General features: G+C 45.6%; 1 protein-coding gene across 3 annotated transcripts; it reads right to left on the bottom strand.

Annotated features, from left to right (window-relative positions):
• Positions 1 to 20,393: 20,393 nt before the first annotated feature.
• LOC137560926 (uncharacterized) lies at positions 20,394 to 101,506 on the bottom strand. Of its 3 annotated transcripts, none has more exons than XM_068272103.1 (5): positions 101,355 to 101,506; positions 69,586 to 69,996; positions 46,741 to 47,076; positions 24,214 to 24,570; positions 20,394 to 21,189 (listed from the first exon to the last, which is right to left on the bottom strand). In XM_068272103.1, the coding sequence occupies exons 1-5, from the start codon at positions 101,425 to 101,427 to the stop codon at positions 21,185 to 21,187; spliced, it is 1,182 nt and encodes a 393-aa protein (XP_068128204.1). In that variant the 5' UTR covers positions 101,428 to 101,506; the 3' UTR covers positions 20,394 to 21,184. The 3 variants fall into 3 exon arrangements, with proteins under 3 accessions (XP_068128204.1, XP_068128206.1, XP_068128205.1); XM_068272105.1 differs by lacking the exon at positions 101,355 to 101,506 and adding an exon at positions 99,435 to 99,467; XM_068272104.1 differs by lacking the exon at positions 101,355 to 101,506 and adding an exon at positions 92,121 to 92,181.
• Between the last annotated feature and the right edge of the window lie 32,343 nt (positions 101,507 to 133,849).

Below are 133,849 nucleotides of genomic sequence, written 5' to 3'. Positions count from 1 at the left end.
TGCTTAACCATATCAGTAGTAACTGAAGCTGGCCTAGCATTTACTATGTATGCTCAATGCAATAGAAACATTAGGTTGCTTAAAGAAAACCTGAACTGAAAATTAAAAGTCAAAATAAGCATACACAAGTCATACTTACCTTCCATGTAGTCTACTCCTTAGTGTCTTTCTCCTGTCCCGCGTGCTATTTGTTCACTGTGATCAAGGGAATTTTCTGTCCTGCATTTTGAAAATGGCCATTACCCATAACAGCTTTCTGGTCAGCACACAGTTAAACTGTAACATCGCCCACTTGAGCCATAGGGAAACATGGACATTACCTGGTACATCAGTTTTCCTCTCAGCTTTAACTGACAGCAACTGATATTTTACTGACAGCAACTGATATATTTCAGATCTGACAAAATATTGTCAGAACTGGAAGGGATTATTGTCAGAAGAAAATGGTGAGCTTCTGAGAGGAACTGATGGCAAGGTAACTATGCAATGTTCATTTGAAGTTACCTCATGTGTTTATTTTAAATATTTTTACTCAGTACAGGTTCTCTTTAAGTAGGCAAGTCTTCCTAACACCGCTACTGCCTATAGAGCATGCCCTAGTGGCTGCAGCTCTGGTGCTTTGAGTCCGCCAGGAGAAAAGCGTGATATAAATGTTATTTGTCTTGTCTACTTTTGAGCATAAATGGTAAATGCTAGGCCAGCTTCAGTTGCTACTGATGTGGTACAGTGGTTAGGCTGCTTGCCCACCACACGGTGAGACCCAGGTTCAAATCCCAACCAATGTGAGGTGGCTTTTATGCTACAAATCCTTAAAGGGAACCTAAACGGTGAAGGATATGTATTTTTCCTTTTAAAATAATACCAGTTGCCTGAATCGCCTGCTGATCCTGTGGCTCTAATACTTTTAGCCACAGCCCCTGAACAAGCATGCAGATCAGGTGCTCTGACTGAAGTCAGACTGGATTAGCTGCATGCTTGTTTCAGGGTGTGATTCAGCCACTATTGCAGTCACAGAGATCAGCTGGACTGCCAGGCAACTGGTATTGTTTACCGGAGACATCCATATCACTCTCAGTTAAGGTTCCCTTTAAGCAACCTAATGTTTCTGTTGCATTGAGCATAAATAGTAAATGCTAGGCCAGCTTCAGTTACTACTGATGTGGTACAGCGGTTAGTGTGCTTGCCCACCACACAATGAGACTCAGGTTCAATTCCCAGCTATGGTATGTAAACTGGTTTTTGAAATAGTATAATTCCCTGGCAGATGAGACCATCCTCCCTCCCTTTAAGCAACCTAATGTTTCTGTTGCCTATCTATTCCCTCCAGGAGGAGGGAATAGATAGGAGGGTAGAAGGGGTGGAGGGTGGAAGCTGTCCCTTAACTAATTAGTGTAGGCAGACAAGTGAGTGAAATGGCATAAGGACCTTGCTTGGAGGAAGGAAGGAGGGAGGGCCTCCAGGTAATAGAGCCCTTGAAACATGTTTTCTTTGATTGTTGCAGCCAGTAGAATTTTTTGAAATTTTTAAAGTTCACCTCCCCATTGAAATGTATTGCGGTTCGCGAACTTTTTCGCGAACCGAACCTTTTGCGGAGGTTCGTGAGCAGGGTTTGCGAACTGAAAATCGGAGGTTCGCGACATCTCTACTTACAATCTAGAGGGTAGTGGGGAGGAAACAAAAGGGAAGGAAACATAAGGATTAGTGGGTGAGCCAGTGTGCCTTTAGTGCTGCCTATAGAAAATTATAGGCTTGTCTGAACAGGTGAGTTTTCAGAGTACGTTTTAAGGTTTACAGACTGGTGGCATGATGAACCGGCTGAGGGAGAGAGTTCCAAAGGAAAGGGATAGCCCGTGAGAAGTCTTGGATGCGAGAGTGAGAGGAGGTGACTAGGCTGGAGGACAAAAGGGTCTCCTGTGAGGAATGGAGGGTCCGGGGCGGGTAGATATCTGGAGATTAAAGAGGAAATGTATGGAGGCGATAGCTTGTGTAGAGCTTTGTATACAAGCGTGAGAAGTTTAAACTGGATCCTTTGGGCAACTGTTACAGTTGAACACCTTCATGGGGGCACCAGAGATGGATGTGAGAGGCTATGACAAGTGCCTTAGAAGCTCCTCGGCACTTCACACAATATTATAGCCAAAACCAGAAAAAAAAATCTTTGGCTGAGCGTTAATCATTTGCTTTTAGTGCTGGAGCCCTATCTCCTAATTTGGCACCAAAACAAAATAAATCAGCCCCGCCCAAGAGGAGCAAGAAAGTCTACTAATGTCATTGTTTTTACTTACAATAAATAATGACTCTAGCCTGTTACAATAAATAAAAATGAGGTGCTCTTCCAGGTAAGGGAATACATCACACAGTGGAAAATAGAAACCCCATGATGTAATTATCAATGGCAGAAAAATATGTGACCATGCAAAATGTATACAAATCTTTCAGGCACAATAATAGATTCATAATCACAAATACAAAAATAAAGGTTGTTTATTACAGTAATGATACACATATATGAGTCAGTATAACAGACATATAGTAGCAGGTATTTCAGGGTGCAGTGAGGCTTCTACAAACGGCTCCTACTTCCTGTGTGCTTCCATGCTTCTTCATTCTTTATGTTTTCCAAACACAGTCCCCCCAAAAAAGAACATAACAACCAGGTCTTCTCTTCCAAAACTGAATATAGACTCTTGTTTTCAAGCAGGAAGTCTGTACCCTCTCTAACGTGTGGAATGCAGAAATAGTGTAATGCTGGGGGGCATACTGTCTGACCACCCAGCACAACACGGTTAAGAGCTGGATAATGGAAGAGGCTACACAGGCTGCCCAAAGCGACTGCAGCTCTGGGCTTCTGATAAGACGCAATGGCAGCGCAGTGCGATGTTGCGCTGCTCCTGCAATAACAAACATTCAGACAGATACAAGACAGACTGGAGTGAGGTAGCCAATAGAAACCGCAGCAATGGCTACCTCGCAAGGACAGGACTTGGAGGGCAAAGGCTTACAGAATGAATGCTTGCTAATCTAGTCACTGCCTCAGTGACAGCAAGCATTCACAAAGACAATAGTGAGGTAACCAATAGCAACCGCAGCAATGGCTACCTCGCAAGGACAGGACTAGGCTAGCTTAGCACGGGTGATCACGCTAAGCGCAACCTACCAAAACGTGCTAAAAACTGACTAGCTGAACACAGGCTATCAACAGTTTGAGTACGTATATATCAGCAGCACTGATATATCACCGTAACACGAATACAAGGAAAATAACAAACGCTGACTAGAATATGTATATATTGGCGATGAACCGTTATATAACATAAGCAAGGGACTAGCTAGATCTGGACTGGAGCAATACAGCAAACTAACTAGGCAATACAAACAACACAAATTCTCTGCGCTAGAAGGAGTACGTATATATGTCCCCATGGGAAATATGTAATCGTAGCTCCACAAGATAACTGAACTAGAAAGTAACAAGACAAGGAATGTTTTCACAGTATCAAAGGACCCAGTAACAGCTTAGACAGAGCTGAAACAATGACGGGCCAGGTCTAAAAGGGGAGGCAGACTTTTATGCTGGCATCAGCCAATGGATGCAAGCATGCAAATCTCCACACAGCTGAATGGTAATCATTCAATCCTGAGCGGGCTTGGTCACCATTTGCTAGCTAAAAGACTATCTGTACCAATGCATGCAGTCCTATGCAACAACATGCATGCAGGAAATCCAGGGCTGTCTGGCCGCAGCTCAGCTGCAACAAGCAATTGGTGGAATGATGACAGCATTCTGAGCTGCCCAGAACTGCAGAGCAATTGCAAATGACAATGTGACTCATTGCGAATGCACAACCGAATGCAGGCTGACAAGCCATAACTGTCCATTTGCGGCTCCACCGCAATGGACAGAACACGCCACAGGAGGAATCCTTTAAAGGAGGGGTCCTTTAGGGGCTCGTTTCCACTATAGCGAATCCGCATGCAGGCACCGCATGCGGATTCGCATAGGCAATACAAGTGGATGGGATTGTTTCCACTTGTGCGTCGTGCGGTTGCGTTTCGGCGTGCAGGAAAAATGTGCACGACAGGGTCCTCAGATTTCGCGTGCGGCAGGAATGCGGGCGAATCACCGCTAATGCATTCAATAGGGAAATCGCATGCGGCTTTGTCATGCGGATTTCCCCGCGATTTCGCATGCGATTTCGCATGTAAAGCAATGGAGCTTTACACAGGCAGTGACATGGTTAAATTCGCCTGGCTTCTTGCCATTCGAAATCGCATGCGAAATCGCGGGTAAATCCGCATGCGGAAACGCAGCCGCATGCGATTTCTTCTGCGGTGGAATCCAGGCGATTCCGCACTTCTACAGTGGAAACGAGCCCTTAAAGGCGGCTTCCAGACGCCTATAGAAACCGGCACAATTCTCCCGAACCACCCAAACCAATAAACCAGATGCGGAAAATCCAGCAAACTGATCTAACTGATAACTCATGAAGGTCGGGATAGCCCGACAAGACCAAATTCCAGAATCAGTCTCACCTAGACTGGACCAATCGGAACCAGAACCTACAGAACCATGCCCATCAGTACTACAAGCCCCAGTGTGATACCCATCAGAACCGTGATTTCCAGGAAAAAGCCCCCCAAAACTCTCTGAGCGATACCCACCACCTTCCAGGGACTGTCCAAAAATGCCAAACCAATACCCACTGTTGAACCAGTCCAAGGCACCAGGACAAGTTTCCTCAGAAATCTCCCAGAATATTTTGAAGCTCTATAGAGGTCCCAAGAGGTTAGAACGCCCTATAGGCTCACATGGATAATTATCAAGAACCCCTGTGGAACCTAGGGCAATTCCAGAGTCATGGTTATAAGGACAAACATCAAGATCAGGGCTCTCAGGGACCAGAACCATCTCTGGGCATGCAGGCAGACTGGCAATATCAGAACATGTTTCCAATATGGAAGCATCTGAGTATGCTGACACATTAGACACACTTGGGCATTCTGGCACACAGAGCACATCTAGGCACACTGGTACAAAAGAAACTTCTGGGCATGTCAAGGAACTGCGGACCTCAGAGTCAGTCATGATAGGACCAAAACCAGGACTGGGCAGAAAATCATCATGACTAGACTTCACAGCTACTGGACTCTCACTAAAGAATGCAGAATCAGACTTAGATGTCACTGATTCTAGCAAGGTTATTAACAAATCATGTTCAGGGGCATTAACATGACAGGACAAATCTTCTGATGTATGTGTTACGGCCAGAACCCGAAGTGTGGCCACTTCGCGTTCTGGCCAGCCACTTCGGGTTCTGGCCGGCCAATGTGCGAAGTGCCCGCAGCGGAGCGGCCAATGTCAGAAATGTGATTACTACACTAAGCTACGGCCGTCTCGCTGCGGCCAAATGTATAACAACTTGCTTAATTTCATTAAATATAGCCGGCGGCAATGTAATAGATGCAGCCGCCGGCTTTCGCACTGCCTCCTCCTCCTCTCCTCCTCCCCCCCCCCCCCGCCTCTCTCCTCTCCCTGCCTCCTATACGATACGGAGCAGCCAGTGGGGACACGCGTGTCCCGAGAGTCGTTCGTCGCGGCAGGGGTATCCTGCCGTTCTTGCAGAGCGAGTGCTCTGCTTCCCCTGCCGCGACGAACGACTCTCGGGGACACTCGTGTCCCCACCGGCTGCTCCGTATCGTATAGGAGGCAGGGAGAGGCGGCGGGGGGGGGGGGGGGGGGGCGCAGAAGGAGGAGAGGAGGAGGAGGAGTGAAATTAAGCAAGTTGTTATACATTTGGCCGCAGCGAGACGGCCGTAGCTTAGGGTAGTAATTACATTTCTGACATTGGCCGCTCCGCTGCGGCCACTTCGCACATTGGCCGGCCAGAACCCGAAGTGGCTGGCCAGAACGCGAAGTGGCCACACTTCGGGTTCTGGCCGTAACATATGCACCAAACTAGATAGGGGTTCCACAACTTCCTCTGGACTGGACAGCAACTCATCTAGTACACTGGATTGGAGCTCCAAAAGAGCTGCAAAACAAGTCAGCATAGCAGCAATCCCCACTGAACTGGGCAAAACTGAGGAACTCACTGGACAGGAAGGGAACTCTGGAACCTTTGCCACACCTGCCAGAGAACCAGAATTTTCCAAGATACAAGGCAGGGTTTCAGGAACACTCACTAAACCGGACTGAAATTCTGAGACTTCTATTATTTTTACCAGAGAGTCAGAATTATCCATGTTACAGGACAAGACTTCTGAAACATTCAGAGGACAGGGCTGGAGTTCCCCGGCTGCTACAACATCAGACAGGGACTCCACAACCTTAGTAATATCAGACTGTGTACAGGGCAATATATCCCAAATACCCTCTGACGAGGACAATGCTTCACTGGACAAGGATTCATCAAGTTTATTTAGAGTGGACTGTAATTCTAAGACAGCTGATAAACAGGTGAATATTACTTCAACACCCACTGAGGTAAGCAGTGCCTCTGAGTCCTCTGCTAGAGATATTGAAGCATCCAAAATACTGGGTGAAGCATGCGACTCTGCTATCTCAGCTTCACTGGACAGGATCACTGAACAGTGCATGTTGCAGGGCAAAACCATGGAAGCACCTGCTGGACATCATAATGATTCTGTGACCTCAGCTTCATTGGACAAAACTACTGATTAATTCATGGTACAGGGCAAATTTACTGGAACATTTTCTGGACAAGGCAATGATTCTGTGATTTCAGGTTCACATAACAGATGCTCTGGACCATTCACGGAACCAGAGCGAGGTGTTCAAACAGGAAGATCAGGACACAATGTTTGCGCATCTGAACCACCGTTAAACTGTAAAATTGGACAATTCAGACGCTCGGGTTCTAAACATGATTGCTGAGACTCAGGAACTGATGCAGTGCATCTATTGGTGTTTGTTGGATCATATGGTTTGCAGGATGCAGAAAACAAATCAGTAGTAATTTGTTTGTATTTTTTTGTAAAATGTTTTGCGATTAATTTAAAAAAATTTCAGGGGGTCATCAGAAACCTCATCATTTTCATCAGCAACTTCCTCAGCCCAAGTTCTCATCTTGCTATCAAGCAGGTATAAGATAATAAACATGGACTGCTGAAATGCTGTAGCTGATCTGAAAAAAGAACATGAATTCAAAATTTTGCAATTCTGCAAGAAAGTCAGAAATAATTCTTGCCTCCATTATAACGAGTTAGAGAAGCAAGGTGTGCATCTCTTCTTGGTTGTAGGGAAACAAAGCTAGCAGGTGATGTCATTGTTAGGGGCAAACAGAATTAGCATTTTTCTTTACAGAAGGTAATTAGGGATTCTCAGCATCCCAGGATCAAAAATGGAACATCTTAAGTTAGTGTGACTACGCAAATGATTGGTTGCTATGGGCAATGGAGAGACCGAATTGACATTGGTTACTGAGTGTTGCTCACACTGACTCCCAGAGCGATCATTCAAGATCTCATTCCATGCATCAATTAATAGAGTCACAAAGCCATACACACACAGATTAATTTCAATCAAAGAAAAATCAGACTCAATGCATGCATGCAAAATTGTGTTACTCTTAGCAGTGTAAAATTCATAGAAATATTTTCGATCATTCTCCAATTCATAAATCAAAGCTTCAATTTCCCATTTTTCAAACGGAGCATCCCATTCATTCTTGTCAGGAACTAAACAATTATTCTGGGCATAATTTACAGTTGGACCAGTCTGCAGGAAGCTAGCTGGGGTGGACTTGGCTTGGTTTAATCCTGACAGAGAATCAACTCGATTAACTGGATCATTACTAGGGTATTTCCTATTCTTAAGAATGTCCAGGACTTGCAACAAATGTTGAACTGCAGAATATGCAAATTTTCCTTGCTGCACAAACGATTTGATTTGCTCAATACTCTGTAATATATCCTCATAAGAATATTCAGACAATTCTTTCAAACAAAAATCTTTATTCTCTCTGGCTAGCAAGGAAAGTTCATTGATAGTTTCATAGGTCCATTTGACTCCCATGAATGACAATTGAATTTCATTATCTGCTAATGACAGAGTCTGACTATGGGTCTGATGCGCAGTCGCTATGGACGACACTGCTGGTTGTAACCATTTTCTGGAACGTTTACATTTAGTTTTATGCAAGACTTTAGACTTTGCTGCATACAGATTGCTTTTATATGCTGCTGAAGAGTAGAGTTGGGCCGAACCTCCGATTTTAGGTTCGCGAACCGGGTTCGCGAACTTTCGCGTAAGGTTCGGTTCGCGTTAAAGTTCGCGAACCGCAATAGACTTCAATGGGGATGCGAACTTTGGAAAAAAAAAATTATGCTGGCCACAAAAGTGATGGAAAAGATGTTTCAAGGGGTCTAACACCTGGAGGGGGGCATGGCGGAGTGGGATAGATGCCAAAAGTCCCCGGGTAAAATCTGGATTTGACGCAAAGCAGCGTTTTAAGGGCAGAAATCACATTGAATGCTAAATGACAGGCCTAAAGTGCTTTAAAACATCTTGCATGTGTATACATCAATCAGGTAGTGTAATTAAGGTACTGCTTCACACTGACACACCAAACTCACCGTGTAACGCACCGCAAACAGCTGTTTGTGTAGTGACGGCAGTGGCGGGTTCACTGAACAGGAATACAGTGGCGGGTTCACAGAACAGGTATGCAGTGGCGGGTTCACTGAACAGAACAGGTATACAGTGGCGGGTTCACTGAACAGAACAGGTATACAGTGGCGGGTTCACTGAACAGAACAGGTATACAGTGGCGGGTTCACTGAACAGAACAGGTATACAGTGGCGGGTTCACTGAACAGAACAGATATACAGTGGCGGGTTCACTGAACAGGTATGCAGTGGTGGGTTCACAGAACAGGTATGCAGTGGCAGGTTCACTGAACACGTATGCAGTGGTGGGTTCACTGAACAGGTATGCAGTGGTGGGTTCACAGAACAGGTATGCAGTGGCAGGTTCACTGAACAGGTATGCAGTGGTGGGTTCACTGAACCAGTATGCAGTGGTGGGTTCACAGAACAGGTATGCAGTGGTGTGTTCACATAACAGGTATGCAGTGGTGGGTTCACAGAACAGGTATGCAGTGGCAGGTTCACTGAACAGGTATGCAGTGGTGGGTTCACTGAACAGGTATGCAGTGGTGGGTTCACAGAACAGGTATGCAGTGGTGTGTTCACAGAACAGGTATGCAGCCAGGAACAAGCTAAGCCTAACTAATCTTTCCCTATGAGAGACAGTCTGCAGCAGCTCACCCTACTCTCACTAACGCAGGCAGCACACGAGTGAGCGTAATGGCCCCGCTGCCTGCCTTTTAATAGGGGGGGGAGTGGCTCCAGGGGCTAGTGTAGCCTAATTGGCTACACTGGGCCTGCTGACTGTGATGTAGAGGGTCAAAGTTGACCCTCAGGGTGCATTATGGGGCGAACCGAACTTCCGCAAAAGTTCGCCTGCGGGACGCGAACGTGAACCACTGAAGTTCGCGTGGAACCGTTCGCAGGCGAACCGTTCGGCCCAACTCTACTGAAGAGACATCTGATTGACTAGCAATCAGGAGTTCATTAAGAGGATATGGTAATGGAGATATTCTTAACAAGTTATGGATCACAAAAGCTATGAATTCTAGAGGCTTTTCTCTCAGAGTAGTGTGATTCAAAACATCAACTGCCCAATCAAAAAGCTTGCCCTTGAAGAGAGTGCAAACTATCTGATCAGCCGAGGTAGAGACAGGTGTAGCTTGGAAGTTTGACAAAAATCTAACACATTCATGCAAAAATTTGTCTGCTGTTTCAGGGTCAAGCTTTTCAAATTTTTTAAAAAACAAAGAACCATAACTCACTGTGTCAGAGCCCTCCTTTATGTGGGTTTGTGTTTGGCCTGACATAATGTAATGCTGGGGGGTCATACTTTCTGACCACCCAGCGCAACAAGGCTAAGTAGCTGGATAATGGAAGAGGCTCCACAGATGGACACAGGAGCAATGAACAAGGGGCAAGATTGCCCAGAGCAACTGCAGCTCTGGGCTGCCGATCAGGCTAGTTGCTATGGGATACAATACACAACAGACGTAGTCGGTAACAGGCTTGGGTCGTACACGTTAATTCAGATGTCAGTCGTATTGGAAGGATTAGGCAGACTCAAAGTCGAGAAGTGGGCAAAGGTCAGTACACAATACAATATTACAATAATACAATACTGACTGACTAGAGTACATATATATCGTGCTGATGCGCAATATATGAAATGTAGCTCTCAAGTAACTCACTAGCTAAAGGACAACTAATGACAGTTAACAAGACAGACAACAGACAGACAGACGGAATGCTCAGCCAATCTAGTCGCTGTTTCAGCAACGGCAACATTCACACTGAGATAGACAGGACTAACAGGTAGGAGCGAACTAATGGCAACCACTGCTATAGTTTGTCCTCAAGAACAAGGCTGGAAGGAATACTACCAGTAGGGATGCTCAAATTAATTGCAATCACCTGTGTGGGCTGGGCGGGGGCCGGGGGGTCAATCTTACCTCTCTGACGTTTTCTTCGGTCCGTCCCTCTGCGCCTCCTATGATGCAGTCCACGCGTGTCACGTGATTACAAACACTTCTTCCTTCAACCCGGAAGGAGGAAGTGTTTGTAATCACGTGACCGCCGCTTGGACCGCAACGTAGGAGGCGTTTAGGGATGGACCGAAGAAAACGTCAGGGAGGTAAGATTGACCCCCCCCCCCCGCAAAGCCCGCACAGGTGATTGCAATTAACAGGATGAAATCCAGATAGCAACTATCTGGATTCATCCAAAGTTCGGATTTGTGCATCCCTGACTACCAGTCACCAACTTGGTGATGGCAGAATCTAACTATCAGGATCAGCAAATGTCTAGCCGACATGACAATACAGAGCAAGGCATTATACATTTACAATAACAACTTTCACAGCATAGACCCAACGACAACTCAGAGAGCTGAACGCAATGTCGGGCGGGGTATGAAACGGGAGGCAGACTTTTATGCTGGCATCAGCCAATGGATGCAGGTATGCAAATTCCCACACAGCTGAACGGTAATCATTCAATCCTGAGCTGGCTTGATTACCATTTGCTAGCTGGCTGTGAATGCAAAGGACTCCCATAAGAAATACATGCAGTATTATGTAACAACATGCATGCAGGAAATCCAGGGCTATCTGGCCACAGCTCAGCTGCAACAAGCAATTGGTAGAATGATGACAGAATCCTGAGCTGCCCAGAACAGCAGAGCGATTGCAATTGACAATGAGACTTATTGCGAATGCACAACCAAATGCAAGCAGATAAGCCAGAACTGTCCGTTTGCAGCTCCACTGCAACAGACAGAACATGCTACAGGAGGGATCTTTACTATATATATATATATATATATATATATACAGTACATTCTAGCTGTTCAGTGGTAGATAACATCGGAAAGAGGTCTTGGACTATTAGGGAAGTGTACATTATTTTGAGGTGTAAAACGGACAGATCTTGTTAAAGATGTAAAATATATGGACCTGATTTCTGCTTGTAAATGATATAAAAATAAGTTGTGGGTAGTGTATCGCAGCCACCAAGGGACTTAGTTCCCCTTCACTAGTTCCTTCAGTATTTAAGCTTTTTTGTACATTATGTGCTCTGTAAAAACATGTTGCAAATATCAGCTATCCCAGTATCTTCAGATTTTTAAACAACTTTGCAAATTTTGCATGAATTCAATTTTTCTACTAAAAAAAAAAAAAAAATCCATGTCTTTCAAAATTTAGAATTTTTGAAAAGATTTAAAAAGAATAAAAAGAATCATGTAAACCATCTTGGTGGTGCTCTTCCTTCATATTCTCTGCCCTGGGTTGTTATCTATAAAGAGAACTCTAGTATATCGTATATAGCAAATAATACCTCTAGTAGTTATATATTGTAAATATTCTCCTAATGTTCAAATAAGACTGTTTTTAATATATGTTGAACAGCTAAGAAATCAGCATTTCCACTACTGAAAAAAAAGTGTAGCATGGAGTTAATCTAAATAGAGTTTAAGAATGTGGTTTATTTATCAATCGGCTGTTTGAAATAACTTTTCTCACGCAAGCGATCTACTTGTATCACCTGTACAGGTAACACTAGCGTCCTTGGAGCGGTGGTACAAATGATCTGTTTCTATGTTAAAGTGTTTAGAATTTGTGCATCTCACTTTTGAAAGATTTTTTGTTGTTGTTGTTGTTTTTTTTCCCTCCGTGCATCAACTAGAAATGTTACTCTTATTGACAGCTAATCCAGTGGTACTTCAGGGAGGTTTTCGTTAATTAATAAGTTAGTGGACAGTGTCTTCTTCTTGGACAGGGCTTTTCAAATATATTTAACGTTTCTGATTGGCTAATTTCCAGGTTCACATTCTAAATGGCCAAAAGGGCTAGTCAAGCAGATTTTTTGTTTGTGCCAGCAGTGGCCGAAATGAAGCTATAATGCCCCTACCATGACAAAATGTTACTTGTTGACTAACTAATATTGCCTGCCAGATTACCATGTAGATGTGGGTGCTGCGAAGATTTTAACTACAGAAACTGCATTAGTGGCCCGCATCATCATCACTAGCAGGTCTCAGAGATCCTTGTTGTTGTATAAAATAAAATCCCAATTTGTTTTTTAATTTACCATTTTTGAAAATAACACATTTGTTGTATCTATTTATACCTCAGCTGGAAATTTGCATGAACATAGAAGAATCTCTTTACACCTCCTGGGAAAGACTATTTCAGATGCAAGAAGATCCTTTGAGATGTCAGTATGGTGAGGTCATCATGGGAGTTAAACCAGCAATATCTAAAAACTGAAGCTGTTCTGTGTGAACATAATTTTTTTCAATAAATACAGTCCACATATATCAAGTTTTGCTTCTTTTTTTAAACTACAGTTTCTTCATCTACTTTTAGGACTTGTTTGAAAATCAGACAATATTTTAAGTCTCAAAATAGGAACAAAAAAATTGGGGAAAAAAAAGATCACAAAGCTTCAAGCATCACTGTAATTCTCCTAACATGTGTATAGCACTTTTCTCCTGTTACACTCAAAGCACTCAAGAGTTGCAGCCACTAAGGGCCCACTCAACTGGCTATACCCTGCAGTGTTAGTCTTGCCCAAGGACTGCTTACTGAATAGGCACTGAACATAGCCAGGATTCAAATGCTGGTCTTCCATGTCAAAGGCAGAGCTCTTTGCTCTAATTTTAGCAAAATGGGACCTTTCTTGTAGTCACAAAACTTACCAGTTACACTAGCAGGCCTGTTTCTTAACAGTTGTCGCATTTTTATTTGAGAAATTTGACAATTCTTGCTTGAAAATACAGTGATTTCCTTTTTACAAAAAGAGGGAGGTATTCTTTTTCTCCTTCTTCTTTGTTTTGTTTCTTTTCTTTTTTCTTTTTGCAAAGACATTTGTGAATTGAGCGCTGTGATGATGATTAATAGTACTTCTGTTCCTGTTCGGGTATACCAAGCACACAAAGATCTTGGACTCCACCTGGATTTCTTGCAGCAAGCTGCTAAGTTATTGTGCAAATATCACAGCCAGGGATGCTCGAATGTGCCCAAATTTGATTTGAGTACATTCGAATTTGGGTCCGGGTCAAATTCGGATTCGGCCGGTTCGAATGGACTCAAATTCGATTTGGGTAGATTCGAATCTGGGTCAAGGGAAAATTTGGCTGTGATCACGAATTTCGTGATTCCAAACCCGCCGACTTTAAGGGTTAATTGCAAAGCCTCCTTAAATGCCAGAATCACCAAATTTGCAGGTTATGTTAAGAAGAAAAGTGGGAGCAAGGGGAAATGTTTTTTTTTTTTTCAAAAAGAACTTATACTTTTTGAGAAAATCGATTAAGTTGATTGAAGATCTCCCACAGCAATTACCTATACTATACCTTAGAATGCGTCCTGCCGATGCATAGCGTCGGCTCCGGTGTACCGGGTGCCACCCTAGGTTAGGGTGACAGGTGCAGGCAGGTGATCACAGGAGCCGGTGCTATGCGTCTGCACAGGACGCTTTCTAAGGTATAGTAACCAGCTCATCAATGAGCCGGTTCTTTTTGTATTGAATCGAATGAACCAGCTCTGAATCGATTCATTTGATTCAATACAAAAAGAACCAGCTCATTGATGAACCGGTTACTATACCTTAGAATGCGGGCTGTGCGGACGTATAGCACCAGCTCCTGCTGTCTCTCCCCACCTGCCTGCACCTGTCACCCCTCACCTAGGCTGGCACCCGGTGCACCCATGGATGCACCAGGTGCCAGTCTGGATGAGGGTGACAGGTAAGGAGACGGGGAGGACAGCGGGAGCCGGCCCTATGCATCGGCAGGACGCATACTAAGGTATAGTATAGGTAATTGCCGTGGGAGATCTTCAATCAACTTAATTGAAGATCGCAAGATTGGAGGATACTGTATACATTGGTTCATTTCTGAGGATATGGGCATGGGAACCTTTTTTTAAAGGTACAAGTAAGTATTTATGGTTACTTTAGAATAATAAAATACCTTTCTCGTGGTTGTGTTTTTATTTCATTTAACCCTTTGTGGAAATGGGTAATACTCATTTCTCCTGGGAGGGGGGTGGGCGTCTGGGGTCTCCTTCTTAAAGGGGACTCCCAGATGCCACTATGAACCCCCCCCGGGAGTCATTGCCCCCACCTCCTCCTGGGGCACTGGAGGTGGGGAAGAGCCCCTTGTCCATGGATTGGACGAGGGCTCGGGGGGAGAGGGGAAGGCTTTGCCACCCCTCTCCCCCGGAGCCCCCCCATACCATGGACTATGCGTGCTGGTATAGCTCCACATTCTGGCTATCCCAGCCTGCATGGGGGACAAGGGGTTACAGAGGCTCAGGAGGGGGGACCCACTCATTTTATTTTTCAGATTTCCCACACTCAGAACATTCCCCAAAAATAAAAAAAAATATATTTTTTTTAAATATTGTTTTCCACTATCTTTTTAACATATCCTGCAAATTTGGTGTTGCTAGGATGTAAGGGGCCTTTGCTATTAACTGCTGGGAAATATTTCCCATGATCTGTCATTAACCGGCATTTAAATGTATCTTTTTTTTCTTTGAACTTTTAAAATCGATGTTCTCAAAAAGTATAAGGTATTTTTATTTTTTTCCACTTGCTCCCACTTTTCTTCTTAAAGAGAATCTGTACTCTAATATTCTTACACTAAAAAGCATACCATTCTATTCATTATTTTCTCCTGTGCCCCTCTGTGCTGTTTCTGCCACTCTCTGCTGCAATCCTGGCTTGTAATTAACCGTTTTAGGCAGTGTTTACAAACAAACTAACCAGCTTGTAATAGGCTCAGCTAAGCATAGTGTGTGAGTCATTCAGAGTGTGCAGGGGGCCTGCAGAGGGTGTGTATCGCTTCTACCAATCACAAGCAGCCCTGCACATTCCACACAATCAAGCCTTAGCCCGACAGACATGACAGAGGAAAGATACATTGATTTATTACAGAGACAGTGCAATTAGGAAAGACTGCAGTAAGCCAGAGCAGATTAGAACAGGCATAGGAACTTATAGGATAGAAGAACTAAGGCTGAAAAATTTGTTACAGAGTCTCTTTAATATAACCTGTAAATTTGGTGACTGTGGCATGTAAGGGGGCTTTGGGCGACGGTAGCTGAATCCGAATTCATGATCACGGGTTTAACACCCGTGATCACGGCCGAATTTGAGAGTAAAATTTGGATACAGTCGAATTCGAATTCGTTATCAGTATCAATTTTTGAATTCAAATTCAACTTCTGGATTCATAAAAAACTACCCACCATCACGGGTAAATTCGAATTTGTGAATTCTGAGAGCAACCCTGATCACAGCATAATATACAACATTTCGGTCAACAGACGTTTTCTCAAGTCTAGCCCAAACATTGTGCTTTATATTGTGATAAATGAACAATAAAGAAATCAAGCTGGAGTCATTGGGAAATCACTGTCGTTGCGATACAGATGGTAATAAAGCTCCCTCAAAATTTCTAACCCCTTTGCATATATAAAACCCCTTTGCAGATATAAAAAAACCAACAAATGAAAAAAAAAACTGCGGTTGGTCTTTAATGGGATATAAGCAGGTTTTTTTCTTTCCTGCAGTTTGTCCTGGTTTTTAATAGTTGCAGGAATTGTCATGTTTCTCCCTCCTCTTCTAGCTGCCCTTATCCAGCGGGAAGGTGTGAAGGTAATCAAGTGTGACCTCTCTAAACAGTGTCCTATCTCCCCACCCCCTGCTGATGAAAGCTTTTGTTTGCTCATTGCTACTGCTAATTACTGAAGTAATTATCTGACTGCTATTTTTGCAACGGCAGTCATCAGAAGTAGGGTAATAAAAACAACTATTTCATGTAAAAATAAGAGGTAGGATGGAATCTTCTATTATTAATGGGCCACATTGTAGGCATCCATTTTAAATGTGCTATTGAGATGGCCTAGGAGCTAGAAATGCTGCTGTGTTCCCTTTAAACATTCAGTGCAGAAACCTGCAAAAAAATGTAAAAACCCCATCCAAGCAGAGCCCAGGTTTCACCTAATACAATTCCATTTCTGGTTACATGGTATATTTATAGCGTTTTTTAAAAGAAAAGTATGAGCCATTCTTCCAAATTAGGGTGGGTGTTTCTTTTTTTGTATCTCTCTATCAAGAAATACTACACTATTGGTGCCACTGGTTCTCTCTCTGTTTTTTTTTTTTTTTTTTTTTTACTGGTCCCTAGAGTTCATCCTTGAATTTCAGCCACCAGGCAAACAACATTCCAAATTAGAGTGTACATCCCACAGTGAAAATAAAAATTACACAATAAATTCATAAATGGCAGAAGACAGAGGTGGCCCTAACAGGGAAAAAAGGCAAGGAGTTTTAAAATGCTAAAATTTAATGTACAGTGTATATATCAGATGCTAAATATGCAATCATGATCAGTGCTGCTCGCACATTTTTGACAAAGTCATTTTCACATCAAAAATTTTTGACGGTGAAAAAGCAAAAAAAAATCCTTTATTTAAGAAAAAACTCGCGAAAAAAAAAAAAAAAGCAAAACGTTATTTCAAAATGATTTTCAATGGCATTTTCGAATGTCAAATTTAACAGTATTTTCATGAAAATTAATGAAAGAATAGAAGATCTTTAAAACAGGAAAGATAAACATGTGAGTCAGTGTAACAGACAGCTTGAATATTGCAGGATACAGCGGGGCTTCTACAAAGCGTACAAGAGGTATTGGCGCAGGAGACTTGGGCACAGGATACAGCCGGTATATGGCTGATCCTGCTACTGCACAAGTTTCCAGCCGAGTTAAATACTATTCCCCCTCCAGGCCACCATAGATTGTGGGGAATCCATGCATCCATGCTTTTTCCTTTCTCCTTGTGGATGTGCTCAAATTTTCGTCAATTTTGCAACAAAATTTGCATTTCCAACTGAATTTATATTTTCATGACTATATTATGGATTTTTTGCAAGATACCCATTTTCCTAAAAATTTGTTTTTTTAATGCCCATTTATGTCTGCAAAGCCTGTATAAAGAGCACCACAATAGTCCAGCCATGATGTGATGAAGGCATGCATTATGGTTGGAAAATAACACCTATGTATCTCCTAAATCTGAAGGGAAAATGAGAGACAACAACAGATTATATGCCCACCGTGCAGCTCACTCTGTAGCGACCACTGGTGCTTGGATACCTCCCACTCATGAATTTGAGTAAATCTGGCCACGGCAGAATCAAAATCTGGATGTGCCGTGATGGTGATCTGGATTTGAACTGGAGCTCCGGATTTTAGCCGTGATTACATGTAGAATCCATGATCACGGATTTCACTTTAAAGTTAAAAGCAAAGCCCCCATACATGCTACAATCACCAAAATGTTATTTTCTTTTTTTCAAAAAGACCTAATAGTTTTTGAGAAAATCAATTTTAAAGTTCCAAAGGAGATTTCAAAGGAAAAAGTATACATGTAAATGCGGTAAATACATTAACTGTCATTTACCGCATTTAAATGTATACTATTTTCCTTTGAAACTTCAAAATCGATTTTCTCAAAAACTCTAAGGTCTTTTTGAAAAAAAATTCCCCTTGTTCCCACTGTTCTATTTAACATATCCTGCAAATTTGGTGTTTATACCATGTAAGGAGGATTTGCTGTTAACCGTTTAAGTCAGCGGGTTTTGGCGGTTTTCATCACGGCTAAATCCATGATCACGAGCCGGATTTGGACCATGGTCACGAGTGCATTCGGAACTGAATCTGTGATTAAGAGGTGATCACACATTCAGATCACGATGTTGGATAGTGAAACATGCTCACAAATCATGGCTATTTGTGATCACAAGGTGGTGATGAGCATCACTAGTAGCGACCCCTGACGATGGCAGCCAAAACTGGTTGGAGAAACCAGAGAGTGGGCATCTCAAGCTTGTACTTATCTGTTGTTAGCACAGGAAGTGCTTTAGTTTGACTGAGTCCCTATTGCACAGGACCCACAATGTAAGTCTCTGATTTGATGCTTTCTATGATACTTGTTGAATAAATTCCTTTTGATTACACTCTTGGATACTAATTAATGCCTCTATTGTATCTGGTTATGGGCACTACTTTTGATGTTTAAAGCGATATTAAACTCTAAAATAATATTCAATAAAAATGTTTCCATACCTTTTATTACTCATACAGTTACCATATTTGCTTTTGTGCAAGTATTATTATTATTCATTTAGTAATTAAAAGTTCCCAAACTACATTTTATTTGCTCTGAAAGCTGCCATTGCATTTTATTCATAACTGGTGTATTTATATTGTAATGTACTTAGTAACTATTTCTGAGCTGCTGTCTGTGTTCTGGACACATTAGAAGGAGTTTCTGCAATGGCAGGGAATGTTTACATTCTTCACTTACTACATTTAGGTATATACAAGATAATGTTATCACCAGTTCAGATGTGGCTCTCAGGGCCCATTCACACTACACATAGCAAAATGTGTTGTGCGGGTGATTTTACCGCAATTAGCCCAGTACAAATTACTAGACACCCTCGCTATTCCCGATGATCACAATCAGTGTTTGTTAACCACTTAAGCCCACAGGTTTGTTTATTTTTTTTGCATCTGAGCAACTTTCACCTCCCATTCATTTGCCAATAACTTTATCACTACTCATCACAATGAATTGATCTATATCTTGTTTTTTCTGCCACCACTTAGGCTTTCTTTAGGTGATACATAATTTATTCTAAATCTCTTTTTTTTCATTTCTGTCTTAATATATCTATATTAAGAAAGAAATGGAAAAAAATATTATTTCTCAGTTTTTGGCCATTATAGTTTAAAATTAATATATGCTACTGTAATTAAAACCCATGTATTTTATTTGCCCATTTGTCCTGATTATTACATCATTTAAATTATGTCCCTATCACAATGTATGGCGCCGATATTTTATTTGGAAATAAATGTGCATTTTTTCAATTTGCGTCCATCACTATTTACAAGCCCGTAATTTAAAAAATGATATTAATATACTCCTTTGACATGGTTATTTTAAAAAGTTCAGACCCTTAGGTAACTATTTATGTTGTTTGTTTGGTTTTTTTATTGTAATTTTTAATTTTTTTTTTATCAAAAATTTTATTTGGGTAATTTGTGGTGTGGGAGGTAAACAGCTAATTTTAAATGTAAAATAATGCATTTGTTTGATAAAAAAAATAGATGAGTGTAGTTTTACTATTTGGCCACAAGATGGCCACAGCAAAAAGTCCTCGATCATGCTTCCAGGACGCATTAGGAGGATAGGAAACTTTTTGTGAATCAGCAAAACAGCAGCCTCTGATAAGAGGCTGTCGTTTTTTCTGCGGGGGGGCTTCGATCAATGTATTGGATCTATAATCCTATTCATTGATCGCTGGGCTAACGGCTGGCAGCGGGAGCGCGCGGGAGCGGAATAACCCGCTAATCACCCTAGTGTGAATGGGCCCTCATTGCAGGGAGATTTCTATTGAAAAGTCTTGTGTTTAACTGTTTGAATGCTATTTTGCTAAAAAAAAAAAAAAAATTAAAAAAATGTGGTAGTATAATAAAATGCTGTAAATAATCTTTTAGAGTAAAGAAGAAATGCTGAGTTTTGATTGCTAGTGTTGAGGAGATTTGAATCAAAACTTTTATTTTAAAATATCTCAACCCTGGCTAATATGCTATTTATGATATCTCCACCACATAGTGTAATTCTGAAAATGCTTGAGTCCATGGTAGTTTCATCACCTTCTTGCTCTTAGTGCGTGCCCCCCCCCCCCCCCCCCACACACACACACACACACACACACACACACACCACCACACCCTATTCTTCTAAAAACTCCCATTGTCTCTTTGTAGGCCACACATTTTCTTTGTATCTTCTTTCCTTTGCAGAGGTCCTGGTTTAAAATCTATTCTTAACCTCCCTGGCATTATGATTATTTCCGGATTTTAGGGTGTTAAATTGGTGTAATTTGTTTTTTACCCGCTTTTAGACCCAAAAAATACTACCGATAGATCAGCAGCAGCCCTGCACATGACTCACCTCCCATGGATCTAGCTCGGGGCTACCGCTCTGAGCTGTGAATTCCCATCCCACGCCTGACTCTGGGATTCCACTAAGGAAGTTAAAGGTGATGTGTTCAAAGTGGCTATACTAGCATATTCATAACAACAGTACTTGTACAGTGTCCTCACTGTACAGTGGCTAGTACCTAACAAATGTAGGTGAACCACATTTTCTTTTGCATCGTTTGTATGGTTGGGTCCATATTCAATGTTTACCAGTGGGATGTGCTAAGTAAGCAAGTCCAATCTATAGAAATGACACTGCACCAACTGACATACTTAAAAAGTAGATAGATAGATAGATAGATAGATAGATAGATAGATAGATAGATAGATAGATAGATAGATAGATAGATAGATAGATAGATATACTAGTGATAGAAATATTGTGTTAGGAAGACTTGAAATAGAAAACAACCACTCCTGCAAACACAGAGGAGAGAAGGGCTTTGATTCAATTATAAATCATTAGAATTACATCTTGGGTAATCATGTGATGCAGTCCTTGTGGTCTCTGTCTAATCTGAAAAACACAAACATAAAAAATGATGCATTCCTTTGGATCCTAAGCAAATTCAAGAAAAATGCATTGTAAAAATGTAGGAAATCAGCAAATTTGAAAACAGCACATCGCAACATTTTGAATCAGTTAAAGGGACTCTGAAGCCTTCAAAATTGACTCTTTTTTTTATCCAAACCTCTTTAGCATTAACCTTCCTGGCGGTAAGCCCGAGCTGAGCTCGGGCTATGCCGCGCAGGAAGATATCTCAGCCCCTGGTGGGGCAATTTCCTCCATTCAAAATGCTGTACGCACAGCTAGCACTTTGCTAGCCGCGCGTACAGCTTGATCACCGCCGCTCTGCGCAGCGGCGCAAGAGGGCCTCCCCCCCCCCCTCGCCAGAGCCCTGCGCTGCCCGTACCAATGAGTTCCGGGCAGCGCTATGGGCTGGATCGGAGGTGTCTGACGTCAGGACGACGGCTGACGTCCATGACATCATTCCGTTATATACGCTTTCCCCTGTTTGCTATTGATGCCGGCGACGATCGCACTAGAGGGACACATGCGCCCTCTAGTGGTGTTTCATGTAGCTACCACTCTGGTAGCTTTACATGAAACACAAAAAATTAAAAAAAAAAAAAAAGGATTTTTGCCAATTTGGTAAAAATAATTAACCGCCAGGGAGGTTAATGGCAGTACTGAAACGCCGATATCCCATGGCAAAACAAGCCTTAATCTCCCCCAAATACCGGGGCAATAATCCCAGACTTTCAAAGTTGGGATTTTGCTGCCTGGGGAGGCAGAGCTCAGCTCTGCCTCCACTCGCGTCAATCTCCGCTGATCTCCACCTCTCCCCACCCCTTTCAGGGAAAGAAGACTGAGAGGGGCGTGGAGAGGTGGTGATCATCAGGGATTGATGCGAGGAGAGGCAGAGCTACTGCTCACAGCTCTGGCTCTAACAGAAAGGAGCCAGCCCCACAATTTGCCTTGGGTATTTCAAAGGTGATTAAGGTCTCGTTTTGCTGTGGGATAGTGGCGTTTCAGCACTGCCATTAAGCTAAAGAGATCTGGCTAAAAAAAGAGGTCATTTTGTAGGCATCAGGCTCTCTTTAATTATCAATTGGCATAAATAGTAGTGATAAGCAGGTGATTTTGTAGCGAATTTGGCAAATTTTCATTTAGAAAAATAACATTACAGCTAAAATTTTCTGATTTTTTCATATTTGCATGAAAGTTTACAGAGCCGATTTTCGAGGTTGGTTGCAAAGGCCCCATACATGCTATTGACACCAAATTTGGTATGTATATCAAGGCCAACCTAAGAAACATGTAAAAAAAAAGTTATTTTTTGAAAAGACCTTCTAGTTTTTAAATGCAGTTTCCCCTCTAAATTTAAAAATCAATTTTCTTAAAAAACATCGACCTCTTTCAAAAAGTGATTTTCATGTATGGCATGTTCCTTGAGTTAACCTTTATTTGCATATCAAATTTGGTGTAAACAGCATGCATGGGGGCTTTGCAATTAGGGTGGTCAGAAATACCAATCCTGATGGATTACCACTTTTTGAGAGTTGTCTTTCTGACTTCCATGAAATTTCATGGAAATTTGAATTTCCAATCACCATTTCCAATTTCTACAGATTTTTTTTTTGTTACTTTTGTCAAGAAAGATAGTTTATTGTAAAAATAAAAAAAGCTGATTCGCTATTTTTTGCAGACATATTCTGTTATGTGCATTCTTTCATTGTCCTAATACTTTTGAATTTTCTAATTAGCCTAAAATTTCCGCAGTAATCTGATTTCTGCAGTACATTACTGATTATCTGATTGGTCCAATGCTTCCAAAGTTCAGTCGAATAAAGGAAGGGGAGGGCTACCGGTGTTCACTCTTTCCTGACTATTGGTGACTTGCTGGATCTCACAGTCAGCTTATTTTACTAAGTAGCCAGTAGAGATGATCAATCAGATGCAAATAATGTATCTTTGCATGTCATTTTATGAAAATGTTTTGGAGCTTAAACTATGGGGGCGTGACCTGATGTTTTCCATCCTGCAACACCCATTAGCTGGCAATGCATAAGCATGGCTGGATTTCTGCACAGGCCACATAGACCAGTGCCTAGGGCGCCCTGGTGGGCAGGGTGGCTGGCTCCCAAGCAGCATCAGCTTGGGAACTGTGGCCAGCTGGCCGCACAACTTTGTACATGTTCGCATGCCTGTTTGCACTGCTTCCGACTGTCAGGAATGTAAGGAAATCAGGGATGCTTCACTTCCTGTCTTTGCAGTCCCGCGTCACTCATCTCTACCCCCTCCTTCCTTCTCATTACTAGCTGGAGTCCCGGATGGATGCAGAAGAGAGCAGTGCACACATAAGCTGACAGAGCTGCTCTCTCCTTGCACTACAGATGTCTGCTATCAGTGTGTATTCACTGACTACTGTGACACCCACCGCCAGCATTATTAATTCATTATTTTGATCAGTCTATATGTTATTAATTAATAGCTTAGGCAGTTCAGTGTTGCAGAACTCAGTGTTACACGCGATGATAGCCGATGCCAGTAGGTACCGAGCAGAGAGAAGCAGCTCCGTGCAATTTAGATACGTTTTTGCATCAAAATTCGCAATTACGCATCGTAATCATAATGCAAAATTTTAGAGAAAATTGTAATTCGTTTCGTATGTAATAGTAATATTTCATAATTTTGCGTAATTTTGTGCCAACTTTAGCAGTGAATAGCAAAGCCCCATACATTCTATTGCCACCAAAATTGCTACCTATGCTAAGGAGAACAGTGGGTACAAGTCAAAAAAGTCAATTTTTTTAAAAAGACCCCAAAAAATGCAAAGAAAAATGTTTTTCAAACTGTAATTTTTTTTAAATCGATTTTCTTAAAAATGACAAGAGAGAAAGAGTAGTTACTGTAGTGATGGTGCCCGGATGACTATATTGCTGGAATGTAATGAATGGATACACTTATGGGGAGGGTGGCTGTCAATTGTCGCTTCCAGACTGATCCTAATTGTTTGATAACTCACTCAGTACATACCGTTGTCACTCAAACGTGTCCCTGGACCTCTCTCTAAGATTGTGGTTATCTCATTATGGATTCCTGAACACATTCGTATCATCACCAGGCAGTAGAATGTGATGTTATCGGCCCCATGGAACTCTGGGAGAAGAAGATTGGTGTCATTCAGCAGCCTGGTCTTTCCTCTGTAGTCGGGGAGTATGTAGTCTGGGTCTGGATGGTAGACAAAGGCCACTCCTGTCTCTCCAATCATCCAGTAGACTTCTGTGTGGATAATATCTCTGTCCTGTGATCTGGTGAAGTTGCAGGTTATTATGGTCGAGTTCTGGAATTTATATTGCTCTGGCTGCTCAATCTTCAGGTTACTTGTCTGGCCTTGAGGGTTAAACAAAATGTTATTTGGAAAAAAAAATCTTTCAAAACAGACAAAGAATAAAGAGCATGCATATTCCAACTTGTAAAAACAAAACAGCGGACACCAAGAGCCCAATAGTGCAATATTGTCTGGTAAGCTCAATATATAATGAAATGTCAAAGGTTCTTACACTCACAAAGGTGTGTTACCATCAGGCAACCACTTGACAGGCAGGTGGGGAGTATTAGTACCAGACCCCACTCAGGTATAAAAGTCGCTCTCTGTAGATAGGAAAATGGGGAGAGAACCCCTCCACCAGGGGTGGACTTAATCGTGCTGTAATATGTACGAACAGAGGCGCCAAGCAGAGTAAAACAATGTTCTAAAAATGATAAAAAGAGGGAAGTCGAGTTGGACTTACCTCCCTCTGGTAGTGGACATATACTCAAATGCATAGTAAAAAATATACAATTTATTCACAGCTCCATAAAATCGCAACGCGTTTCGCGGTCAACAGTCCCGCTTCATCAGGCAGTACAGGAGCATATATAACTGGTTCAGGTCCATAAAGCGTGTGAGTCCACCTCAACTTCCCTCTTTTTATTATTTTTAGAACATTGTTTTACTCTGCTTGGCGCCTCTGTTCGTACATATTACAGCATGCAAATTCCAAAATTGTTGTGATTTCACATTGCAAACTCAGAATTCACAAAATGTTGAAAATAAATGTGAATTCATTGCTAAAGTTCAGAACTGCATCAGATTTAGAATTCTGCAATTTTGACCATCCCTAGCAGACAGCCTGGACTTTAATGCCCCACTTTAGGATCCCAGAGTAGAATAATAAGTTATAAAGGGAATCCTATCCAAATATGGGTTTATTGAGTTGCCATAATCAATGTTCTTAATTAACCACACATTCTTAAATTTAATTAATGTTCCTATACCAATATCCTCTAGATAACTTGATTGAAGATCACTGCACACCACCGGCACACACAATGCTCCCTTGCACAACCCCGGTCTGATTTCTGTGCATAGGGCTTTTCACATAGGTTTTTGAACACTTTGTACACCTTATTAAAATAAATTGTGGCTGCAAAATTGCCCTGAAGGATGTTCACCTGCCATTAAAGTCAATGGAGCTCACCACGAACAATTGGTTCGCAAATTGTTGCGGTAAAATTTGCTAACACGTTTGCGAACAGAACTGCAATGTTCAACCAACCTTAATTGCCATCAACCTGTCATTGTGTAAATGCACATGATAGTAAATTTGCATTAATTACCTATGTACAATGTTTTGTGCACCACAAATCTGTACATTTTGCAATAAATATATATTAAAAAATGTGGTTGGTTGAATTTCTTATGCTTCATTTCCTGTGATGATGACAGTGCATGGACAGCTGGCATCCAGACATGCATTGGATGTCATCCAATCCATTTATTATCTTGGGCTTTCAAATCTAATGCTTTCTTGCATGCAGGAAAACAAGGCGGAAGATACCTTACCTCTTTGTGGACAGCACTATAGCTTCACAAAAAAAAAAAGGAAGATCTAATCCAAAAAGACAAACTGCACTTAGCATAAATGTAAATATACAACAAAAGTATTTAGCATAGTACTACATGAAATATATACTAAAACATACGTAAAATAAAAACTAAATACATTTGTAAAAATAAAAACATTACTGAGGTCTGCTACTGGATCCATATAACCACATTACTATACTACGATTATACTACCACTCTGTTGTCATCTCCATGACAACTGGAGGAACCTCTGTGTCACATGACTGATTTTTTTTTAAAAGAAATCTCTCTGGAATAGCAGTAATCCTCTATAATAAAACCTAACTGTCCCTGGGTCATCATCTTTCCTTGTCTGTGTCCATAGTTTTCTGTACTGTGCATGTGCATGTGCGCAGTACAGTCAACCGTTCGGACAGGAGGACGGGCCAGGGAGATGGGCGGATGGCCGGTGGCAGGTGCGCCGGCACGTGTGCGGCGGGTGGTCGGTTGCGCGTGCGTGGTGGGTGCGTGCATGCGCACTAACATGGAGCGGAAGAGGCAGCGGAATCACTACCTAGAGCCAGTTTTTAAACGGGCTTAGGTAGACTAGTATTTAATAATATGTTGTCTGCTCTGTATGCTGTATGTTGCTAATACAGTCTACTTCAGCCTTTCTCAACCTTTTTACCCTGGAGGAACCCTGCAAGTAACGTTTGGATCTCAAGGAACCCCTGCAAACAATGTTTTGGTCTCGAGGAACCCCTACATTTATTTTTCAGGAGGCGTGGTCTTTAAAAGTAGGTGAGGCTGTTAATTTCACTACCCCCTATTACACTGCCACTCATTATACTGTGTTCATTATTATTCAGACCCCCCATTTAGTGCTTCTTTTTACAGTACCCCCTATTATAATTTGCTCTATTATACTTCCCTCACGATGGGGGAAAGTGCCAAGGATCCCCTGCAGAGTCCTCAAGGAACCCTGGTTGAGAAAGCCTGGTCTACTTGAAGAAGCTATCTGTGTACCAACTCCTTTCTGTTACATGTTGTATGTGGTATGCAGGTTTTTTATTATTGTTGAAACTTGTGCATGGTTAGAGCACAGTGCTTTCTAGAAATGTACTTTCTTATGACCCTGGATCTCTGGCCTGTTTCACATGCTGCTGCTGTGTTTTCCTTTCTCCAATGTTACTTAGATCAATTTTACACTCCCAGAAAACATCTCAGGCCTACTAAAGTGCTCTACATAACAATGGGCACAACTCACTGAGATCATGCAGGTAATAATAAGGGAAGTGAAAACTTATCACCACACCTCGATCGGTATTTTCAATAAAGAAGCTTGTCTTATTAAAATGTAGTGATTTGTTTTCACAGTGAAAGTGAAAGTGTTCACTCCAGACCTTAACCTCTTCACCACTAAGTGTTTTTTCCCCTTATGGACCAGAGCAATTCTCAAATGTCAGTGCTCCTCCCATCCATTTGCCAATGATTTATCAATACTTATCACACCTAAATGATTTATACATTTTTCCTCCACAAATTGGGTTTTCTCTGTGTAATACTTTTTGCTAGGAATTGTAGTTTTAAAATAAAATGTGTTGTATGTATTGTATGTATTTAAAGAGGAACTGTCACAAAAATCTTAAAATGTAAAAACATAGAAATAAGAAGTGCATTTCTTCCTGAGTAAAATGAGCCATACATTACTTTTCTCCTGTTGCCATCACTTACAGTAGGTAGTAGAAATCTGACATTACCAAAAGATTTTGGACTAGCCAATTTTCTTATAGGGGGGTTTCTTTATTTTTAATAGCAGTTAGTGAATGGCAGTTGCTCCGTCCAACTGCCAAAATAGTGTGTAGTGAGCAGGGAGGCTGTCCAGAATCTTTGTATAAAGATTTTTCAGGGTATGTATTTATAAAGAGGTAAAGCCCTGCTGAGAATCCCCCATGGAGGGATGGACCAGCCCAAAATATGTCGGTAATGTCAGATTTCTACTACCTACTGTAAGTGACAGCAACATAGGAGAAAAGTTATTTATGGCTCATTTTACTCAGGAAGAAATGTACTTCTTATTTGTATGTGTTTTAAATTTTAAGGTGGAGCCAATGAACTTATCTGTATGTTTTTGGGATGTGGGAGGTAACCGGGGTGCCCAGAGGAAACCCATGCAGACATGGGGAGAACATACAAACTCCTTGCAGATGTTGACGTGGCTGGGATTGGGACCAAGCACTGCAAGGTGAGAGTGCTAACCACTACGCCACCTGATGCTCATGACTGTAAAAAAAAATTGTGACTGTGGATAAAACCCACACATTATAATTGTCCATTTGTCTCACTTAGTACTACCTTGAAATTGTGTCCCTAGTACAATGTATGGCAACAACATTTTATTTGGAAATAGAGTCACATTTTGTTCTTCTATTTTGTGATTTTGTTTCTAATTGTACTCTAATCAATGATTCATGCCCTTAGTTTCAAAAATAACCATAAAATGTTGGCTTATAACCTTAAAGTTGGCTTATACCGTTGGCTTATACCCCCTGGATTATGCCCTTAAAGTTGGCTTATACCCTTGGCTTATATCCCCTGGTTTATGCCCTTAAAGTTGGCTTATACCCTTGGCTTATATCCCCTGGCTTATGCCCTTAAAGTTGGCTTTAATGCATTTTGTGAAACTGGTTCACCAAAATTTGGCGGAACCAACAAAGTTCAAGAAAATTCTTGTGAGACTGCCAAAAGTATTCTTGCTCATCCCTATTGGTGATAGTTTTGGTCTTTTGTAATATTTGTGGGTGATGGACTTAATTTTGTCAAATAGTAAAGATGCCTTTCTTCTTGGCAAAAAGCCCTCAGTTCCTGTGTATTTTGGGCCGGTCTTGCACAGTTGGCCAGCAGCCTGCAAGTGCTTTCCCGTCTGTCAATACCCACCACTCCAATGCTGAGCATCGACGTGCTAGAACAGGTCGCACCACTGCTCCACGTGCATGCACGTCCCCTGCATGGAATTATTTTACTGTTCTGGAAGAGGATGAATTCAGGGCAGTCTGTTCTGTGTGCCGTAAATCGGTGAGCAGAGACAAATCGGGCAGCGGGTTCGGCACTTCAGGGCTGATAAGCCATCTGCGCAACCACCACAGGCGGGAGTTGGAATATGTAAAGAATTACAATAAGATGGGTGGAGGAAAAGCAGCAGCAACAGGCCCCTCATCTTTTTTTTCTAGTCGTCCTGTCCCTAATCCAACCTGCTGAGTCCCATTCTACTTCAAATCCCTCTGCATGCCAGGATGAAAGAGGGCTCCAGACCTCGGCAAGCACCTCATCATCACCCTTGTTGGTTTCATCTGAATCACCAGTGTTTCAGCGTCAGGCCTCTGTGCCAGAAATGTGGCAGAGGAAGCGGATGCTCCCTGGAAGTGATCCATTTGTTGTGAAAAATAATGCGCTCCTGGCAAGGCTGTTGGGCCAACAGCTGCTGCTCTACCAGTTTGTGGACTGTGCCCCCTTCCGCAGACTGATAAACAGTGTTGCTCCATAATGGTGGATTCCCAGCCGCCATTATTTTGTCAGGAATGCTATCTCTGCCCTTCACCAGCACATTGTGGAGTGTGTCGGCTGGTCTATGGATCACGCTGATGGTGGCAAGGTACACTTCACTATGGATGGCTGGAGCATCAGGCATGGGCAGGGAAAGTATCTAACTTTTACCGCCCATTGGGTCACCCTCCATGGTGCTGCTGAGGAGGGTGAAAGATCTGGGGCATCTCAGCTGGTGGTGCTGCCATGTGGGTTGAAGGGGAGGCCTGTTCAACTTCCCTCTGCTGCCTGTTCTGTCCAAGGCCAGTCCGCCGTTGCTGAGCTTCCCAGCAAGTGGTCCCGCTCCTACACTGGTCTGCAGCACCATCGATGCCAAGCAGTGCTGAAACTTAAATCCATGGAGGAGAACAGGCAAACCGGATCGGTAATCCTTGCAGCCTTACAAGATCAGATTCGGCAGTGGCTGTCCCCCTGAAAACTGGAGACAGGTGTAGCGGTGTCTGATAATGGTGCCAACATGCTGGTCGCCATTTCTGAAGGTGGCTACACTCACTTACCTTGCTTGGCCCATGTCTTTAACCTTGTAGTCCAGACATTTTTACGAACTTTTGATGGGTTGAAGGACGCTGTGGCCTCAGCATGAAAAGCGTCAGCCCACATTCGTTGCTCCGCAACCGCGGCCTTGAAACTGCTGCAGCGCCGCCATAGCCTGCTGCAGCACAGGCTTTTTTCTGATTGTCCTACGTGGTGGAACTCCACCCTCCACATGCAGGAGAGGTTGTGAGAGCAGCGAATGGTGGTCAGGCTATACCCGTCTCAAACATCTTCCTCCAGAACAGATCCACTGGACTACATTACAGGGGACCAGGGCTGCTCATCCGGATTCCGGATATCCAGGTAACCCGGATATCTGAACTTTTTAGGCCTATCCGACCGGATTCGGATTCCAGACAGCTGGGCCCAAATCCGGATAGCTATCTGTGGATAGTTGGGCTCATAATCTGGATATCCGTGGATAACTGCGGGTATCCGGATCCGAAATACTGTAACTAAGGTGATGACATCCTGGAGCCAATCAGAGGGCTCCCAGCAGAAGCCCTAGCAATCAATCACAGAGGGGAACCCTGGCCGGCACCACCTGACCTCATTGAGCCAATCAGAGGCCTCCCAGCCTAAGCCCTGGCACCCAATCAGAGAAAGGAACACTGGCCAGCCCCCCTGTATAATTAGGAGGGCTGCCATGATGAGGCAGATTGTCCTGGCTTGCTGAATGCACACTGAGAGATATGCTCCAGTGTTGGTGCCCTACAAAGGGCTGTACACAGTTATAAACCTAAAGCTGTTCATTGATTAACCCCTTCACTACTATCACTACTCTATAGTTAAACCATTAATTAGCTTGATTGATGTCTCATAGTTTGAAAGTTAGAATGTGTGTTGCAGTGCTGCTGGGCCAAGGGCTGTACTCAGTGATAAGCTGTTCAGTGATTAACCCCTTCACTAACACTACACTATAGTTAAATAGTTAATTAGCTTGATTGATGTCATAGTGTGACATTTATAGTGTGTGCTGCAGTGCTGCTGCAACTTCTATGTGTCTGTTTGTGTGCTGTGCACACACCAGGCCAGCTGCTGCCTGCCACGTGCAAACACGTGCAAAGTGCAAAGTGCAAACACATGCAAAGTGCAAACACATGCAAAGTGCAAAGTGCCACGTGCAAAGTGCAAACATGTGCAAAGTGGCAAGTGCCACATGCAAAGTGCAAACACGTGCAAAGTGCCACATGCAAACACGTGCAAAGTGCCACGTGCAAAGTGCCAAGTGCAACGTGCAAAGTGTCAGATGCAAAGTGCAAAGTGCCACGTGCAAAGTGCAAACACGTGCAAAGTGCCACGTGCAAACTGCAAACACATGCAAAGTGCCACGTGCAAACACGTGCAACGTGCAAAGTGCCACGTGCAAAGTGCCACACGCAAACACGTGCAAAGTGCAAAGTCCCACGTGCAAACACGTGCAAAGTGCCACGTAAAAAGTGCCACGTGTAAACACATGCAAAGTGCAAAGTGCCACATGCAAAGTGCAAACATGTGAAAAGTGCCATGTGCAAACACGTGCAAAGTGCCAAGTGCAAAGTGCCACTTTACACGTGTTTGCACGTGGCACTTTGCACTTTGCACGTGTTTGCACATGGCACTTTGCGCTTTGCCCCTGTTTGCACTTAGCACGTGGCACTTTGCACGTGGCACTTTGCACTTTGCACTTGGCACTTTGCACATGGCACTTTGCACTTTGCACGTGGCACTTTGCACTTTGCACGTGGCCCTTTGCACTTTGCACGTGTTTGCACGTGGCACTTTGCACTTTGCACTTTGCACATGGCACTTTGCACTTTGCACGTGTTTGCACGTGGCACTTTGCACGTGTTTGCACGTGGCACTTTGCACTTGGCACTTTGCATGTGGCACTTTGCACTTTGCACGTGTTTGCACATGGCCCTTTGCACTTGGCCCTTTGCACTTGGCACTTTGCACGTGTTTTAACGTGGCACTTCACACTTTGCACTTGGCACTTTGCACATGGTACTTTGCACGTGTTTGCACGTGGCACTTTGCACTTTGCACTTGGCACTTTGCACATGGCACTTTGCATGTGGCACTTTGCACGTTGGACTTTGGACACATGGGCTTGATACACAAAAGCGTGCTAACCTACTTAGCACCTTTGGCCGTGATAACCAGGGTGCTAAGTAGGTTAGCACCGTTTCTAAAATCAGATCGCACGCACAGTCCCACGCGCAAAACTTTGCGCTAGCTAACGTCACATAGCGGTGAATGGGCACTTGGCGCACACCAAGCAGCACACCGCGTTTTGCGTTTTGCGCGCGCATAGCGCGGTGCGTGTGCAATGTCGCATTGCAGTGCGACGAAAACGGCGCACCTGATACGCCTATAAGTTCGCATGCGGTGCAACATTAAGGTCGCACTACATGTGACCTTATAGGCGCATCGACCTTATGCAAGTGCAAAACTTTGCGTGCGGGACTTTGCGCGCACTCAGGTGTACACAGCGGTGCTAACCCAGTTAGTGCTGTAGTTATCACGTCTAAAAGTTTTTAGGCGTGCTAACTGGGTTAGCACCGCTTTGCGAATCAAGCCCAATGTGAGCTGCATGACCGCTGTCTGGAACCTAGGCCTGATGTTAATTGACAGCAACTTCTTTTTTTGGGGGGGGGGGGAATTTAAGTCCTCACATCATCAATTAGTGTTTCCCTTTGCAAAATAATGATGATACATGCCTCATTGACCCTAAAAACCCCTTTTTAAAGCAATGTAAAGGGCACTTCCATTTTTTTCTATCCAAATATCCGAATTCGGCCGGATATCCCGGATACTGGGGTCGGATATCTGATTCGGATCGGAAAATTTTGAACTCGGATATCCGACCCAGATCGGATATCTGGGTATCCGGATCCGAATTAGTTCCATATAGTGAAAAATGGTATCCGAGCACCACTGCTGGTCCCCAGTGGCAGCTGATTGGACAGGTGTGCAAAGTCTTGGAGCCGTTTGAGCAGGCAACCAAATTGGTCAGTGAGAAGTAGTGTTGGGCGAACAGTGTTCGCCACTGTTCGGGTTCTGCAGAACATCACCCTGTTCGGGTGATGTTCGAGTTCGGCCGAACACCTGATGGTGTTCGGCCTTTTTAGTTCGGGTTCGCCCGAACTACTCAATGCCCGCCGAACAGGGCCGAACAGGGCCCCTGTTCGGCCGAACAGGGCCCTGTTCGCCCGAATACGGCCCCCCTATGGGGTCGCAGGCATAAGGGGGGAGTATGCCCCGATCGCGGGGGGGGGGGGGGGGTCGGAAATTCCCCCCACCCCCTCCGCTAGCGCTCCCCCCTCTGCCCGCTTCCCCATAAAAAAAGTTTGTTGAAAGTTAATAGTACCGGTGGCTGGCTCAGTGCAGTATGCGTCATCACGTAGAGGACGTGAGGTCAGAGCAAGGGCGGAAGTACCACAAGGGTACTCCCGCTGAACCGCCCGCTGCCCAGCCTCAACGCGTCCTAGTCGGACTCCTCCTCCTCACTCACACCACTGCCAGCCAGCCACTGAGCCAGCCACCGGTACTATTAACTTTCAACAAACTTTTTTTATGGGGAAGCGGGCAGAGGGGGGAGTGCTAGCGGAGGAGGTGGGGGGAATTTCCGACCCCCCCCGCGATCGGGGCATGCTCCCCCCTTATGCCTGCGACCCCATAGGGGGGCCGTATTGCGGCATGTTCGGGTTCCCATTGACTTCCATTGAGTTCGGGGTTCGGGCCGAACATGCCGAACATCTGGCCCATGTTCGGCCTGTTCGGCTCGAACCCGAACATCCAGGTGTTCGCCCAACACTAGTGAGGAGCACTGCAGCATATCAGAAGTGCTCCCTATTGTATTCACGCTGGACAAGGCTCTTGACAAAGTGCTCAGACAGGGGGGGGAGAAAGCTCTACTGAACAGTGGTCAGTCACGTGGGGGAGTGGGTGAGCATGCTCAAGTCCTGAATGAGGAGGCAAAGCTTGTGGAAGCGGAAGAGCCCATTGTCCGGGGGTGGGAAGAAGATTCTGATGTGGAGCTGGAGCATGACGACGACAGAATATCGCGGGAATCCACCGGAATGTAGCGATAGCGGAATTTCGTTTATAGCGGAAGGCGGAATTACCGCGATATCGGAAATTCCTGTTCCGATCATCCCTAATCTATATATATAATAGAGTAAGTGCCTCAACCTTCAAGCAAGAAGAAGTAGCGCCCTGCCCCCAGGGCCGGTCCAAGCAAGAAGAAGGGGCTGGTCCAAGCAAGAAAAAGAAGTAGTGTCATATCAAACCAAGGGCAAAGAGGGATAATTTGCATATTCAGTAGCAGTGCATTGTGGGTAACCACAAATGTTCACTTATAGCTGAATTATTGCAGATTTGCTTCTGTTTTAAGAAGGAAAATTACACCAAGCTTTGCTTTTTTAGTAGGAGGACTTTTTGGTCTCTTTTATCCTCCTATACATTCTTAGTAGTTTGGGTTGCCCTGAGCTGCTTGGTTACTCTGTTGTACTGGTCCAAGCCCTATCTCATACAGCCTTATCAATCTCTGCTATGTACTGAGGATTACCAAATGGCTGAAATAGGCTGTCACATGTGGGTTTGATATGACTGCGTTAAACTTAAAGCTATAGGCTTGCTTGACTTACCAAGGGTGTAAAGGAATAATTTGCATATTTAGTAGCGGTGCATTGTGGGTAATCACAAATGTTAACTTATAGCTGAATTATTGCAGATTTTCTTCTGTTTTAAGAACACAAATTACACCAAGCTTTGATTTTTTTTAGTATAAGGTCTTTTTGGTCCCTTTTATCCCCCTATACATTCCGAGTGGTTCGGGTCACCCTGAGCTGCTTGGTTACTCTGTTGTACTGGTCCAAGCCCTATCTCATACAGCCATATCAATCCTTGCCATGTACAGATGAGGACCACAAGTCTGAAACAGGCTGTCACATGTCGGTTTGATAAGGCTGTGTAAAATTTAAAGCTATAGGCTTGCTATACACCAGTGGTTCTGGATGCTTGCTTGGCTTACTAAGGGTGAAAAGGAATTATTTGCATATTTAGTAGCAGTGCATTGTGGGTAACCACAAATGTTCACTTATAGCTGAATTATTGCAGATTTCCTTCTGTTTTAAAAAGGCAAATTACACCAATACAGTGTGCGGCATTGCAGGAAGTGACGACAGTGGAACGCACGATGGAACACGGAAGAAGTGAGTCATCCCCGCCCGCTTCCTCTTACTAATAAAGGTGGCTGCTACTGTGCTTAAGCAGGAGGGGGAGCGCACATGGGGGACCCAGGTGAGGGGGGGTTCCTGCTGAGCTTAAGCTGGAGGTAGAGCACACATGAGGGACCCAGTTGCTGTGCCCAATACCCCCCGTTGCTGTGCCCAATACCCCCTCCCCGTTGCTGTGCCCAATACCCCCTTCCTGCCCGTTACCTTCCTTCTTATGCGGCGTATGCTACACCGCGGGTCGGCTAGTACACATATATATATATATATATATATATATATATATATATGTATATATATATATATATATATATATATATATATATATATATATATATATATATACACATACACATACACATACACATACATATTTATTTACATATACTTATCTGTATATATAAAATCGGAAGTATGCATGTGTGTGTGTACAGTATGTATGTATGTATGTGAGTGTGTATATGCAGCGATCACTCAAAAACGACTTGACCGATTTGAACGAAACTTGGTATGCGGATCCCTTACTACCTGAGATGATATGTTCTGGGGGTCTCGCGTCCCCCTTGCACACCTGGACGGAGCTACAAACAGCTAATCAGATTCCACCCATTCATGTCAATGAGAAAAAGGTAAAAGGCTGCCATTGTCACAGTAATCAAGCCAGAGTCCCCACACTTGGCACAGTTGGTCACCTGGTGACCGATGTTACAAATCCAGGAAAAGTGGGCAGAGCATAAAACAGCCAATCAGATTTCAGTCGTTCATTTTTAATGGGAAAATGTAAACTGCAGCCATTCTTAGACTGTTAATCGCAGGGTTCTCAAACTTGCCACACTTGGTCACTGGGTGAAGGAGATTAACCACTTCAGGACCACAGTCTTTTCGCCCCTTAAGGACCAGAGCCTTTTTATCCATTCAGACCACTGCAGCTTTCACGGTTTAATGCTCGGTCATACAACCTACCACCTAAATGAATTTTACCTCCTTTTCTTGTCACTAATACAGCTTTCTTTTGATGCTATTTGATTGCTCCCGCGAGTTTTACTTTTTATTATATTCATCAAAAAAGACATGAATTTTGGCAAAAAAATGATTTTTTTAACTTTCTGTGCTGACATTTTTCAAATAAAGTAAAATTTCTGTATACATGCAGCGCGAAAAATGTGGACAAACATGTTTTTGATAAAAAAACCCCCATTCAGTGTATATTTATTGGTTTGGGTAAAAGTTATAGCGTTTACAAACTATGGTGCCAAAAGTGAATTTTCACATTTTCAAGCATCTCTGACTTTTCTGCGCACTTGTCAGGTTTCATGAGGGGCTAAAATTCCAGGATAGTACAAATACCCCCCAAATGACCCCATTTTGGAAAGAAGACATCCCAAAGTATTCAGTGAGAGGCATGGCGAGTTCATAGAAGATTTTATTTTTTGTCACAAGTTAGCGGAAAATGACACTTTCTGACAAAAAAAAGAAAAAAAAAAAGTTTCCATTTCTTCTAACTTGCAACAAAAAAAAATGAAATCTGACACGGACTCACTATGCTCCTCTCTGAATACCTTGAAGTGTCTACTTTCCAAAATGGGGTCATTTGTGGGGTGTGTTCACTGTCCTGGCATTTTGGGGGGTGCCTAATTGTAAGCACCCCTGTAAAGCCTAAAGATGCTCATTGGACTTTTGGCCCCTTAGCGCAGTTAGGCTGCAAAAAAGTGCCACACATGTGGTATTGCCGTACTCAGGAGAAGTAGTATAATGTGTTTTGGGGTGTATTTTTACACATACCCATGCTGGGTGGGAGAAATATCTCCATAAATGACAATTGTTTTATTTTTTTTACACACAATTGTCTATTTATAGAGATATTTCTGCCACTCAGCATGGGTATGTGGAAAAATACACCCCAAAACACATTATACTACTTCTCCTGAGTACGGCGATACCACATGTGTGGCACTTTTTTGCACCCTAACTGCGCTAAGGGGCCCAAAGTTCAATGAGTACCTTTAGGATTTCACAGGTCATTTTGAGAAATTTCGTTTCAAGACTACTCCTCGCGGTTTAGGGCCCCTAAAATGCCAGGACAGTATAGGAACCCCACAAATTACCCCATTTTAGAAAGAAGACACCCCAAGGTATTCCGTTAGGAGGATGGTGAGTTCATAGAAGATTTTTTTTTTTTGTCACAAGTTAGCGGAAATTGATTTTAATTGTTTTTTTTCACAAAGTGTCATTTTCCGCTAACTTATGACAAAAAATAAAATCTTCTATGAACTCACCATACTCCTAACGGAATACCTTGGGGTGTCTTCTTTCTAAAATGGGGTCATTTGTGGGGTTCCTATACTGCCCTGGCATTTTAGGGGCCCTAAACCGTGAGGAGTAGTCTTGAAACCAAATGTCGCAAAATGACCTGTGAAATCCTAAAGGTACTCATTGGACTTTGGGCCTCTTAGCGCACTTAGGGTGCAAAAAAGTGCCACACATGTGGTACCGCCGTACTCAGGAGAAGTAGTATAATGTGTTTTGGGGTGTATTTTTACACATACCCATGCTGGGTGGGAGAAATATCTCTGTAAATGACAATTGTTTGATTTTTTTTTACACACAATTGTCCTTTTACAGAGAGATTTCTCCCACCCAGCATGGGTATGTGTAAAAATACACCCCAAAACACAATATACTACTTCTTCTGAGTACGGCGATACCACATGTGTGACACTTTTTTGCAACCTAGGTGCGCTAAGGGGCCTAACGTCCTATTCACAGGTCATTTTGAGGCCTTTGGATTCTAGACTACTGCTCACGGTTTAGGGCCCCTTAAATGCCAGGGCAGTATAGGAACCCCACAAGTGACCCCATTTTAGAAAGGAGACACCCCAAGGTATTCTGTTAGGAGTATGGTGAGTTTATAGAAGATTTTTTTTTTGTCACAAGTTAGCGGAAAATGACACTTTGTGAAAAAAAAAACAATACATATCAATTTCCGCTAACTTGTGACAAAAAATAAAATCTTCTATTAACTCATCGTACACCTAACAGAATACCTTGCGGTGTCTTCTTTCTAAAATGGGGTCACTTGTGGGGTTCCTATACTGCCCTGGCATTTTACGGGCCCAAAACTGTGAGTAGTCTGGAAACCAAATTTCTCAAAATGACTGATCAGGGGTATAAGCATCTGCAAATTTTGATGACAGGTGGTCTATGAGGGGGCAAATTTTGTGGAACCGGTCATAAGCAGGGTGGCCTCTTAGATGACAGGATGTTTTGGGCCTGATCTGATGGATAGGAGTGCTAGGGGGTGACAGGAGGTGATTGATGGGTGTCTCAGGGGGCGGTTAGAGGGGAAAATAGATGCAATCAATGCACTGGGGAGGTGATCGTAAGGGGGTCTGAGGGGGACCTGAGGGTTTGGCCGAGTGATCAGGAGCCCACACGGGGCAAATTAGGGCCTGATCTGATGGGTAGGTGTGCTAGGGGGTGACAGGAGGTGATTGATGGGTGTCTCAAGGTGTGATTAGAGGGGGGAAATAGATGCAAGTAATGCACTAGCGAGGTGATCAGGGCTGGGGTCTGAGGACGTTCTGAGGTGTGGGCGGGTGATTGGGTGCCCGCAAGGGGCAGATTAGGGTCTAATCTGATGGGTAACCGTGACAGGTGGTGATAGGGGGTGATTGATGGGTAATTAGTGGGTGTTTAGAGGAGAGAAGAGATGTAAACACTGCACTTGGGAGGTGATCTGATGTCGGATCTGCGGGCGATCTATTGGTGTGGGTGGGTGATCAGATTGCCCGCAAGGGGCAGGTTAGGGGCTGATTGATGGGTGGCAGTGACAGGGGGTGATTGATGGGTGGCAGTGACAGGGGGTGATTGATAGGTGATTGACAGGTGATCAGTGGGTTATTACAGGGAATAACAGATGTAAATATTGCACTGGCGAATTGATAAAGGGGGGTCTGAGGGCAATCTGAGCGTGTGGGCGGGTGATTGGGTGCCCGCAAGGGGTAGATTAGGGTCTAATCTGATGGGTAACAGTGACAGGTGGTGATAGGGGGTGATTGATAGGTGATTGATGGGTAATTAGTGGGTGTTTAGAGGAGAGAATAGATGTAAACAATGGATTTGGGAGGTGATCTGATGTCGGATCTGCGGGCGATCTATTGGTGTGGGTGGGTGATCAGATTGCCCGCAAGGGGCAGGTTAGGGGCTGATTGATGGGTGGCAGTGACGGGGGGTGATTGATGGGTGGCAGTGACAGGGGGTGATTGATAGGTGATTGACAGGTGATCAGTGGGTTATTACAGGGAATAACAGATGTAAATATTGCACTGGCGAATTGATAAAGGGGGGTCTGAGGGCAATCTGAGCGTGTGGGCGGGTGATTGGGTGCCCGCAAGGGGTAGATTAGGGTCTAATCTGATGGGTAACAGTGACAGGTGGTGATAGGGGGTGATTGATAGGTGATTGATGGGTAATTAGTGGGTGTTTAGAGGAGAGAATAGATGTAAACAATGGATTTGGGAGGTGATCTGATGTCGGATCTGCGGGCGATCTATTGGTGTGGGTGGGTGATCAGATTGCCCGCAAGGGGCAGGTTAGGGGCTGATTGATGGGTGGCAGTGACAGGGGGTGATTGATGGGTGGCAGTGACAGGGGGTGATTGATAGGTGATTGACAGGTGATCAGTGGGTTATTACAGGGAATAACAGATGTAAATATTGCACTGGCGAATTGATAAAGGGGGGTCTGAGGGCAATCTGAGCGTGTGGGCGGGTGATTGGGTGCCCGCAAGGGGTAGATTAGGGTCTAATCTGATGGGTAACAGTGACAGGTGGTGATAGGGGGTGATTGATAGGTGATTGATGGGTAATTAGTGGGTGTTTAGAGGAGAGAATAGATGTAAACAATGGATTTGGGAGGTGATCTGATGTCGGATCTGCGGGCGATCTATTGGTGTGGGTGGGTGATCAGATTGCCCGCAAGGGGCAGGTTAGGGGCTGATTGATGGGTAGCAGAGACAGGGGGTGATTGACTGGTGATTGACGGGTGATTGATGGGTGATTGACAGGTGATCAGGGGGGATAGATGCATACAGTACACGGGGGGAGGGGTCTGGGGGGGGGGGGTCTGGGGAGAATCTGAGGGGTGGGGGGGTGATCAGGAGGGGGCAGTGGGCAGGGGGGGGATAAAAAAAAAAATAGCGTTGACAGATAGTGACAGGGAGTGATTGATGGGTGATTAGGGGGGTGACTGGGTGCAAACAGTGGTCTGGGGGGTGGGCAGGGGGGGTCTGAGGGGTGCTGTGGGCGATCAGGGGGCAGGGGGGGGGGAAATCAGTGTGCTTGGGTGCAGACTAGGGTGGCTGCAGCCTGCCCTGGTGGTCCCTCGGACACTGGGACCACCAGGGCAGGAGGCAGCCAGTATAATAGGCTTTGTATACATTGCAAAGCCTATTTTACTATTTCCATGCGGCGATCCGGGTGCTAGTAACCCGCCGGCGCTTCCGAACGGCCGGCGGGTTACTACGAGCGGTGGGCGGAGCCAGTCCCCGGCGGCTGATCGCGTCACGAATGACGCGATCGCCGCATAGCCACCCACGCAGCCGCCCCCGCCGATGGGCGTATTGCGGTCGTTTGGGCCCGGTCTTTGCCGCCGCCCATCGGCTGGGGGCGGTCGTTAAGTGGTTAAGATTCAGGAAAGTGGGTGGAGCATACAACAGCCGATCAGAATTCACCTATTGATTTTCAAGGAGAATATTTAAACTGCTGCCATTCTTACACTGTTTATGGCAGAGGCTTCAAACTTGCTACAGTCGGTCATTGGCAGACTGGAGTCCAAATTCACTAAAGGGGAGGAGCCACAAACAGCCAATCAGATTTCTTTGCTTAATAAACTGCTTCAATTCACACATTTTTGATGCCGGGAACCTGAAAGCTCACAAACTTGGTCATTGAGTGACTGTGTGTCAAGGTTACAAAAATTGGGCGGAGCCAAAAACAAAATTCACTGGTCAAATATAAACTGCAGCCATTCTTACACTGTTAATGGCAAAGTTCTCAAACTTTGCACAGTTGGTCACTGGGTGACTGGGATTAATATTCAAGAAAATGGGTGGAGCCTAATTGAGTGACTGTATGGTCAAGGTTAGAAAAAGTGGGTGGCGCCAACAACTACATTTTTAACATGGGAAAATATAAACTGCAACCATTCTTACACTGTTATTGGCAGGGTTCCCAAACTTGACACAGTTGGCCACTGGGTGACTGGGATTAATATTTAGAAAATGGGTGGAGCCTACAACAGCCAATCAAAATTCACCTGTTGATTTTCAAAGGTAACATTTAAATTGCTGCTACTCTTATACTGTTAATAACAGATGCCTCAAACCTGGTACAGTTGGTCACTCGGTGACTGGGGCTCAAATTCCGAAAGGGGGAGGAACCACAAACAGCCAATCAGTTTTGATTAATTTCAATGGGAATATACAAATTGTTGATACCAAGGACACCAAAGGTCCTAAACTTGGTAATTGAGTGATTGTATGTCAAGGTTAGAAAAAGTGGGTGGCGCCAACAACTACATTTTTAACATGGGAAAATATAAACTGCAACCATTCTTACACTGTTATTGGCAGGGTTCCCAAACTTGACACAGTTCTCCACTGGGTGACTGACTGGGATTCATATTTAGAAAGTGGGTGGAGGCTACAACAGCCAATCAAAATTCACCTGTTAATTTTTCAAGGGGAATATTTGCATTGCTACCATTCTCACACTGTTAATGGCAGAGGCCTCAAACCTGATACAGTCACTCATTGGGTGACTGGGGTCCAAATTTACTAAAGGGGTGGAGCCACAAACAGCCAATCAGATTTGATAGATTGATTTCAGCCATTCTGTTCAGCCATTGTTAGATTGATTTCAGCCATTCTCAGGGTTCTCAAACTTGACACAGTTGGTCACTGGATGACTGGGATTAATATTCAGGAAAGTGGGTGGAGCCTACAACAGCCAATCAAAATTCACATATTGATTTTTAAGGGGAATGTTGAAACTGCTGCCATTCTTACAGTTAATGGCAGAGGCCTCAAACATGCTGCATTCGGTCATTAAGTGACTGGGGTTCAAATTCACTAAAGGGGTGGAGCCACAAACAGCTAATCGGATTTCTTTGCTGGATAAACTGCTTCTATTCACAGTCTTTAAACGACTGTGTGTCAACAATACAAAAACTGGGTGGAGTCAAAAACAGATTTCCCTGGGAAAAATGTAAACTGCATCCCTTCTTTATTGTTAATGGCAGGGTTCTCAAACTTTGCACAGTTGGTTACTGGGTGACTGGGATTATTATTCAGAAAATTGGGTGAAGCCTAAAAAAAGCCAATCAATATTCACCTGTTGATTTTCAAGGTGAATATTAAAATTGCTGCCATTCTTGCACTGTTAATGACACAAGCCTCAAACCTGGTACAGTTGGTCATTGGGTCCCTGGGGTTCAAATTCAAAAAAGTGGGCGGAGCCACACACAGCCAATCAGATTTGTTTTTATTTGAGCAATGGACCCGAAAGCTCACAAACTTGGTCATTGAATGACTGTGTGTCCAGGTTACAAAACGTGGGCACAGGCAAAAGCAAATTTCACTGGGAAAATATAAACTGCAGGCCTTCTTACACTGTTAATGGCAGGGTTTTCAAACTTTGCCGAAATGGTCACTGGGTGACTGAGATTACTGTTCAGGGAAGTGGGTGGAGCCTATAATATCAAAATTCACCTGTTGATTTTCAAGGTGAATTTTTAAATTGCTGCTGTTTTTACACTGTTAATAGCAGATGCCTCAAACCCGCTACAGTTGGTCATTGGGTGATTGGGGTTCAAATGCTGGAAAGGGGCGGAGTCACAAGCCACCAGTCTGATTTATTTAATCTCTGTGGGAATATACAAATTATTGATGCCAAAGCTCACAAACTTGGTCATTGAGTGTTTGTGTGTTAGGGTTCGAAAAAGTGGGTGGAGCCGACACCAGCCAAATACATACCCGGGCAACACCAGGTCATCAGCTAGTATATATATATATATATATATATATATATATATATATGCAGTGTCATTATGGGGTGTTGCATGTACAATTCTGAGGGGGGGGGGGAGAATTAATTTAATGTATTTTGGAATAAGTAGTGATGATTGAGCACAAATTTGGCATGGTTTTAATTTTGCATCATTATTCACAATTACGATGCAAAATTTTGTGAAAATGTGTAATGAATTTTGCATGTAAATGTAATCCATAATAATAAAACCTAAGTGTCTCTGCGCTCCATGTCCTTGTGTGTGTCCGTTTGCGCTCTGCACATGTGCAGGGATGCAGAGACACTGAGGGGGAGGGACGCGCAGGGGAGGACAGGGCCAAGGGGCGGGAAGGCGTGTGCGCGGTGGACATGTGCACGTGCGGCGGGCGCATGTGTGGTGACAGACCTAGAGCCCATTTTAAAACGGGCTTAGGTCAGCTAGTCCATACATACTTTTGTGAAATGTTGTGCAATTTTGTGCCAAATTTGGGGGTTAATAGCAAAGCAAATTGCTACATATATTAAAGAGACTCCGTAACAAAAATTGCATCCTGTTTTTTATCATCCTACAAGTTCCAAAAGCTATTCTAATGTGTTCTGGCTTACTGCAGCACGTTCTACTATCACCATCACTGTAATAAATCAACTTATCTCTCTCTTGTCAGACTTGTCAGCCTGTGTCTGGAAGGCTGCCAAGTTCTTTAGTGTTGTGGTTCTGTGATGCATCTCCCCCCTACAGGCCCCTCTCTGCACACTGCCTGTCTATTATTTAGATTAGGGCAGCTTCTCTCTTCTCTCTTATCTTTTACAAGCTGGATAAATCCTCCTCTGAGCTGGCTGGGCTTTCACATACTAATGAATTACATACAGGCAGAGCTGTCTGCACTCTGCAGGAAGAAACAGCCTGACACTTCAGTGGAAGATAGCTGCAGGGGGAAAGAAACACACAAATGATCTCTTGAGATTCAAAAGGAAGGGTGTATACAGCCTGCTTGTGTATGGATGTATTTTCTATGTGTGGACATACTGTACATCAACCTACTTCCTGTTTTGGTGGCCATTTTGTTTGTTTATAAACAAACTTTTTAAAACTGTTTTTAACCACTTTTAATGCGTCGAGGAGCAGCGAAATTGTGACAGAGGGTAATAGGAGATGTCCCCTAACACATTGGTATGGTTACTTTTGTGCGATTTTAACAATACAGATTCTCTTTAAAGAGACTCTGTATTGAAAAAAAAATGACTCTGGGGTACTCACCTTGGGAAGGGGAAGCCTCTGGATCCTATCGAGCCTTCCCCCGTCCTCTTCCATCCCTTGGCGGTCTCGCTGCAGCCCACGGAATGCACAGCCGACAATTTGTCAGGCTGTGCAATATTTACTTTTTCCTGTTCCAGCGGGGGCGCTGTTGCGGCTCTCCGCTCGGAAATAGGTGGAAATAGCCGATCTCAGTCGGGGTCCGCTCTGCTGCGTAGGTGCAGGAGATTTGTACCTGCACAGTAGAGCGGACCCGACTGTGATCGGCTATTTCCGCCTACCTCCGAGCCAACTGCTACTGCACCTGTGCTGGAACCAGGAAGGTACATATTTACATCCCCACCTTTAGGGGAGCTCTATCGCTGCCGCCGTGGGATGGAGGAGGATGGGGAAGCCTCGATAGGATCCAGAGGATTCCCCCTCCCAAGGTAAGTACCCCCCAAGGGGCATTTTTTTCTGATACAGATCCTTTTTAAGGGGAATACTGGGAACAAGTCAAACAAAGAATGCAAAGGAAACATGGTTTTTGAACTGCCAATTTTCGGAGTTTTTCTTGCATTTTTAAAATCGTTTTTTATCAAAAATGACAAGGTCATTTTGAAAAAATATTTTTCAAAATATAGTGCAGTATGTATTGTATTGATGTGGGTAATGAAAAGTAAATGTAAGTAAAGTTGTAAAGTTATACTCATAAACATGGGTTACCACTAAGGTAATCACTGTAGATGCAGGTGGGAAGATTTTACACCTGTCCCCACTTAGGATTAACCACCTAACGACCGCCTAACGCCGATAGGTGGCGGCAGGTCGTAAGTGGTTTCACATGGAAACAGCCGCTGATTCGAGCAGCCGTTCCATGTCAGTTCATGGAGGGTGTCTCCGTGAACAGCCTGCGAGCCTCCGATCACGGTTCGCAGGCTAAATGTAAAATAAAAATCCCCGGTGTTTACGTCGCACGGCGCTGCCGCGCAGCAGCGCCGTAAAGGAGATCGGCGATCCCCGGCCTCTGATTGGCCGGGGATCGCCGGCATCTGGTAGGGTGAAGCCTATCAGAGGTGGTGCAGGACGGATCGCAGTCCTGTGCCGCCCATGGGAAGGAGGGGGGAGGGAAGGAGAGGGAGGGCGAAATCACTGCGGAGGCGGGCTTTGAGGAGCCCCCCTGTTAAACCAAAATAGCCGGCGGCGATGAGACCCCCCCAGCAGGACATCCCCCTAGTGGGGAAAAAAGGGGGGAAGTCTGGTCGCCCTGGCTGCAATGTGATCTGTGCTGTGGGCTGGAGAGCCCACGCAGCACAGATCACTGAGAAATAGCTTGGTCGTTAAGTTGCTCTCTGTAGATCTGGAAACAGGGGTTAGCACCCTTCCACCATGGGTGGACTTGATTAATGTGGAAATGAACAGAGGCACCAAAAGAATAAAAGTAGCTAAAACTTTTTAAAAATGGAGAGGCAGTGGTGGACTTACCTCCTCCAAGCAGACACAAAAACAGGTTGATATTATATCAACAAGCAAATGTATTTATATATACACTCCAAAGGGTCAAAGCAATGTGTTTCTTAGGTGTGGCCCCGCTTCATCAGGCAATGAGGATGGAGAATACAGTAGCAAGTGTCTATGATGCTAGGCTGAGTCATAGACACTTGTTGCTGTATGCTCCATCCTCATTGCCTGATGAAGCGGTGCCATACCTGCAAAATGTGTTGCTTTGACCCTTTGGAGTGTATATAGAAATAAATGTGCTTGTTGATATAATATCAACCTGATTATGTAACAATTTGTGTCAATAGCATGTATAGGGGTTTTGCTATTCACTGCTAAATTCAGCACAATAGTATGCAAAAATTTATGTGAAATTATGAATGTGTATACAAAATCACTCGAATTTACAAATCGTAAATATACGTATAGGCATAATTGTGATCTTGACTAGCAGAAGAAATCCTTAAATCCCCATGGAGTACCCCATTGCTCTACATTATAAACACAGATACCCACCTATAATTCGAATCTCTGGTCCTTGAATGATATGTGTAATTCGTTTACCATTTGTAGAAATTTCAACTCTCCAACAATACAAGCCATGGTGTAGTCTGGTCACTTGCCTAATCTTGAAAGATAAAATATTATCCTCCGATATTCTGCAGCCTTCTCTTTTAGTGTTAACATCACATGCATGGCTAAACTCTGAGGCCCTCCCGATGTGGCAGGCAATCACTCTGGAGATGGTGTCCACTTTCCTACTTGTAACTTGGCTGAGCAATGTCACCTTATCCCCAGGGAAGGCATAGATGACGGGTCGGGTCCCCAGACTCAGCACTTCATCATTATCATCTGACAAAGAATGAGAGGGCATTATTACAGAGGTCTATGCAGAACAAGAAATATATGCTGCATTCCACATGTTAAATATTGCAGTTTATGTGACTGACTAAGCATAAGTTTTCCACTAAAACACAGCTCCTTGCAGTTAGAAAAAAGTAGCTTCTGTATAACAACATTTAAAAACCTTGTTCAGGCACATCTTTTAATTTCCATGTAATAAAACATTATTTTAAATTGCATTGCATATATATGAATAAAAAAGGTTTAAAAATTGGTGTTTTCCCTATACATATATTAACTACTAGCCACAATTGCTGCAGTATATCTACTCCCTGAAAGAGTACTGTTCCCATCACATGGGCGTAGATATTCATCTCTGCTTTCCTATGGGCAGTGGACATGTCCGCACACACCCACAGCCCGCTCCTTGACTGGCAGATTTTTCATTAAAAAACTGCAAACAAACAAAAACAAAATACTTTCACTTTTGTTATAGTATAGAAAGCTGTGATTCAGCTTTCTATAATTGATGGCACCATCTAGTGGCAAAATATTATAGTACACATCACTATTATTTTTTTCCAGAAAAGAAAGCCAACACATATCAATAAAAACTCTATTAACCCCTTTCTGCCCCCACAGTTACCATCATTGTCACATTAGGGGCTTAGCTTTTTGATATGTAAGCCATGAGAGTATATTATAGGATTTTTGTTGTTGTTGTTGTTTGTTTGTTTTGTTTTTTGGGCAAATAAGGGACTTTTATTTATTTTTATTTTTTTAAGTACACAACAAAAACAAAATTACACCTTTAACCTCCCTGGCGGTTACTTTTTTTTGCCAAATTGGCAAAAAAAACTTTTTTTTAAATTTTTTTTTTTTGTTTCATGTAAAGCTACCAGAGTGGTAGCTACATGAAACACCACTAGAGGGCGCATGTGTCCCTCTAGTGCGATCGTCGCCGGCATCTATAGCAAACAGGGGAACGCGTATACAACGCGTTCCCCTGTTTGGCTTCTCCTGTCGCCATGGCGACGATCGGGATGACGTCATGGACGTCAGCCGACGTCCTGACGTCAGACACCTCCGATCCAGCCCATAGCGCTTCCCGGAACTCATTGGTCCGGGCAGCGCAGGGCTCTGGCGGGGGGGGGGGCCCTCTTTCGCCGCTGCGTGCGGCTGATCGCCGCAGAGCGGCGGCGATCAAGCTGTGCGCGCGGCTAGCAAAGTGCTGGCTGCACGCACAGCAATTTACAGATTAAAAATCGCCCCACCAGGGGCTGAGATCTCCCCCTGCGCGGCATAGCCCGAGCTCAGCTCGGGCTTACCGCCAGGGAGGTTAATTCCATATAACATATTGTCACAATACATTTACTAGGACACAATTTAAATTTGAATAATTTTGAATAACTAAGGCAAATGGGAAAATAAAATGTGTGGAGTTTAATTACAGTAGTACGTATTATTTTAAACATAATGAAATCTGAAAAATAATGATTTTTTTTTCCATTTTTTTTCTTCTTATTCCCTTAAAAATCCATATAAAAAATAGAATCATTCTTTGCAAAAAGTTCCACTCAAAGAAAGCAAAAAAAATAAGATACAGATTATTTTGGTGTATTAATTAGTGATAATCTCTTAGTAGTGAAGTGGACGACAACTACATATGATGTTATATCCTTCTCTTTCAGCTGTTTGCATCCTGGGAAAGCCCTAGTACAACCCAAAGATGCTTTGAGCAGGCAGACTTGTACTGGCAGTGGTGTGCGCTGCACCCCAGGAAATAAAGCCAGGACTGCTTTTCTTTTGCGTTGTGGGGTCAGTCTTGGAAGAGGCCTCATTGCGGGAAAAGGCCATCAGACTCTTGTTCAGCACCCACTGCACTCTAACCTCACTGTACGATATGGTAGGACTCAAGTTAGACTATAATGCATACTGTGAGTGACAACTACATAAGAAGTCAATAAAAATGATAGGCCTCGATTCATCAAGACGTATTGAATCAATTACCGACAGCTCGGTAAAATACCAAACTCGATGAGTTCATTTTAGGATTCATCAAAGTTATCTACAGCTGTTAGCGAGCATTTGGAAATCATTCGGTAATCATTCGTTAGTGATGTGATAAAACGGAAGAAAATGCAATTCATGAAAATGAAAATGGGCGTGGTTTAGCATTAAATTTAGGATTAGTTATCTCCTTCACTGCTCTGTCGTTATTCCTGTCAGATCATTGCTGACAGAGAAGATGGAGCCATTAGAAGTGGTTGTGTATCAACTGAGAGTGATTCAAAGGTGCAGAAGGGCAAGAATAAGGTCTAGAACCATATCAATTTGCAAGAGAATAGATTTATTTGCTATACCAGGACATCGGCATTTCTCTTTAATCATCTTGTAAGAGAACACAGACAGTGCCAGGGTTAACTAAATTGCTAGCTGTACAACATTTTTTCAGAAAAGGCTCCTATCAAGCTGGCGAAATTGTGGGATTGTCCCAAGCCACTTACACAATCCTGGTCCAGGTGTTAAGCCCTATTCAGAATGTTGCTACGTGGTGTTCAAAGGACTGCCTTTTTACCCACAATTCCACGGGAATCTTATGGCCTTGTGTTAAATTACCGCTGGAAAATGCAAATATCGACACCGTACTGAATGGTTTCTGCATTGCTATCGATATTTTACCGAAGTCACATAGAATTCGGAAAAACCTTGATGAATACAACTAAAAATTGATAAACTTTGAATTCGGTAATTTAACGAACTGGAAAAAGTTATCGCAAAGACCATGATCAATCGAGGCCAAAGTGCACTGACTCTGGGACAAATGCACATCCATATGCATGTGTTCATGTTAATTTAAAATTGTACAGTTTTCTGCCATAATGTCCTTTTAACCATAATGTGCTCTCACATGTTGCCCCCCGTTAGCCCAGAGATCAATAAATGGGAACATGTTCCCATTCATCGATCTAAGTCCTCGCTAGAAAGACTGACGGCTTTTTTTCAGAAACCACCGTTGTAATGAAAAAAAGGTTTCCCTTCCTCTATACCCTTCCTGAAAGCAAGATCGTTAGCTTCCAGGATTATTTTTATTTATTGTCGCCATCTTGTGGCCAAATAGTAAAACTACATCTACATACTTTTCTCAATGAAATAAACAAACATTATTACATTTAAATTAACTGTTTATATCCCACACCAAAAATTACCCAAATAAAAATTTTAATGGAAAAAAAAAATTACAATAAAAAAAAACAAACAAACATAAATAGTTACTTAAGGGCCTGCACTTTTGTAATATGCATGGGAAGTGGGTATAGTACGACATTTTTTTTTAAATTATAAGCTTGTAAAGAGTGATGGAAGCAAAACTGAAAAAATGCAACTTTATTTCCAAATAAAATATTGGCACCATACATTGTGATAGGGACATAATTTAAATAGTGTAATAACCGGGACAAATAGGCAAATAAAATACATAGGTTTTAATTATGATGAATGTATTATTTTGAAGCTATAATAGCTGAAATGTTCCTTTAAAAATGCATTTAGAAAATAATAATATTTAGCAAAACATACCACCCAAAGAAATCCTAATTGGTGGCGGAAAAAACAAGATATAGATCAATTAATTATGATAATTAGTGATAAAGTTATTGGCGAATGAATGGGAGGTGAAAATTGCTCTGATGCATAAGGTGAAAAATCCCAGCGGACTGAAATGGTTAAAGAGAACCCGGGGCAGAATTGTACAATGACATGCCTCCGTGCCCTTCTATCGCCACTGCTAGTCCCCCCCATGGTTCTGCTGTTCCCCCTGAAAATATCGCCAGGAAAGTACTTCCTGGGTTGCAGCTTAGCTTCTGATTGGGGGAAGCTAGCAGAGGCAGAAAGCGGGGAAGGGGAGCCTGTAATGAAGGTGAAGGATGATTGACAAGCCTCTGGTATACAGAAGGCTAGTGACAAGTAGAGATGGCCCAAACCTCCGATTTTAGGTTCGGAAGGTTTGGTTCGCGAGAACTGCAATAGACTTCAATGGGGAGGCGAACTTTGAATACTAGAAACACTTATGCTGGCCAGAAAAGTGATGGAAAACATGTTTCAAGGGGTCTAACACCTGGACCCCCAGGTGGCGGAGTGGGATACATGCCAAAAGTCCGAGGGAAAAATCTGGATTTGACACAAAGCAGCGTTTTAAGGGCAGAAATCACAATGAATGCTAAATTGCAGGCCTAAAGTGCTTTAAAACATCTTGCATGTGTATATATCAATCAGGGAGTGTAATTAGAGTACTGCTTCACACTGACACACCAAACTCACTGTGTAACGCACCGCAAACAGCCGTTTGCGTAGTGACGGCCATGCTGGACTGGTGCGTAACATGGCCAGAGTGCAGGCCGTGGCTGTTTTCCAGCCCATATGGTCGCCGGGCTGTGGTAGCTCAATGATAGAACAACAGTGACTGTCCAGATGATCAAATTTGGTCTGACCACAATGAAGCAACGACTTTATTATCTTTGGTGTGCCACCCCCACCCGAGACACTCACGAAGGGGAGTGGGCAGTGGGCACATGCACATGCCTTTTGTTTTGTTGTTGCAGCCGCCCGCAGTGCAGCCAGAAAAATTAGGCAGGCATGTACATGCACTAGAACAATTAGTATTGCAGCTGGAGTCCTGGACCTTGTTGGTGGTGGCGGAGAAGGCAAGTGGCCTGCAGGCAGAGATGCTGTGTGTGGGGACTGACTTAGTCTTCGGTCGTGCAGTAGCCCTCCGTGATCCATTCCTCATTCATTTTGATAAAGGTTAGGTACTGAACACTGTCGTGACTTAGGCGACTTCTCTTCTCAGTGACAATGCCTCCAGCTGCACTGAAGGTCCTTTCTGACAGGATGCTTGCGCCAGGGCAAGAGAGAAGTTGGATGGCAAATTGGGACAGCGCTGGCCACAGGTCAAGCCTGAGCACCCAGTAGTCCAAGGGTTCATCGTCGCTGCTCGCAGTGTCTACATCCACAGTTAAGGCCAGGTAGTTGGCTACCTGCCGGTCCAGGCGTTGGTGGAGGGTGGATCTGGAAGGGCTACGGTGAGACATTGGACTAAAGAATGTCTGCATGTTTGACATCACCATGAGATCGCTGGAGCGTCCTGTCCTTGCCTGTGTGGACATGGGAGGAGGAGGATTACTGGCAGTGGTACCTTTATTGCGTTGTGCTGTCACATCACCCTTAAACGCATTGTAAAGCATCATTGCCAGCTTGTTCTGCATGTGCTGCATCCTTTCCGCCTTCAGGTGAGTTGGTAACAGGTCTGCCACTTTGTGCCTGTACTGAGGGTCTAGGAGCGTGGCCACCCAGTACAGGTCATTCCCCTTGTGTTTTTTTTATACGGGGGTCCCTCAACAGGCTGGACAACATGAAAGAGGCCATCTGCACAAAGTCGGATCCAGACGTACTATCCATCTCCTCTTGCTCTTCCTGAGCAACGTTACGTAAGTCCCCTTCCTCCCCCCAGCCACAAACAATACCACGGGAACGTGGAGCAGCACAAGCCCCCTGTGACGGCTGCAGTGGTTGTTCTTCTGCTGCCACCTCTTCCTCCTCCACAGAAACACCTTCCTCATCATCCGAGTCTGACTCCTCTTTTTCCCCACACGACTCCTCTTCTTCCTCCTCCTCCCCCCTCTGTGCTGCTGCAGGTGTTGAGGAAACATCTGGTTCAGATGAAAATTGCTCCCATGACTCTTCCTGCCGTAACTGTTCTTCTTCACGCTCCTCCACAGCTTGATCCACCACTCTACGCATGGCACGCTCCAGGAAGTAAGCGTAGGGGATCAAGTTGCTGATGGTGCCTTCAGCGCGACTCACCAGGTTGGTCACCTCCTCAAACGGCCGCATGATCCTGCATGCGTTTCGCATCAGTGTCCAGTTCGGTGGCCAGAGCATCCCCATCTTCCCAGATTGTGTCCTTCTACTGTAATTGTACAGGTACTGGGTGACGGCTTTCTCCTGTTTTAGCAGGCGAGAGCAGTGGTGCTCAGCAGAGCTCGAATATTCGAGTAGCTCGAATATTCGAGCTCTTTTTCAGCTATTCGAGCTCGGTATTCGAGCTCCGAATAGCTGCAGCTATTCGAATGGGCTATTCGAGTAAACGCGAATAGCCCATTCACTATTCGAGCTATTCGAGCAAACGGCGCTATTCGAGCTCGAATACCGAGCTCGAATAGCGTCATAGCCCAGATTGATGTCCTTAGAGCCAATCAGAGGGCTCCCAGGCCCTCTGACGGCAGCCAATCACAGAGGGGGACCCTGGCCAGCCCCTACCCTATAAATAGCGGCCGCCATGTTCCGTTTCTCCGTCCTTGCCTGAGACTTGCATAGAGAGAGAGTTGCTCCTTTGTGCTTTGGCTTAGCAAGAGCTCTATTGTGGTCATTTACCTAGCGTTTTTGCTCACATACACCTCCTATACACACCTATATTGTTGTTAGTTAGATAGACATTGTATTTTAGTTAGTAGCTTTTGTGTTACATAGAGACAGGCCAGCTGCTGCAGGCAAGCTTACAGCTTTAGGCCTCAGGGCCTGCCTGTGTGGGCAGCTGTCCTCCTGTCCTCTGTTAGTTTATTTCTCATTAGTATTAGACAGTATTAGACAGTATTAGATAGTATTAGACAGTATTTCTGCTGTCCTTTACTACTTAGTGATTGTATTTTGTATTGTAGTTATATACTGTAACTGTACTAGGACACTCACTGTCACTGTTCATAGGCTACTAGCTCCTGCGTGTGCTTGCACTCACTGTCTGTGTACTGTACACACACTCTATTTCCTTCTGAATAGTTATATACTGTAACTGTACTAGGACACTCACTGACTGTCACTGTTCATAGGCTAGCTCCTGCGTGTGCGTGCACTCACTGTCTGTGTACTGTACACACACTCTATTTCCTTCTGAATAGTTATATACTGTAACTGTACTAGGACACTCACTGACTGTCACTGTTCATAGGCTACTAGCTCCTGCGTGTGCGTGCACTCACTGTCTGTGTACTGTACACACACTCTATTTCCTTCTGAATAGTTATATACTGTAACTGTACTAGGACACTCACTGTCACTGTTCATAGGCTACTAGCTCCTGCGTGTGTGTGTGTACTCACTGTCTGTGTACTGTACACACACTCTATTTCCTTCTGATTACTGATTGATTATTGTAAATTCTACTTCCTGACAGTTACTACTTACTTACTGTAGTAGGGACACTCACTCAGTCACTGTTCATAGGCTAGCTCCTGCACGTGTGTGCGCGTGCGTGCACTCACTGTCTGTAGTGTACACACACTCTATTTCCTTGTGATTACTACTGATTATTGTAACTTCTAGTTGTACTTCCTGACTGTTACTACTTACTTACTGTACTAGGGGCACTCACTCACTCTCTGTTCATAGGCCAGCTCCTGCGCGTGTTTGCGCGTGCGTGCACTCACTGTCTGTAGTGTACACACTCTATTTCCTTGTGATTACTACTGATTATTGTAACTTCTAGTTGTACTTCCTGACTGTTACTACTTACTTACTGTACTAGGGACACTCACTCAGTCTCTGTTCATAGGCCAGCTCCTGCGCGTGTTTGCGCGTGCGTGCACTCACTGTCTGTAGTGTACACACACTCTATTTCCTTGTGATTACTACTGATTATTGTAACTTCTAGTTGTACTTCCTGACTGTTACTACTTACTTACTGTACTAGGGACACTCACTCAGTCTCTGTTCATAGGCCAGCTCCTGCGCGTGTTTGCGCGTGCGTGCACTCACTGTCTGTAGTGTACACACACTCTATTTCCTTGTGATTACTACTGATTATTGTAACTGCTAGTTGTACTTCCTGACTGTTACTACTTACTTACTGTACTAGGGACACTCACTCAGTCTCTGTTCATAGGCCAGCTCCTGCGCGTGTTTGCGCGTGCGTGCACTCACTGTCTGTAGTGTACACACACTCTATTTCCTTGTGATTACTACTGATTATTGTAACTTCTAGTTGTACTTCCTGACTGTTACTACTTACTTACTGTACTAGGGAGTCGGGACACTCACTCAGTCACCTCACCCGCCCTTTTCAAAAACTTTTGTGTTTACGCCCAAAACATCGAAGATGTCTGGAAGTGGCAGCCAGCGCGGTTTGGGCAAGGGGAAGGGCAGCAAGGGAATCAGGAGGAGAGGGAGCAGCATTGTGGCAAGCCGCGGGCGCGGCCGCGCCACCATGCACAGTTCCGCAGCGGCAGCGTCAGTGGCTAACATTCCTCCCATAGCCACTGGCCGTGGACGCCTTGGGCGCCGCCCAGCAGGAGCATCTGCAACTCACGCTGCAGAGACACAGCAGCAGCAGCGTGTAGCACCTGCTCCGATTTTCCTCCAGCCGGGTCGGAAACGTCCCATTGAGGAAAAGGATGCAGACACTGTGGTGCAACTGATGACGGAGGATGAGCAGCCCGCCATCAGCTCTGCATCCGAGGCCGCCACCCTCACCACCACCACCACCACCCCTGTTCGCAGCAGCCGCCCAGCAGGGCCTGGGGAGGAGGCCAGTTCACCGTCAGTCGCCGACCTGTCACTCAGCACTCTTTTGACCCCAGGCATGATGAGTCAATTGTCTGCTGTTGTTGGCGATTTGGAGGAGGAGATGCTGATGGGCACTTTGGGGGATGAGGGATTGGACAGCAAGACTGTGGCGACAGTCAAGCAGCCCATCCATGCATCAGGAGAGGAGTTTGGGGGGTCATCATCCCAGCAGGACATGTTTCAGGAGGGGGAGGATGATGATGACACGGTGACAGACAGAGACTGGGTGCCACCACCTCCAGGGGATGTCGTCATCAGCAGCTCTGAGGAGGAGGAGGAGGATGCGCTTGTGGGCCTTGCAAGGAGGCGCATCATTGCAAGCATTGGCAGCAGTAGGCAGGTCCTACAGCCTGCTGGTGTCTCAGGCTCAGCAGCAGCAGCAGCAGCATCTGCCAGTACCACCACCAGCCGCACCCAAGCCCCCCCCCAACCACCACAGGGAGACAGGCAGCAGCGGTTCCATGCCGTAGGGGGTTGTTTTTGTCACCAATCTGGCGCTTTTTCACCATGCCCACAGTGTACAGCAAGTACGCCACTTGCAACCACTGTCAGCGGAAGTTGAGCAGAGGTGCAGACCCCTTAAAGTTCAGCACCAGCTCGCTCATCAACCACCTTGCTGTGAAACATTTCCACCAGCATGAGGAGTTCCAGAGGCTGAAGGCATCTGGTGCTGGCAGTGGCACCACACCCATCACTGCACAGCCTTCAGCAGCAGCAGCAACAGCAGCCACCCGCCCTCCGGCTCCTCCAGCAGCACCAGCAGGAGTGCGGAAACGCACTGCTCCTCCCCCCTCTGCAACTCCTGCCGCCGACACTGAGGCCTGTTCTGGCAGCCAGTCCTCAGTGGCCTCCTCTGCTGTGTCTGCTGATTCCCGTGCCAGCAAAAGGCCACGCCAGAGCCTTTTGAGCGAGTCCTTCCAGGGGGTGGTTAGGGCTCTGCCTCCCAGCAGCCGTCGCGTGCGGCAGCTGAACGGCTTGCTGGCACGGGCCATGTGCTCCCAACTCCTGCTGTACACGCTCGTGCAGGAGGGGAGCGACATGCGTGCGCTGCTTGCTTGTGCAGCCCCAGACTGGCAGCTCCCCAGCAGACACTTTTTCGCCCGCAAGGCCATTCCTGCACTGCACCGCTTTGTGATGGCCAATGTGGAGCGAGGGCTGGAGCACGCGGTTGGTGAAAGGGTCCACGTCACCATGGACTCCTGGAGCAGCCGCTTCGGGACAGGCCGCTACCTGTCTTTCACTGTCCACTGGGTCAGCTTGGTGGAAGGGGGTGAGGATGGGAGAGCAGCAGCGGGCACAGCAGCAGCAACACAGTGGGTGGTGCCCCCCCGCAGGGTCAGGGGAACTACAGCAGGTTCCTCCGATCCTCTGCCATCCTCCGGCACACCTGGCCAAACCCCCCGCCTCAGCAGCAGTGTGAAGGCCCGCCACTGCCAAGCGCTGCTGCAGTTGGTCAGCCTTGGGAAGACCAAGCTGACCGCAACCCATGTGTTGGCCAAACTCCAGGAGCAGGAGAGGATTTGGCTGACCCCCAGAGCCCTCAGAGTCGGAGAGGTGGTGGCCGACAATGGGGCCAATCTGGTTGCCGCAATAGACAGGGGAAACCTGACCCACATCCCCTGTCTTGCCCACGTGCTGAACCTGGTGGTGCAAAAGTTCTTGCGCACCTACCAGGGGATGGGCGAACTGCTGGAAACGGCAAGGAACGTTGTGCGTCACTTCCGGCGCTCGGCTGCAGCCTGTGCGAGCCTGGAAGACGTGCAAAAGGAGCTGGAGCTGCCACACCATCGGCTGATCCTTGACGTTCCGACTCGCTGGAACTCCACCCTGGCGATGTTGGAGCGTCTGGTTGAACAGAAGCACGCTGTCAACCAGTACCTTGCCCTGGCCACTGTTTCCGCCACTCAGAGAAGGGACAAGACCAGCAACATCCCGTCCATCGTCCCCGATGATGACTGGAGGCACATGCAGCAGGTGTGCTTAGTGCTGGCTCCCTTTCTGCAGGCCACTAACATGGTGAGCAGGGACCATGCTATGGTCTGCGAGTGGGTGCCCCTGGTTTGTCTGCTGAACAGGGCCCTCGATGCTTTGCTGGAACAGGGAGCGGCAGCCTTGGACCAGCAGGAGCGGCAAGCAGCTGCACAGTCCACCTCTGAGGGGGAGGAGGAGGAGGACTTGGTGGAGGTCCCTGACCTTGCTGCTGATGAGGGGGAGCAGCACAGTGCAGCTGAGTTGGTGCGGGGGTGGAGAGAGGATGAGGCTGACGAGGCAGAGGAGGAGGATGAGGACAGCACTGCCATCGATGTGCCAGCACACGTGGCCCGCCTCTTCCCAATGGCAGCGCACATGCTGGCGTGCCTGCGCAAGGACCCCAGGGTGATCCAGATGAAGCAGAGGGAGGACATCTGGATCAGCATGATGTTGGACCCACGCCTCAAGGGGAAGTTGAGCCAGTTCCTGCCGCCTGCAGGAGGAGACCCAGCGCAACAAATAAGGAGCTTGCAGCAGGCCCTTGTTGAGCGCTTGGAGGAAGCCTTCCCCCAGCCTTCCACCCCCACTGTCCAGCAGCCAGCACAGAGGCAGCAGCAGGTGCCTGCATCCAGCAGCAAGCGCCCCACAGACCTGCTGTCTCTCAGCCACGAGCTCTACAGGACTGTAGAGGCTCCGGCAGCAGTGACTAGAGAGGAGGTGCATGCAGCAGCATCCTCCTCCGGTCACAGCCAGCGCCTGACCCGCATGGTGGCTGACTACATGGGGTCCTACAGCGGGCTTGACAGCGATGCCCCTGTTGATCCCATGGAGTATTGGGTCAAGCGCCTGGAGATCTGGAGCGAGCTGGCGCAGTACGCCCTGGAAGTGCTGTCCTGCCCCCCTTCCAGCGTGCTGTCCGAGCGCTGCTTCAGTGCAGCTGGTGGCGTGGTCACCGAGAAACGCTCACGTCTGTCTCACAAGTCTGTGGACAGACTGACGTTTCTCAAGATGAACCAGGCGTGGGTGGAAGGCGAGTTCCTGGCCCCTGTTGTCGGCGAGAGGGGGACATGAACTGGCTAAGAACCATCGTTAATGTGCCTTACCACCCTTTACCACCTCCTGGCTCCTGCTCACTACGCCAGCCTGGTTCAGTTTGACTATTACGTCGCCTGCAGCCACACATTTTACACCTACAGTGGGCTGCTGTGTACTGCCCTTCTGCTGTCGGTCTGTGTTTCCCACTGCCAGGGTACACAGAATTACATTCTGCTGCCACTCTGCCACCAGCTATTACGTCAAACAATAGCTATATATCTGTGTAATTGGTTTTACAAACAAAACCAAAAAAACATTAAAAAAAAAATAAAAGGTTTAATTTTTCTGAGGTGCCCGGGTTGAAAACTGTGTTGTCCCAGTTGTGTATTGGACACGATGTGGGCTGCACGACCGCTGTCTGGGACCTCCTGTTGTGTTTATTTACAGCCCTGGTATCACCGCTAGGTACCAGGGCTATTATGTCACGCTGCCTGCCTGCTGCCACACTCACACTACTCCTCCATTCCTCCTGCTGCTGCTGTCTGTCTGTGTTTCCCACTGCCAGGGTACACAGAATTACCTTCTGCTGCCACACTGCCACCAGCTATTACGTCAAACAATAGCTGCTCACATTACTCCTCCATTCCTCCTGCTGCTGCTGCTGTCGGTCTGTGTTTCCCACTGCCAGGGTACACAGAATTACATTCTGCTGCCACTCTGCCACCAGCTATTACGTCAAACAATAGCTATATATCTGTGTAATTGGTTTTACAAACAAAACCAAAAAAAACATTAAAAAAAAAATAAAAGGTTTAATTTTTCTGAGGTGCCCGGGTTGAAAACTGTGTTGTCCCAGTTGTGTATTGGACACGATGTGGGCTGCACGACCGCTGTCTGGGACCTCCTGTTGTGTTTATTTACAGCCCTGGTATCACCGCTAGGTACCAGGGCTATTATGTCACGCTGCCTGCCTGCTGCCACACTCACACTACTCCTCCATTCCTCCTGCTGCTGCTGTCTGTCTGTGTTTCCCACTGCCAGGGTACACAGAATTACCTTCTGCTGCCACTCTGCCACCAGCTATTACGTCAAACAATAGCTGCTCACATTACTCCTCCATTCCTCCTGCTGCTGCTGCTGTCGGTCTGTGTTTCCCACTGCCAGGGTACACAGAATTACATTCTGCTGCCACTCTGCCACCAGCTATTACGTCAAACAATAGCTATATATCTGTGTAATTGGTTTTACAAACAAAACCAAAAAAACATAAAAAAAAAAAAAAAGGTTTAATTTTTCTGAGGTGCCCGGGTTGAAAACTGTGTTGTCCCAGTTGCGTATTGGACACGATGTGGGCTGCACGACCGCTGTCTGGGACCTCCTGTTGTGTTTATTTACAGCCCTGGTATCACCGCTAGGTACCAGGGCTATTATGTCACGCTGCCTGCCTGCTGCCACACTCACACTACTCCTCCATTCCTCCTGCTGCTGCTGTCTGTCTGTGTTTCCCACTGCCAGGGTACACAGAATTACCTTCTGCTGCCACTCTGCCACCAGCTATTACGTCAAACAATAGCTGCTCACATTACTCCTCCATTCCTCCTGCTGCTGCTGCTGTCGGTCTGTGTTTCCCACTGCCAGGGTACACAGAATTACATTCTGCTGCCACTCTGCCACCAGCTATTACGTCAAACAATAGCTATATATCTGTGTAATTGGTTTTACAAACAAAACCAAAAAAACATAAAAAAAAAAAAAAAGGTTTAATTTTTCTGAGGTGCCCGGGTTGAAAACTGTGTTGTCCCAGTTGCGTATTGGACACGATGTGGGCTGCACGACCGCTGTCTGGGACCTCCTGTTGTGTTTATTTACAGCCCTGGTATCACCGCTAGGTACCAGGGCTATTATGTCACGCTGCCTGCCTGCTGCCACACTCACACTACTCCTCCATTCCTCCTGCTGCTGCTGTCTGTCTGTGTTTCCCACTGCCAGGGTACACAGAATTACCTTCTGCTGCCACTCTGCCACCAGCTATTACGTCAAACAATAGCTGCTCACATTACTCCTCCATTCCTCCTGCTGCTGCTGCTGTCGGTCTGTGTTTCCCACTGCCAGGGTACACAGAATTACATTCTGCTGCCACTCTGCCACCAGCTATTACGTCAAACAATAGCTATATATCTGTGTAATTGGTTTTACAAACAAAACCAAAAAAAACATTAAAAAAAAAATAAAAGGTTTAATTTTTCTGAGGTGCCCGGGTTGAAAACTGTGTTGTCCCAGTTGTGTATTGGACACGATGTGGGCTGCACGACCGCTGTCTGGGACCTCCTGTTGTGTTTATTTACAGCCCTGGTATCACCGCTAGGTACCAGGGCTATTATGTCACGCTGCCTGCCTGCTGCCACACTCACACTACTCCTCCATTCCTCCTGCTGCTGCTGTCTGTCTGTGTTTCCCACTGCCAGGGTACACAGAATTACCTTCTGCTGCCACACTGCCACCAGCTATTACGTCAAACAATAGCTGCTCACATTACTCCTCCATTCCTCCTGCTACTGCTGCTGTCGGTCTTTGTTTCCCACTGCCAGGGTACACAGAATTACATTCTGCTGCCACTCTGCCACCAGCTATTACGTCAAACAATAGCTATATATCTGTGTAATTGGTTGTACAAACAAAACCAAAAAACCATTAAAAAAAAAAAAAAAAAGGTTTAATTTTTCTGAGGTGCCCGGGTTGAAAACTGTGTTGTCCCAGTTGTGTATTGGACACGATGTGGGCTGCACGACCGCTGTCTGGGACCTCCTGCCTGCTGTGTTTATTTACAGCCCTGGTATCACCGCTAGGTACCAGGGCTATTATGTCACGCTGCCTGCCTCATTGACTGCCTGCTGCCACACACTCATCCTCCTCCTCCTGCTGCTGAATTTACCTCCTGCTGTCTGTGTGTTTCCACTGCCAGGGAGCACATACAATGGCGCTTCCAACATGCGTGCGCCACCAGCTATTTGTTATGCTCAAAAATAGCTGCATTTCTTTAAAAAAAAAAATTGAAAAGAGAAATAAGTGAAGAAGAAGACGATATAGAAGAAGATGAAGAAGAAGAAGATGAAGAAGAAGAAGAAGAAGAAGAAGGAGAAGAAGATGAAGAAGAAGCAAATGAAGAAGAAGATGAAGAAGATGAAGAAGAAGATGATGAAGAAGAAGAAGAAGGAGAAGAAGAAGAAGATAAAGAAGAAGAAGAAGATGAAGAAGATGAAGAAGATGAAGAAGAAGATGAAGAAGATGAAGAAGAAGAAGATGAAGAAGATGAAGAAGATGAAGAAGAAGATGAAGAAGAAGAAGATGAAGAAGATGAAGAAGATGAAGAAGAAGAAGATGAAGAAGAAGAAGAAGAAGAAGATGATGATGAAGAAGATGAAGAAGATGATGATGAAGAAGATGAAGAAGATGAAGAAGAAGAAGAAGATGAAGAAGAAGAAGAAGAAGAAGAAGACAATATAGAAGAAGAAGAAGAAGATATAGAAGAAGATATAGAAGAAGAAGATATAGAAGAAGATATAGAAGAAGAAGAAGAAGATATAGAAGATAAAGAAGAAGAAGAAGAAGTATATACAGTACTGAACAAAATTCTGGACACAACTTCTCTTTCCACCTTTTTTTTTTAAAGGAACATCCCCACATAATCACTTGCTGTTGTTACTTGGAAAAAAAGATGTTTCTTGCATCATTCACCCTCAAAACAAGTGTTGGAAGCTATTTAAGGCCAATTCGAATAGTCAGCTCGAATAATGAGCTCGAATACCGACTCGAATAGTGAGCTCGAAGTCCGAGGTCGAATCGAATAGTAAAAATTATTCGACTCGAATATTCGACTGACCTCGAATAATTTACTATTCGAATTCGACCAAACTCGAATTTTAAAAAGGGGTATTTGAGCACCACTGGGCGAGAGAACATGAGCAGGGTCGAATTTCAGCAATTCGGGCTATCGCATATCAAGCGTCTCACCGGCAAGATGTTTCTCTGCTGAATGTCCGCAAAGCATGCCATGGCCGTGTAAGACCGCCTGAAATGCCCACACAACTTCCTGGCCTGCTTCAGGACGTCCTCTAAGCCTTTTAATGACCAGATTCAGCACATGTGCCATGCAGGGTACATGTGTCAGCTTTCCCAAATTCAAAGCGGAAAGGAGATTTTTTTCCATTGTCACACACCACGTTGCCGATCTCCAGCTGGTGCAGGATCAGCCATTGCTCCATCTCTTTGTTAAGAGCAGCCAGGAGAGCTGGTCCAGTGTGACTCTCCGCTTTGAGGCAAGACATGTCTAAAATGGCGTGACACCGGCGTACCTGGCATGCAGCGTAAGCTCTGGGGAGATGGGGCTGTGTAGCTGGAGAGGAGGAGATGGCAGCACCACTAGAGTTGAACTGCCACTCAGGCAAGGAGGAGGAGGATGACAGTGAAGAGGATGTAGCTGGAGGAGAAGGAGAGGAGGTGGCAGGAGGCCTGCCTGCAAAGCCGTTGAGGTGTTACAAGTTGGTCCGCTGCGCAGCCACGTACTTCCTGCTTGCCATCGGTCTCCAGGTTGACCCCATGGGCTGTGTACGTAATGTAGCGGCCCTGCCCATGCTTGGCAGACCAGGCATCCATGATCAGGTGGACCCTTGGCCCAACGCTCTTCGCCAGAGATGACACCACTTGCCTCTCAACTTCACGGTACAGTTTGGGTATGGCCTTTTAGAAAAATAATTGCGGCCTGGTATCTTCCACAGCGGTGTCCCAATGGCCACAAATTTACAGAAAGCCCCAGACTCCACCAGCCTGTATGGTAATAGCTGGTGAGCTAATAGTTCCGCCACGCCAGCTGTCAGATGCCGGGCAAGAGGATGACTGGCAGAAATTGGCTTCCGCTCAAAGACTTCCTTCACGGACACCTGGCTGCTGTGGGCAGAGGAGCAGGAACCGCTCAAGGGCAGAGGCGGTGTGGAGGAGGGTGGCTGTAGGAGGGTGGCTGTGAAGGTGCAAGGGAGAAAGCGGCTGAAGATGCTGCACCTGAAGGAGGAAGAGGAGGGGGAGGGTGGATTGTCTTTTGGGTGTTGCTTTTCCTTAGGTGTTCTTGCCATAGCTGTTTGTGCCTTTTCTCCAGGTGCCTTCGTAAGGCACTTGTCCCTACGTCAGTGTTGGCCTTTCCACGGCTCAATTTTTGGAGGCAGAGACAACAGATGGCTTTGCTCCGATCTGAGGCACACACGTTAAAAAAATTCCAAACTGCTGAGCCCCCGTGGGGTGATGGCACTATGGTGGCATCAGCAGCTGACGTTGAAGGGCATGTTGGCTGGCTGTTCATAGCTGGCGATACATGGCGCTGGACACTGCCACCAGCTGTTTCTGAGGACGAGCTCCCTCTACTTTTTTCAGGGACTCATCTCCTCCTACTCTTCTCTGACTCCCCCTCTGAACTGTCCCTCTGGTCATCTCCTCTATTGGGAACATACGTGGCATCCGTATAATTGTCATCATAATCATCCTGCCCAACTTCGCTTTCCTCAAACACCTCCAAAACGGCACCAACACCAGGTACTTCATCATCCCCCTCCTCACATGTTACGTCCATACTATCGCCACCTAACTCAGACGTATGAGGTAGTGTAACTTGCTTTGCGCCTTCATCTTGTTGTAGCAGTATTGGCTGTGAATCAGTGATTTCCACACAAAATTAATCCTGCGAAGTGTCAAATGCAGCGGATGTGGTGCTTGTAGTAGCGCTGGTGCCTGCGGGAGATGTGGTGTTCTGTGTTAAATAGTCAAGCATGTCCTGACAATCTTGGGAAGTGATGGGACGTGCCTTCTTCTGAGCACTGTACTTTGGGCCAGGGCCGCACAAAATCACATCAACACAACCTCGCACAGACCTGCCGGTGCCAGGTGGCCTTCCTCTGGGTCTGCCTCTACCTCTTCCTCTACCTGGTTTGTCCATGTTGTCCATCTCGGGGGGGATGCTAGGTATATGCAGTAAGGTGGGTTCACTCAACACAACAGCTAGGTATATGCAGTGGGGTGGGTTCACTGAACACAAAAGGTAGTTAGATGCAGTGAGGTGGGTTCACTCAACACAAAAGGTAGGTATATGCAGTGAGGTGGGTTCACTGAACACAAAAGTTAGGTAGATGCAGTGAGGTGGGTTCACTCAACACAAAAAGGTAGGTATATGCAGTGAGGTGGGTTCACTGAACACAAAAGGTAAGTAGATGCAGTGAGGTGGGTTCACTCAACACAACAGCTAGGTATATGCAGTGAGGTGGGTTCACTGAACACAAAAGGTAGTTATATGCAGTGAGGTGGGTTCACTGAACACAAAAGGTAGGTAGATGCAGTGAGGTGGGTTCACTCAACACAACAGCTAGGTGGGTTCACTGAACACAAAAGGTAGGTAAAGGGTCAAAGTTGACCCTCATGTTGCACTATGGGGCAAATCGAATTTCTGGAAAACTTTGCGGTTCTCTGCGATCGCGAACCCCAGAAATTCACCGGTTCCCGTTCGCCGGATCACCATTCGGGCCATCTCTATTGATATTGTGGTGAAACCCCTCCCACAGGACACTTTGAGGACCATGGTCCTGGCAGTTTCCTGTCTGTGAACCTCATTGCATTTTGGGAAATAGCTGTTGACAGCGGTTTCCAATTGCCAAAAAAGCAAGCAGCAGCTACTTCCACTGACATCACCTGCCAGCAGTATAAATGTCACTATGTGATAAATGTCAGAATGTAAATCAGGGAGAGGAAGGATTTTGTAATGGGCAAACACTGACTAAATCATATTTGAATTGCTGCCATTCTTACACTGTAAATAGCAGAAGCCTTAAAACTAGTACAGTTGGTCACCGGGTGACTGGGGTTCAAATTCAGAAAAAGGAGCAGAACCACAAACAGCCAATCAGAGGAGTTTCATTTCAATGGGAAATTTTAAATTATTAAAGGGACACTATGGCAAAACATTGCAATATTAAAAAAATGTACAAACATATACACATAAGACGTGCGTTTTTCAGAGTAAAATGAGCCATACATTTATTTTCTCCTATGTTGCTGTTACTTACAGTAGGTAGTAGAAATCTGACAGAAGCGACAGGTTTTGAACCAGTCCATCTCTTCATGGGGGATTGTGAGGGATTTATTTATTTTTTAATGAGAAACTCCGACCAAGAATTGAACTTTATCCCAATGATACCCCCTTTTATATGAGAAATCTATTCCTTTTCACAAACAGACCATCAGGGGGCGCTGTATGACTGCTATTGTGGTGAAACCCCTCCCACAAGAAGCTCTGAGTACCGAGATACTTCTGGCAGTTTCCTGTCTGTGTAACCTGTTACATTGTGGGAAATAGCTGTTTACAACTGCCAAAACAGCAAGCAGCAGCTACATCACTTGCCAGCAGTAAAAATGTCACCATGTAATAAGTGTCAGAATATAGAGCAGAGATTTAAAATATTTTACAATGGGCAAACACTGACTAAATCTTTTATACATCATTATTGTAAAAATGAAGCACTTTTTTAATTACAATATTTCACTGGAGTTCCTCTTTAACCTCCTTAGCGGTAACCCCGTGCTGGACACGGGGTAACCCGCCGCGGAGGATTCCTCAGGCCCTGCTGGGCCAATTTGCATAATTATTTTTTTTTTCAAACACGCAGCTAGCACTACCCGCTGCGATACAGGCCCCCCCTGCATACCCCTTGCGCAGCCTGGCCAATCGCCGCCAGGCTGCGCTATGGGGTGGATTGGGACTCCCTGTGACGTCATGACGTCGATGACGTCACTCCTCAAGGAAATCCCATCAGAACGGGATTTCCTTATGGGCAAGCGGCGCCGGCGGCGATCGGAAGCTACGGGGGGACGCCGCAGGGAGGGAGGGAAGCATGTAGCTAGCGCTAGGCTAGCTACATGCTAACAAAAAAAAAAAGTGAAAAAAGCCGCGGGAAATATACCACCAAGGAGGTTAAAACACTTAGTGAATGGCAGTTGCTCCGTCCAACTGCCAAAAAACTGTTTAGCGAGCAGGGAGGCTGGCCAGCATCATTGTGTATCACTTTTTAGGTAATATTTATATACACAATAAAAGCCTTGCTGAGAATCCCCTATGAAGAGATGGACTAGTCCAAAACCTGTCGCTTTTGTCAGGTTTCTACTACCTACTGTAAGTGACAGCAACATAGGAGAAAAATAATTTATGGCTCATTTTACTCTGGGGAAAAAAACATTCTTCTTATTTGTCTGTTTGCACATATTTTCAATTTTATGAGTTTTCACCATAGTGCCCCTTTAATGCTAAGGACCCCAAAGCTCACAAACTTGGTCATTGAGCGACTGTGTGTCAAGGTTAGAAAAAGTGGGCGGAGCCAACAACTAACAAAAACGTACCCAGTCATCAGTATATATATATATATATATATATATATATATATATATATATATATATATATATATAAGATAATTGCCTTCCCCCTAAATTGGCCCTACACCAGGCATGGGCAAACTTGGCCCTCCAGCTGTTAAGGAACTACACGTCCCACAATGCATTGCAGGAGTCTGACAGCCACAGTCATGACTCATAAAGGCAAATGCATCGTGGGACTTGTAGTTCCGTAACAGCTGGAGGGCCGAGTTTGCCCATGCCTGCCCTAGACTATGATACATACGCTACAGAATACATGCATGGACATAGGACTCTGATAGGGGTTAGTTTGTGAGCTCCTCCGAGGAACAGTTAGTGACAAGACTAAATATACTCTGTACAGCACTGCGGAAGATATCAGTGCTGTATAAATACTAAATAATAATAACTAAAAAATAATAATATCCGACTCTGGGCCACAAATCTGACCCTGGTCCAATTGTCACCTCCCTCCCTGTGCTCAGTGGTCCCCTTCTGCCTTAACCCACATGGTCCCGATCCAGCACTATTCTCACCACTCTGCTTCCAGGTCACTTAGCTCCGGTCACCATGTTTACTTCTTGTCAACACCTCTGACATCATGAGAGGCGCTGGCCAAATGGTAACCATGTGACGAGACACTAAACGACCAGCACGAGAGCTGCACGTATCGGCACTGGCTGAGGGCCATGTAAGTTATGGCAAAAGGGGGTCATGGAGCACAGGGATGGAGTGGGGATTGGGTGATTTGGAGGCAGGGCACAGGAGGCAGAAGTCAGGGGCCTTGGGTCACAGCAAGCAGCCAATGTTGGTGAGACCCCCTCTAAAGTGAGGCCCCAAGCTGGAGCTTGGCTTGCTTATATCCTGGTGGTGACACTGGCTACTATAGCATCTCTCATTGAGCAGAGATTAGGCTGATAGCATGGGAAGCATCTACCCTCCCTGCAGCTGCAAGACGGAATCCAGGCCTACATCAGCCATTGAATGACAAAAAAAAACAAAAAACACACACAGCCATAGTGTTTCTACATCTGCTCTAACCCGAGCGACACTTTTTTAAATGCTGACCCTCCCTCCTCTCTGATTGGCTGGCCACAGCACCACTAAGATTGGCTAAGCGAAGCAAGCTGGTGCTGCCCCCATTGGCCAAAATCTTGCCTCACTGCAGCCTGTGATCATCTGTAAATGCGGAGAGCTCAGGGCATACATTCAGTATGCCGCACGACAGAGTCTCGGAAATACTGACAACTGGGGCACAGCGGGAGATTATGGGAAGTGCCCCAAATACCTTGCCCTAACGATATGCCTGGTCAGTGTTACAGCACCACTTGGTGGTGGGAGAAGGGTGATGGAAAAGAGGCTTCCATCACTCCTCTCCTACCACTGGGTGATGCTGCAAGGCTGACACCATCCTCTGGGCCCTGCTCTGCATAGTCTGCCAGGTAGAATTGTTTTATGCTTTTGTTCACTAAGGCCCCGTTTACATTTAATCAGTTGCTCCCAGCAATAAACTGAAAGTAAACTGATTTCCAAAGTAATGCCCATGTTTTCCTATGGCACCTTTCACACTTAACGTGCTTTAACTGAAATCTTTTCACAATGCACTGCTATGGAAAAAATGCGTACCAACCACTGGTGTAACAATAAGGGATGCGCTCAGGGACTTTTGGGGGGCAGGAGGGGTCGCAGTATAAGAGGAGAGTGTGGCAGATCCAGTGGGGAGGGGGGGGGGAAATCCCCCCCCCCCCCCTCACCTCGGGCTCTCCTCTCAGCACTCCCCCTCCTGCAATCATTGGTGGTGTTCGTGGCAGCAGCGGCGGTGGCGGCAGGATGACTCATTACCTCCTTCTCGCTGGAGGACTTCCGTTCTCTAAGTGCTTCATTCAACTTCCTGTGTAAACAGGAAGTTGCACTTAGAGAACGGAAGTCCTCCAGCGAGAAGGAGGTAATGAGTTATCCTGCCACCACCGCCGCTGCTGCCACGAACGCCACCAATGATTGCAGGAGGGGGAGCGCTGAGAGGAGAGCCCGAGGTGAGGGAGGAGGGGGAATTTCCCACCTCCCCACCGATCTGCCACACTCTCCTCTTATGCTGTGACCCTTCCTGCCCCCCAAAAGTCCCTGAGCGGGCCCTGGGGGGGGCACGGATTTTTTTTTTTTGCAGGTGGGCCCGGGGATTTATAGGTATGCCCCTGGTACCAACGCGCACTGACGCACACCAACTGATTAAGTATAAAAGGGCCCTAACCACAACCTGACCCGCAACCCGATTACAATCAATATGCCCATTACCTGCATTTCGGGTAACCCAAAGGTGCCTGACCTGATGCAGATATTTACTCTGCAGTGTCCTTGAATCTCTCTGATTTGTTCATAGACACCTTTTTGTAATTGTCCATCTTCAGCACAAAGTCACCAAAAATAGCATTTTATTTTTGCTGTGAGTCTTGCCTTACCTTTAACTACAAGCTTAGTGCCCCATGGACTTTGCCACTCCGGAGTTGCATAGTATTGCATATAGACTTGTATTTGACAACAGTAGTTTTTGGCATCAGCCTTAGTGATGTTGGCTATAGTTACTGATAAGAGACCCTGCCTTAGATCCTGATTTACACTTAGTCTTCCCCGATATTTACGAGACAGGAAGTTTTTCCATCCATTTGTACTGTGATAAATCTTATGCTTTTTGTCTCCACAGTGATATTCATTGCCTGCTTTCACTGTGACAAATCGATGTGTGATCATGTATCTGTATTCCTCTTCAGGAAATGTAAAGTGACAGGGGATGGTGACGGCTTCTCCTACTGCAGCTTCAATCCTCAGTGGCTGATCCATGCAGTATTCTTCTGAGATTTCACAATGTGTGTCTGTAAATACCAAATATGAGAGTTATACACACATTGCTAGGATAAATTGCCTACAGTATTAGAATGCTTACAGCACGGGTTCTCAAAACTGGGTGCCGTGGCATCATGGTGTGCCTCAAGCACCTGCCAGGGGTGCCTTGGCATTCTTTCCTATCCTTTGTACATTGCCATTAGGTAATGCAACTGCACATTGCTATACAATGCGGCTGCATTACCCACCCGTTAACCTTTAGTTCCTGCAGCCGTGGTTGAAGTTGGACATCAGAGGAATTGGGGTGGAGTGACGGATCAGTGCGCCTTGGCCTGGATAGGTAAGGAAATGTTGGTTAGGCCAGCTAATGAAGGTGACCAGGGCCGGCCCGCCCATGAGGCGGAGTGTAACTTTTGCCTCAGGCGGCACTTCGGGGGGGGGGGCGCCCGAGCTGGAGGGGATAGCAGGCAGGAAGGGGGTATTGGGCCTAGCGGCGGGGAGGGGGGTCGGACTCCCCCTCCCTCGCCTGGGTCCCCCGTCCTCCGCTCCCCTCCAGCTTTAAAAAGTTACGTTGCTGCCTGCAGCTATTGTAAGAGGCAACGGATGGGTATCACTCACCTCTTCCTCGTTCCAGCGTGCGCTCCACTGACGTCACTTCCTGTCAGTGGAGCGCACGCTGGAATGAGGAAGTGGTGACCCCCCTCCCTGACGCTAGGCCCAATACCCCCTTCCTGCCCGCTATCCCCTCCAGCTCGGGCGGCCCCCCACATCCACTGCTTGGGGGGGGGGGGGGGGATTTCTTTAAAGATTGCCTCAGGCGGCAAAAAGTCTAGGGCCGGGCCTGGGGGTGACTCACTCACAATTTGGAGTGGGTGCTGAGGTGATGCTGTATAATTAAAGGAGGTGTTACTAACTGCAGTCCCCATGTGGAGAAATGTCAATGTGCTCTATGTCCAGGGCCGGATTTGTACTTTTTTACCGCCCAAGGCCCACTATCACCAGCCGCCCCTGGTCCAACTGCATCCTAAACTTCCCCCCAACATGGCAGGAATTAGATTGTATTCTCCTCTGAGGACAGTTGGTGAAGTGATGGCAGGAATTAGATTGTATGCTTCTTGGTGAAGGGCACATTCGATGTCTGACAGACAGCTCAGAAATCACTGTAAGGGCCCATTCACACTAGAAGAAGTGCTTTTCTGAGTGATTTGCAATTGATTCACAGTTTTTAAAATCGCTCCCATTCACTTTCATTAAAATCGTGGAAAAATTGCAGTGATTTTTCCATGAACTTGTTATTTTTCCATGAACTTGTACACGAAAATCGCATCGATTTTTACCACGATTTTAATGAAAGTGAATGGGATAGATTTTAAAAAAAATGATAATCAATCGCAAAACGCTCAAAAAAGCACTTCTAGTGCGAAAGGGCCCATTGTGCACGTTTGCTGCTTCTTTATCCCCTGAGCGCCAGATATGGTTGTTGGTAGACGCCCATCAATATGTGCAAATAATTGGCAGGCTAACTGCTACTGCCACCCTGCTGCCCACAGCCCGCCCCTTGCTTTCCTGGTGCCCTAGGCCATGGCCTTTGTGGCCTTGTCTGAAACCTGGCCATGTCTATATGCTCTTTATCTTTTTGGTCATTCAGGGGGTGCTGCCTAACATGGGGGTCATTGACTATTTGAAGGGGGGGTTGCTGTCGAGTGGGGGGGGGCAGTCCTTGACTACTTGGATAGAGGTGCTGCCTAATAAGGGTCATGATAGCATTTTGGTAGTTGTTTTTGTCGAGCATAACCCAATTGCCTGTTGGATATGTGGCACCAACAATCTTGTTTGTGTTGGGATGTTGTGTTAGCCCCTGACGCTCTGTGAGTTTTGAGCCCAGGTCCTTTTACATGTTGCACCGTGTATTTGCCCAGCCATTTGAGCCCCTCATATGATGGTTATCAGCCTGATTGAGTGACTACCGATTTGGTGTCTACAGAGGCACAGGGGGAATCTGCTGGTTGTACCCCCCCCCCCCCCCACACCAGACTCAGCCCTATAAATTAGGGGCTCATGGCCCTGTGGGCGACCTCAGGTAAGTTTGCTCTTAGCCTTTTGATCCTAAATCAGACATGTGTCGTTTTGGTTGTGGGGGATGAAGGAAAGGGAAGAGTCCCGGGTGACGCCAAGGCGACGGGCCTGGGAGGTAGGGCGAATGGTCATGTTATTGATTGTGCGGTGGAAAGGAAAGGGTGCAGCAGCATGGGGTGGGAAACAGCTAAAGGCAGCTTATTTTTAAGTTATTTGGTTATTTAAATGGACTTGTCTTTACTGTGATGGTTAGACACGTTTTTTATGGTGTTCACGTTTGTATATACTTCCTCTTATTCAAATAACATTATTTAAAGAGCACCAGAGGCCGATGATTTTTTAGACATTATAGGACGCAGAGGCATGTTCTCTGCTGAATAACAGCCTCCGTGTCCTTCTAGTGCCGCTGCCAGTCCCCCCGGGCTTTGCTGTCCCCTCCCCCAAAAAAACTAGCAGCAGGCTAGTGACAATCTGATTGTTGCTAGCCTTCTGTTTACCTTCCACAAATCAATCAGCCTTCTTCCCTGCCTCCTCCATGCCTCGCTCCCCCGCCTCCTCTATGCCTCGCTCCCCCGCCTCCTCCATGCCTCGCTCCCCCGCCTCCTCTATGCCTCGCTCCCCCGCCTCCTCCATGCCTCGCTCCCTCGCCTCCTCCATGCCTCGCTCCCTAGCCTCCTTCAGTACCTGTTCACCTCATCACCTCGTCCACCTCGTCACCTCGCTCCCCACCTCTGCTGTCATCCTCCAATAGAGATCTGAGCCGTGACCCTGTAAGTACTTCTGGGTCGCAGCCATCTTGGATTTCCTCCACAGGTGAATGGAGGTTACACCGGCTGTGGAGATTGAATGGGGACAATGAGAACGCTTTTTTTTAAAGCGGTCTAACACCCAGCATTTCAACTTTGCTTTAATAGATTGCTTACAGCTTAAAAACTATTATGCCAGAATTTTTTTTTAAGCAGAAATTCACTGAATAGTTAAAACTCAGCATTTTAGAACTGTATTCAGCTAGGATTCCGCTTCCGAGCTGAGATTTAGATACAAATGTATCATGTTTGGAATGTAAATAAACCTCATAAAAGCCTGTCCGGGAAGCCCTCTGTGCTCTCTCGGAGAGACTTTTGTTTATTTACATTCCAAATGTGATACATTTGAATCTAAATCCCAGCTCGGAAGCGGAATCCTAGCTGAATACAGCACTAAAATGCTGAGTTTTAACTATTCAGTGAATTTCTGCTTAAAAAAATTCTGGCATAATAGTTTTTAAGCTGTAAGCAATCTATTAAAGCAAAGTTGAAATGCTGGGTGTTAGACCGCTTTAAGGATGCTGCCTCAGGTTCTCTTTAAAGTGGGACTGTCAGCCACAAAATCAAATTTCAATTTACCCACTGCTTTGTGTTTACTATGCAGCCTGCAACCTCACCCTGCAGTGCAAGCTCTCCAATCTTATCAGACATGTTTTTTGCTGTAATAATTAAATCTTATCTTAGTCAGCCTGGCTCTATTTGGTACATTGACAATGAGAAAGAAGCTTGTCATCTCCCTTTCCCACATTCCTGCTCCTCACTGATTGGCTGAGGACAGTTCAGTGTTAAGCTGCTAATATCTGATCTATGCTGTGCTCACATGTTTACAATGCAAGCTAGATATGACAGGTTTGACAGTGAGGTTTCTAAGAGAAAAAAAAAAGGATAAGGGAGGAAGTGGCATCAAGTAAAAATGGAGAATGCCGAATGCCAGGAACATTTTCTCTTTATTTACTATATAAAATTCAATAAAATCAAAACGTGAACAGTACAATACATCTGTTATATAAGTAGAACAAGTATGTATCTACTTATATATGTGTTTTTTTTCCCCTGAGGTAGCTGTAAAGTGTAGTTAGCCAGTAAATATGCCACAGACATTAAAATGCCAATATGGAGTCAGTGTCAGTTATTTATATGAAATGCTTTTTATTATAAACTAGCCAACCCGCGGCGTAGCATACGCCGCATAAGAAGGTAGAGGACAGGAAGGGGGTATTGGGCACAGCAGCGGGGTGGGGGGTTGGACTCCCCTCAACTGGGTCCCCCATGTGCACTCCCCCTCCAGCTTAAGCTCAGCAGGAACCCCCCCCCCTCTTCTCCTCACCTGGGTCCCCCATGTGCGCTCCCCCTCCTGCTTAAGCACAGTAGCAGCTGCCACTATTAGTAAGAAGCAGCGGGCGGGGATGACTCACCTCTTCTGTGTCCCATTGTGCGTTCCACTGTTGTCACTTCCTGCAATGCCGCACACTGTATTGGTGTAATTTTGCTTTTTAAAACAGAAGGAAATCTGCAATAATTCAGCTATAAGTGAACATTTGTGGTTGCCCACAATGCACTGCTACTAAATATGCAAATTATCCCTTTCCCCCCTTGATAAGCCAAGCAAGCATATAGCTTTAAACGTTACACAGTTATATCAAACCAACATGCAGACAGCCTGTTTCAGACTTTTGGTCCTCATCAGTACATGGCAGTGATTGATACGGCTGTATGAGATAGGGCTTGGACCAGTACAACAGAGTAACCAAGCAGCTCAGGGTGACCCAAACCACTCTGAATGTATAGGGGAATAAAAAGGACCAAAAAGACCTCCTACTAAAAAAAGCAAAGCTTGGTGTAATTTGCCTTCCTATAACAGAAGGAAATATGCAATAATTCAGCTATAAGTGAACATTTGTGGCTACCCACAATGCACTGCTACTAAACATGCAAATTACCCCTTTTCCCCCATGGTAAGCCAAACAAGCATCCAGAGCTGCTGGTGTATAGCAAGCATATAGCTTTACATTTTACACAGCCATAGCAAACCCACATGTGACAGCCTGTTTCAGACTTTTGGTCCTCATCTGTACATGGCAAGAATTGATATGGCTGTATGAGATAGGGCTTGGACCAGTACAACAGAGTAACCAAGCAGCTCAGGGTGACCCAAACCACTTGGAATGTATAGGGGGATAAAAGGGACCAAAAAGACCTCCTACTAAAAAAAACAAAGCTTGGTGTAATTTACCTTCCTAAAACAGAAGGAAATCTATATATATAATAGGCTAAGTGCCTCAACCTTCAAGCAAGAAGAAGAAGTATCGCCCTGCCCCCAGGGCCGGTCCAAGCAAGAAGAAGCTAAACACTGCATTCCAGCAGCTCTGGAGGTGTGTTTAGCTTCTAAAGGCAACAATGGTTAATTTGCATATATTCAGCAGTGATGCACTGGGAGAAATCTCAAGCTCACTCTAACCTGAATTATTGCAAACTCTTTCTGTTCTAAGAAAGCAAACTTTTGTTTTTCTTAACATTTTAGTAAGGGGGCTTTTAGGACCATTGTAGTCCCTTACACACTCCAATGAGTTCTGGGTCACCATGAGCTTGCTGGTTAGTCTGTACCTCTCGGTGTTACAAGCCCTACTCCATAGATCCAAATTAATCCATGCCATGCACTGATGAGGATCAGACAATCCGAAACAATATAGTTATTTGGTTTTGGTACGAGAGATATTCTAAGGGTCCTCCTTGTGGGGGCCCTGGATAAACGAGGGGAGGATGGCAGCTGCGTCGAGTGGAGGAGGTGGAGGAGGCATGCCAAAACTTCGGAACTCAGTTCGCTTTGTAGTAAAGACGGATTGGAGGAAGCATGGACCAAAGGCGTTCATTGATAAGGTACTGGTGGAGGGGTTGAAGCTGAATAAGAGCAAGATGTTCGCAATACAAGATTTTCCAGGACAAGGGGCCTATGATATTACTATGCATAATGAGGAAGATGCGCTAAAAGTGCTGGCAGATTATAGAGAGAGCAGGGAAGAGTATGTTAATTGGTTGGAGTCGGTCACGCCATTATTTAATGAAAAGGCAAGACAGATTTATGTACATATGTACAATCCATTCGTGGAGCCAGATGTGGTCAGGCTGTTCATGCTGCGATATTTTGAGGAGGTGAGTTATGCTGAAAAAATATATAACCATATTGGTGTTTACAGAAGCAAAATGAAGTTTTTTGTGAAGTTCAAGAGACAGGAGGGTTGCTGGCATGATGTAGTTCACCCGCCCCCTGTTTTCTCTATTGCTGGAGAGAGAGGTTATGTCACGTATCCTGGGCAGCCTCTCTACTGCCGGAGGTGCTATATGTTCGGGCATGGAGCCGGAAGTTGTGTTTCTGAGGAGCGGTGCAGACATTGCAAGGAGCCAGTGCACCCTGGCTCCAGCTGTAAGAAGGTGAAAGTGTGTGACCTCTGTGGTTTGGCTGGCCACTTGGCCAAAGATTGTGAAAGGCGTGGCAAAACAAGGATTTACACGTATGCTGCTGCAGCTGGTTCATACAGCAGGGGAAGGAGGTGGTCAATGGCTCCCCATGTGGAGCCCCGGGACCCTGAGGCTGTTACTGAGCCTCCCTTTGCTGATGCAGCTGGAGAGGGCACCAGTGTGTGTCATTCGAGCCCAACCGCTGCTGAGACCCCCCCTGCCCCCCCTGTGGATGATGTAACTGATTCCCAGATGCTGCAGGCAGAGGAGGTGTCAAAGCCGCAGCGAGTTAAAAAAAGGAAACTTGCCGAGGACGTGAATGAAAATGATGATGCTGTGGGGAGTGGGGGTGAAGAGGACGCCGTGCCTCTGTCTGCAGAGTTTCCCTGTGATGTGCAGAATGTTGCCGGTCCTGCCTGCAAGAAGGCTGCCGCTGCCGTGTCTGCAGCGAGTAGGACTGGAGAAGCTGATTTATGTGCTGTGACTGAGGTTGCCCCGAGTCCCCCCGCTGTGGAGAGTCAGGCTGGGGCTGTGCAGAGAGATTTTGTGGAGGAAACCCCCCCAGAGCAGCTCCCCAAAGATGTGCCAGGCTCTCAAGCAGAGCGGGATTCCCCCGATGCCAGTGACGTCACCAGCTCAGCTGTTGCTGAGCGGGACCCGCAGCGTGAGCCTGGAGAGCATGCTGAGGCTTCCCCAACCCCTGCCACCAGTACCGAAGCCTCCCCCGTGCTTCTCATCAGCCAGGCAGAGGTGCCTGATGTCTGCACAGACCCCCAGCGGCCTGCCATGGACGCTAGTAGCCGCAGGTCCGCTGGGAGCAGTAGTGCCACAGTCCCTGGAGCCGGCTCAGCCGGCGAGAATGAGAGGAATACAGGTGGGGAAACAGCTGTACAGTCAGCTGATCCCCTGCACAATCCTGACTCCACCCCATCTTCTGCTCTCTCGCAGAAGACTCTGCCAGCACATTCCAACCCTGTGAAAAGCGCAGGGAAAAAGATAAAGGCTGACACTGCTGGGGGGAGATCCCAGCAGGGGACTCCCTTTTTTCCCTCCAAAAAAAACGGCTCCCCAAATTCAAATAAAGGAGGGAAATCAGCCAGCATGATGTCAGAGGAGGTGGGAGGAGGTTATGCAAATGAGGAGGAGGAGAGTGAGATGGACATAACTGACCCTGGGAAGGTGGAAGGGGAGAAAGAGGTGGTGATAGAAGAGAGTGACAGTGATTATCCACTACCTTATCAGGAAAGAAAAGATGCTGTGACCGAATCAGAGAGTGATGACACCCATGTGTCAAAAATGCGTATTGTCAGTGACATTTCTGAGGGAGAGTTAAAAGTTGACATGATGCAGTCTCCTGTACCCACTAGCTGGGAAAACACCAAACCAGCTAGGAGGATTAACCCAGAGGTGCCTGGGCCGAGTGCTGCTGGAGATTCTGGTCCAGAGGACTGGAATATGGCGGAGTCAAAGAAACAAAAAAGAAAGAAAAACAGAAAAGGAAAGCAGGAGCCCACTACAGTGGGCTTAAGGAAGAGTCCCAGGGCATCCAAGAAGTGATGATGGCTGAGTGTAGGGTGCATAACACGTGGTGTCTTTTGGTGATGGTCCTGTCCCTGCTGTCTGTAAATGTGAGGGGGATCGGCTCCTCATACCGCCGGGCTGCAGTCCTGCAGGACCTTGCAAATTTTAGGGCGGATATTTTTTGTCTGCAGGAGTGTATTTTGAAGACGGTACCAGGCTCTGGGGAATGGGCAGGGGGCAATGCCATCTGGTCCCCTGCCTGCCAGAGTAGGAATGAGGGCATTGGCGTGCTGTTTAATAACTCAGGCATAAAGGTTTTGTCACATGCTGTCATCATTCCGGGAAGGATGATGGTTGTGAATTTTGATTTTTTTGGTTCCCAGTACCGTCTTTTTAACTGTTACGCTCCTGCAGACAAAAATGAGAGGGCGGAGTTTTTGGAGGTGCTCAAGTTCAATCTGCCAGGCCGCATTAAGACCATTGTGGCCGGCGATCTGAACTGTATAAGATCGGTTGGGGATCGAGTGGGGTCAGGAGAGACCAAGCTGGACTCCACCAGTAGGATCCTCAACCAGATTGTGACAGATTTTGGACTGCAGGATGCAGCTTTGGCGGCAGGCAGCAGGGACAGGGAATATACTTACTTTTCGGATACGGGCACGGTTAAGTCACGCATAGATTACTTTTTACTTTCTAGGTATGTGTTGGTTTCTGCTGTCTCTTATCACCAGGTCACTTTTTCTGATCACAGAGCCATTCTTTGTTCCCTGGAAGCGTCGGAGAGAGTGGTGTTTGGGAAGGGAGTCTGGAAGTTGAATGTGGAGTTGTTGGAGGATGTGGATGTACTTGAAAGATTTAGGGTGGAGTATGCAGGATGGGTGTGTAGGAAGAGAGGGTTTGTGGATTTGTTGGAATGGTGGGATTGGGTGAAGAGGAGGATTTCTGGCTTTTTTAGGAATCTGGCGTATGAGAAGAGGTGTTTGCAGAGAGAGGAGGAAGAAAGGTGGAAAGTGAGATTGCAGTATCTGGTGAAGATGAAGGAATGGGGGTATGAGGTGGAGGAAGAGTTGAAGGAGGCAAGACAGCGAATGAAGGGAATGTTGATGGAGCGTGGGAAGAGGATTGTGTATCAGGCGAAAGTGAGAGATTTGGAAGAGGGGGAGTCTTGCTCCCGTTTCTTCTTTAAGAAGGTGGTGTCCAGTAGGGAAGTGTTAGAGTCAGTGGTGGTGGATGAGAAAGAAGTGGTTGGTTCTGAGGTGGTGGAAGAGGTGCAGAAGTTTTATGTGGATTTGTATGGAGGAGGGAATGTTGGGTCGGATGTGGAGATGGAAGAGTATTGTGATGAGGTGTTGGAGGAGTGTTTGGATCCGTTGGAGGTGCAGCAGTTGAAAGAGTCGGTGGCCACGGAGGAGGTATGGGCGGCAGTGGGTGCCATGCAAACAGGCAAGACTCCAGGGAAGGATGGGCTCTCAGTGCAGTTTTTTAGGTGGGCCTGGCCTATCATTGGTGGGGAAGTGGTGGAGGTGGTCCAGGAGGTTTTTTCTTCTGGACGGTTGTCCCCATCAATGCGGGAGGGAGTCATCACCCTGATTTATAAGAAAGGAGACAAAAAACTGATAAAAAATTGGAGGCCGATTTCGCTGTTGAATGTGGACTACAAGATAGTGGCGAAATTGGTCGCAAACAGGTTAAGGAGTGTGATAGCATCTATGATTGGAGAGGGGCAGACCTGTGCGGTCCCCGGTTGAAGAAGCGTCGATAACCTGGTTTTGTTAAGGGACATGATACATTTTTCACAGGAAAATAAAGTGCCGATGGTCATTGAGGGTATCGATTTGGAAAAGGCATTTGATAGAGTATCACACTCCTTCCTGTTCGGGGTGATGGCAAAATTAGGGGTCCCTGATTGTCTCCTAAAAGTTATTAGAAGTTTTTACACTGGAATTTCGAGCCAAGTCTTGGTAAATGGGGTTTTGTCCAGGTCATTCCCCGTTTTGTCCGGAGTCAGGCAGGGGTGTCCGCTGTCGCCTATGGCTTTTATTTGTGTGGTGGAGCCTTTGCTGAGGTATGTCCAGCGGGATAAAGTGGTGAAAGGGTTTGTTGTGCCAGGTGGTGGTGGAGAGCAGGTGAAGTATTTGGCTTATATGGATGATGTGTCGTTTGTGGGCGGGTCTCAGGCTGATATTGACAGGGTGAATTTGCATGTGAAGGTGTTTTGTGGAATGTCTGGAATGGCTGTGAATTGGGAGAAGTCCCAACTGGTTTCCTTTGGGAGGCCTGTACCTTTGAAAGTGGAGAAAGTGCCGGTGAGTCAGGAGATCAAGGTGTTGGGTGTGGTGTTTGATGCAGAGATGAAAGGTAGAAAGACTTTGGATGAGGTGAAAGGGAAAGTGGTAAGAAAGTTGAATTTGTGGAGGTTGCGGAAGTTGTCCTTTTCAGGGAAAGTGTTGGTGGTGAAAGCTGTGATATTGCCATTGTTGTTGTATTTTTGTTTGGTCTTGCCTCCTGGCAAAAGGTGGATGCAAGAGGTGCAGAGAATGTTGTTTGTCTTCTTCTGGGGTTCAAAGATGGAGAGGGTGGCACGGGTGACGGTTCACAAGGGTGTATCTCTGGGTGGTTGGGATTTCCCTGATGTTGCTTCCTTTTTGTCTCTGCACTATCTGGTGTCTGTCCGTAGAGTGTTGGAGTCAGAAGGGAGGGTGAAGGATTTTGTGAGATACTTGGGAGGATGGTTGTGGAATAAGTTGGGATGGGTCACTAAGGACCTGAGCAAGCCTGCCGCATTTACAACCGCGCTATGTTACCAAAAAGTCAAAGACATTCTGGATAACTTCAACATGACAGGAGCAGCCTTGACAGACATCAGCAAGCAAAACATAAAAAAGTGGATTACAAGGAATGATATGATCTGTTATATAAAAGGAATGACAAGTGTGCAAACAGAGGCAATATGGAAGAGAATGAGTATAAAAGGAATAACAAACAGGCAGAAGGATGTGGTGTGGATGGGCCTGGTATCAGCACTCCCTACTAGAGGTTTTTGCAAAAGGAGGGGTATAGCTTTCTCAGGAAGGTGCCCAAGAGAAGGGTGTGGAGGAGAGGAGGATGTGGACCACGTTTTCTGGGAGTGTGATTTTGCAAGGGATTTTCGGAGGAGGTTGGGAAGGTTTCTAGAGGTGGTGGTGGAGGTCAGGGTCACATCTTTTTCAATGGTGATGGGTGGAGTGTCACTGGGAGAAAAGGAGAAGGATAGGAGAGGGTGGATAGTGTTTTCTGTTTTCAAGGAAGTTCTGTGGGACGCAAGGAACCTAATTGTATTCAAAAAAGAGCAGTTGTCATTTGAAGCAGTATGCAATATATTTTTGGCAAGACTGTACGTGGTTTATCTAGCAGATAAAAGAGGTGTTGGGGAGGAGAAGGTGAAAGAATTGTGGAGACAAGAGGAATGGGGCTCTTTGCTCTAAAATGTATTTTTTTGTTGTTGTTTCTTGATTGATAAAGAACAGATTTGATTAAAGCCGGCATGATGATTAAACAGTGAAGGAAGGGCAATATCGCTGCCAACCTGATGGAGAGATCCGTGTGATGGCTGGTTTTTAAGTGATTTTAATCTGAAAGGCAAAAAAAAAAAAAAAAAAAAAAATCAGAAAAAGTCTGTATGCATGTTGGATTATTCTGGCTCTGTAAAAATTAGCAAGCTGACACATCACTGCATTCCAGTGGTTCTGGAGGTGTGGTTAGCTTCTAAGGGTGACAATGATTAATTTGCATATATTCAGCACTGATGCACTGGGAGACCTCTTAAGCTCACTCCAACCTGAATTATCGCACATTCTTTCTGTTCTAAGAAAGCAAAGTTTTGTTTTCCATAGAGTTTTAGTAAGGGGGCTTTTAAGATCATTGTAGCCCCTCACACACTCCAATGAGTTCTGGTTCACCATGAGGTTGCTGGTTAGTCTGTACCTCTTGGTGTTACAAGCCCTACTTCTTAGAGCCAAATTAATCCATGCCATGCACTGATGAGGATCAAACAATCTGAAACAGTCTGTATGCATATTGGATTTTCATGGCTCTGTACAAATTAACAAGCTGACACATCATTGCATTACAGCGGTTCTGGAGGTGTGTTTAGCTTCTAAGGACAACAATGGTTAATTTGCGCATATTCAGCAGTGATGCACTGGGGGACATCTCAAGCTCACTCCAACCTGACTTATTGCAAATCTATATTATATATATATATATATATATATATATATATATATATGTATATATCCACTTCATCTGTATCTATATAATAGGCTAAGTGCCTCAACCTTCAAGCAAGGAGTAGAAGTAGCGCCCTGCCCCCAGGGGCGGTCCTACACTTGCCGTTGAGCTGGAGGGGGTAGCGGGCAGGAAGGGGGTATTGGGCACAACGGCGGGGAAGGGGGGTTGGACCCCCCCTCCCTCACCTGGGTCCCCCATCTGCGCTCCTCCTCTAGCTTAAGTTCTATGGAAAACAAAAGTTTGCTTTCTTGGAACAGAAAGAATTTGCAATAATTCAGATTGGAGTGAGCTTGAGATGTCTCCCAGTGCATCACTGCTGAATATATGCAAATTAACCATTGTTGCCCTTAGAAGCTAAACACTGCATTCCAGCGGTTCTGGAGGTGTGTTTAGCTTCTAAGGGCAACAATGGTTAATTTGCATATATTCAGCAGTGATGCACTGGGAGACATCTCAAGCTCATTCCAACCTGAATTATTGCTAATTCTTTCTGTTCTAAGAAAGCAAACTTTTGTTTTCCATAGCGTTTTAGTAAGGGGGCTTTTAGGACCATTGAAGCCCCTCACATACTCCAATGAGTTCTGGTTCACCATGAGCTTGCTTATTAGTTTGTCTGTAGTTTAAGTTCAGCAGCAGCTGCCGCTATTAGTAAGAGGCAGGGATGACTTAGCTCTTCTGCGGTCCAGCATGCGCTCCACTGCCATCACTTCCTGCAATGCTGTCCACTTACAATACAGTGGGCGGCATTGCAGGAAGTGACGACAGTGGAACGCAGAAGAGGTGAGTCATCCCCGCCCACTGCCTCTTACTAATAGTGGCGTCTGCTGCTGAACTTAAGCTAGAGGGGGAGCACAGATGGGCGACCCAGGTGAGGGAGGGGGGGTCCGGCCCCCCGCAAAATTAAGCTGGAGGGAGAGCGCACATGGGGGACCCAGGTGAGGGAGGGGGAGTCGGACCCCCCGCCCCGCCACAAAATTAAGCTGGAGGGGGAGCGCACATGGGGAACTCAGGTGAGGGGGGGTCCGTCCCCCCTCCTCGCCGCTGTGCCCAATACCCCCTTCCTGCCCACTACCCCCTTATGCGGCGTATGTTACACCGCGGGTCGGCTAGTATGCAATAATTCAACTAAAAGTGAACATTTGTGATTACCCACAATGCACCACTACTAAATATGCAGATAATTCCTTTCCACCCTTGGGAAGTCATGCAAGCCTATAGCTTTACGTTTTACACAGTCATATCAAACCCACACGTGACAGCCTATTTCAGACATTTGGTCCTCATCAGCACATAGCAGGAATCAATAAGGCTACATGAGCTAGGGCTTGGACCAGTACAACAGAGTAACCAAGCAGCTCAGGGTGACCCAAGCTACTAAAAATGTACAGGAGGATAAAAGAGACTAAAAAGTCCTCCTACTAAAAAAAGCAAAGCTTGGTGTAATTTTTCTTCTTAAAACAGAAGTAAATCTGCAATAATTCAGCTATAAGTGAACATTTGTGGTTACCCACAATGCACTGCTACTGAATATGCAAATTATCCCTGTTTGCCCTTGGTTTGATATGACACTACTTCTTCTTCTTGCTTGGACCAGCCCCTTCTTCTTGCTTGTCCGGCCCTGGGGGCAGGGCGCTACTTCTTCTTCTTGCTTGAAGGTTGAGGCACTTACTCTATTATATATATAGATAGATATGTGGATAGGCTAGTGTATAGAACAGGGGAGCCTCTAGGCATAGGCAGTACAGGCCATTGCCTGGAGTGCCATTGGCCCTGTTCCTGGATTAAGCCACGCCCCCTGGATGAAGCCACACCCCTTGACTAAGCCCCACCCCCCAAGGGTGTTCTATAACTTGCTTCTGCTTAGCGTAAGTTGCAGGCAGCTGCCACTGTGTCCTTCTGTGCCTTGTACATCCTTTTTCCCTCTTTGTGCCTCCTTATGTCCCTTTTGTACCTCCGTCTGTCTCCTTGTGGCTCCTTCAGTCCTTTGTGCCATATCTGACCCCGTTTGTCCTTCTGTCTCCCTTTGTGCCTCCTTCTGTCTCCATATGCCTTCTTCAGTCCCCCTGTGCCACCTCTGCCTCGTTCTGTCCCCTGTGCCTCCATATGTCCCCTTGTGCCTTTCTTTGCCCCCTGTGGTACCTCTGCCCCCCTGTTCCTCCTTCAGTCCCACTCTGCCTCCTTCTGTCCTCATGTGCCTCCTTCTGTCTCCCTTTGTGCCTCATTCTGTCTCCATGTGCCTCTTCTGTCCCCTGCGCCTTCCTCTGTGCCCCTGTGCCTCCTTCTGTGCCCCTTTGTGCCTTATTGTCTCCCTGTGGCTCTGTCTGTCCCCCCCGGCCTCCTTCTGTCTCCCTGTGCCTTCTTACATCCCCCTCTGCCTTCTTCTGTCACCCTTTTGTGCCTCCTTCTGTCCACCTTTGTTTATCCTTCTGTTCCCCTTTGTACCTCCTACTGTCTACCTGTGCCTCCTTCTGCCCCCTTTGTGCTTTTTTCTGTCCCCCATCATGCCTCCTTCTGCCCCCTACTTCTGCGAGAATGTAGTGGCTGCCATGTGGGGGAAGGGGGGGGGGGGGCGCCACAGGATTTCTTGCCTGGAGTGACAAAATGGATAGAGGCGCCCCTGTCTAAACTTATCACACCTAAACTTATCACACCTAAACTTATCACGCCTAAACTGGCTTTCACTAGTGTGGTGCAAAGGTTATCATGCCTAAAGTCTTTTAGGCGTGATAACTGAGTTATCACCGCTTTGTGAATCAGGCCCTTTGTCACATTACTGCCACAAACATGCATCAATTTTATTGGAATTCCACGTGTAAGACCAATACAAAGTGGTGTACACGGGAGAAGTGGATTGAAAATCATACATCATTCCAAACATTTTTTACAAATTAATAACTGCAAAGTGGGGTGTGCGTAATTATTTGGCCCCCTTAGTCAATACTTTGTAGAACTACCTTTTGCTGCAATTTCAGCTGCCAGTCTTTTAGGGTATTTTTCTACCAGCTTTGCACATCTAGAGACTAAAATCCTTGCCCATTCTTCTTTGCAAAACCGCTCCAGCTCAGTCAGATTAGATGGACAGTGTTTGTGAACCGCAGTTTTCAGATCTTGCCACAGATTCTCGATTGGATTTAGATCTGGACTTTGACTGGGCCATTCTAAAACATAGATAAAGGACCAGCCTATGCTGGTCCGATCTGTGCTGCTTGGGCTCTCCAGCCCACAGCACAGATCACTTTGAAGCCAGGGCGACCAGACTTAGCCCCCTTTTTTCCCCACTAGGGGGATGTCCTGCCGGGGGGGCCTGATCGCCCCCGGCCATCTGCGTTTTGCGGGGGGGCTCCTCAAAGCCCCCCTCCGCAGCCATTTACGCCCTCACGCTCCTTACCTCCCTCTCCCTCTTCCTACGTAATGCGCAGGACGGAATTCTGTCCTGCGCATTGAAGGATAGGCTTCCGCCTATCAGATGCCGGTGATCCCCGGCCAATCAGAGGCCGGGGAACGCCGATCTGCCTTACGGCGCTGTTGCGCAGCAGCGCCGTATGATGTAAACAGCAGGAATTTCTTCCCCGCATGTTTACATTTTGCCGGCGAACCGCGATCGGCGGCTCTCCGGCTGTTCACGGAGACACCCTCCGAGAACTGACATGGAAAGGCCGCTCAATCGAAGGCCGTTTCCATGGTAAACCACTTAAGACCTGCCGATGCCTATGGGCGTTAGCTGTTCGTTAAGTGGTTATACCATTCCATTGTTGCCCTGGCTTTATGTTTAGGGTCATTGTCCTGCTGGAAGGTGAACCTCCGCCTCAGTCTCAAGTCTTTTGCAGTCTCCAAGAGGTTTTCTTTCAAGTTTGCCCTGTATTTGGCTCCATCCACCTTCCCATCAACTCTGACCAGCTTCCTTGTCCCTGCTGAAGAGATGCACCCCCGAGCATGATGCTGCCACCACCATATTTGACAGTGGGGATGGTGTGCTCAGAGTGATGTGCAGTGTTAGTTTTCCGCCACACATAGCGTTTTGCATTTTGGCCATAAAGTTCCATTTTAGTCTCATCTGACCAGAGCACCTTCTTCCACATGGTTGCTGTGTCCCCCGCATGGCTTGCAGCAAACTGCAAACGGGACTTATGCTTTCTGTTAACAATGCCTTTCTTCTTGCCACTCTTCCATAAAGGCCAACTTTGTACAGTGCATGACTAATAGTTGTCCTGTGGACAGAGTCTCCCACCTGAGCTGTAGATCTCTGTAGTTCGTCCAGAGTCACCATGGGCCTCTTGACTGCATTTCTGATCAGTGCTCTCCTTGTTCGGCCTGTGAGTTTAGGTGGATGGCCTTATCTTGGTAGGTTTACAGTTGTGCCATACTCCTTCCATTTCTGAATGATCGCTTGAACAGTGCTCCGTGGGATGTTCAAGGATTTGGAAATCTTTTAGTAGTCTAAGCCTGCTTTAAATTTCTCAATAACTTGATCCCTGACCTGTCTTGTGTGTTCTTTGGACTTCACGTTGTTGCTACCAATATTCTCTTAGACAACCTCTGAGGCCCTCACAGAGCAGCTGTATTTGTACTGACATTAGATTACACACAGGTGCACTCTATTTAGTCATTAGCACTCATCAGGCAGTGTCTGTAGGCAACTGACTGCACTCAGATCAAAGGGGGCCGAATAATTATGCACACACCACTTTGCAGTTATTTATTTGTAAAAAATGTTTGGAATCATGTATGATTTTCGTTCCACTTCTCATGTGTACACCACTTTGTGTTGGTCTTTCATGTTGAATTCCAATAAAATTGATTCATGTTTGTGGCAGTAATATGACAAAATGTGGAAAACTTCAATGGGGCCGAATACTTTTGCAACCCACTGTATGTGACATTACGGATGGATTATGTTTAATTGCAAATTTTGCCAAAATTTTGCATTACAATTTTTCATCGTAATTGCAAATTACAATGTGAAATTACAATTATGCAAAATTTTTGCTCATCACTTAGGACACATTGGTTGCAGGTAGTGTTGCTTGCGAATTTTTGCCAAAGTCATTTTTGCATCGAAAATCCTGTTTTCGCTGAATTTTCACGAAAATTAGCTTAAATTTTCGTGTTTTCGCCTATATGGTGAATTCAAAGAAAAAGTGCCATATTTTCGTTGAAATAGCAAATTTCAAGTTGGCGGATTTTTACTGTAATGTAAAATGCAGAAAATAGGCAGATGCATTTTACATTACAGTAAAAAAAAACGCTGACTTTAGCGGTTAATAGCAAAACCCCCTTAAGACCTAGAAACACCAAATTTGCAGGGTTTATTAAACAGAATCTTGTGAACAAGATGCAAAAAAAAGACCTTATAGTTTTTGAGAAAATCGATGTTAAAGTTGGGCGGAATTTCCGCAATTTCCGGCGGGAATCTGCACTTGCATTACCGATTTCCGCAATCCGATGCGGAAATGCAATTTCCGATCGGAATTTCAGAATTTCAGAAATTGCATTTCCGCAGAATCCGAATGAGCATCCCTAGTTGAAGCAAGAACACCGGATAAAGAAGATTAAAGATAGGGATTATTATTGGATTGCAACCCTCTTAGATCCTCGCTACAAGGACAAATTGCCAGAATTTATTGATCCCAGCCAGCGTAAACAAAGGATTAATCAATTAACTTCACTACTAAAGAAAAAACTCAAAGAAGCCTTTCCACAGCCAGAACTCACTGAGAGCCATTCTACAAACACACATCAAAGAGCAGTCAGTATCCCCAGAGGGTTAAAGGACAACTGATGTGAGAGGTATATGGAGGCTGCCATATTTATTTCCTGTTAAACAATACCAGTTGCCTGGCGGTCCTGCTGATCAATTTGGCTGCAGTAGCATCTGAATTACATCATAAAAAAAGCATGCACATAATCTTGTCAGATCTGCCAATAATGTCAGAAACACCTGATCTGCTGCATGCTTGTTCAGGGTCTATGGCTAAAGTTATTAGAGGCAGATGATTAGCGAGATAGCCAGGCAACTGGTATTGTTTCAAAGGAAATAAATATGGCAGCGTGAGAAAACGCGGAAAAGCCGCCGCCAATACTCAAGGTGAGGCGGCTGACTCCGCGTTTAACATGGCAGCTGGGGCGCAGTCGGAGCGCGGAGAAACCGCCGCACGCTCTAACAACAGGGCGGCGGATTCCGCGTCCAATGCGGCAAGTTGCTCGCATAGGCCTGCTCCTCTCAGTAAGGCGTAATGCGGAGTAAACGCCGCACGCCCAGAGAGCGGTGCGGCGGATTCCACATCTATCACACCTTAGTCTAGGAATTCTGTACCATCTGTATTATTTGTATTATCTAGTCTAGTTCCTGGAGTGTGAGAATCTTGGAGCTCACACTCAAGTTTAGTCATTGTTGATTATCTGTTATGACGTTCTGCATTCCTGACCATTCTCCTGATCTCTGATTTTGTACCTTGTCTTTCTGATTCTCTGTTGCCAAAACTCGGCTAAGTCTCTGGATTCTGTATCTGCCTACTGTGTCTGTACTTTATCTGTCCGTGTGTTAACGACCTGGCTTGTCCGACCTCGAGAACTATCTCTCCTGTTAGGAGATAGTTCACAGTTCTGTCAGTGACACTCCTTGGGGAACATCAGGCCTGTGGAAAGAAGCTAATCCTACTGTCTAGCACCCATCCCACGGGTGCTTTCCTCAAAGTATTCCTGTTGCACCAAACACTCTCATATCTCAGGTGTCCAGAGGTTAGTAGATATATCTGATTATCGGTGATACTGCAGATCATCAATAATCGGGTATATTCTGCATTCTCGGTGATACTGCAGATCACCGGTAATCAGATCCTCTCTGTGTTACACCGATCGTTACAGAACGCCAGACCAAAAATGCAAATGGACGCACACACTGACCGTCTGGGCGCACTTACCACTTCGGTGGACTCTATCAACTTGTTGCTGGGTAATCAGAAAGCTATGATTGACGCTTTGTCCGGTTCTCTACGTACCCTTCAGACGGCAGTGGATGAGGTGCGATCCCCTCCTAGCACAGACATACGTATGCCTGTACCTGAAAAATTTTCTGGTCACAGATCTGACTTTCGAAATTTTAGGAGTAGAGTGTTGTCATATTTTGAGTTAAGACCTAGATCTTCAGGAACCATGACCCAAAGGGTCACATTTATTAACCTCCCTAGTGGTATGGACAGAAATGTCCGTTCAAAAAAACATGCTGTGAACAGTATAAACATGCATACACATCAATACTCTCCTGCACTGTATACTAGACCCTTGCTTGACACATTTTGGCAAGTTACAGGAAAAAAAAAGTTTTAAAAAGAAATTTTATCACTGTTTGCACAGAAATCCTGGGGAAATTGAACGCTGGGGAGGTTAAGACTCTGATATCAGGCGATTCCCAGACCTGGGCATACAGTCTGCCCACTGGAGATGTAGCTTTAAACTCTGTAGATGAATTTTTTAAGGCAATAATTTACGACGATCCAGACATTGCCTCGACTTCTGAGCGGAAGCTCAAATTACTGCGTCAAGGCAAGGGTCCGGTCGAGGAGTTTGCGGCAGAATTTAGGAGATGGTCAGTTTCAGCCAGGTGGGACACCTATGCCCTTTTAGACTATTTCCTATCAGGATTATCAGATGAGGTTTTAGATCTAATGTTAAGTCTGCCCGAACCTAAGACGGTCGATGAGGCCATTTCATCGGCAATCAGGATTGATCGTAGGTTACGGTATCAAAGACAGACCAGGGGCAGAGATAATGTTAAAATGTTGACCTATGCTACACCCCCGGTGACTCCATCTCCGCCCGTTTCTCCTCCCCCCGAGCCAATGCAGATTGGTCGGTCAAAACTGTCTCAGATGGAGCGGAGACGCAGGATTTCTGATCATATGTGTCTTTATTGTGCCGAGGGGGGACATAGAGTACGAAATTGCCCTAAAAATTCGTGAAACGCCATTGCCTAGGAGTAGTTGGGGGTGATACCCTAGGCGTGCAGTTCTCACCCCTAGAGGATAAGCGATTACTCCTTCCTTGTATGATTACATGGGAGGATAAATCGGAAGTCTCTGAGGCCTTCATTGACTCAGGCTCAGCGGCTAATTTAATAGATTACGAATTTGCTAAGAAATTAGGTATTCCGTTCACCCTGGTAAAACCACCTCTACAGGTTACGGCAGTGGATGATTCCCCACTGCAGCGTAACCATCCTCTGTCTCAGACACCGGAAGTGGAAGTCACTATAGGGGTGCTGCATAGAGAGAGATTGCAGTTTTTTGTGTTACGCATGACAACCTCCACAGTCATCCTTGGCATGCCGTGGTTACACCTTCACTCTCCTCAGATAAACTGGGCTACCAGTCAGCTAGCCAGCTGGTCAGCCCACTGTTTTCATCATTGTTTAGCGAAGGTGACCTTAGGCCAAACCAGGATTCATGTGGAGGGTGTTCCGGAACAATATGCGGAGTTTTCGGACGTGTTTTGTCCCAAAGCTGCCGATAAATTACCTCCACATCGCCCTTTTGATTGCCCAATTGATCTCCGATCGGGTTGTATGCCTCCTAGAGGTCATCTCTACACCCTGTCGGGGCCAGAAAAGGTGGCCATGCAAGAATATATCCGTGAAAACTTAGCTAAGGGGTTCATTCGTCCTTCTCGGTCACCTGCCGGAGCGGGTTTTTTTTTTGTAAAGAAAAAGGACGGAGGCCTTCGGCCATGCATTGATTACCGGGGACTGAATAAAATCACAGTTAGAAATTGCTATCCGTTACCTTTGATAGACGATTTATTCACTCAAGTCACCAAGGCTAAGATTTTTTCAAAATTGGATTTACGAGGTGCATACAACCTGGTGCGGATCAGGGAGGGCGATGAGTGGAAGACGGCCTTTAACACACCCGACGGGCATTACGAGTATCTGGTGATGCCCTTCGGGTTGTGTAACGCCCCGGCCGTCTTCCAGGAACTCATTAATGAGGTTTTCAGGGGGGTGTTGGGTAAATTTGTCCTAATATACCTGGATGATATATTGATCTTCTCAGACAACCTCTCGAAGCACAGGGCTCATGTCAGATTGGTGTTACACAAGCTCAGACAAAACAGGCTTTATGCTAAATTGGAGAAATGCATTTTTGAGGTGACATCTGTCGCTTTTCTGGGATACATAATTTCCACCTCAGGCCTTTCTATGGATCCCGCCAAAGTCTCTGCTGTTTTGGAATGGCCCCAACCAGTAGGTCTCAAATCTCTTCAGAGATTTCTAGGGTTTGCAAATTACTATAGAAGGTTCATAAATGGGTACTCCACAGTCATAGCACCCCTCACCAGTCTCACTAAAAAAGGGGCAGATACCAACCATTGGTCTCTCGAAGCTCTGGCTGCTTTCTCCACTCTGAAAGAACTGTTTTGCTCTGCACCCATATTGAGACACGTGGACACATCCTATCCATTTATTGTAGAGGTTGACGCCTCAGAGTTTGGAGTAGGGGCTGTGCTGTCTCAATACTCTGGGCTGCAGGGAAGATTGCACCCGTGTGCCTATTTTTCTCGGAGGTTTTCTCCAGCAGAGAAAAACTACGATATAGGTAACAGGGAGCTTCTGGCCATTAAGTTGGCGTTTGAAGAATGGCGTCATTGGTTAGAAGGAGCTGAACATACGATTACAGTCTACACGGATCACAAAAATTTGGAATACATTGAGGGGGCTAAGAGATTGAGTCCTCGTCAGGCTCGGTGGTCACTGTTTTTCTCGAGGTTTAGATTTGTAATTACGTATACTCCTGGTAGTAAAAACATTAAGGCAGATGCTTTGTCCAGATGTTTTGAGCCAGAGACAGCACAGCCCTCGGAACTGGAACCCATTGTTCCACAGAAGGTAGTACTGGGAGCTACAGAGACTTGGAATGACTGGACGGAGACTTTAAGTCCCTTCCAGCAGGATGTCCCTGAGGGAAAGCCTGAAGGGGTTATGTTTGTGCCACTGCCTTTTCGTCTCCAGGTTTTACAGATGTTTCACTCACACAAGAATGCTGGACATCCAGGGGCCTCCAGAACACAAGACTTCATTGCTAGATGTGCTTGGTGGCCTTCTTTGGCAACAGACTGAAAAGAGTATGTCCGAGAGTGTGCAGTATGTGCTAAAAGTAAACCCTCCCATCTGGCACCTGTGGGAACGTTGCAGCCTTTGCCCACTCCGAGTGAACCATGGACCCATCTGTCCATGGATTTTGTAGGTGAACTTCCTAGGTCTGAAGGCATGTCGGTCATTTGGGTGGTAGTCGACCGTTTCAGTAAAATGGCCCATTTTGTACCCTTGAAGGGACTCCCCTCGGCCCAGGAGTTGGCCGAACTTTTCATCATTCACGGTTTCCGACTTCATGGCATTCCGGAAAACATGTCAGATCGGGGAGTCCAATTTGTCTCTAGATTTTGGAGGGCATTTTGCCATCAAATGGGCCTGGAACTGTCATTCTCGTCAGGCTACCACCCACAGACCAATGGTCAGACGGAGAGGGTTAATCAGTCTTTGGAACAATTTTTGAGGTGTTATGTTGCAGAAGCGCAAACTGATTGGGTTAAATTCTTGCCGTATGCAGAATTTGCGCACAATAATCTGAAAAGCGCTTCTTCTGGGTTCTCTCCGTTTCAGGTGGTAACTGGAAAGCTGCCCAAGTTTTCCCCATTGCAAGTAGCTTCCACTCTGTTTCCAGCTCTGGAGGCGTGGCAAAAGTCGTTCAAAAACATTTGGGGGATCGTGAAATGCAACTTGGAAAAGGCTTTTCATAGTCAGAAAGGTCAAGCTGACAAGAAACGATCCTTGGCGTGGAAATTCCGACCAGGAGATCTGGTCTGGGTCTCCACTCGTCATTTGACCCTGAAACAACCCTCGGCCAAGTTAGGTCCCAGGTTTGTGGGCCCCTTTTCTGTGACCAGGAAGATCAACAATGTTACTTATGCCATCGATCTTCCTGCTAGCATGCGTGGGGTGAGATCTTTTCATGTGTCCCTGCTTAAGCCAGCAGACCATGTGGGTCCCAATCCTCCTCCTCCTGTGATGGTGGACGACCAACCTGAGTATGAAGTAGAGAAAATTTTAGATTCATGAGTAGTGCAGAATTTACTACAATATCTTGTTCACTGGAGGGGGTATGGTATAGAGGAGAGAACATGGGTACCTGAGTGTCGCATGCATGCGGACAAATTGAGAAGGGAGTTCCACACTCGATATCCTGAGAAACCTGGTAGGAGTTGTCCGGAGTCCACTCCTCAGGGGGGGTGGGGGGGGGAGTACTGTGAGAAAACGCGGAAAAGCCGCCGCCAATACTCAAGGTGAGGCAGCTGACTCCGCGTTTAACATGGCAGCTGGGGTGCAGTCGGAGCGCGGAGAAACCGCCGCATGCTCTAACAACAGGGCGGCGGATTCCGCGTCCAATGCGGCAAGTTGCTCGCATAGGCCTGCTCCTCTCAGTAAGGCGGAATGCGGAGTAAACGCCGCACGCCCAGACAGCGGTGCGGCGGATTCCGCATCTAACACAGCAGAAACATTACAACACATGACTGGTGTGGCTGGGACTGATAGTCCACACTGGTTTAGGAGGATGCGCGCGCGCACAGAGAGGCAGGGCCTTTATGGCAGCCAGAGGAGGGTCAGCTGACCAAGCCGGTCAGCTGACAATTGTGGCAATTTTCATTGGTCCAGCACTTAGGGGTGGCGCTGGAGAGCGCCGGTGTATATATACTGGGTGCTGGTCATTCATCTGGTGTCTGGCGTTGCGATCACTACGTGGTAGCACTCAGACCTTGTCAGTATCTGTGTTTATTAGTCAGTTTCGTAGGTGTTGATGATCACGGAGCTCACACCTTAGCCTAGGAATTCTGTTATTATCTGTATTGTTATCTAGACCAGTTCCCAAGGTGTTGACGGCCAAGGAACTCACACCTTAGTCTAGGAATTCTGTACCATCTGTATTATTTGTATTATCTAGTCTAGTTCCTGGAGTGTGAGAATCTTGGAGCTCACACTCAAGTTTAGGCATTGCTGATTATCTGTTATGACTTTCTGCATTCCTGACCATTCTCCTGATCTCTGATTTTGTACCTTGTCTTTCTGATTCTCTGTTGCCAAAACTCGGCTAAGTCTCTGGATTCTGTATTTGCCTACTGTGTCTGTACTTTATCTGTCCATGTGTTAACGACCTGGCTTGTCCGACCTCGAGAACTATCTCTCCTGTTAGGAGATAGTTCACAGTTCTGTCAGTGACACTCCTTGGGGAACATCAGGCCTGTGGAAAGAAGCTAATCCTACTGTCTAGCACCCATCCCACGGGTGCTTTCCTCAAAGTATTCCTGTTGCACCAAACACTCTCATATCTCAGGTGTCCAGAGGTTAGTAGATATATCTGATTATCGGTGATACTGCAGATCATCAATAATCGGGTATATTCTGCATTCTCGGTGATACTGCAGATCACCGGTAATCAGATCCTCTCTGTGTTACACCGATCATTACAGGCAGCCTCCATATTTGTCTCACCACAGTTGTCCTTTAAAGGACAACTGTAGTGAGAGGTATATGGAGGCTGCCATATTTATTTCCTTTTAAGCAATGTGAGTTATGGCTGGCTATCCCGCTGATCCTCTGCCTCTAATACTTTTAGCCATAGACCCTGAACAAGCATGCAGCAGATCAGGTGTTTCTGATATTTGTGTCAGATTTTTGACAAGATTAGCTGATTAGCATGAGTAGGAGCAGTGCACAGTGCATATATCACTTCTATACATTACATACCCCATAGACACAGCATGAGTAGGAGCAGCCCACAGTACATATATCACTTCTATACATTACATACCCCATAGAAACAGCATCAGGGCCGGCGCTACCATAGAGGCAAAGGGGGCAATTGCCCCAGGGCCACAGAGCTTGTAGTGGCCCCCAGTGGCTACAAGAGGAAAACAAAGTTTTCAAATTGGACTTATAGTTTTTGAGAAAATCGGTTTTAAGGTTTCAAAGGAAAAAAATACACATTTGAAAACTTGCCGAATTTAATGGTTCATAGCAAATCCACCTTAAAAGCTAGAAACCCTAAATTTGCAGGATATGTTAAGGAGATCATTGCGAATAAGAGGACAAAACAATTTTTCAAAAAGACCTTATAGTTTTTGAGAAAATCGATTTTAAAGTTTCGAAGGAAAAAAAGTATACTATTAAATGCGGTAAATGTCACTTTTAGTAGCAAACCTGATGGTAGTGTAATTTTACATGCATCAAATGAAAGAGCAATACATTTTCTGATGTGGTTTCCAGGGGGTCCATACGCAGCCGCAGCGCTTTGGCCAGGGATCGCTTTACTGCCGCAATATGGCTGTATGAAGATCCCTGGCATTTTTTCCTATATTTTTTTTTTTGTATGTTTAGAGTGTGGGAATTTTTTTTTTTTAATTATGTGGGGTCCCCCCTCCTGAAACTTTTTAACCACTTGTACCCCATGCAGGCTGGGGTAGCCAGAATGTGGAGCTCTGACCGATTGGGGCTTCACACCCTGACTATACCAGCTGCAAAAAAGGTCCCTTAATGCCGATTTTTGTTCCGGGGTATCTGTTGGGGGGGGCCCAGGTTTATTTTGCCCTGGGGCCCCATTGTTGCTTAAACCGGCCCTGCACAGCATAAGTAGTAGCAGCGCACAGTACATATATCACTTCTATACATTACATACCCCATAGACACAGCATGAGTAGGAGCAGCGCACAGTACATATATCACTTCTATACATTACATACCCCATAGACACAGCATGAGTAGGAGCAGCACACAGTACATATATCACTTCTATACATTACATACCCCCATAGACACAGCATGAGTAGGAGCAGCGCACAGTACATATATCACTTCTACACATTACATACTTCATAACTTCATAGACACAGCATGAGTAGAAGCAGCACACAGTACATATATCACTTCTGTACATTACATACCCCATAGACACAGCACGTGTAGGAGCAGCGCACAGTACATATATCACTTCTATACATTACATACCCCATAGACACAGCATGAGTAGGAGCAGCACACAGTACATATATCACTTCTATACATTACATACCCCCATAGACACAGCATGAGTAGGAGCAGCGCACAGTACATATATCACTTCTACACATTACATACTTCATAACTTCATAGACACAGCATGAGTAGGAGCAGCGCACAGTACATATATCACTTCTGTACATTACATACCCCATAGACACAGCATGAGTAGAAGCAGCACACAGCACATATATCACTTCTATACATTACATACCCCATAGACACAGCATGAGTAGGAGCAGCACACAGTACATATATCACTTCTATACATTACATACCCCATAGACACAGCATGAGTAGGAGCAGCGCACAGTACATATATCACTTCTATACATTACATACCCCATAGACACAGCATGAGTAGGAGCAGTGCACAGCACATATATCACTTCTATACATTACATACCCCATAGACACAGCATGAGTAGGAGCAGCGCACAGCACATATATCACTTCTATACATTACATACCCCATAGACACAGCATGAGTAGGAGCAGCGCACAGTACATATATCACTTCTATACATTACATACCCCATAGACACAGCATGAGTAGGAGCATGAGTAGGAGCAGCACACAGTACATATATCACTTCTATACATTACATACCCCATAGACACAGCATGAGTAGGAGCAGCGCACAGTACATATATCACTTCTATACATTACATACCCCATAGACACAGCATGAGTAGGAGCAGCGCACAGTACATATATCACTTCTACACATTACATACCCCATAGACACAGCAGGAGTAGGAGCAGCGCACAGTACATATATCACTTCTATACATTACATACCCCATAGACACAGCATGAGTAGGAGCAGCGCACAGTACATATATCACTTCTATACATTACATACCTCATAGACACAGCATGAGTAGGAGCAGCGCACAGTACATATATCACTTCTATACATTACATACCCCATAGACACAGCATGAGCAGGAGCAGCGCACAGTACATATATCACTTCTATACATTACATACCCCATAGACACAGCATGAGTAGGAGCAGCCCACAGTACATATATCACTTCTATACATTACATACCCCATAGACACAGCACGAGTAGGAGCAGCCCACAGTACATATATCACTTCTATACATTACATACCCCATAGACACAGCATGAGTAGGAGCAGCCCACAGTACATATATCACTTCTATACATTACATACCCCATAGACACAGCATGAGTAGGAGCAGCCCACAGTACATATATCACTTCTATACATTACATACCCCATAGACACAGCACGAGTAGGAGCAGCGCACAGTACATATATCACTTCTATACATTACATACCCCATAGACACAGCATGAGTAGGAGCAGCGCAGAGTATATATATCACTTCTATACATTACATACCCCATAGACACAGCATGAGTAGGAGCAGTGCACAGTGCATACATCACTTCTATACATTACATACCCCATAGACACAGCATGAGTAGGAGCAGCACACAGTACATATATCACTTCTATACATTACATACCCCATAGACACAGCATGAGTAGGAGCAGCGCACAGCACATATATCACTTCTATACATTACATACCCCATAGACACAGCATGAGTAGGAGCAGCGCACAGTACATATATCACTTCTATACATTACATACCTCATAGACACAGCATGAGTAGGAGCAGCGCACACAGTACATATATCACTTCTATACATTACATACCCCATAGACACAGCATGAGTAGGAGCAGCGCAGAGTATATATATCACTTCTATACATTACATACCCCATAGACACAGCATGAGTAGGAGCAGCGCACAGTACATATATCACTTCTATACATTACATACCCCATAGACACAGCATGAGTAGGAGCAGCGCACAGTACATATATCACTTCTATACATTACATACCCCATAGACACAGCATGAGTAGGAGCAGCGCACAGTACATATATCACTTCTATACATTACATACCCCATAGACACAGCATGAGTAGGAGCAGCGCAGAGTATATATATCACTTCTATACATTACATACCCCATAGACACAGCATGAGTAGGAGCAGCGCACAGTACATATATCACTTCTATACATTACATACCCCATAGACACAGCATGAGTAGGAGCAGCGCACAGCACATATATCACTTCTATACATTACATACCCCATAGACACAGCATGAGTAGGAGCAGCGCACAGTACATATATCACTTCTATACATTACATACCCCATAGACACAGCATGAGTAGGGGCAGTGTACAGTACATATATCACTACTATACATTACACACCCCATAGACACAGCATCAGTAGGAGCAGCGCACACAGTACATATATCACTTCTATACATTACATACCCCATAGACACAGCATGAGTAGGAGCAGTGCACAGTGCATACATCACTTCTATACATTACATACCCCATAGACACAGCATGAGTAGGAGCAGTGCACAGCACATATATCACTTCTATACATTACATACCCCATAGACACAGCATGAGTAGGAGCAGCGCACAGCACATATATCACTTCTATACATTACATACCCCATAGACACAGCATGAGTAGGAGCAGCGCACAGTACATATATCACTTCTATACATTACATACCCCATAGACACAGCATGAGTAGGAGCAGCACACAGTACATATATCACTTCTATACATTACATACCCCATAGACACAGCATGAGTAGGAGCAGCGCACAGTACATATATCACTTCTATACATTACATACCCCATAGACACAGCATGAGTAGGAGCAGCGCACAGTACATATATCACTTCTACACATTACATACCCCATAGACACAGCATGAGTAGGAGCAGCGCACAGTACATATATCACTTCTATACATTACATACCCCATAGACACAGCATGAGTAGGAGCAGCACACAGTACATATATCACTTCTATACATTACATACCCCATAGACACAGCATGAGTAGGAGCAGCGCACAGTACATATATCACTTCTATACATTACATACCTCATAGACACAGCATGAGTAGGAGCAGCGCACAGTACATATATCACTTCTATACATTACATACCCCATAGACACAGCATGAGTAGGAGCAGCCCACAGTACATATATCACTTCTATACATTACATACCCCATAGACACAGCATGAGTAGGAGCAGCGCACAGTACATATATCACTTCTATACATTACATACCCCATAGACACAGCATGAGTAGGAGCAGAGCACAGTACATATATCACTTCTACACATTACATACCCCATAGACACAGCATGAGTAGGAGCAGCGCACAGGACATATATCACTTCTATACATTACATACCCCATAGACACAGCAGGAGTAGGAGCAGCGCACAGTACATATATCTCTTCTATACATTACATACCCCATAGACACAGCATGAGTAGGAGCAGCACACAGTACATATATCACTTCTATACATTACATACCCCATAGACACAGCATGAGTAGGAGCAGCGCACAGTACATATATCACTTCTATACATTACATACCCCATAGACACAGCACGAGTAGGAGTAGCGCACAGTACATATATCACTTCTATACATTACATACCCCATAGACACAGCATGAGTAGGAGCAGCGCACAGTACATACATCACTTCTATACATTGCATACCACATAGACACAGCATGAGTAGGAGCAGCACACAGTACATATATCACTTCTATACATTACATACCCCATAGACACAGCATGAGTAGGAGCAGCACACAGTACATATATCACTTCTATACATTACATACCCCATAGACACAGCATGAGTAGGAGCAGCACACAGTACATATATCACTTCTATACATTACATACCCCATAGACACAGCATGAGTAGGAGCAGCACACAGTACATATATCACTTCTATACATTACATACCCCATAGACACAGCATGAGTAGGAGCAGCACACAGTACATATATCACTTCTATACATTACATACCCCATAGACACAGCATGAGTAGGAGCAGCGCACAGTACATATATCACTTCTATACATTACATACCCCATAGACACAGCATGAGTAGGAGCAGCGCACAGTACATATATCACTTCTATACATTACATACCCCATAGACACAGCATGAGTAGGAGCAGCGCACAGTACATATATCACTTCTATACATTACATACCCCATAGACACAGCATGAGTAGGAGCAGCGCACAGTACATATATCACTTCTACACATTACATACCCCATAGACACAGCATGAGTAGGAGCAGCGCACAGTACATATATCACTTCTATACATTACATACCCCATAGACACAGCATGAGTAGGAGCAGCGCACAATACATATATCACTTCTATACATTACATACCCCATAGACACAGCATGAGTAGGAGCAGCGCACAATACATATATCACTTCTATACATTACATACCCCATAGACACAGCATGAGTAGGAGCAGCGCACAGTACATATATCACTTCTATACATTACATACCCCATAGACACAGCAGGAGTAGGTGCAGCACACAGTACATATATCACTTCTATACATTACATACCCCATAGACACAGCATGAGTAGGAGCAGCGCACAGTACATATATCACTTCCATACATTACATACCCCATAGACACAGCATGAGTAGGAGCAGCGCACAGTACATATATCACTTCCATACATTACATACCCCATAGACACAGCATGAGTAGGAGCAGCGCACAGTACATATATCACTTCCATACATTACATACCCCATAGACACAGCATGAGTAGGAGCAGCACACAGTACATATATCACTTCTATACATTACATACCCCATAGACATAGAATTAGTAGGAGCAGCACACAGTACATATATCACTTCTATACATTACATACCCCATAGACACAGCATGAGTAGTAGCAGCGCACAGTACATATATCACCTCTATACATTACATACCCCATAGACACAGCATGAATAGGGGCAGCACACAGTATATATATCACTTCTATACATTACATACCCCATAGACACAGCATGAGTAGGAGCAGTGCACAGTACATATATCACTTCTATACATTACATACCCCATAGACACAGCATGAGTAGGAGCAGCGCACAGTACATATATCACTTCTATACATTACATACCCCATAGGCACTGCATGAGTAGGAGCAGCACACAGTACATATATCACTTCTATACATTACATACCCCATAGACACAGCATGAATAGGAGCAGCGCACAGGACAACATGGTGTTTGTATGCCAGGCTTTGAGAATCATGAGGAGGAAGTTGCTGAGTATATTATATATAGTAGGGAACTCTTCGTTTTTTCAGCTCTAAACTTCCTCAGTGAGCAAAGAAGATATTTAGATTCTGTACTTTTATTTTGTAATTGCAACATATAAAAGACAGTAATATCATCAGGAAACTTTATTAGCTGACACAGATTTATATTAGAGGAACTTGCTACGTACATAATATAGTACATACTGTATCTCAGGACTTTCACAACTCTAAACTTCCTCTTTTCTTGCAAGTCTCTTAAGAAACATTATGAGCATAACATCTATTTTCAGTCTGTAATATCACCATTGTACATAGCAGGGCAGTTTCTAGGCTAAATTGCACCCAGGACGAGGGTGTAAAAATTGCACCCCCTTCCCTCTCACCCCCGTGGACTCGCGAACCCTTACTCTTTTGGGACAGTCACAAAGCCACAGGTCACAAGTAGATCGGCCTTATGGCCTACTTACTAGTGACTAGAGATGTCCCGAACGGTTCGCCGGCGAACGGTTCCAGGCGAACTTCGGGTGGTTCGCCTTCGCTGGAGAAGGCGAACTTTCTCGGAAGTTTTATTCGCCCCATAATGCTCTATGAGGGTCAACTTTGACCCTCTACATCACAGTCAGCAGGCACATTGTAGCCAATCTGGCTACACTCAGCCCTGGAGCCCCACCCCCCTTATATAAGGCAGGCTCCGGCGACCATTACACTCACTCGTGTGCCTGCTGCTAGTCAGAATAGGGCGAGCTGCTGCAGACTTGTTCTCCTAGGGACAGATTAGTCAGGCTCTTGGATTGTTAACTTGCTCCTGGCTGAATCTTATTGCTTAAATAGCATCCCACATTCTACAGCTCTTTTCAGAGCTAATCCTGTTGTTGTGATTTTTTTTTCTGTGTGTCAAACTGACACTTGTGTTGTTGCATAGACAGCATTGCTAATTCATACAGTGTGTGCCACTGCCAGCAGCCCAGCAGCACATTCAGTGACTACCTGTGTGTGTGACAGGGAGCTGCACATTGTACTACACATTACTGCATATACCTACTAGTACCTGTTGTGTTTAGTTAACCCACCTCATCACTGTATATACCTACCTTTGTGTTGAGTGAACTCACCTCACTGCATATAACTACCTTTTGTGTTAAGTGAACCCACCTCACTGCATATAACTAGCTGTTGTGTTGAGTGAACTCACCTCACTGCATATAACTAGCTGTTGTTTTCAGTGAACCCACCTCACTGCATATAACTAGCTGTTGTGTTGAGTGAACTCACCTCACTGCATATAACTACCTTTGTGTTGAGTGAACTCACCTCACTGCCTATAACTACCTTTGTGTTGAGTGAACTCCCCTCTCTGCATATAACTATGATTGTGTTGAGTGAACCCACCTAACTGCATATACCTAGCATCCCCCAGAGATGGACAAAATGGACAAACCAGGTAGAGGAAGAGGTAGAGGCAGACCCAGAGGAAGGCCACCTGGCACCGGCAGGTCTGTGCGAGGTGGTGTTGCTGTGATTTCATGCGGACCTGGCCCAAAGTGCAGTGCTCAGAAGAAGGCACGTGCCTTCACTTCCCAAAATTGTGAGGACGTGCTTGAGTATTTAACACAGAACACCTCATCTATATAACTACCTCTGTGCATATAACTACCTTTTGTGTTCAGTGAACTCACCTCACTGCATATAACTACCTTTTGTGTTCAGTGAACTCACCTCACTGCATATAACTACCTTTGTGTTGAGTGAACTCACCTCACAGCATATAACTAGCTGTCTAGTTCAGTGAACCCACCTCACTGCATATAACTACCTGTTGTGTTGAGTGAACTCACCTCTCTGCATATAACTACCTTTGTGTTTAGTGAACTCACCTCAGTGCATATAACTACCTTTTGTGTTCAGTGAACTCACCTCACTGCATATAACTAGCTGTTGTGTTGAGTGAACTCACCTCACTGCATATAACTAGAGATGTAGCGAACGGTTCACCGGCGAACGCTTCCAGGTGAACTTCGGTGGTTCGCGTTTGCCATGCAAAGGCAAACTTTTGCAGAAGTTCGATTCACCCCATAATGCTCTATGGAGCAGAACTTTGACCTTCTTCATCACAGTCAGCAGGCATATTGTTGCCAATCAGACGGCACTCACGCCTGGAGCCCCACCCCCCCTTATAAAAGGCAAGGTCCTTGTGCCATTTTACTCACTCGTCTGCCTACACTAATTAGTTAAGGGACAGCTGCTACACACACTCTGCTAGGGAGAGTTTAATTAGGCTCTTGTATATTACTGACTCCCTCTACCCTCCTTCCCTTCTTTCTATTCCCTCCTCCCTCCTCCTACCGGAGGGAGGAGGGTCTCATCTGCCAGGTAATTATAGTATTGCTTTTGCATCTCTGCTCTTATTGGATGACTTCAGTATAAAGGTTTGCTTCCTGCAAGCGTGCTCCGCCCATCATAGTTTTCAGCTTTAGCTCGGTCTAAGCTGTGACTGGGTCTTTTGATACTGTGAAACATATTCCTTGTCTTGTTACATTCTAGTTCAGTTAGGCCTGTTACACACCAAAAGCGTGCAGGAGAACGGCTCCTGCATGCGTTGCGGCGTGTCGTCGGGAAACTCCGGTGCGACGCTGAGTAGCGGCGGTAGTAGTTAATTACCCCGAAGGGGAAACGGCGATTCCCGACGATAAAATGCGCTGGGATGCGTCGTACCGCAACGTATCGAAACGCAGCGTCGGGTGTGAAAGGTAAAAGGAAAGTCTATGGACTTTCCTTTTACCTTGGTTAACGCAAAGTATAGACTTTGCGTTAAAACGCCAGAAGTGGGCTCTCCTGTGGAGCTATGTTATATATTTCCCACAGGGACATATATGCATACTCCTTCTAGTATAGAGATTTTGTATTACCTAGCTTTGTTCGCTGTGTTGTTCCTGTGTAACAATTGCAACTATGGCGGCTGCGGACACGCAGGGTAGACCGCAGCCGCCTTTGTTCCCTGTTCTCAGGCCTCATCCATTCCATCGGCGTCTAGCACGCCGGGAACGATACTGTCTCGTGCTCATAGGGTTGCTGTATCGCGCGGGCGTGCGCGGAGACAGGACCTTTATGCTGGAAGAAGGCGCGTCAGCTGACCTGGCGGTCGGCTGACGTCAGAGGTGACTCATGCTGCTCGGATTGGCTGATTGGTAGGGGCGCGGCTGTGAGCTCTCCTCAGCTTCTTAAGCCTTCACTGGTCATTCGCAACTTGTCTGCTGTTGCGAATAGTGCTCAGACCTTAGACTAGTATCCGGTGTGCTTTGATCTGGGAGGAAACCAGGGATTTCACACAAGACTAGGACTATTGTTATATTGTATTACTGATTACCCGTGTATGATTTTGGCTATACTCTTTTTTTCCGTCATTGAAAATTTTTATTGAAAAATTTTTAACAAGCGTTTGAATTTACATAAACAAATGATACAAACAGGCGATTCAGATTGTGGGCTTAGATTTGTCACAAGAAAACAATACTACATGGGTTGTAAACAATGTTTAGTCATAGATTTTGTCCATGCTTCTTGAATGTTAGTATATCCTGTGTGGTAAATGGTCTTTCTTGCCTGAGATACTTTCAATCCTGGCATTTTCAAAACCGGCTAGGCAGCCAGGAGAAAGTAGTCCGTGGAAAACAGGATTCTATTTATTCCAGTGGTATCAGTGGGCCAGAACTGGCCGTCACTGGAACTTTGGCTATAGATATTGGTATATATCAGACGAAAAAGGAAGAATCTTAACACAGAAAAAACAAAAAAGCACCACTTATAACTTAGTATTGATTATAGTAATAATAGATCTATAAGTCTATAAGTTTTGAACTAGCTGCGAGCTAAAAATTAGCTTTTTTCAGACTACGGTAATCTATAACTAACTATTTGTTTATCTATGTCTATATCAGTATCAGTATCCTATCTCTCATAGGGGGGGAAATGTGTATTAATTAAAATTGCATTCTGATTTTGGCGGTGAAAAGTAACGTCCTTTGATTTCTCAGTCAGATAGGTTGGGGGGGGGGGGGGGGAGCTCATACAATAATGCACCGCTTAGAGGTGCCACTCTGTTGGCATATGAAAATTGGAAGCTTCTAGGCCAAGTCTGTTTCTTGAGGCCAATTCCATTCGGATACTGTTTTGGGTGTAGAGAAGAAGTTGGTATGGTGGGGTTTCTTCCTGTGATTTCCAGTTGTCAGTTATTAGGTATAAGGCGGTAAGTATTAGGTGATAAATAGGGGGTCTTATGGGGGGAGGTATATATTCCTCGCTTACTAGGAGGAGAGCAAATTTTGGGGAAAGTGCAAAGTCCCTTTTAAAGATTTTGCGGATGAGTTTTTCTACTAGGGCCCACATGTTCGAGACTATGGGGCATTGCCAGAACATATGGAGGTAAGTACCTATGTGGGAATTGCATTTCCAACAGACTGGAGAGGCAGCTGGGGAAAAGGAAGATATTTGCCTAGGGGTTCTATACCATTTATACAAGATTTTCTTAGACATTTCCCAATGGGAGTTGTAATGGGTTAATCTGGATAGCGTTCTGTTAGCTGATGATTTTGGCTATACTCTGACCTTGCTATTGTTCATCGATTCTGTACTTCTGCCTATCTGACCTTAGTTGCTGAACCTCTGCCTGATAACCCACTATTCTTCTGCCTCACGTTTCTGTACTGTATTCGCCTCTCAGTTGCCAAACCTTGCCTGTCTGACCTCTCTACTCACCAGTGGGCCCTTGCCACTGGTGAGGTGCTCTTTTGATTAAATACCCACCAGCTCCTCTGGTGAGGTTTAGTTTAAGTTATACTACTGTTGGTATAGCTAGTACCCACCAGCTCCCCTGGTGAGGTCTAGCACTGTTGGTTCAGATAGTACTCACCAGCTTCTCTGGTGAGATCTATCTATTTAATCTACTGTTGCACCAAACACTTTACACCTCTGTTTCTCAGCCGTCTATACTTGCATTATTGGTGATACTGCAGATCACCACATAATCGGGTATAGAGTCTGTATTATTGGTGATTCTGCAGATCACACAATAATCAGATGTCTGTGTGCTACACCAATCGTTACAGAACAGCAAACCAGAAAAAAACATGGATACACTGGCTAGTCATGTGGAAGTGTTGATTACGGCTGTTGATCGACTGTCTCTCACAGTTAGCACTCAACAGACTCAGATTTACCAACTATCTGAGGCCCTCCAAAACATTTCAACACATGCTACACCAGTGTCATCCCCTCTTGTTCTGGAACCCAGACTACCTCTTCCAGAAAGGTTTTCTGGGCATAGGGCCGATTTTAAGAATTTAAAAAATTGATGCCTTTCATATTTCGAAGTATGTCCTATGGCATCAGGGTCTGAAAGCCAGACGGTTGTTTTAATAAAGACTTTATTATCAGGAGACTCGCAGTCATGGGCCTATGGTCTCCCAGATAACCATGAGCCTTTGGCTTCTGTGCAGGATTTCTTTAAGGCTATGGCAGTTATATACGATGATCCCGATTTAGCAATTACGTCAGAGAGGAAGCTTAAGTCCCTCAGACAAAGCCATAACACTGTAGTGTACAAGATACAGAGGCGCCAAAAGAATAAAAGGTAATTAAATGAACTTAAAAAACCAACTGGTTAAACAGAGGAGGCAGCGGTGGTCTTACCCCCTCCAAACAGACACAGGCAAGGACTGCGATTCAGACAGTCAACAATTTATTCGGAACTCCAAAAAACAATGCAACGCGTTTCACGGGCCATACATCCCGCGTCCTCAGGCAAAATACAGTAGGAGTCACAGCATCTGTATTATATCAGCGAGCTCGGCGCCTCTGTTACAAAGGCGCCGAGCTCGCTGATATAATACAGATGCTGTGACTCCTACTGTATTTTGCCTGAGGAAGCGGGATGTATGGCCCGTGAAACGCGTTGCATTGTTTTTTGGAGTTCCGAATAAATTGTTGACTGTCTGAATCGCAGTCCTTGCCTGTGTCTGTTTGGAGGGGGTAAGACCACCGCTGCCTCCTCTGTTTAACCAGTTGGTTTTTTAAGTTCATTTAATTACCTTTTATTCTTTTGGCGCCTCTGTATCTTGTACACTACATTGAGTCCACCCTGGGTGGAGGGTTGTTACCCTATCTTCCTGTCTACAGAGAGCGACTTTTTATTCCTGAGTGGGGTCAGGATTGTTCTCCCCACCTGCCTATACAGTGGTTGCCTATTGGTAACCCTGGTTTGTGAGTATAATTTTAACTTCTCATTTATTTTGTTGTCCCCAAGACAAATTACACTATTGGGGCTCTTGGTGTCCCTCTGCTTTATTTTCTTTCAAATAACACTGTAGAGATGTATGAAGCAGAGTTTAGAAGGTGGGCAGTGACGACCAGATGGGGGCAGCATGCTTTACTTGATTGTTTTTTATCGGGATTGTCTGACGCTGTGGCCGATTTGATGTTAAGTCACCCTGAACCTAGGTCCCTTGACGAGGCGATATCTTTGGCTATTAAGGTCGACCGCCGAGTTCAACATCAGAGACAGACTCGGGCTAAGATCATTAGGAAAGTTGGGGTGGTTCCTTCGCTTTCTCAGGATGACTCGGGACAACCCGATTACTTCGAGTTTCCCGAGTCTGAGGGAGATGGGAGATTTCGTTCGAAATCCTGTTTCCTGACACCTGAGATAGATCATATGGTTCAAGATTGTCTCAAGGAGACGGACACTTTATACCACCCTCTGGTGGTCGGTGGTACCACGGTGGGCGACTCAGCTGTTCCGATAGGAGATAGTAGATTACTCCTTCCATGCACGATTACCTGGGGAGATCAAGTCCAGGAAACACAGGCATTCATAGACTCGGGTTCAGCAGCCAACTTTATGGATTATGATTTTGCAGTTCAGCTCGGCCTTCCTCTCCAGTCGTTGCGACATCAGTTCATTCTTACTGCAGTGGATAACTCACCACTACAGGGAAAACGATCCCCCTTGCAGACTCCTGTATTGTTATGTCAGATTGGGGTTCTCCATAGAGAACAAATACAATTTCTTGTTCTCAAAATGGCAACCTCCTCTGTGATCCTTGCTATGCCCTGGCTTCAGAAGCATTCCCCTCGGATTGACTGGAGTTCCAGACAATTACTAAGTTGGTCCTCTTTCTGTCAGCAACATTGTTTGGGGAAAGTCACGGTATGCACCACGGAAGTCCAGGTGGAGGGTTTGCCTAGTCAGTATTCTGATTTCGCAGATGTATTCTGTCCCCGGGCTGCAGACAAGCTTCCACCCCATCGAAGCTTTGATTGCCCCATAGATTTAAGATCAGGTTGTATGCCCCCTAGGGGCCATCTGTATAATTTGTCTGGGCCCGAAAAGCTTGCTATGCAGGAATATATCACTGACAATTTGGCCAAAGGTTTCATCCGCCCTTCTAGGTCCCCGGCCAGGGCAGGTTTCTACCTTGTAAAAAAAAAGGACGGTGGCCTCAGGCCATGTATCGACTACAGGGGTTTGAATAAGATTACAGTAAAAAATCGTTATTGTAATGATCGGTGTCAGCAAGAACAGATTTTCTGATTATTGGTGATCTGCAGTATCACCAGTATTACAGATGTTATACCTGATTATGTGCTGATCTGCAGAATCACCAATAATGCAAGTATAGCAAGACACAGGACACCCAGGTGTAAAATAAGTGTTTGGTGCAACAGTAAATATAGATAGAGATACCCACTATCCCAGAGGAGCTGGTAGAGGGAGGTATCTCTATAGAACACTGGAATCAGTACTCCAGCAGGCTGGAGTCACGGATGAGTTAGTGATCGGTTCACCCGAGGAGCAGATGAAGCACAGTAGGACAATGTATACTGATTCAGACTGTACTGCAGCAGATGATCACCTGAGGGGCAGGTGATCAAGACTGTACTGCAGCTTCTGATCACCTGAGGAGCAGATGATGAGGATTGTACCATAGTGGCTAGTCACCTGAGGAGCAGGTGATTAAGACTGTACTGCAGCTATCAACCTGAGGAGCAGGTGATTCAGACTGTACTGCAGCTATCAACCTGAGGAGCAGGTGATTCAGACTGTACTGCAGCTATCAACCTGAGGAGCAGGTGATTACTAAACTGAGAATCCCTCACCAGAACTAAGCTCAATGGTGAGGGCAGAAGAGTCAGACAAGCAGGATCGGCAACACACGGACAGATACGGTACAAAGACAGAAGACTGAATCAAAGTGAGGTATAAGCTGCGTCGGCAACTAGATCAGATAGGCATAGGCACAGAATCAGAAGACAGAAGAGTAGTCAAGGCTAGCAGAGGGTCATAACAAATAATACAATTCAATAAGTACTTTAAGCTATCAACAGAATCTGGCTAAGTGTGGATCCCCAGCTCCTGCTGGTTCTAGCACACTTTCGGATCTGACTAAGGGTCTGAGTGCTAACACGTAGCATAAGCAACAGCAGACAAAGAGCAACTGACAGGCAGGTCCTATATATACTCAGAGCGCTCCACAGCACCGCCCCAGTCACTCAGCCAATCCGGAGCACTACTGGAGTCAGCTGACCGGCCGTATCAGCTGACTCCCCTTCTACTTGCATAAAGGTCCTGTCACCTGGCGCGCGCGCGAGCGTAGTCCTCAGTCTATGTGCAACTGAGGGACCAGGCAAAACTCCAACACGTAACCACGCAGCGGGGGCCGCCGGCTGAGACGCGGATACGGCCGCCATGCCACTCTCCGCCGCAGCGGCCTCTCCACTCTCCCTTCTGGGATATCCTGCTGGTAAGGCCCTAGAGTAAGGGCCCAATCCTGCCAGGTTTCCGTGGCTGCTACCACCAGTCTTTGAGGTAAAGTGGTCTCAGGGGTTGATGGCTGAACTGTCTCGGCCTCAAAGCACCTAGATAATGCATCTGCTTTGACATTCTTACTTCCTGGAGTATACGTTATAACAAATCTGAACCTTGAAAAGAACAAGGACCAGCGGGCCTGTCGGGGGCTAAGCCTTTTGGCCCCCTCGATGTACTCCAAATTTTTATGATCAGTATAGACTGTAATCATATGTTCTGCCCCTTCAAGCCAATGGCGCCATTCCTCAAAGGCTAACTTAATGGCCAACAGCTCCCGATTGCCGATATCGTAGTTCCTCTCGGCTGGAGAGAACCTACGAGAAAAGAAGGCACATGGATGTAGTTTGCCTTGAAGGCCAGAGTGCTGAGACAGCACAGCCCCAACCCCAATCTCTGATGCATCCATCTCAACAATGAAGGGGAAGGTGACATCTACGTGTCTCAATATGGGAGCAGAACAAAATAACCTTTTCAATGTAGCAAAGGCAGACTGTGCCTCTGCTGACCAATGGTAAGTGTCAGCCCCTTTCTTGGTAAGGTTGGTGAGGGGTGACACTACAGAAGAAAAACCTTTGATTAACTTCCTGTAGTAATTGGCAAAGCCCAGAAACCTTTGGAGTGCCTTCAATCCTACAGGTTGAGGCCACTCCAATACAGCAGAGACTTTTTCAGGATCCATGGAGAGACCTGAAGTGGAAATAATATATCCCAAGAAAGGAACTTTAGTGACTTCGAACAGGCATTTCTCTAATTTCGCATACAACGAGTTCTGCCTCAATTTTCTTAAAATAAACTTCACGTGTTTCCGATGTTCTGTCAGATTGGGTGAGAAAATTAGTATATCGCCCAGATACACTAACACAACTTTTCCTAGAACTTCTCTAAAAACTTCGTTGATCAACTCTTGGAAGGCGGCAGGGGCATTACACAACCCGAAGGGCATGACCAGATACTCGTAGTGCCCGTCGGGCGTGTTGAATGCTGTCTTCCATTCGTCACCGTCCCTAATGCGTACAAGGTTGTATGCCCCTCGTAAGTCCAACTTGAGAATATACTGGCATTGGTCACTTGGGCAATCAAATCGTCAATCAACGGCAGTGGATAACTATTCTTTACTGTGATCTTATTCAACCCCCGATAGTCAATACAAGGTCGAAGCCCACCGTCCTTTTTCTGTACAAAAAAGAACCCAGCCCCTGCAGGTGACCGGGAGGGACGGATAAAGCCCTTGGCCAAGTTTTCCTTAATGTATTCCTGCATCGCCAGCTTCTCTGGCCCTGACAGATTATAAAGATGACCTCTAGGAGGCATACAACCTGATCTTAGCTCTATGGGACAGTCGAAACTCCGGTGTGGTGGGAGTTTATCTGCAGATTTGGGACAAAACACGTCAGAAAATTCTGCGTACTGCACTGGCACCCCTTTCACCTGAACCTTGGTGGCGCAAACAGCAACTTTCTCCAAACAATGATGATGACAATGGGCTGACCAGCTCTGTAGCTAACTGAAGCCCTGTCCATCTGAGGGGAATGTAGTTGCAACCAGGGCATACCGAGGATTATGGTAGAAGTTGCCATTTGCAGGACAAAGAACTGTAGTTTCTCCTTATGTAGAACCCCTATTTCACACAATAACAAGGGAGCCTGGGAAAGAGGCTGTCTACATTGTAACGGAGAGTCATCTACTGCCGTGATCAGAATCTGACGGTCTAACAGGAGTAAGGGAATCTCCAATTTTTTGATAAAGTCATAATCTATAAAATTGGCTTTAGAACCTGAGTCTACATATGCTTCTGTGGGCATGGCCCGACCCTCCCAGGTAATGGAGCAAGGGAGGAGTAAACGGTTATTATCTAGAGGTAAACCTGGCTCGCATAGGGTATTACCTCTGACTACACCTAGGAGGCAGCGTTTCCCGACTTTTTTAGGGCAATTCTGGACAATGTGACCCTCCTCAGCGCAGTATTGACAGAGTCTTTCGGACCTTCTGCGATTCTTCTCAACTTGAATTAACCTAGACTGACCGATCTGCATCGGTTTGTCCTGAGGTGACGAGGGTGGAGAAGAGGCATAGAGAACAGATCTTACAGCATTTGTCCCCCGGGTTTGTCTTTGATAGCGAAGGCAGCGATCAACCCGCACCGCCAATGAAATTGCTTCGTCTAGAGATTTAGGCTCAGGATGACCTAACATCAAATCAGAAACTGCATCGGATAGTCCTGACAGGAAACAGTCTAATAAAGCATACGTTCCCCATCTAGCTGATACAGCCCACCTCCTAAACTTTGCAGCATAAACCTCCACTGGATTACGACCCTGCCTGAGAGTCTTTAGTTTCCTCTCAGCCGTGATAGCAATATCCGGATCATCGTATATAACGGCCATGGCCTTAAAAAACTCCTGAACTGAGGATAATGCCTCATGCCCTGTGTGAAGACTATATGCCCATGTTTGTGAATCTCCTGACAATAGGGTCTTTATAAAGGTTACCCTCTGGTTCTCAGATCCTGACAGATTGGGCCTCAACTCAAAATAGGATAGCACACGGTTTCTGAAATTCTGAAAGTCAGATCTATGCCCAGAAAACTTTTCGGGTACGGGCATACAAAGGTCCGTGACTGAAGGGGATCGCACTGTATCAATAGTCGTTTGAAGTACCTGTACTGTCCCAGACAGTTGATTGATCTGATTCTGTTGGATATTGATCACCCCGATAAAATTGTTTACAGCGGTGGTCAGGACTTCAACCTGACTATACAGTGCGTCCATAATGTTTGGTCTGCTGTTCTGTAACGATCGGTGTCAGCAAGAACAGATTTTCTGATTATTGGTGATCTGCAGTATCACCAGTATTACAGATGTTATACCTGATTATGTGGTGATCTGCAGAATCACCAATAATGCAAGTATAGCAAGACACAGGACACCCAGGTGTAAGATAAGTGTTTGGTGCAACAGTAAATATAGATAGAGATACCCACTATCCCAGAGGAGCTGGTAGAGGGAGGCATCTCTATAGAACACTGGAATCAGTACTCAAGCAGGCTAGAGACACGGATGAGTTAGTGATCGGTTCACCCGAGGAGTGGATGAAGCGCAGTAGGACAATGTATACTGATCACTCGTAGCACGGGTGATTCAGACTGTACTGCAGCACATGATCACCTGAGGGGCAGGTGATCAAGACTGTACTGCAGCTTCTGATCACCAGAGGAGCAGGTGATGAGGATTGTACCGTAGTGGCTAGTCACCTGAGGAGCAGGTGATTAAGACTGTACTGCAGCTATCAACCTGAGGAGCAGGTGATTCAGACTGTACTGCAGCTATCAACCTGAGGAGTAGGTGATTACTAAACTGAGAATCCCTCACCAGAACTAAGCTCACTGGTGAGGGCAGAAGAGTCAGACAAGCAGGATCGGCAACACATGGACAGATACGGTACAAAGACAGAAGACTGAATCAAAGTGAGATATAAGCTGAGTCGGCAACTAGATCAGATAGGCATAGGCACAGAATCAGAAGACAGAAGAGTAGTCAAGGCTAGCAGAGGGTCATAACAAATAATACAATTCAATGAGTACTTTAAGCTATCAACAGAATCTGGCTAAGTGTGGATCCCCAGCTCCTGCTGGTTCTAGCACACTTTCGGATCTGACTAAGGGTCTGAGTGCTAACACGTAGCATATGCAACAGCAGACAAAGAGCAACTGACAGGCAGGTCCTATATATACTCAGAGCGCTCCACAGCGCCGCCCCAGTCACTCAGCCAATCCGGAGCACTACTGGAGTCAGCTGACCGGCTGATCAGCTGACTCCCCTTCTACTTGCATAAAGGTCCTGTCGCCTGGCGCGCGAGCGTAGTCCTCAGTCTATGTGCAACTGAGGGACCAGGCAAAACTCCAACACGTAACTGCACGGCGGGGCCACCGGCTGAGATGCGGATATGGCCGCCATGCCACTCCCTGCCACGGTGGCCTTTCCGCTATCCATTACAGTTACCCTCTACCCCTGATCGACGATTTATTCTCTCAGGTTACTGAGGCTGATGTGTTTACCAAACTTGATCTCAGGGGGGCGTACAACCTGATCCGTATAAGAGAGGGTGATGAGTGGAAGAAGGCGTTTAACACGCCTGACGGGCACTACAAGTATCTCGTTATGCCCTTCGGGTTGTGCAATGCACCCGCCGTCTTCCAAGAGCTGATTAACGAGGTGTTCAGAGAGGTTTTGGGAAAATTAGTCCTCGTCTATTTAGATGATATCTTCATTTTTCCCCTACTTTGGCCGAACACAGAAAACATGTTAGAGATGTCTTGAGGAAGTTACGGCAGAACTCCTTGTACGCCAAGATAGAAAAATGCCTTTTTGAGGTTTACGGAGATTCCTTTTTTGGGGTATGTGATCTCCACTGCAGGTTTATCCATGGACCCCATGAAAGTATCTGCTGTACTGGAGTGGCCTCAGCCTGTGGGGTTGAAGGCACTCCAGCGATTCCTTGGCTTCGCCAATTACTACAGGAGATTTATAAAAAAGGCTTTTCTTCTTTTGTCTCACCTCTTACGGAACTTACCAAGAGGGAGGCAGACACTTACAACTGGTCGTCAGAGGCACAAGCTGCCTTTTCATCTCTCAAACAGTTGTTTTGTGCAGCCCCCATCTTGAGACAAGTGGATGTGTCCCTTTATTGTTGAAGTGGATGCTTCGGAGATCGGGGTGTGGGCTGTATTGTCTCAGCACTCTGGCCTGCAAGGCAGGTTGCATCCGTGCGCTTACTTTTCTAGGAAATTCTCCTCCGCTGAGAAAAATTATGACATTGGGAATCGCGAGCTATTAGCCATTAAGCTCGCATTTGAGGAGTGGCGACATTGGCTGGAGGGGGCTGAGCACACTATAACAGTATATACGGACCATAAAAACTTAGAGTATATTGAAAGTGCCAAACGTCTTACCGAGCCTGTCTGGTGGTCTTATTTTTCATGCTTTTCAGGTTTATTATTACCTACAGGCCAGGTAGCAAAAACACGAAAGCAGATGCGTTGTCTAGATGCTTTCAGTCAGTGCAGCCTGCCACTCCAGTTGACATTCTTCCCGAAAAAATTGTTCTTGCAGCTGTTGATTTTCGGGTTGCGCTTATAGACTCTTTTCTATTAGACAACAAAAGACAGTCTGAGGAATGGGAGTTCATTCCAGGGGATATAATTTGGGCTCTGCCAGCTAGGTCAAGAGAGTCCAGATCTTCCTCTATCCTTTGTTTTGGTTCACTTGTTCAGGGACATCCCTCTCCCTCCCTCCCTCCCTGAGTTCACTGGGGCAGATAAACTAGGGGAGAAGTCCCAGAATTGGTGTCTTGACACTCAAGATGAATCGTGTCCGGAGTCCACGCCTGGGGGGGGGTACTGTAACAATTGCAACTATGGCGGCTGCGGACACGCAGGGTATACCCACAGCCGCCTTTGTTCTCTGTTCTCAGGCCTCATCCATTCCATCGGCGTCTAGCACGCCGGGAAAGGTACTGTCTCGTGCTCATAGGGTCGCTGTATCACGCGGGCGTGCACGGAGACAGGACCTTTATGCTGGAAAAAGGCGCATCAGCTGACCTGGCGGTCGGCTGACGTCAGAGGTGACTCACGCCGCTCGGATTGGCTGATTGGTAGGGGCGCGGCTGTGAGCTCTCCTCAGCTTCTTAAGCCTTCACTGGTCATTCGCAACTTGTCTGCTGTTGCGAATAGTGCTCAGACCTTAGACTAGTATCCGGTGTGCTTTGATCTGGGAGGAAACCAGGGATTTCACACAAGACTAGGACTATTGTTATATTGTATTACTGATTACCTGTGTATGATTCTGGCTATACTCTGGCCTTGCTATTGTTCATCGATTCTGTACTTCTGCCTATCTGACCTTAGTTGCTGAACCTCTGCCTGATAACCCACTATTCTTCTGCCTCACTTTTCTGTACTGTATTCGCCTCTCAGTTGTCAATCCTTGCCTGTCTGACCTCTCTACTCACCAGTGGGCCCTTGCCACTGGTGAGGTGCTCTTTTGATTAAATACCCACCAGCTCCTCTGGTGAGGTTTAGTTTAAGTTATACTACTGTTGGTATAGCTAGTACCCACCAGCTCCCCTGGTGAGGGCTAGCACTGTCATTGCAGCTAGTACCCACCAGCAGCTAGCACTGTTGGTTCAGATAGTACTCACCAGCTTCTCTGGTGAGATCTATCCATTTAATCTACTGTTGCACCAAACACTTTACACCTCTGTTTCTTAGCCGTCTATACTTGCATTATTGGTGATACTGCAGATCACCACATAATTGGGTATAGAGTCTGTATTATTGGTGATTCTGCAGATCACATAATAATCAGACGTCTGTGTGCTACACCAATCGTTACATCCTGATTCTAGTCAGTATTCCTTGCTTATGTTATATATAGGTTCCTTGCCAATATATACATATTCTAGTCAGCGTTTGTTATTTTCCTTGTATTCCTGCTACGGTAATATATCAGTGCCGCTGATATATACGTAGTCGAACTGTTGATATTCTGTGTTCAGCAAGTCAGTTTTTAGCACGTTTTGGTAGATTGCGCTTAGCGAGATCTCCCCGTGCTTAGCTAGCCTAGTCCTGTCCTTGCGAGGTAGCCATTGCTGTGGTTGCTATTGGCTACCTCACTCCAGCCAGTCTGTCCTGTATCTGTCTTTATGTTTGTTATTGCAGGAGCAACGCAACATTGCACTGCGCTGCCATTGCGTATTATTGGAAGCCCAGAGCTGCAGTCGCTCTGGGCAGCCTGTGTAGCCTCTTCCATTATCCTGCTCTTAGCTTTATTGTGCTGGGTGGTCAGACAGTATGCCCCCACCCCCCCAGCATTACACAGGAACAGGAACAGATCTGCAACAGATCAGATGAATGTCTGTCAAACTGATAGCAGACTTTGAGGAAACAGACATTCATTCACAGAGCATACATACATGCCAGACAGAAATTACTCAATGTGAATGCAGCAATGAGCAATACAAACAGTACAGCACATAACAAATCAGTATACTTTATTATCATGAGAAGTACACGTGTTTGGTGCACAGTAAAGTGGCAAACACCACCAAGGAGGGAAGCCCCAGTGGGAGGAACCCACTGGTAGCAGAGTGGTCAAACAAACAGGAGTCGGCAACAGATAGGAGATACAGTACAGAATCGTTAGGCAGAAATAAGGGTCGATAATCAGGCAGAGAATCAGCAACAGATCAGATAGGCACAGTACAGAATCAGGAGGCAGAGAGTGGAGTCAGAGGTACAAGCAAAAGGTCAACACAGAATATCAATACAGTAAAGGTAACAATCCTATGCTATGTGTGAATCCCCGGGGTCCTGCCGGATCAAACACACCAGGATCTGACCAAGGTCTGAGACAGAATATCAATACAATAATGAAAGTTATTATAACAGCTATCAAAAGGTATGAGTGCTAACACAAAGTATTTGCATGAACATAGACCCAGGACTGCAGTCCTATAGACTAGCAATATGTCGGGCGGGAAGGCAGACTCAGGAAGTGACTTTTATGGATGAACACACCAATCAGAGAGAAGCATGCAAAAGGACAAGGCAGCCATCTGCATTCACTTAATCTGCATCTCATAAATTCATGCATCCCCATGCAAACAGCATAGCACTTGAATTCAGAATAGCAGACCACACCACAATGAAATGCTAATGAGATGCAAATGGACAATTCGTTCATTGTAAATGTCAGAATATCTCTGCAGACAGCAGCCAGCATAGTCTGGCTGCAGTAGTGTCTGAAGACAAAACAGACCTCACAGAGGAGATTATTACAGTACCCCCCCCCCCCTTTAAAGGCGGATTCTAGACGCCTACCAGAACTAATCCCTTCAGTAGAATGATCAGATTGATGTTTCATGGAGGCTGGAGTAGGGGAAACAGAAAATTCCAGAACTGGCCAAATCACGATGGAAACAGTCGGTCCCAGAACCACAAATCATGCCCATCAGCACTACAAGTCCCAGAGTGATACCCATAAGTATTGCAACCATCATAACAGAAGCCACAGAAACCATTGGCATGATACCCACAGTCCCTCAGGTCATATCCACAGAACCAGAAGCTTTCAAAGCTATTCCCTCCACAACGGTCATTTCTGAAACAACACACATTGTTGAACCAGTTCCAAGCACTAAGGCAAGAATCCTCAGAGATCTCTGAAAGGATATGTAGGTATATATGTATATATATATGAATATATATATATATATATATATATATATATATATATATATATATATATATATATATATATATATTAGTATATAGATCAATTTCATATACAAGCATACATGTATCTAATCAGTGTGATATTAAAGTGTCTATAGAACAATCAGCCACCCACACACATCTGTGCAGGAAGAGCTGGCTGCATGGAAAAGAGAATAGTCAAATTTTTCTTGCTGGGCAAAACCCCTAAGTGCCCCAAATGGGGACACCTGGAAGGTCATAAATAACATATTTCCCTGTGATCATTGAACTGTGCTATTTCTTGTAAATCACATGACTTTCTGTAATTATGGTGACATATGATGATATACTGCGCATGAGCAAACCCTGCATTCAGTAGCATATAAGGAAAATATGGAACTCATAATACAGCACATTTTGGGCTCACAACTTCTGTGTGTGTGTGTGTCTCTTTTGTTAACCAATTTAATGTCCTGGCGCCAGGAAATTAAGTAGTCTAAAGCATCTGATATCTGACAAGGCCGTGACATGAACTTAAATAGCAACCACTCCTTTCAATCTCCCAGAACACCTCGAAGCTCCAAAGAGACTCCAAGCGACGAGAACCTCCCCAATAGTCACATGGAGAATCAACAGAACCCCCCACATAACCAGGAGAAGTTCCCAAGCCAGACTCAGGAAAACTATTGTCACCAACAGAGTTTTCAGAATTCAGAACCGTATCCGGGCATATGGCGCTACCGACGCCTTCAGGACTTGATACCACCAGGGAAACATCAGAGTACATAACCACACAGGGCACATAACCACACAGGGCACATCTGGGCACACTGGGTTACAGAACACATCTGGGCACACCGGCACAGGAATAACCTCTGGGCACGCTGAGGAACTATGGACCTCAGGACCCACCGTAGCCTGACCAGAACCAGAACATGGCATGGAACCACCCTCACCCACATAAGATTTAGATTGGCTCAAACAATTGACATCAGGTTGCAAATAAAGATGTAGCGAACAGTTCCAGGCGAACTTTGGTGGTTCGCGTTCGCCTAGGAAAGGCGAACTTTTGTGGAAGTTCGGTTCACCCCATAATGCACTATCGAGCAGAACTTTGACCCTCTACATCACAGTCAGCAGGCACATTGTTGCCAATCAGACTGCACTCACTTCTGGAGCCCCAACCCCCTTTATAAAAGGCTAGGTTCTTGTGCCATTTTACTCACTAGTCTGCCTGCACTAATTAGTTAAGGGACAGCTGCTGACAGACACTGCTAGGGAGAGTTTAGTTAGGCTCCCTCACTCCTCCCAGAGGGAGGAGGGTCTCATCTTCCAGGGAATTGTAGGCTTTTAAAAGCCAGCTTACATACCTTGGCTGGGAATTGAACCCAGGTCTGAGTGCTTGGTAGTTAGCTGTCTTAACCGCTATACCACAACCAACACTACATACTGAAGGCAGCCTAGCATGTACCATTATAATATATATTAGAGAAAAATGAGCTTGCTTAAGGATGTGTAGTATGTCAAAAGCCAACTCACATTGGCCAGGAATAGAAAACAGTCTCTGTGGCACAATTAGTTAGTGTGTTTGGCTGTTAACTAAAAGGTTGGTGGTTCAACCCCACCCAGACATGGCCTTGCCTTTTGTGTTCAAAAGTTGTCCGAAGAGAACCCCAGATAGCCATGTAGATTGATCTCTCTCTCTCTTTCTCTCTCTCTCTTTCTAGTAGGGATGGTCACCGCTTTCCGCGGAATTGTATTTTCCGCAATTTTGGGCGGAAATTGGTCATTCCATTCCGTTTGGTCGGAACGGAATTGCTTTTTCAATCCGGCAGAATTCCGAAATTGCCTGTGAAATTCTGCTGGTATCTGTTGATGCCATTGAAGTGAATTTTCAGCTTAAAACCATCAAGTCCTAGAGAGAGAGAGAGAGAGCAGGCTAATTTTTCTCTTGGGTATATCACAATGGTACATGCTAGGCTGCCTTCAGTATGTAGTGTTGGTTGTGGTATAGCGGTTAAGACAGCTGACTACCAAGCACTCAGACCTGGGTTCTCAGACCTGGGTTCAATTCCCGGCCAAGGTATGTAAGCTGGCTTTTCAAAGCCTACAAATCTTTAAGCAAGCTCATTTTTCTCTAGGATATATCATAATGGTACATGCTAGGCTGCCTTCAGCATGTAGTGTTGGTTGTGGTATAGTGGTTAAGACAGCTGACTACCAAGCACTCAGACCTGGGTTCCATTCCCTGCCAAGGTATGTAAGCTGGCTTTTAACAGCCTACTATTCCCTGGAAGATGAGACCCTCCTCCCTATCTGTGCCCTTAAAATAGGGGTTTATGTGAAATCTAGATTTTTGCCTGGAACTTTTGATGTGTATTTCACTCAGTCATGTGTTCCTCCAGGGATTAGAACCCTTGAAACATGTTTTCTATCATTTTTCCAGCCGGTAGAAATTTTTCTACATTTTTAAGTTCGCCTCCCCATTGAAGTCCATTGCGGTTTGCGAACTTTTCCGCAAAACCAAACCTTCTGCGGAAGTTCGCGAACCGAAAATCTGAGGTTCGCGACATCACTAGTTGCAAACAAGTTTCTGTGTGGGGTAACTGATGAGTACCAGCGTCCGAACATCATTCAGACTGCGGTAACTGGTCACTGCCAGGCTGTAAACTGGATTCAGACAGGGGTTCAGGGCCTCAGAGAACTCAATGTTGAAATTCAAGCTCACTTCATCGTCATGCAAGTCACCATTCTCGTGGTTCAAAAAGATCTCAGACTCAGGTAACTCACTACAGTCCGGTATCACAAAGCATTCAGCCTCAGGCTGCTCATCCAAACCAGGGTTCAGACAGCTTTCAGACTCATTCACAGCACAAGACTTATTTCCAGGCATAAGAAGAGTGACATCTTCAGAATTAAACAGAAATTCACCATTGGGTACAGAAGTATCCATATTACAGGGCTGAATCTCTAAAAGATTCAGAGGACAGGGCTGGAGTTCATGTAATGTTTCTGCAACAGACAGGGTGTAACGATCGTGAAATATCCCCATGGTCAGCGCACAAGATGTGTGCTGACACCACAGAAATCCTCCACAAACGCCTGAATAACAGAACCCAGCTGTGGTGCAATGCACCTGTAGAGGGGAATTCCTACCGGCTGATGGAGCTGTGGAGTGCAGAGGAATAAACCCTCTGCACTGCCACAGATGCCAGTAAGGAATTGTACGAGGGGAAGCAATATAGGGCAAGATAGCCCCTAGTGAAAGATAGTGAGCACTGAGACAGAATGTATGTATGTCCACCAATCTACTCGCCACCTGGCGACGGTGAACACACAACAGTGAAAACCAAGTGGGAAAGCAATCGCAAGAATGGCGATCGCTAACAGCGACACAAGATTGAGTAAAGACAGAGCATAGACGTAGTAAGAAAGACACAGTAAACAATAATGATCAGAACGCCAAAGAAAATAACTATCTAAACGCGGTCGCATCACAAAAAATGCAACAGCGACAAAACACGTTAATGGTGCGTTCTCTGCACGAGAAGCGCAACAGAGACAAAACACGCCAACCCTAACTAACAAATGAACCCAGAAACACAAACAAACAAATAACAGAAATGCTTGCTAATTGGTTGCCTTAACTCAAGCAACAGCAAGCGTTTGCTCCGGACAAACAGACAACAGAAACAAGTCAGATAAGATCCACTGCTCTTCCGCAAGAGCGAGTGCGATATGTACACAGGAACAGGACTGAAAAGAATCCCCTGCTCTTCCACAAGAGCGAGTGCGATCCGCACAACAAGAGAGACAGAAGGAGTAACCAGCAGCAACCACAGCCGAGATTAAACTCCAAGACAGAATACAGAGAGATCCACAGCCTCTAACTCTAGGGCGAGTGCGATCCAAACAGACAGAACGATTCACTACTGCCAACCGCTGGTGACAGTGCAATCGCAAGGACAAGACAAGACAGAATAGGCAGTACAAATTATAACAAAAACCTGACTGCACTAACTAGTAATGCAAGGAGCACTCCCAAAGGATAACTACTCTAAGCTAGCAATAATAGCCTACAATAAGCAGAGGGCTGAGACTCCAGGCAAGTTAGCAGGAACAAACCTTCATGACCAGCAGGGAATTCTGGGAGCAAATGGTATTTATACTGCAAGCCATCAAAGGAAGCAGCTAAGCAATTTGCATAACAAGTGGATGCAAATTCCTCACCAGAACAGCAGCTCTGAAACTCACAGAGTGAAGACAGGTCTCTTTTCCAGAGACCTGCAGCACTCAGACCTAAAAAATGGTCAAAAAGCTGTCTGCCTGTGCAGACAGCAGAGCAGATCATTACACAGGGACTGAATTTCATTCCTGAGATCAGATTGCACACCAGTTAACTGCATAGACGTATTTGCATGAGATTCTATGCAGGGCAAGACAACAGAAATACCTGCAGTATTTAATTCACTGGAACATAACATTGTGTTATCCATGGTACAGGGTGAGATCCCAGGTGCAATCATTGAAAAAGTCACAGACCCGGGAACCTCAATTTTATTGGAAAATATTGTTTCGCTATCCATGACTCCGGGAGAAGTCACAGAAGCACTTTCTGGACCAGACTGAAAGTTCAACGCATAAGGCTCACATGACAGGAACTCGGCATCATCCCGAAACGCAGCCAAGTGTGCTGATTCAAAGGAGTCAGAACGCAAAATATGCGATTCTGAACTCAATTGTGAAGCTGGAAAAGGCAGAGATTCTGAGACCTCCAGATTAAATTGCGGAGTCTCAGGGACTGGAAAATTGGAACCCTCCTCAAATGTGTCCAGCTGAGTGAAGTATACGTTGTTCATTCAAAATTATCTCCCACATACAAATCAGCGAGTTCCCAACTTCGGTTTCCCATACCTCAGTTTCAATTAAATCAGAAACCAAATCTATGCATGCTCTCAAAACAGATTCACTCTTGGCAATGTAGTGATCACAAAACGATTTTGAATCATTCTTTAATTTATACGCCGGAGCTTTGAGCTGACATCTCTGAAATGGGGGTTCCCATTCACTCCACACAAGGTCTGAGCATTCATACTGAACAAATTTTGTAGCTGGTACTGAGACAGGAACATGTATAGTTTCATTTGGTAATGAATAATCAGAGATCTTATGCAGATTGCATTGTCTAGGGACTTTTCCCATAGCTGAATCATAAATGGATCTTCTCAAACAATTGCTGGGAAAGGAAGATCTGATGTTCATAGACAAGGGAAACTCAGATCGCACAGAGTCACACTTCACACCATCAGCTATCTCACATTCAGCTGTTTTGGGTAATGAAACATTAAACTGATTGATTTCTCTGGATTTATCACAATCAACTGTGTTCAAAATTTTAGACTTTACAGAAATATTTTTTTATTTGTAGTTGCTATGGGCAACGGATCTTTCAGCTGGGAAGCCTTCCTAGACTTTTCCCTTTCAGTCTTAGCAGGTTTGGGTGGCTGCTGTTTGGATGAAAGGGAGCTGTCAATGCAGTCCTTTGCAAACTGAATGGTTCTGCATGGAGTGGATAGAACAGCTGATTGACTTGCAGGAAAACACTAATTGAAAATAGATGGTAAGGAAGACAGTTTAAACCAGTGTGAACAAATTAACGTAAAAAACTGACGGGGCTTTCCATTCCAAGAATTGCTTGTAATGATCCGCTCAGCTGTCTGCACAGGCAGACAGCTGTTTGATTATTCCTTAAAGAGAACCCGAGATGGGATTTAATGATGTTAGTGGGGCACAGAGGCTGGTTGTGCACACTAACACCAGCCTCTGTTGCCCCACGGTGTGCCTCCAGGACCCTCCTGCGCGCCGCTATACCCCCCGCAGTGCTAGCGACATGCAGTGTGTCGCCAGCACAATGTTTACCGCTGCCTGTCTGTTAGCGCCGCTCCCCCGCCTCCTCCGTATCGGCGCTACCCGCCCACGTCACTTCCCTCCAATCAGCGGTTTTCTTTAAGTCTGAGGGCTGCAGGTCTCTGGAAAAGAGACTTGTCTTTACTTTGCAAGTTTCAGACTTGCTCTGTCACTGAGGAATTTGCATACACTTGTCATGCAAATTGCCTAGCCGCCTCCTTTGAAGGCTTGCAGTATAAATACCATGTTCTCGCAGGATCCTTTGCTGGTCATGATGGTTTGTTACTGCTAATACACTCCTGGAGTGTCAGCCTTGCTATTGTTTGCTAAAGATTATCTTAGAGTATTCCTGGGGACTGCACTAGACATTCCTTCTAGTGCAGTCAGGTTGTATTATTTGTATTGCCTTGTTCTCCCTCTCTGTCTCGATTGCCTTGTTGCCAGCGGCGGTCAACAGGGAATCGTTCTGTCTGTCTGGGAGTGTAGGCCAGAGCTGCGGTTGCTACTGGCTGCTCCATCTGTCTGGATTGCATTCGCCCTAGTGGTAGTGGCAGTGCTTCCTTCTGTGTTCTGCCTTAGGGGTGCTAGCCAAAGCAGCGGTTGCTACTGGTTACTCCTACTGTCTGTCTTGCCGTGTGGATCGCACTCGCTCTGGCGGAAAGAGCAGTGGATTCTGCTAGGCCTATTCCTGGACTCGGATCACACTTGCGTTGGTGGAAAAGAGCAGTGGATCCTGCTAGCTCTGTTTCTGCACTTGGATCACACTTGCTCTGGTGGAAAAGAGCAGTGGATCCTGCTAGCTCTGTTTCTCTACTTGGTTCACACTTGCTCTGGTGGAAAAGAGCAGTGGATCCTGCTTGCTCTGTTTCTTGTGTCATTGTTGGCAATCGCCACTCTTGCGATTGTGTTCACACTTTGGTTTTCGCTGTTGTGTGTCGACCGTCACCGGGCGGCGACTGGATTGGTGGACATACATACATTCTGTCTCTGTGCTCTCTCCCTTGAGAGAAACTATCCTGCTCCGTACTGCCCCATTACGTACAATCCTTATCTGACATCTGTGGCTGTGCAGAGGATCTATTCCTCTGCACTCCACAGCTCCATCTGCCAGTTGGAATTCCTCTCTACGGGTGCATCCGCACCTTAGCTGGGTTCTCCTATCCAAACGTCTGCGGAGGATTTCTGTGGTGTCAGCGCGCAGGTTGTGCGCTGACCACGGAGATAATTCCACAATCGTTACATTGCTATTCAAAATCTCATAGGCCCACAGAAACAGGTCTTCTTGCAATAAGCTATAAGCTATCTGAAGAGCCCAGTTGGAAGAATCAGTGACTTGAAATTCAGGGTTAAGTACAAATCTTACACATTCAGAAAGAAAGTCGTCTTTGGTTTCAGAATTAAGCTTTTTAAAACGCTAAAAGGTACAAGACCCATATTCGACAAATTCATACAGGTTAGGAGTTCCCTCCATCCTGGGAATTTGGGTGCCGCCCGACATAATGTGACGATTGCGGGAACGATCTCCACGGTCAGCGCACAGCGTGGGAGATCTTCACAAGCGTTCAGACAGAGGAGCCCAGTAATGGAATACACCTGGGGAGGAACAAATCCAGCCAGCAGGTGGAGCTGTGGGGCACAGCAAGACTAATCCCCTGAACCATACACAGATGACAGACAGAAATTGCACAAAGCAAATGCAGCGATGAGCAATATAATAACAGAACAGGAACAGGAACTTATCTACCACAGATCAGATGAATGTCTGTCAAACTGACAGGAGACTTTGAGGAAACAGACATTCATTCACAGAGCATTCACAGATGCCAGACAGAAATTGCTCAATGCGAATGCAGCAATGAGCAATACAAAAACAGGACAGGAGCAGGAACAGATCTGCAACAGATCAGATGAATGGCTGTCAAACTGATAGCAGACTTTGAGGAAACAGACATTCATTCACAGAGCATCCATACATGCCAGACAGAAATTGCTCAATGCGAATGCAGCAATGAGCAATACAAACAGTACAGAACATAACAAATTAGTATACTTTATTATCATGAGAAGTACACGTGTTTGGTGCACAGTAAAGTGGCAAACACCACCAAGGAGGGAAGCCCCAGTGGGAGGAACCCACTGGTAGCAGAGTGATCTAACAAACAGGAGTCGGCAACAGATAGGAGATACAGTACAGAATCGTTAGGCAGAATTCAGGGTCGATAATCAGGCAGAGAATCGGCAACAGATCAGATAGGCACAGTACAGAATCAGGAGGCAGAGAGTGGAGTCAGAGGTACAAGCAAAAGGTCAACACAGAATATCAATACAGTAAAGGTAACAATCCTATGCTATGTGTGAATCCCCGGGGTCCTGCCGGATCAAACACACCAGGATCTGACCAAGGTCTGAGACAGAATATCAATACAATAATGAAAGTTATTATAACAGCTATCAAAAGGTATGAGTGCTAACACAAAGTATTTGCATGAACATAGACCCAGGACTGCAGTCCTATAGACTAGCAATATGTCGGGCGGGGAGGCAGACTCAGGAAGTGACTTTTATGGATGAACACACCAATCAGAGAGAAGCATGCAAAAGGACAAGGCAGCCATCTGCATTCACTTAGTCTGCATCTCATAAATTCATGCATCCCCATGCAAACAGCATAGCACTTGAATTCAGAATAGCAGACCACACCACAATGAAATGCTAATGAGATGCAAATGGACAATTCGTTCATTGTAAATGTCAGAAAATCTCTGCAGACAGCAGCCAGCATAGTCTGGCTACAGTAGTGTCTGAAGGCAAAACAGACCTCACAGAGGAGATTATTACAGTACCACCCCCCCCCCCCTTTAAAGGCGGATTCTACCAGAACTAATCCCTTCAGTAGAATGATCAGATCGATGTTTCATGGAGGCTGGAGTAGGGGAAACAGAAAAATCCAGAACTGGCCAAATCACGATGGAAACAGTCGGTCCCAGAACCTCAAATCATGCCCATCAGCACTACAAGTCCCAGAGTGATACCCATCAGTATTGCAACCATCATAACAGAAGCCACAGAAACCATTGGCATGATACCCACAGTCCCTCAGGTCATATCCACAGAACCAGAAGCTTTCAAAGCTATGCCCTCCACAACGGTCATTTCTGAAACAACACTCATTGTTGAACCAGTTCCAAGCACTAAGGCAAGAATCCTCAGAGATCTCCCAGAACACCTCGAAGTTCCAAAGAGACTCCAAGCGACGAGAACCTCCCCAATAGTCACATGGAGAATCAACAGAACCCCCCACATAACCAGGAGAAGTTCCCAAGCCAGACTCAGGAAAACTATTGTCACCAACAGAGTTTTCAGAATTCAGAACCGTATCCGGGCATGTGGCGCTACCGACGCCTTCAGGACTTGATACCACCAGGGAAACATCAGGGCACATAACCACACTGGGCACACTGGGTTACAGAACACATCTGGGCACACCAGCACAGGAATAACCTCTGGGCACGCTGAGGAGCTATGGACCTCAGAACCCACCGTAGCCTGACCAGAACCAGAACATGGCATGGAACCACCCTCACCCACATAAGATTTAGATTGGCTCAAACCATTGACATCAGGTTGCAAATAGAGATGTAGCGAACAGTTCGCCGGCGAACTTTGGTGGTTTGCGTTCGCCTAGGAAAGGCGAACTTTTGTGGAAGTTCGGTTCACCCTTTAATGCACTATCGAGCACAACTTTGACCCTCTACATCACAGTCAGCAGGCACATTGTTGCCAATCAGACTGCACTCACTTCTGGAGCCCCACTCCCCTTTATAAAAGGCTAGGTCCTTGTGCCATTTTACTCACTAGTCTGCCTGCACTAATTAGTTAAGGGACAGCTGCTGACAGACGCTGCTAGGGAGAGTTTAGTTAGGCTCCCTCACTCCTCCCAGAGGGAGGAGGGTCTCATCTTCCAGGGAATTGTAGGCTTTTAAAAGCCAGCTTACATACCTTGGCTGGGAATTGAAACCAGGTCTGAGTGCTTAGTACTTAGCTGTCTTAAAGGGAACCTAAACTGAGAAGGATATTGATTTTTCCTTTTAAAATAATACCAGTTGCCTGACTCTCCTGCTGATCCTGTGTCTCTAATACGTTCAGCCACAGCCCCTGAACAAGCATGCAGATCAGGTGCTCTGACTGAAGTCAGACTGGATTAACTGCATGCTTGTTTCAGGTCTGTGATTCAGCTACTATTGCAGCTAAAGAGATTAGCAGGGCTGCCAGGCAACCGGTATTGTTAAAAAGGAAAAATCCATATACCTCTCAGTTTAGGTTCCCTTTAACCACTATTAGAGTTGGGCCGAACCTCCGATTTTAGGTTCGCGAACTTCCGCGGAAGGTTCGGTTCGCGTTAAAGTTTGCGAACCGCAATAGACTTCAAAGGGGATGCGAACTTTGAAAAAAAAAATTATGCTGGCCACAAAAGTGATGGAAAAGATGTTTCAAGGGGTCTAACACCTGGAGGGGGGCATGGCGGAGTGGGATACACGCCAAAAGTCCCCGGGAAAAATCTGGATTTGACGCAAAGCAGCGTTTTAAGGGCAGAAATCACATTGAATGCTAAATGACAGGCCTAAAGTGCTTTAAAACATCTTGCATGTGTATACATCAATCAGGTAGTGTAATTAAGGTACTGCTTCACACTGACACACCAAACTGTTCACTGAACAGAACAGGTATGCAGTGGTGGGTTCACTGAACAGGTATGCAGTGGTGGGTTCACAGAACAGGTATGCAGTGGTGGGTTCACTGAACAGTACAGGTATGCAGTGGTGGGTTCACTGAACAGGTATGCAGTGGTGGGTAGTGGTGGGTTCACTGAACAGGTATGCAGTGGTGGGTTCACAGTACAGGTATGCAGTGGTGGGTTCACTGAACAGGTATGCAGTGGTGAGTTCACAGTACAGGTATGCAGTGGTGGGTTCACAGAACAGGTATGCAGCCAGGAACAAGCTAAGCCTAACTAATCTTTCCCTATGAGAGACAGTCTGCAGCAGCTCGCCCTACTCTCACTAATGCAGGCACACGAGTGACCGTAATGGCCGCCGCTGCCTGCCTTTTATTAGGCGGGGAGTGGCTCCAGGGGCTAGTGTAGCCTAATTGGCTACACTGGGCCTGCTGACTGTGATGTAGAGGGTCAAAGATGACCCTCATGGTGCATTATGGGGCGAACCGAACTTCCGCAATACTTCGCCTGCGGGACGCGAATGCGAACCACGGAAGTTCGCATGGAACCGTTCGCAGGCGAACCGTTCGGCCCAACTCTAACCGCTATACCACAACCAACACTACATACTGAAGGCAGCCTAGCATGTACCATTATGATATATCCTAGAGAAAAATGAGCTTGCTTAAGGATGTGTAATATGTCAAAAGCCAACTCACATTGGCCAGGAATAGAAAACAGTCTCTGTGGCACAATTGGTTAGCGTGTTTGGCTGTTAACTAAAAGGTTGGTGGTTCAACCCCACCCAGGCATGGCCTTGCCTTTTGTGTTCAACAGTTGTCCGAAGAGAACCCCAGATAGCCATGTAGATTCATCTCTCTCTCTCTCTCTCTAGTAGGGATGGTCACCGCTTTCCGCGGAATTGTATTTTCCACAATTTTGGGCGGAAATTGGTCATTCCATTCCATTTGGTCGGAACGGAATTGCTTTTTCAATCCGGCAGAATTCCGAAATTGCCTGTGAAATTCTGCTGGTATCTGTTGATGCCATTGAAGTGAATTTTCAGCTTAAAACCATCAAGTCCTAGAGAGAGAGAGAGTGGGTATATCACAATGGTACATGCTAGGCTGCTTGCAGTATGTAGTGTTGGTTGTGGTATAGCGGTTAAGTCAGCTGACTACCAAGCACTCAGACCTGGGTTCTCAGACCTGGGTTCAATTCCTGGCCAAGACCTGGGTTCAATTCCCGGCCAAGGTATGTAAGCTGGCTTTTAAAAGCCTACAAATCTTTAAGCAAGCTCATTTTTCTCTAGGATATATCATAATGGTACATGATAGGCTGCCTTCAGCATGTAGTGTTGGTTGGGGTATAGTGGTTAAGACAGCTGACTACCAAGCACTCAGACCTGGGTTCCATTCCCTGCCAAGGTATGTAAGCTGGCTTTTAAAATCCTACAATTCCCTGGAAGATGAGACCCTCCTCCCTCTGGGAGGAGAGAGAGGGAGGAGGGAGAGAGGGATACACTGCCTGATGTTGTAAAGCAGTGTAGGCCTGTAATTGAACATTGAATGAGATCTGTGCCCTTAAAATAGGGGTTTATGTGAAATCTAGATTTTTGCCTGGAACTTTTGATGTGTATTTCACTCAGTCTTGTGTTCCTCCAGGGATTGGAACCCTTGAAACATGTTTTCTATCATTTTTCCAGCCGGTAGAAATTTTTCTACATTTTTAAGTTCGCCTCCCCATTGAAGTCTATTGCGGTTTGCGAACTTTTTCGTGAACCGAACCTTCTGCGGAAGTTCGCGAACCGAAAATCGGAGGTTCACGACATCACTAGTTGCAAACAAGTTTCTGTGTGGGGTAACTGATGAGTACCAGCGTCCGAACATAAATCAGACTGAGGTAACTGGTCACTGCCAGGCTGTAAACTGAATTCAGACAGGGGTTCAGGGCCTCAGAGAACTTAATGTTGAAATTCAAGCTCACTTCATCATCATGCAAGTCACCATTCTCGTGGTTCAAAAAGATCTCAGACTCAGGTAACTCACTACAGTCCGGTATCACAAAGCATTCAGCCTCAGGGTGCTCATCCAAGCCAGGGTTCAGACAGCTTTCAGACTCATTCACAGGACAAGACTTATTTCCAGGCATAAGAAGAGTCTCCGTGACATCTTCAGAATTAAACAGAAATTCACCATTGGATACAGAAGTATCCATATTACAGGGCTGAATCTCTAAAAGATTCCGAGGGCAGGGCTGGAGTTCATTGAATGTTTCTGCGACAGACAGGGTGTGACGATCGTGGAATATCCCCGTGGTCAGTGCACAAGATGTGCACTGACACTGCGGAAATCCTCCACAAATGCCTGAATAACAGAACCCAGCTGTGGTGCAATGCACCTGTAGAGGGGAATTCCTACCGGCAGATGGAGCTGTGGAGTGCAGAGGAATAAACCCTCTGCACTGCCACAGATGCCAGTAAGGAATTGTACGAGGGGAAGCAATATAGGGCAAGATAGCCCCTAGTGAAAGATAGTGAGCACTGAGACAGAATGTATGTATGTCCACCAATCTAGTCGCCACCTGGCGATGGTGAACACACAACAGTGAAAACCAAGTGGGAAAGCAATCGCAAGAATGGCGATCGCTAACAGCGACACAAGACTGGTTAAAGACAGAGCATAGGTGTAGTAAGAAAGACACAGTAAACAATAATGATCAGAACGCCAAAGAAAATAACTATCTAAACTCGGTCGCCGCACGAAAAGTGCAACAGCGACAAAACACGTTAATGGTGCGGTCTCCGCACGAGAAGCGCAACAGAGACAAAACACGCCAACCCTAACTAACAAATGAACCCAGAAACACAAACAAACAAATAACAGAAACGCTTGCTAATCGGTTGCCTTTCCTCAGGCAACAGCAAGCGTTTGCTCCGGACAAACAGACAACAGAAACAAGTCAGATAAGATCCACTGCTCTTCCGCAAGAGCGAGTGCGATCTGTACACAGGAACAGGACTGAAAAGAATCCACTGCTCTTCCGCAAGAGCGAGTGCAATCCGCACAACAAGACAGACAGAAGGAGTAACCAGCAGCAACCACAGCCGAGGTTAAACTCCAAGACAGAATACAGAGAGATCCACAGTCTCTAACGCTAGGGCGAGTGTGATCCAAACAGACAGAATGATTCACTATCGCCAACCGCTGGTGACAATGCAATTGCAAGGACAAGACAAGACAGAATAGGCTGTACAAATTATAACAAAAACCTGACTGCACTAACTAGGAATGCAAGGAGCACTCCCAAAGGATAACTACTCTAAGCTAGCAATAATAGCCTACAATGAGCAGAGGGTTGAGACTCCAGGCAAGTTAGAAGGAACAAACCTTCATGACCAGCAGGAAATTCTGGGAGCAAATGGTATTTATACTGCAAGCCATCAAAGGAAGCAGCTACGCAATTTGCATAACAAGTGGATGCAAATTCCTCACCAGAACAGCAGCTCTGAAACTCACAGAGTGAAGACAGGTCTCTTTTCCAGAGACCTGCAGCATTCAGACCTAAAAAATGGTCAAAAAGCTGTCTGCCTGTGCAGACAGCAGAGCAGATGATTACACAGGGACTGAATTTCATTCCTGAGATTAGATTGCACACCAGTTAACTGCATAGACGTATTTGCATGAGATTCTATGCAGGGCAAGACAACAGAAATACCTGCAGTATTTAATTCACTGGAACATAACATTGTGTTATCCATGGTACAGGGTGAGATCCCAGGTGCAATCATTGAAAAAGTCACAGACCTGGGAACCTCAATTTTATTGGAAAATATTGTTTCGCTATCCATGACTCCGGGAGAAGTCACAGAAGCACTTTCTGGACCAGACTGAAAGTTCAACGCATTAGGCTCACATGACAGGAACTCAGCATGACCCCTAAACGCAGTCAAGTGTGCTGATTCAAAGGAGTCAGAACGCAAAATATGCGATTCTGAACTCAATTGTGAAGCTGGAAAAGGCAGAGATTCTGAGACCTCCAGATTAAATTGCGGAGTCTCAGGGACTGGAAAATTGGAACCCTCCTCAAATGTGTCCAGCTGAGTGAAGTATATGTTGTTCATTCAAAATCATCTCCCACATACAAATCAGCGAGTTCCCAACGTCAGTTTCCCATACCTCAGTTTCAATTAAATCAGAAACAGAATCTATGCATGCTCTCAAAACAGATTCACACTTGGCAATGTAGTGATCACAAAACGATTTTGAATCATTCTTTAATTTATACGCCAAAGCTTTGAGCTAACATCTCTGAAATGGGGGTTCCCATTCACTCCAGACAAGGTCTGAGCAGTCATACTGAACACATTTTGTAGATGGTACTGAGACAGGAACATGTATAGTTTCATTTGGTAATGAATAATCAGAGATCTTATGCAGATTGCATTGTCTAGGGACTTTTCCCATAGCTGAATCATAAATGGATCTTCTCAAACAATTGCTGGGAAAGGAAGATCTGATGTTCATAGACAAGGGAAACTCAGATCACACAGAGTCACACTTCACACCATCAGCTATCTCACATTCAGCTGTTTTGGGTAATGAAACATTAAACTGATTGATTTCTCTAGATTTATCACAATCAACTGTGTTCAAAATTTTAGACTTTACAGAAATATTTTTT

Source organism: Hyperolius riggenbachi, chromosome 3, assembly GCF_040937935.1.
Source record: "Hyperolius riggenbachi isolate aHypRig1 chromosome 3, aHypRig1.pri, whole genome shotgun sequence".
NCBI lineage: Eukaryota > Metazoa > Chordata > Amphibia > Anura > Hyperoliidae > Hyperolius > Hyperolius riggenbachi.
The sequence above is the reverse complement of the archived record's forward strand: the minus strand, read 5'-3'. Positions and strand labels throughout refer to the sequence as shown.

Coding starts and splice junctions, on each gene's coding strand:
- LOC137560926 (XM_068272103.1), bottom strand. CDS start 101,427: ATGATTCTCAAAGCCTGGCATACAAACACCATGTTGTCCTGTGCGCTG. Junction 69,997..101,354: donor ATTCATGCTGTGTCTATGGG/GTATGTAATGTA, acceptor TGGTATTTACAG/ACACACATTGTGAAATCTCA. Junction 47,077..69,585: donor CACTAAGCTTGTAGTTAAAG/GTAAGGCAAGAC, acceptor ATTCTTTGTCAG/ATGATAATGATGAAGTGCTG.